This window comes from Lissotriton helveticus, chromosome 5_1 (genome assembly GCF_964261635.1).
Source record: "Lissotriton helveticus chromosome 5_1, aLisHel1.1, whole genome shotgun sequence".
NCBI classification, from domain to species: domain Eukaryota; kingdom Metazoa; phylum Chordata; class Amphibia; order Caudata; family Salamandridae; genus Lissotriton; species Lissotriton helveticus.
The window spans coordinates 212,179,015-212,323,193 of record NC_136065.1 but is presented as its reverse complement, the minus strand read 5'-3'; positions in this window follow the sequence as shown (position 1 = coordinate 212,323,193).

Here is a 144,179-nt window from a genome sequence, read left to right as displayed (position 1 = left end):
TTGGGAGGATCCAGTGGTTGTCATGCACAGGGTGCAGGAAGAGATAAGGTGGTGGACCAAGGAGAGAATACCGGAAGGGAAACCTCTAACACCACCGGACCCAACAGTGACCATCACCACAGACGCATCCCAGAATGGGTGGGGCGCACACATGAACAGGCTCAGAGTGAGGGGTCTGTGGAGCCCTACAGATGCAGTCAGGCACATCAACTACCTGGAACTGAAAACTGTGTTGCTAGCCCTCAAGGCCTTTCAGAAACACCTACACAACCGGAAGGTGCTAATACAAACCGACAACACCACAACGATGTTTTACATAAACAAACAGGGGGGAACTCAATCGTTCCTGCTGTCAAACTTGGCACAAGAGATCTGGAAATGGGCCATACCACTAAAAATAGACCTGCTAGCCATACACCTGCCAGGGAAGGACAATGTGGAAGCGGATTGGCTCAGCAGGCAGACTTCAGCATCCCACGAGTGGGAACTCAACAGTCCGGAAACAGAGAGTCTATTCAGGAAGTGGGGCACCCCAACAATAGACCTATTTGCAACACACCGGAATACAAAATGCCAATACTTTGCATCCAGGCAACCAGAGGCACGGTCCCAGGGGAATGCCCTATGGATAAGCTGGTCAAAAACATTTGCCTACGCTTTTCCCCCGATACCACTGATCCCCAGGGTGCTCAACAAATGCATGAAGAGCAACATGACGCTCATCCTTGTGGCACCACAATGGGCCAGACAGACGTGGTATTCTCAGATAATGGAGATGGCGCAGGGGCCTCCCCACAAGTTCTCAAAAAGAAGAGACCTACTCTCCATGGAAATCGGAGGAATCCTACACCCAGAGCCAGAGAGCCTCAACCTCTCAGCCTGGCTCCTGAGGACCTAGAATTTGCACACCTGAAACTACCAGAGAGCACCCTGCGGGTGCTGCGAGAGGCAAGAAGGCCCAGCACACGCAAGTGCTATGGGGAAAAGTGGAAAAGATTCACTCAATGGTGTTGCAAGAAACAACTCCAAAGGAGACTGACCAAGGAGTCCACGGTGCTAAGGTACCTCACACACCTAATCAAGGCAAAGCTAAGCTCATCCTCACTGAGAGTGCACCTAGCAGCGATTGTGGCATACACAAGAGGAGAAACAGGGAGAAGCTTCTTCACATCTCAAGTCGTGAAAAGATTCCTGGAAGGGGCTAAAAGAATAGCGCCGCCAAAGAGAATGCCACCACCGGCCTGGAACTTAAACGTGGTACTGATGGAGCTCATGAAAGCACCCTTTGAACCCATCCACAAAGCATCACTGCAAATGTTGACAATGAAGACGGCCTTCCTGGTGGCGATCACCTCACTACGAAGGGTGAGCGAACTGCAGGCACTCACACTGCAGGAACCCTACATCCAGATACACAGTGACAGGGTCGTGATGAGAACTGACCCACACTTCATGCCAAAGGTGGTGTCAAGGTTCCACATGAATCAGAGTATTCAGATCCCTAGCTTCTTCCAAAACCCCACTACAAGCGCTGAGAGGTCGCTCCACACCCTAGACGCAAGAAGGGCTGTGATGCACTACATTGAAAGAACGAAGGACCACAGGAAGACGAAACAGTTCTTCGTGTCCTTCGCTAACAGTTACTTGGGCAAACCAGTTAAGAAAAACACCATAGCCCGATGGATCGCACAGACAATTCAGTTCTGCCACAAGCAAGCTGGCAAGGAGCTAACAGGAGGGGCACGAGCCCACTCCACCAGGAAGAAAGGAGCAACAATTGCCTTCCTGGCCAACACACCGATTCAGGATATATGCCTGGTGGCAACATGGGCTTCAGTACACACTTTCACGAAGCACTACTGCGTGGATGTACAGATGAACAAGGAAGCACAAGTGGGACAAAAAGTGCTTCAACATATTTTTAGCAACCAACGCTCATCTTCCACCCAACCGCCACAAAAGTAACGAAAACCGCTACAAAATCTATGCACAGCATAGTGAATCCAGAAAGATTCACGCTGCAAAACGAATAGTTTCTTACCTGTCGGTGTAGTTTGCAGCTTGAAGATCTTTCTGGATTCACTAGCAAACCCACCCGCCTCCGCCAGAAAGATGAGGCTGGAAAAGAGGGTGGAAAAACATGGAAAAGAAAGCAAGTTGGAACAATTACAAAATACGTGGAAACACTAACGTTGAAAAAACGATTAACATACATAGCCATGGATTCACTACAAAGACAAACAAGGAAAAGAGACAGAAAAAAGAATCCGAAGATGGCGCCCAAGGGTGGTAGCTTCCGCCGGAAGTACGCCGACGTCACCGAAAGGACACCAAATGATGGGACGTCGACGCCCACCTGGGCTACGACAAAAAAAAAAGGAGAACAAAGACTACGATTCCGGACCCAACCACCAGATTGCGGAATATGCACAGCATAGTGAATCCAGAAAGATCTTCAAGCTGCAAAACTACACCGACAGGTAAGAAACTATTCGTTATTGACAAGGGATAACTGAAGTTCACTTTTTTAAATAATGGCTAGACCACCTTCAGCTCTGTCAGGTCTATCTTTTCTACGGATAGGGTATCCCGGGAGGGGGGGGAGGGGGAGAATAGGTAAAGGAATGCAATGTCAGTTGATTCACTATGGATAGTTTCTGAAATTTCCGTGGCATGTTGGACTGCGGAACGACAGTTGACAAGCATACATGTAAGTGGTTGCATATGGTGGGTATAGAAGTGTGAATTATTGTGAGTTTGGGCGGTGGTCTAGAGGAGGTGGAGGAAGAGGGGGTTCTGTTATGTCTGGAGATATCTCTTGTGAGTAGCAGGGATCTTGCAATATATGGGGAAGCACTAGGGGCTAAAAATAAATTGCGAAAAGTCTCTGATATTCCCACTAGCCAGCACCCGGATTTCTCCCATGCCATACACCGTTGTGAATCCACGCTCCAATATTTGGGACTCTTCTTTCTAGAGAAGAAAGAACACTACTATGAAGATAAGCTGACCCCACTACTGTGTAGATTAGAGATAGATGTGAAACACTGCAGGGCACTTCTGCTATCGCTTATGGGACGGGCAGCAATTTGCAAAATGATTGCGCTGCCAAGATTTACATACATATTGAAAAACACCCCATGTGCCCTAGCAAATGCATTCTTCATGGCAATCAATACATTCCTATAGTCCCTATTCTGGCAGGACAGCCCACAATGAATTGCCTTCTCCACATACAAAGGGGGCATAGCATTGCCAAAAATCCACAAATACTATGAAGCTGCACAAGTCAGTGTAGCGAATGATTGGGCATATGCACCACTTGATGACACTGCATCTAGGCTAGACCGGACAGCACTGGGCGAGAAATGCTACCTACATGTATTATGTGGCGACTGGTGTCCTGTCAGCAACCGCAACAGTGATTGTAATCTAGCATAAGCTCAACAGAGAAATGGGATGGGGATAGAGACGCCAATAACCCACCATGGCTAGGTATGAAACTTGGCCTGGTAATGAGGCTACCAGGTTTAAATTGTGAAACAATATTGGCTTCTTGTTGGAGGATGTCTGGGATGCAAATAGCATTGTACCATTTGACCACCATAGAAGAGTATATGAAATGGTGCCCACACAAATATTTCAATATCTCCAAACGCACCATGCACTACAATCAACGATCCCACCAAGAACGGAGACCAAAGATGAGACACCCCCCCCCTTTAGAAAGTAGATCCCTGGTGGGCCCTATGGCCATGAGGGCAATGCCCCTCACTGCTTAAAAATAAACAAGGCACAAGCTGGCAAACAGATATAGTGGAATTAAATGATGGTGCGTGGAGAGACGCATTGCTGTTTTCATGAGCGGTAGCAATTAAAGTGAGATATCCTCTGATCCAACTGAAAATACTACACAGAATATACTGCACCAGAATCCTGTTGCACAAAATAGGCAGTGCCTGCAATTGTGACTGGAGAAATTGATACATCCTCCATACCTGAAACTTCAATCATTCTGGGATGGAGAAATGCATTGATCATACGACATCACAGGAATACAAATTGAGGCGCAGTCTCTCCTTGTAAAATGGGAGTATGGAGAGAATATGATGCAGCCACCTAGCAGAAACGCCTGATTAACCTGGGCCTCCTTCTGCCAGAAGGAGAAGTGGCACTGTACTGGGGAATAGAAGTCCAAAAATGAAGGATTGGGAGCATCAGATGAATATCTGCTATGCCAGGAAAAAAATTATATACCGGGGTGGAGGATGCCCCAGGAAATTAGATAAAATATGTGATGGCTGGTACATAAAGGGTTAAGGAAAATAATGGCAAGCATATGGGCTACTGGGGCTAGAAGAGAATGAGTCAAAGTGGAGCTGCCATGGACTACCACAAAAACACTGAGCTCCTATAAACGCACAACCAGAACAAGGGGTGTCCCTTGGGGCGATGAAGGGGGAGGTGGATATTATTGGTACTGGTTACCTGTTTAACATACTACTGTCTATTACAAATGAGATACAAAATGCTAAATAAATATCAAACTAATGAAATTATGTAATTAGGAATCATCATATAACCCTATCACCTTGGCACTAACTCAGCCCGTTAATATTGATTCGCCCTTCTCTCCTAATGTCATCGGAGTTGTCAGAACAAACTAGTTACTTAAACAACAGTGATCCATTGTCATTGAATGAAATGCTGCTTGTGAGCAGAAGGTCCTTGAGAATTGCTACTGAAGCCAGAGGTCCACTTTGAGAACAGGGTCTTTCAGAAATAAACAAATCCACATCTTTTTATTGCACATAGTGTCATGCAGAAAAAAAAACAGAGGACCAATTGAGGCTTAGTTAGCCCAAACCAGAAAAACACACTTCAACATGTCATTAAAAAAAATTCTGTTAGATTAGCTCTAAATCGGTATACACACGGATTCAAGTGAAGATAATTTCTCTGCGCACTATTAATAATGCACATTTTGATTGAAACTTACTGAATCACACACTTCTTTTTGGAAGTGTGCCCCCCCTCCACCCCCCCGATTTCTTAGCCTGCTGTTGGTAAAGGGTGATCCTTTTTTTTTTTATAGAATTTTTCTAGTTAGTCGTGTTGGTATTCTCCATTTTATCTCTTGTTATTACAAGCAGCTAGTTCTATACGGGATGTATTAAGAAGTGAACCTTTAAGATGAATCTTAAAGAGACTGGGAACTTTTCATTAGATCTTTTCCAAAAACTGCACTCCAGATTTGTTTTACTTAATTGTCTTGTCCGTGCATGCGCTCGGTTGGCAGTGCAGGACCAGTTCTGAGCACGTGGTATCTAACACTTGACCATTCCACCTCCTTTATTCTTTCATTGGCCTGTGAGGTGTTGCATGTTGATTACCCAGGTTGTCAATTCAATAGAGACTTTATTCGGTTATATTTCACACCATAAAAGTACACATATATGCAATATCATTAAAAACATTATTCATACTATTACAATAATTCATAGTTGCACAAAAAAAAATCATATTACACGTAGCCCATTGCCAATTAATTTATCCAGATACATGGTAGTGCAGAAGGTAAGTACAACATCATTGATCTAAGCAATTCCTTAATTTGACGGTTAATTTTAGAAATTCTTTAACCTGTAAAACACTATCGCTGTGCAAAAGCTGCAGATAAAAAAAGGCAGGTTTGATTTGGTTAAAATTAAGTTTCCTTAAAAGTGCAACAAGATAACGTTTGCGGGGGTATTCATAAAACCTACATAAAATGCAGCATATCCTGAGGAGCCTTCTCGTCGCAGCCACATGGTGCTGTAACCTTATTAAAAATGTCTGACTTCGGTCGAATTAAAAGATGATGGAAGATGTCAAATCTAAACCTAGTCAACAGGAATTTCTCATGAGAGGTGAAATTACTCATTAAATAAGGCTCCATGCCTTCACAGGTTTTTAACATCACATATTTCCTAATTCTTGGTTTCATAAGCTCCTCACTTTCCCTTTGAGCTAGCTTATCCTTATAGAAGGCTTGTTTGATTGCTGTTATATCCCCCTTTACAATTCCGCTAGGATTTTCAAACAAATTCAGGCGACCTAGCCTTGAAAAACAATTTTTCAGATATTTTAACCAGGGGGCACACATATATTTATCCTGAGATACAAGATCTCTTACAATCAGATGGGTAAGAGGTATGTCCTGATTTATCCACAGTTTCACCCAACAAGTCAGAGGCCTTATGGAAAAAATATCACATAGATACTGGATTCCCAGTTCTTCATGTACTGCCAGGTTGGGTGTACTGGTGGGGACACAAAGTAGACGTTTTAGGAAATTGTTTTCAGCAACCTGCAACTGTTCTCCAGCCAGATATCCCCAAAGTTTGCTACCATATGCAGCTGTAGCAACAGATTTGGCATTGTAAAGCTTAATCATTGCATTAGTTGGCTTCTTGCCCAGTTTTGACGCAAAGTTAAAAACAGAAGCATTGGCCCTTGTCAGTTCACCTTTCTTTTTGGCCAGGTGTGGACCCCAGTTAAGCTTGGTATCAAACAAGACACCAAGATATGAAAATGTTTCTGTGACTGGTATTGGGACATCATCCAATTAAAAAATAAAATTCTTTTTAGGTTCATGGCCAACATGCATTATGTATGATTTGGAGTTGTTGACCAAAAGATTTCGGTCAGACATAAAAGTGTTAAAAGCATTTAAAAGCCAGGTTGTCAAAGGCCACCAATCCAGTCAGTTTATGCAGTGACGTTCAGGCATGGGCAAGCACAGTCTACTTTACTCTTGTATTTAAGCCTCATCCTTTTGATTGAAGTGATTTCCCTTTTCTGCTCCTTGGCCAATAACTTTGCGAGTTTACACAGAATAATCCTAATGGAGAGCGTTGGTCTCAACTCACTATCGAGGGCCGCCGGCCTAAAGGTAAACGACTCCCTCGGTGTCATGAACTGCTTGGCTGAAGCCCTGCTAGACCACCTGTGACTTATAGGGCAGAGCAATACCCCTGTGTCTTTGGTGACGTCGGGGGTTCTTCGTCTTCTTCCTTGAGGCAGCTGCAGCCGATTCTCTCCTAGAGGCCCCTCCCACTTACTGCTGCCTCCCCGAGTCATTCTTAAAATTAGTCTCGCAGTGAACTGTTTTCAAAGTTTCTTCATCTTTATGCCACTGATGCAATCGAACCACTGGCTTTCGAACTGAGTAATAACTTGTACACGGAGTTACCACGCCCTGCTGTCTAGCAGGCTGCCTGACGTCACTCATGCAAGACTCTTTCCAGCTATCTTTCACTTCCGTTCTGTTCCCAGCAGCCCTCATTTGCTGCCCTGCCCCATGAACACATCCATTTCGTGATGTTGAAATGTCATGACGACCAAAAGCCACTGGCGAAGCTTGGTCGCTCAACAATGAATTTAATTGTCTGTCCCGCTGGATTAAGCTACAATCTGGAACATTACATTATCTCTAAAGTAAAGTTCCTTGCAACAATTTAGTAAGGGCAGGGAAGGACATTTATGGTAACAATTTTCTGTCTTACGTCTTGTTACGAAATCTGGAAATCAATGGTTGGTACTTCGGTGTTATGGTGTTATTTCATGGCACTATATTAAATCTTGGTGCTTTAAATTAGTGTGGTGTCTGTTGAACTGAAAATTTCGATCACAGCGGTTCTACAAGTTGTCGGGGATTGTAGTGTTCTATGAGCATGTCCTCGGTCTCGCTACACACAGCGTTGTATACAACGCTCCAATGAGAACTCTTGTTCATGATTGTATTCTTTTCTTGTTATTCAGTTCTCCTGTATTCATTGGTGGCTTTCCTACCTATTCCGTTTGTTCTTTAGCTGGAGCATATTACCCTGGCTTTTGATTGGCAGCATTCTTCTGTTATAGCCACTATGTCATTAGCCACGCCAATATCATCATCTGCTGCATGTTGGTAAGCAAGGCTGTCTCTTCCACGGCTGGTTTCGTGCTGTATGCATTTCCTATTTGCAGAAGGACATGGGTGGGCTGTGCAGGCGCTATGCTGGAACACTTAAATGGACAAGCAAACAATGGATGCCTTGGTATGCATTTAGGGACTTAGGAGCCGGTTAGGTGTCTGTTTGTTGGTGTGCTTTCACTGCCAGAGATCAGTGCTCTTAAGTTTCCTAGTTGCATAGCATGTCTGAGTAGGTTATCCAGGCCGCACATTTTCTTTGTATTCTGGGGCTGTAGTGCTGGTTTCATAATGACTACAAATCCCAGAATGCAGTGTTAAAGAACTGAACTGAATGAATTACACATGGAACTAAGACATTTTAGAAATCTGCAGAGGCGTCCCAGGTATTAAGGAGTTATGATACCACAAACTAACGGAGCTGTATTTTTAGTTACATAGTTACCAAGTATTCCCTGGTCCATGTATGATGTACAGCTCCAGTCCAGGTGTTTCCTTTGAATTCTGGGACTTGTAGTCCTGCTTCATAAAGGAATAAACAAGTCTACAAGCCTCAGAATTAAAAACAAAAAATCTGTAATGGAGCAGCACATTGCACATTAAGCCCACCTGCCACAGTGCCAGGCTCCACGTACATCTATCTTCCAGCATGATGCACCAAACTGCCTCAAAGCTTGTGCGTGACGATTAAAGCAACTCCTGCATCCCTGCTCGTCAGTGCCTATTTTGTAAAGAAATAAGTGCAGAGGCCCAAGTTTTGCCCAGAAGCCTGCAGCCAGGACTATTGATGGTCGAGGCACACAATCAGTGCCAGACTGGCTACCGGGCAGTATGGAATGCTGCTGAGCTGGGGGCATATTTCGTTGATGGGGACCTGCGTGTACTAAACGAAATTCATTTTGCATTTAGTATTTCGAATCACACGCCGGTCTCCATGAACGAAATCAGCCCCCACTGCAATAAAATGAGCCAGCAGCTCGGCAGCATTCCAAACTGCCCGGTAGTCAGTCCGGCCCTGCACACAATACAAGACTGCATGTCTTGATTCCACCTCAAGCCTTTTTTATCCACCACCAGACACTCCCTGCCTCTTAATCTCACTCTTGCAGGATCTTTTTCATCCCTGCTTTCTCCCTTTGTCACTGATTTTCAGTATTTCACTTCCTCATTCTTTCCCCTTTGAGAGTTTTTCTCTTCCTTGCTCTTATATAATAAGTGCTGGTGCGTAAAAATGAGTGCCAGTGGCAGGGCACAGGTCAGGGGTCTATGCGTCCACCCACTATTTCACAGGGTGGATACCATCCACCTTACCAAGAAGATGGGCCAAGCTGAATTTTGCGGAGATCGTCCCGGCTTAATTTTCAGACACCGGGACACACTCAGCAGTGACTGCACATTGTCTGCTTGTGTTCTGAGCAGCAACATTCAGGCGGCGAGGGGTCGTAGTTGTTTTGAATCCCAGCTGGGCCCAAAACAAAGGCTGAATGTATTGGGCCATCAGGCCTCCTTTTGTTCGAGTATCTTGACTGAGAGCTACCTGGAGCCTCACAGCTCCAGTAAATGCAATAGAGAGAAAACAAAGGCGCACCGCTTGTTGTTACTTCACAATTACTTAAGAGAGACATGGTTTTGACTTTCTTCAGTCCTTGTATATAATAGGTATGCATGCGCTGTAAGAAGGTCAGATGTGTTGGTGTGTCCCCGTATTTATACAATTAATTTAAATACCCCCATTTTTTTTTTATAGCACTACTCACCTCAGTGCAATGCGCTTTACCTCTCACGTACATATTGTATACATTGACAATAAATCATAATAAGTGTGTATACAAAATATGTTGCGTAAGTCAGTCAGGGTTACAAGGTGTAGGAGTCACATGTCCTACATAGCTCACTGTGCTATATTAAAGGTATTACAGTTTAGTTTCTAATTTTTAGATGCTGAACAAACTCAAGTTAGTAACTAAAAAGAAAACAAAATCCATATAATTTTGTTGTTGCGCATAATGAAGCACCACTCATATCAAAGGCTTTTTAAAATGTTTATACTACTGTGCAATCTGGCTAAAAACCTTTGGCAAAGCCACTAGGTCACAAAGGCAAGCCCTCTTGGCTTTGAAAAGGTTTGTGCTACTATGATAGTGAATGTGGCGAAGCAAACGCCAGTTTTACTGCAGATGAGCGATTTATTGAGCAGAAAAGGATTCAAAGTCTTTTACAGGTCTGATTAGTTTACATTGGTAAACACAAATGAGAACTTCTCCAAAACACTTCATATATTGAAATCCAATATGTCTATGATATACAAAAGGCCATACAACAGACCAGTGGTTTTTTTTTTTTTTTTTTTTTTTTATGTTTGAAAGCTTTATTAAAGGAAAATAGATATTACAATAAGGTGACATCAGCAAAATATGAGAAAAGGGCATACAATGGAATAAAGTAAATAGAGGCAGCCAATATCACAATGAAAAACAAAGCATTTTGAATTATTTGGGAGGGGAGGAAGGGGGAAGGGAGGAGAGAGGGAAAGAAAACATGGTATTTATCATAGAAGATGGATAAGTAAATATAGAAAATACAGTAAATGTTAATCAAAAAGTACAGTAAAAACCATCATATTCAGTAATTACTTGAATGAAGAACATGTAGTAAAGGAGACCAATATAAAGCTAAATAATTACAATATGAAAACTGAAAAATATCATAACTGAAAAATATCATAAAACTACAGGCAAGAGTACATGTGTTCAGGGGGGTTTGAAATTATCCGAAGAAAGTGGAGAGTAAATCTTTTTGGCAGATTGATCTAAGTATAGAGTAAGGGAGAAGGACTTATGGTAGAGGCGAAAGTCTGGAAAGTTGGTGCCACCATTAAGTTTAGATTTACGTAGGTGTAAAAGCGATATGCGAGCTTTTTCTGCTTCCAAAGAAATTTGGACAACACAGAATCAATGCGACGGAAATATGAGGTTGGAATACGAAGTGGGAGCATGGACAATAAGTAGATCAGAATAGGGGCAATCATCATTCTGATGGAGTCAAGACGGCCCCACCAGGAAAGAAATAGTGGATTCCAAGAAGTGAGTAATGAGTCTATTCTAGAGATGACTGCATTCATGTTGAGTTGAATAGACGAAGAAATAGAGCTAGAGAAAAGAACACCAAGATATTTAATTTTTGTAGAATTCCAGGCAAAGCCAGTGGCTGTGAAAAAGTGGGGAAGGCAAAATTTGGTTAAAGGAAGGATCTCTGTTTTGTCAGAATTTATTTTGTAACCTGAGACCAAGGAAAATCTCTCAAATTCGTTTAATAAAGCGGGGACAGAGGTGGTCGGATCTGAAATAAATAAAAGGATATCGTCAGCATATGCAGACAATTTAAGATGGTGTTTACCATACGGGAAACCAGAGATGGATGGATTATTTCGTATGGAAGTAAGGAAGGGCTCAAGCGCTAAAATAAATAGAAGAGGTGATAAAGGACAGCCCTGACGAACGCCACGTTGGAGTATGAATGGGGAAGTGAGTTGACCATTAACGAGAACAGAGGCTTTGGGCATAGAATATATCAAAGAAATATAAGATATAAATTTGGGATGGAAGCCGTGCCGTTTTAAGGAGGCCATGAGGAAGGACCAGTCAACCCGGTCAAAGGCTTTCTCAGCGTCTACTGAAATGGCTGCAAGGGGAAGTGATAGTGAAGGGGCTTTACTTAAAACATTAAGGAAAAGTCTAGAGTTGTCCGATGTTAAACGGCCTTTAACAAAGCCACATTGTTCTTTCCCTATAAGATGTGGTAGGAGCGGGTCAAGGCGAAGAGCTAGTAATTTCGCAAAAAGTTTATAATCAAAATTAACTAGAGATATAGGTCGGTAATTTTTACAAAACTTAGGATCCCTACCATCTTTAGGGATAAGGCATATGGTAGCGTCTTGAAAGGAGCCTTGGGCTGATCCAGTAGAACAAAAAGACTGAAAGAGAGATAGAAGTTTAGGTAAGAGGAGGTCTGAAAAATGTAGGTAGAATTCAACTGGGAAGCCGTCAGGTCCTGGAGTTTTGCCTTTAGTGAGGGAGGAAAGAGCAGAGGATAGTTCCGAAATAGTGAGGTCAGAATCAACGTCCGAGAGATTAAGGTGGGAAGTATCTGGGTGGGGTATGTTGTCAAAGTAAGATTGAATAAGCTCTGGGGTGGGAGGGTTTTCCGGAGTATATAAAGTCTCATAAAAAGAGTGGAATTGTTCTAAAATTTCTGCGTCGGTATGAAGAAGAGTATTAGTGGGGGAGGAAATAGAGTCAATATTAGTTCGTTCTTTACGGGATTTTAAATAGTTAGCTAATAATTTACCTGATTTATTTCGACCTCCATAATATCGCGCGCTGCTCCGGAGGAGAAAAGAGGAAGCAGAGTCCGTGGTAAGCTTGTTAAAGGCTATCTTAGCTTTAAGTAATTCAGGAGACATAATCTTAGTAGAGGAAGTATAGAAATGATGTTCCATCGATTTAATATGTGCAAGGGTAACTTTACGTTCTTGAAGAAATTTTTTCTTCTTTTTAGAGACAAAATCAATAATAAAACCTCGGGCTGTGGCCTTAAAAGAATCCCAAAGAATATGAGGGGGGGTATCAGGTGTATAGTTGAGGTGAAAAAATTCAGAGGTGAAAGAGCGAAAAGAGGAAGAAAAAAGAGGATCAACAAGAAGAGAAGGATTAAAACGCCAGCGAGAAGATTTAGGAGTTAGAGGAAGAAGGTCAAAAACAGTGATAATAGGAGCATGGTCAGAGATAACAATCGGTTCAATAGAAGAGGAGATAAGGTGTTGGGAAAGAGATGAAGATAGAAAAATATAGTCTAAGCGGGAGAAAGAAGCATGAGGAGGAGAGCAAAAGGAGAAATCCATAACATCTGGGTGAGTGAGCCTCCATGAGTCTACAAGATAAATTTGAGTGATAGTGTCAAGGAATTGCTTATGTGGTTTGTGAGGGGAAAAACGAACAAAGGATCTACGGTCTAAAAATGGGTCCACGATCTGGTTACAATCTCCACCTAATAGAAAGGAATCGTCTTTATATTGAATACATTTTGCTGTAATGGAGGGCCAAAAAGAGGAGTCAAAACATGTAGGGCCATAAACATTGAATATCGTAATTGGGATATTATTAATTATTAGTTTAGCCAAAACCCAGCGCCCCTCATCATCCTTTTCTTCTAGAACTACTTTACACTGGAGTCGTTTATGAATCAAAATAGCCACCCCATTCTTTTTTTGAGAAGCAGGAGAAAATAAAACAGTTCCAACCCACAATCGTTTTAGCTTTAAAGATTCAATATCAGATAGGTGGGTTTCTTGAATAAGGACAATATCTGGATTGTAAGATGAGAGGTGGGAGAGTACTCTTTGCCTTTTGATAGGGTGGTTAAATCCTTTCACATTCCATGAAACAACTTTGAAGGTGAAAGCTTATTAAACTGATCAAAACCGAGAATTGCAAAAACATACTGTACATCTAGTAATTCAAACTGTAGAAAAATAGTAACCATAAAACTCTTCAAAAAGGAAGAAGGAAGAACAGGTAGAAAAGGAAGAAGAAAAAGGAAAAGGGAGGGGGAGAGGGGTAGGAACAGGGAAAGAAGATCAGTGGGGGAGGAAGAAGGAAGGAAAGAGAGAAGGCATAGAAGACAGTACAAATCCAAAAGGATGACTGTATTAAACATACCTGAAGGGGAAGTATACATAAGGGAAGGTGGGGAGGTGGTGATGCGTTACAAGACGTACGGACCAGGATCAGGAGGAAAACCACATCGAGACCGCACAAAAGGAACATGGGATGGGACAAGATGTTGAAAGGAGTATCCGATATATATCCGTCTGGGGAAGAAAAAGGAAAAATTGTTAACATACAGAACATATGACGTAGAAGTACAGGTCCAGAAATTAGAAAAAGAAATTAGAGATATATAGGAGACGCAAGAAAAAGACAAAAGGGAAAGGATACGCAAAAAGAGAATGTAAAAACTGAGATGAGGAGCATGGAGAAGTACATGAAGTCAAAGAGAAGCCATTAGAAGAACAAGCATGTAGACAATGAAAGTCCAATTTCAGCCACTGTTCGAAGCAGAAGAGGAGGCGTCCATCCCTTCTTCACTGTGTAGAAGAAGAAAGTTTCTTAATTCTCCAGGTTCCTGAAATGACCAAGTCTTGTCGCGATAGGTGACCCTGAGAGTACAAGGGTGAAACAAGCCATATCTTGCTCCCAGGGAGCGCAGAGAAGGACGCATAGCCAGAAATTCTTTACGTCTGGAGGCAGTGACATTAGAAACATCCTGAGATAGATATACTCGGTGACCTTGCCAAGACACTTGTTTTTTAGTTCTCGCAGCTGAAAGAATCAATAGGAGATCTGTGTATTTCAGAAATAAGATGATGACTCCACGAGGTTTTGAGGAGGAGCCCGTTCTGGCACCTAGTCTATGGGCTCTTTGTATACTAATGGAGGTGGACGGTGGTAGGTCCAGAAGTTTCGGCAAGAAAGTGGTGAAGAAAGACACTGGATTGTCCCCCTCAAGATTTTCCGGCAAATTGTAAATACGGAGGTTATTCCTCCTATTGCGATTTTCCAAATCTTCTGTATGCTTTTGCAGTGAGAGGACAGTTTTTTCTAAAGTGTCTATACGTTGTGTGTTGGATTGAACTTCAGGAAGGTGCTGTTCAACAGTAGAAAGACGGGCGTCCATATTTTCCCATTTATCTTTTAAAAGCTGCATATCTGTACTCGTTTTCTCAATAAATGGGCGCAGCGCTCGCAGCTCCTCTAGAATTTGGTCAGTAGGAGAAGTTGAAGGATTGTCTTCTGGCGTAGGAGAATTTTGCTTAAGGCGTTTGCCCATTGGAGCAGGTGGGGAAGGCTTACTGGTATTGGTATGAGCCAATGATGATTTTTGAGAAGTCATTTTCATAGATGATTTGGCTTTATTTGTACCAGATGAAGAAGCCCCTGAAGCACTCCCCGATGGTGTGAAGACAAATTGAGGTTTGCGTAATCTGACCGTAGAAATGACTGATCGCGCTTCACGTAATCTCAATTCCCTGAGAAACAACTAAAGGTGCATTTGAAATGTTCCAGAAATATCTCCAGAGAGAGGCGAAGCACCAAGAAGTAACTGATTTGAGAAAGCGTCAGGGAATTAGAGTGAAATAGGTAGTGATTACAGAAGAGAGGATGACTAGAATGGGAGCATATGGAAGGGCATCCTGAAGTAGCTGAGGCGCATGAAAAATGAGCAAAGAGTCTCAGAGAAAGTTGTTATTATAGCGCCATGAGGAAGAACACTTAGGAGAAAAAGGATTTCAGGGCGTTGAGCATGTTAGGATATGAAAAACACAGCTGTCAGGGGGTGACGCACCGTGAAAACTGCGTATTGGTCGTGCCCTCCAATGTGGAAGAGGAGAGAAAAATGCAGTAAAAGAGTCTTTCACATTATATGTATTTCTCACCCCTGAAATGAAGTCGGCGTCTTAAAGGTCGTTGGTGTCCAGCGACACGTCGTGTAGTGGCAGCGCCTGGCAGCAGAGGCTCCGAGACTCGGAAGAGCCTCAAAATGGCGGCTCCGTGAGGGGCTGGGAAAACATCGCGGAGAGGGGCGAAAACGGCACCACAAGCGCTGTAAAGCCGCTCCGCCGACTCCGCTAACGTTCCGCAAGCCAAATCCGGCGACGGTGCTCAGTAGCGGTCCCGTTTACATCGGAAAAACACGCTGTGAGGTGATCGATGAGGCGGAGCTCCGTACCTAGCCGGCCATCTTGCGCGGCATCCAAGCCACGCCCCTGACCAGTGGTTTTTAAAATGTATTTATCGAACATACAAAAATATATTCATAATTTTTCATCTGTTATTTATATATTCATCATTATTTTTAAAAACCTGGGGAAATAGTACATAAAATAAAATAGATGTATGTATTCAATTGATGAGCAGCCACAAATGTAAGGCAACAATACAATAATACAAACACACAAAAACACATAATATTTCACAGTGCAATAATAACAAAACCAACATTGATCAAAGAACTATACAAAACAATTATACAAGACGGAGAAACATTTAACATACAAAGAAAACATCAAAATGGGTAAAAATGGTGACTCATATAGATGTATATGGTGTAATGAGTACTAAATCTAATGAACAGAAATGCGTCGACACGCGTTTCAGAAGTAAGCAGTAGATAGAATCAACCTTCATCAGGGGCTGTCTGTCAGGATAAGTTCAGTGGCAGGAAGCCATCCACTCAAAGTATAACCACCCTGAGCTGAAAACTATGCAGGGGGCTCACATGGTTCACAACCACTGGTTGTGAATAAGAGTTCACGAAGATGAAGGAACACTCTGCCACAAACAAATTATTAGGTTTCGCCTCACGATCTGCTGCGCAGCGTTCGCGCAGGGCGAAAACTTTTGTTTACCAGTATGGACAAAAGTCCCGCCTCTCTGTTCCAGTGGCTAGCTCCATAAATGGAGGCTACCCATTGGAAGAGAGAGGCGTCCGTCATTCAGCGAGGCGATTCGTGGGAGTTTCTGGTGATTTTTTTTCCTCTCCGCCCCTTTGTGACGTCATTCCGGCGGTGGGCGTTTATTATTTTTTTGTATCGGCTGCGCGATTTCGAGTTGCTAGCAGGTAAGCGCCATATTTTAATACTTTCATTTATCCCGTTCCCGCCCCCCCTCCCGCTGTCCGTGAGCCCGTTAACCCTCCCGCTGTATGTGAGCCTGCCCCCCTCCCACTGTCCGCGTCCCCGCCCCCCTCCCGCTGTCCGTGTGCCCGCCCCCTCCCGCTGTCCGTGTGCCCGCCCCCTCCCGCTGTCCGTGTGCCCGCCCCCTCCCACTGTCCGTGTGCCCGCCCCCCGTCCCGCTGTCCGTGAGCCCGTTCACCCGCCCCCCTCCCGCTGTCCGTGAGCCCTTTCACTCGCCCCCCTCCCGCTGTCCGTGAGCCCGTTCACCTGCCCCCCTCCCGCTGTCTGTGAGCCCGTTCACCCGCCCCCTCCCGCTGTCCGTGAGCCCTTTCACCCGCCCCCCTCCCGCTGTCCGTGAGCCCTTTCACCCGCCCCCCTCCCGCTGTCCGTGAGCCCTTTCACCCGCCCCCCCTCCCGCTGTCCGTGAGCCCTTTCACTCGCCCCCCTCCCGCTGTCCGTGAGCCCTTTCACTCGCCCCCCTCCCGCTGTCCGTGAGCCCGCCCCCCTCCCGCTGTCCGTGAGCCAGCCCCCCCTCCCGCTGTCCGTTAACCCGCCCCCCCTCCCACTGTCCGTTAACCCGCCCCCCCCTCCCGCTGTCCGTGAGCCCGTCCCCCCTCCCGCTGTCCGTGAGCACGTCCCCCCTCCCGCTGTCCGTGAGCACGTGCTTCTTGTTTTAAAAAGTGCAATTGCATAACAGAGATTAAGTGGCCATTACTTGAACGCACATGCCTCTAGGGAGACAGATGTGCACCAAGAAGTTGAGATGATGTGTCAGATTACCATTCTGAGAAATATCGTCTGTAATAAATATAGTTTCCCAATTATCGTTTGTAGCTGTTCTCTTGTTACCTCCAGTACAGTGATATTTTAGTAAACGGTTTCTAGGAGACGATATTCATGTCAGTTGATATTCTGACAATGTATTCTAGTGCTACCATGCCTGTGTGTCTAAGCGCTAACTTTTAGGCGCATGCTTGGTTGTGCTCTGTTTATGCCGGAATCTTGCTGTTGTGCAGTTGCGCCCTGAACCTCAAACTTGTATGCCATTTCCAGGGGCCGATGTCTGGAGCAGCCAAGGATACCAGCTGCTGTGGTATAAATTGAGGGCAGGGGCCTGGATATTTATACCCAGAGGCAGCGCTTGTGGCAGACCCAGATACCCATTAACATGCATAATGCCAGGTGGTTAGAAGGTCACTGAGGACTGAGATAAAAGGACGCGCACAAATTGCTTTGATATGAAAAGTTTTATCTATTCTTAGGCTAACCCAGTTCGGCGCTTTGTTCCTTTCCCACAGACTGTTGTAAGGAAGAGATCTCTTTCAAGAGGCTGCCTGCTATCATTTGCTTTGTAGATGTTTGTTTACTGGCCTGCCTTAGAGTCACTGATTATACTGCAGCCCCATATGGTATCATTAATGACGAATTAAAGCCTTGCAGAGAGATGATTGCTCCGAGGATAGGTCAGAGAGGCGCCCAAAATTGCCGTAGGGTACAATAGGTCTCACATTTGCGAGAGATTAAGCTAATGGCAATGTAAATGACAATGCCATTTATTTATCTGTTTTCAAAACAAACACATAAATACAAATTTTGTCATTTACAATGCCAATAGCTCTAACTTTTCCAAAGGCGAAACCATTGCATTGTAAATGCTAGTTGGTGTGGCGTCCACATCTCCACTGGGCCATGACTCCTAGGCTAGGGCCTAAAGCAGATTGTCTGCCGCTTTGCATAAAAGCAAAACAGGAAAAAAAGCCCCACTTCTCACCCCTGTTTTGCGTGGGTCTTCTGCAGCAAGGTTGAAATGGGCCTTATTGCAAGCAAGGACATTTTCTATGAGGACTGATGTACCCATGCTTTTACCAAAAATAGTTGCAATACTTTTTGTTAAAAAACAACCATCTTTCTCTGATTGAACACGTCTCGGGTGCTGCCAAGCCTAGGGAGGGACAGAGAGCTATAGAAGAAACAGGCCTTCCCACCTACGTGTAACATGAAAAAAAAATGTAAATGTGCGCAATGGTTAATCACAATATAAAAGGCTGCTTGGGAGCTAGATTTGGCTTTAATTGATGAAGTCACTTCAAACTTCATGTGGCAAAGATGTCATCTTTCTGAGAGATAATCTGAGAGTGCTATTAACTGAGGTCTGTAAAGGGTCCTTTTAATGGGCACTTATAATTTTTTTGCACAATGTACATTCTGATGACATATTACTAAAATAAATGCTTTGAAAACAGTTGTTTTATTTGAAACACGAAATCAGATTTGCTTCAGCCTGTCTTATACTGGGTGTAATACAATATTAAAATAATGACATATATTCACAGTGCTTTCTGTCACAGGCTGAAGACCTTGACGCGCTATAAATGCACCTGTCAGTATTCTCCACTGCACCTAACAGGATTCAGTTCTGTGACTCTCTGATCACAGACATCTGCAGTGACTGCATTAACCAATTGAGGCTTCATAACGTAAAATAGTTAATTTCCCACTGGATAGTTTAACTTGCATTTATTTTCCACCTAAGCTGTGTAGCTTATTTCATATGCAGTTACCTGAAGGTGAAAAAATAAAAAAGCTACAAAATATTTTGTTGTTCTTGTGCACGTTTTTGAAGCCGCCCCCACACTCACTGATCCCTGCACCCATGGCACTTTTTATACACTTTAAGGAATCCTTGCAACGTACCAAAGAAACAAAGTCGTACTTCCAGGCCATCTTCATTTGCAGGTACTTGCTGAGACATTTGCACGCCCCCTCGCAAATCCCGGCAATACTGCCATGGACCCCTGGGGGTGGGTGGCTGCAGTTTGAAGGCCTCTGTATTATGGTGATGTGCAATGGCTGGGAATCACAAACAGGTAGCGATCTAATAAAGTTGTCGGTAATTCACCTATGCTTGCACAGTCCCCGCTTTTTTGGAAAATTAATTTAAATGCTACATAAAAAATTGCTATTTTGTGAAAGTAAAATTGGTCCAAAATCAACAGATATAATTTTACTTTTTTAATGGCTTTATATTTTGAGGCAACATGAGACCTCTGCATGGTGGGTGGAGGTGTGGTCCAGCTGCTAACATGGTGACTTTAGATTCAAGACCTCTGGATTGGAGTACATGGATTTCTTACTTATCCATTAGGTTTGAATGTGATCAAATGGCTGTCGCTCTGTTCTTCAGATCTATATCTGCATACATTTAGAGTGTTCAGAAATGATCTAAATGCTGGTATGATGCAATATGTAAGTAAGTACATATTGACATTCGTGAATAACCAAAATCAAAGGATTTGACGGCAGATGACGGTTTAAATGTCTTTTACTTTGACTATTTGTCTTATCTTGTTAGGCTGACCATCTGTTGTCTTAATAGTATCTTTGTTTTTTGTTTTGTTGTAGGGCTTTTCAAAAATGTCAAGTTGTTGCATAGTTTATAACGTGCCGTTACTGATATGGAACATTTTGAACTCTTTGTCCATTTTTAGTTGAGCTGACTAGATAGCACGTGAGCCATATATTGTGAGATATATTACCTTACCAAGAACATGCAGGTGCTTGGAGCCCCCCCTATTGCTTACCATTAGTTGGCTTTCCTGTCACTCTCATTTGCCTTTTTATTGGTGTCCCAGCTTGTGATTGTCCCTCCCATGGAGCATAGTCTCTTTGCCAACCCTTAGACTGGCTGGCTTCTATGCATCCAATGATTGCTTTTCAAGCACTATCTTTTTTGTTTGGGCAAGAACTCCATAGGAGTGCATGTATTTTCCAGCAATCGCCCTCGCGTACTTCTCTTCCACCACACTCAGAGTTGTTTTCTATCGCCTGTGTGCTTTTCCCCACCCCGTCCATGTTTCGCTTACCCTCATATACTTCCCCCTTGCTTTCTCACCCGTATGCTTCTCCCCCATTGGCTCCAATCAGCTCACTCTTCTATTGCTTCTCCCCCCCTTATTGGTCTTGTTACTTTCTCTCACATATTTGCTCTCCTCTCTCACGCCCATAGCTTCTACCTTCCCACATCTGCTCTCCATGATACCACCCCTCTTTACCTGTGCTTTTGCACTTTTTATCTACAGCTCAGTAAATACAAATAATTGCTTGTTTGACTGTGCTATTTCATAGGCACATTGCTACAAAATAACACAACTGCAGTGTCACTGAGCTTTTCTTTAACTTGTTTGCTTCAACTATGCTGCATAACAAGTCTAAAAACCACTGGCCTTAACAATAAGTTCCAAAGATTAAATCTATTGGCTTTGACATTCCTTGTTTTTTTCTTACATATGGAAAAAGCATGATTTCTTGCACAAACCCATACCACACTTTGTTATACACAGAATCAGTGGTTCTTAACCTGGGGTCTGGGGACCCTTGGTAGTCTTATATGCCTACTCAGGCTGTCCACGGCTGTTTGCAAAATAAAATAATATTAACAGATTAATGAAGTGTACATCAACAAAGAAGCAAGAACTAAAGTTGAAAATTTAGAGTTGTACTGTAATTGTGAAAAAAATTGAAATTGGAGTCGTAAAATTGAATTAGTATCCTTAGATTGAATCGTTGGGGCAGTGCAAATAGCTCAGGCAGAATTTACTATGGATGGCCTCAATTGAGTATAGAAAAGCTCCAACCTTCCCATTTTTTTTTATATCTGTGAATTAAATAAAATATGTCATCATTTATGTATTTGTTTGAAGAAGGCTTGTTTCCTTAAATGTATGTATTGCTTTGCGGTTCAGATCATTGAAATTGCTTAAACTGAGGTCCCCGGATTACTAAAATGATTCACTGGGGTTCCTCTGGTTCCAGTAATGATGTGGGGCTCCCCAGAGTCCAGTAAAGATTTACAGCCTGATTCATCATTCTCCCGTTTTGCGAGCCCCTAATAGCGATTCATAAGGAATCGCTATTAAGGACTTGCAAAACGGGATTCATGTAGGAATTGCAAAAAATATTGCGATTCCTACATGTTCCTTATTTGCGATTAGCAAATTGCTAATCGCAAATAAGGAATAACTCACCATGCATTCCTATGGGCCTACAGGCCCATAGGAATGAATGGGGAGTTATTCCTTATTTGCGATTAGCAATTAGCTAATCGCAAATAAGGATGCGATTTCAAGGGTGCAGGGGTGTCCAAAGGACACCCTGTAGCACCCCTGAAATGTAATCTACATTGGTATTGCGCACACACATGTCCTGTGTGTAACATGCAACTTAGAAAAATGCATTTAAATGCATTTTTCTAAGTTTTTGCTATTTACCACGAGGTCTGACCTCTCGGTAAATAGCGGCCCAAAATTGCAATTTCGCAATTTTAAAATGATTCATGAATTGCATTTAAGGAATCTCAAATAGAGATTCCTTAAATGCAATTCTTCGCAAATGTGCGGATTCTTTAATAGCGAATTTTGCATTTGGGATGATGAATCCCAAATGCAAAAATTGCACTCGCAAAAGGCAAGATTCTGAGAATCTTGCCCTTTGCAAGTGCAATTTAGCTTGATGAATCAGGCTGAAAGTGGGGATCCACAGAAGTGAAAAGGTTAAGAGCCGCTGCACTAAACTGTCAAACATGCAATGTTAAAAAGTAAACACAAGAACGTAGTGTTAGTAGTGAGACACTTCACTGTCTGTTTGTGCACTGTAAAGCCTTTTGTTAAACATTACCAAGCAGGTTGGGCGCTTAGTAACTGGAGAGCCGTGTGACGTGGGCAGAGCAGATACTTCTGTGAGCCATCATGGATTGTGGAGAGGAGGAAGGGCCGTGATGGCCACCAGCAGCTGTGATGAGGGCTGCTGAAAGCGATGGCACAACTCAAACTTTCCTTTAAAAGAAATGTCGAAAGATGGGTATTTTGACATTTTATAGCTGGGCGGTGTTAATGTTTTCGACTGAAAGAAATTGAGTGCCTGCTCCAATTCGGCAAACGAAATGAACTTGAATGCCATGAGTGGTCTGTGCTAGTTTTACTGCTTCTTACATAGCATATTTCATTTATTGTTGTTACTAACGGGCGTGGCCGACATCTTTGATCCAGGTCACAGGAACCTACCACACATTCTAAGATGATGGGGTGGCCAAAGGAAATGATGAACAAGATCCGGGACATGCTGAGGAGCCTGAACAAGCTGCTGAAGCAGGCTCTGGCCAGGTGAGCCTGCAGGAGGCTCTTCTGCCCCAGGAAACAGGACAACAAACACCAGAGCAAGAAACACCAGGGCAGGAGCTGCTACACAAGGGCTGAGTCCAGGCTGGATATGGAATGATCTGGAAGAGTCCGAATGAGGATCAGGGCTGGTTTAACAATGGTGTTGTAAAATGCGAAAATCTTTGTAGGAGCCCTTACAAAGACCTCCTTCTCCACAAATTCCTTCACTACCCCTCTCCAGTGGTGCCCCTAATTTCCACTTAGCCCCTCTCTCACGTTATTTATTTTATAGTGCTACTCATCCCAGTGTAGTCTGTCAGATCACTTTACATCACAAAAAAATGAGTCATAAAAGTGTGTAAATCCATTTATAGGAAGTTTTTCTTAAAGCAATTAGGACTACAAGCTAGCTGTAGGAGTCCCAAGTCTGCCTACTGGTAGGCATTATATGTTAAGAGTGCTTGGTCTGAAGAAATGAAGGGACAGATTACGTTCGTTTTTACAATGCGCAGTAACCAAAGTTGAAGCGTTGTGTTGCATGAATAGGAGAGAGCACAACAGAACCATATCTAATAAGATATGGTGTTCGTGCTCTTTCCTCTAGTGCTGGCGTACTTTATACTGCCTTGCACCAATGCACACACCCTTGCACTGTAGTGCAAGGGTGTTTGTGTAATGTCAAACTTAGGTTTTATAATGGAAGGGTACCTATCCAGAACAAACTTGTATTCTTTGACAAAGTTTAACACTTTATCAGTTTGTGTGCTGCACGGTGCAGCACACATGCAAAGTTGGGAAGGTTTGGAGAAAATAAATCGTATCTCTAACTTTACGCCTCTTTCGAGGAGGTGTCATTTTTTATGCCAATCCCTTTCTATCAAAATTAGTAGATAAGGATTAGTGTCAAAATCCATGGGGAAGTGCATGGCAACGTTTGTGTACCACCCATGATGTGCCTCTTTGAAATAAAGTAGTGCTTAGTGCTACCTTGTGTTACTTTAAGGCTACTGTCCAATGCATACATTCAGGATTTGCATTTGGAAGTAAGCCCCTAAACAACACTTTGCTTGAGGTTTGCACAACTTTTATGATGCAACCAGGTGCAAAGTGTTACTAAATCCGCCTCATAAACATAACACAATTGGGGTGGAATACTAATAGAATTGTATTACAACCAAAAATAACTATTTTTAGCATCCTTAGAATAACAAAAGATTGAGGAGGTAAAAATAATAAGCTTCTAAACCTATGCCTTTCAATATGCATGCAACACTTTGGTTCCAGTACATAGCTGAATGTGCTATAGGAGAAGGAATATTACTTATGACCTCCAAGTAACATAAGGATCTCTGTGACAAAGGCAATAACCCACTGAGGTATCAACATAAAATAATATTCTGTGATGTGCAGGTCACACATCACACATTTACGCTCTATGCTACTATATCATGAGTCAGAATTGTAACCAGACAAATCGCAGATATTTCCCTAACGCGCATTAGCCACCAGTTATCAAGCCCTTTTAATATCCCCTGAAAAATGCAGCACACATAGAGATCTCTACAGGCTGCTTTTACCTCAGTTCAGCCTGTCATGCAGTGGGTGTCCACTGACTCTGGCACCCAGTGGTCGCACCACCAACATCTTGGGTAATTTACGATAGCCCAAGGGGTTCAGCACCTTCTACAGAACACTGTGTAACTATGCTGGTCTCATCTAAGCCAAATCTGCTCAACCTTTCTGTAGTGTCTTGTGAGTTAGGTATGACAGGACCCTTTTGGTTCCTGATGGACTCCGTAGAACTTTGATGTAAGCATTCGGGTGTGGTGTAATGCCTTGATTACTTGGGGTAATCCCCATTACTCTTAGTCCTACTCGTCCTCGACCCAGTCATAACACATGAGGTATTCCACCTGACAGGAAACAAAACAGGAAACGCTTTTTAGACTCCACCCACCCTCCTATCAGGTGCTATAATACACCTCACCACCAGAAGCAAATCCTGATGTACCAAGCACCAAAGGCCCGGCAAGGGAGGGCGGGCGGGTTGTATGACTGGGTCGAGGACGAGTAGGACTAAGAGTAATGGGGATTACCCCAAGTAATCAAGGCATTACCTCTACGTCCCTCGTCCTCGACCCAGTCATAACACATGAGGCATACCAAAGCAACCCCAAAAAGGCCTTTGGCACACCACAACCAGAAAACAGAACAGACACAAAGGCGTGCAGCAAGACAGAGTTTATTAACAAACAAATCAAACAGGCGGGGGAACCCCCACCGCGCGCAGCACACCAGAACCAAAATTAGGACGGTCCGAAAGGGCACAATTCAGGCGATAATGTCGCACAAAAGTGGATTCGGACGCCCAGGTCCCCGCCCTACAAATCTCATCAAGGGGAACCCCATGGAAAGCCGCCCATGAAGCAGACACACCCCTGGTAGATCTTGCCTGAACACCAGAAGGGCAAGGCAAACCAGAGCCCTGGTAAGCCAATGAAATCACCGCCTTGATCCAGCGACCCAAAGTAAGGCGAGAGGCAGCCTTACCCCTACCAGCCAGACCAAAGGTAACAAAGAGGGAGTCAGAGGACCGAAACCCAGCAGAACGAGCAACATAAACAGACAAAGCCCGTCGCGCATCCAAAGAATGGAGCAAGACGTCAGAGGGCGAGGAAGGAGAAGGACAGAAAGAAGGAAGAATCAATTCCTGGGAGGAATGAAACCTGGAACGGATTTTTGGCAGAAACCCGGGGTCCAAAGAAAGGACCACCGCGTCGTCCAGAAACCTCAAGAATGGGGGAGAACAGCGCAACGCCGTAAGTTCGCCCAACCTCCGAGCAGATATAACAGCGACCAAAAAGGCCACCTTGAAAGAGAGGAATTTCAAGTCCACTGACTCCAGAGGCTCAAAGGGAGGCGACTGCAAGGCACCCAAAACCAAAGAAAGATCCCAGGGAGGAACCGGGGAGCGGACAGCAGGGGCAGAAAGAGAGAAACTGCGAAACAAACGGGAAACCAACAACCCGTCCGAAGGCAGAAGAGAAGCTGGATCCCGAAAGGCCCGGATAGCAGCCCACTGACCCTTCAAAGTGGACAAAGCAAAACGCTTCTGAAACCCATCCAGAAAAAACTGAAGAATAGAAGAAACAGCACAAGAGGCATGGGACAGGCCCAAGGAAGCACACCAAGAAGAAAAAGAACCCCAGTGCTTAGAATACGATGAAAGCGTGGACTTCCGACGGGAAGCCTGCATCACAGTGATGAGGTGATCGGGCAAACCCCGGACACCAAGAGACAGCCGTTCAACCTCCAGACCGCCAAGGTGAGAGGTATCAACAGGGAGGACGACTGGCAAGTCAGAGGAGACGGGAAGCGGGGCAGGATCCAAGGAGGGCCCACCGCCAGTCGCAGCAGAAGGGGGAACCACGAGCGGCGAGGCCAATAAGGCAGGACAGCCACCACCTGAGCCCCCACCCGCTGAACCTTCAGCAAGAAGGCAGGGATCAGAGGAAAGGGGGGGAACGCATAGAGCAACCAAGGAGGCCACAGGGCAGTCAATGCATCCACCCCCCAAGCCCCCAACTCCGGAGTCCTGGAACAGAACAGGGGAAGCAGGGCGTCCCTCCGCGATGCAAAGAGATCCAGCACCGGAGTCCCGAACCTCAGGCACAGCAACCGGAAAGTCCGAGGCGACAGACACAGGGTGAGTGAGGACGGGAACCGCCGACTCAAGGAATCCGCCACCACGTTGTCCACACCCCTGATGTGTTGAGCAGAAAGGGCCACCAGATGACACTCGGCCCAACTCGTAATGGCACAAGCCACTAAGTTCAGAGAAAGGCAGCGGGTACTGCCCTGGTGGTTGATGTAGGCCACGGTCACAGTGTTGTCCAATCTCACCAACACGTTGCACCCCAGAAGACGAACCCTGAAATGGCGAAGAGCCCGCTCCACCGCCGACAGTTCCCTCCAATTCGAAGACCGGTGCGACTCCGAAGGGAGCCAACGTGCCTGGACCGCCCAAGGACCCAGAGTAGCACCCCAACCGGAAGCACTGGCGTCCGTCGTCAACACCAAGGGGGGCGGAGGATGGAACCACATGCCCCTCGAAAGATTTGAAGAATCCAGCCACCACTGGAGAGCAGACCCCAAACCCGGAGACACCGGAACAGGAATCGAGAAGTCCAGGACCGGAAAGGGCACCCAACGCTGAACATGCCACAGCAGAGGCCGAAGATGAACCCTGGCCCAGGGCACCGTGAACACCGTGGCAGACATGTGTCCCTGAACCACCAGCCACTGTAGGAGAGGAGCCGACTTCCTGGAAAGCAACTTCCTCAGCAAGGACTGCAGACGCAGAAGCCGGGACTCCGGGAGAAAGACCTTGCCCAGCACTGAGTCGAACACAGCCCCAATGAAGGTCCTCCGAGTAGACGGGTCCAGGTGACTCTTCGGTAGATTGACAAGGAAGCCATGGTCCTCGAGCGTACGCATGGTCAAGGAAAGGTGGACGGACATGACCTCCGAAGACGGAGCCTGCAGCAGCCAATCGTCCAAGTAAGGAAACACGGACACCCCCAGGAGATGGAGATGAGCCACCAGAGGAGCAGCCACTTTGGTGAACACCCTGGGGGCAGACCGGAGACCGAAAGGAAGGACGCAGAACTGCCAATGACGACCATCCAGGCAAAAGCGCAGGAACTTCTGACCCTCCAACGCCATCGGGACACGTAGGTAGGCATCCTGGAGATCCAGCGACGTGAACACCCAACCCTCCTGGATCAGGGGAATCACCTTCTGCAGCGTCTCCATTTTGAAAGGAATTTTCTGAACAAACAAGTTCAAGGCCCGAAGATTGATGACAACACGGAACCCCCCCGTGATCTTCGGAACCACAAAAACAATTGAATAAGTCCCCAGTCCACGTTCCAGGGCGGGAACCGGGACAATCGCCCGTTTGGCGAACAGCGACCCAACTCCCTCCAGCAACGCCCGACGGCGAGCAGGGTCCGCAGGCAAAGAAGTCACCACCACCCCCGAGGGAGGAGGAGGGGACAGGAACTCCATCCGGTAGCCCCGTGAAAGAACATCCAGCACCCATTGGTCCGAGGTCGTCACCAACCAAGCATGGAGGAACAGCCGCAGTCTCCCACCAACCGCGGGCTGACCACCAGCGAGAACGGGCACTGGAGCGGAGCAGTCAGGAGCGAGGAGCACCCGACCCACCATCCGGCTGGGGCTTCTTCTGGAACCTCCGAGAAAAGGACCTGCGAGCACCACGCTGGCCCCGAAATGAGGACTGCTGGAACCTGGAAGGCTGTCGAAAGGACCCGGTATTCGAGAAGGACGACCCCTTCTGAGCGGGAGTATGACGGAACGACAACGAATGCTTTCTCTCCTTGAAGACTTTATGGAGCTTGGTCTCCAGGGCGTCCCCAAAAAGAAGAGTACCAGAGAAAGGCAACCTCAAAGCCATAGAACGCTGCGCAGCATCCGTCTTCCAACCTCTCAGAAGCAAGTTCCGACGGGCAGCCACCGAGGAACCACAAGAGAGTGCAGAAGCCCTGACCGAGTCAAAAGCGATGTCCGAAAGGAACTCAGATTGACGTTCCATAGACTCCAGCAAGTCCGGACAACCGATCCCCTCCTGCATAGCAGAGAACAAAGTCTTGAAGTCAGCCAGCAAAGACTGCGCCACATATGCACCATAGACACCAGACCGCAGCGCTAAGTGAGAGCCAGCATAGGACTTCTTCAGAGCAGAGTCAATCTTTTTATCAACGCCATCCTGTAGGATATTATCATCAGCCATGGAGGGCCGACCAACCAGGGAAGCAACCACAGAGTCCACCTGCACCGAATCCGGCAGGGCAACCTCCAAATCCTGCAAAGGATACAGCTTAGACATGAATCTAGGCACAGAAATATGGTCTGGGTCCTTCCATTCCTTAAGGAGGACATCCATGACAAACGGGTGTACGGGCATAGAAGAGGACGCAGGCCTCCGAAACTGCGGCAAAACAGCATCCTGGGAAGTACTGGGCACAGACTCCACCGGGAACCCCATATTCTCCCGAACATGGCAAAGCAGATCAGGCATCAACTCCCTCGAAACGTACTTGCCCTGCAGATCCAATGCACCCAAAGTAGTCTCATCAGAGGATGCGGAGGAAGAAATATCCGAATACAGGGGAGCAGCCTCCCCAGAGCGACCGCCTGCCCCCTTCTTGGAAGTCTTGAGACTGGACAGAGTCTCCAACAGCAGGCGCTTCAGGCGCCTAGAGCCCCTCGGACCAGCACACCGACCAGCAGGTGCAGAATCCCGACTGTCGGAGGAGGAAGAGGAGGAGGAAGAGGACCGAACAGGAGAGACATGCTTCCTCTTCCTATGGTGTTTCCCCATCATAAGCAACGTCGTCAAACACAGGAAAACAGCCACACGTGAAACACAGCAACACCAAAGCGTCACAGCACAGACTGAACTCCAGGCAAATAAATAGGCATGAAAACACTCACCCCCGCAGCTGTAGCCACTGAGAATCCGAAAAGGAGGGGCAGAAAGCATCCTCCCAGCAGCGACCAATGAGGAAATCCAGGCCCGCCCGGAGCCAATGACGTCATCAGGAAGTGCAATCAGGAAGTGTCATCCCGGCTCTCAGGAGACCGACAGGGAACCCGGAGCCCACCCGGGCGCCCCACCATGCCAGACGGAGACAACGCAATGGAAGCGACATCCGGAAGCGTCCCGCTCCCACACTCGGACTCCTCTCGCGTCCGAGGACTTCCCGACCCTCAGGTCACAGGAAACACCGCCTACCCGGCTCCCGCCAATCAGGGGCCGACAGGGAGGAAAGTGAAGAGAGCGCGACCCGCCCACAAACACCGGCAAGTGCGGGACGCGCGGGCAGCCGCCGCCCCTCCGGGAAAGTAAATGAAGACACGGAAATCCACGGGGACCCGAGAAGCCCCGCAACCCAGGGTCCCCGTACGGAGGAAAGCACAGGAAGCCCAGCAGCCCGGCTTTGCAAATGGTCCCACGTCGGTCCATGAGCACCCCCAAGGCCCCGCCAAGGAAGACACCACAGGACTCCAGAAGCAGGTAAGTGCCCGGCACTCACCCCAGCGTAACCCATCAGTATTCCGACCGACAGGAAACAAAACAGGATTTGCTTCTGGTGGTGAGGTGTATTATAGAACCTGATAGGAGGGTGGGTGGAGTCTAAAAAGCGTTTCCTGTTTTGTTTCCTGTCAGGTGGAATACCTCATGTGTTATGACTGGGTCGAGGACGAGGGACGTAGAGGTAATACTAAGTTCTGTGTGTGGCGTACACATTTACGAGTACTCAGGCTAGGGAGGATGCTACAACTGGTGATGAGATACAGGATAACTTACCCAAAGACTGACAGTGCTCTCCCAGAGAGTTTATCGTGGTCCAGAAACTGCTTGTGCATGCCACTTGTGCTTCAGTCGAAGTGAAGATTGACTTTTAGCGCATGTGAAGTCAAAGTGCCACTCCAGCCAATGTGAATCGTTTGATGATTGCGAAAGTCTCACTGAGAAGGTTACTCATCGTTGCCCAGAAACCTGCTGTCAAGGCTGCAAAAGAGGTACTGTGCCACATTGAGATACAGAGCCATACCACATACAGAATGTTAATGCTAAAGGTGGAAACAACTAGGCACAGGGAAGTGCTGGAAGCAGTGACAGACATCACTGAGAAAGCACTAGCAGCGAAAATTAGCCAAATATAGAAAAGTGCTAAAGGCAGTGAAAACCAGTTTGAGAAATCATTGTTGTGCATGTTTTAGGTGTGTTCTAGGAGGTGTAAACCCAGGTAGGCTGAAATATACTAGAAAGTTGATGTTTAGGTGAGTGGAAGTTCCAGTGTCTAACATTCACCTGAGAAGCATTTCTTGAAATAAGTATATATAGATCAGGTGAAAAGCAATTGCAAGGCAGTGGACAGTAAGGGACGTGCTGAGGGAGAAGGTGAGAAGAGAGACGTTGAAGAGAGTATCTACAGGTGTTTCAAAGTCCCAGACTCCTGTGTGTACCAAGAGTTGAGCTAAGAGAGTCATCATACCACAGTTGTGGGCATCATGACACAAGTACAAGACCCGGGGTTGTGAATATGGACCTGTTGATCCCTGAAGCGGACATCACCAAAGATGCCAGGCGCGTTCCGCACAACTCGAAAGTCCTCCAAGAGTTGAAAAGTTCTGATGGCCACACATAAAGAAGCTCTACCCTTTCTGATTGACCATACTGATCCTGAAGCAAGCACGTCGCAAGGACTTGCCAATGGTAATAATGGTGCGAGTCCAGGTGACTGTTAATACACCCGCCACCTTCCTGAAACCAGCACCTCCATTCCACACTGCTAATAAGGAAAATATTGGTGACAGATGGACTGCCTCGATAGAAACGTTTGATGATTTCATTGATGCAGTGGAAGAAACAAACAACAAAAAGATGATAAAATATCTTTAAAATCTTGCCGTGAAGGAGTAAAAGAGGTAATAAAAAAACTGCTGCGAACTGAAGAAGTCACATACCGTCAAATAAAAGACGTGTTAAATCTCAAGTTCAATCCAATAGCGAATGTCGATTACGAAAGAAACATTTTAAGTCAAAAACAACAAAAAGCTTGTGGAACAATCGATTCATTTGGTGAGAGACTTGATACGGAAAAGTTTACACACGTCGGAGTGGCCGCATTTTGAGAAGAATACGAGTTAAAGAAAAGTCAATGGCTAAAATCACAAAAGTCATTCAAACATTTTCCGAAAATTACGCTAAGAGTAAACGGTTGCTCCACACCTTTGTTATTGACACTGGTGCATCGATAAACATCATGCCTGAAGAGAAATACGATGAACTGTCTCCATTGCCCCGTCTCACACCACCAAAAACCTAAATTGTATACATGAGCTGCATCAACGCCATTAAAGAATCAATGTTCATTTGTAGCAACCATGAAACACAAAAGGACAAAAGTATAAGCACCTATTCATGTATTGCAAGGTACTGTGTCAAGTGCCTGTTTACTCAGTGCTAATACTGCTGCTGATATGGGACTGGTATCTGCTAAGTACAGCATGACTGTGCCTCACAAAATAGTAAGTCAGTTTCTGTTGCTTCATGCACCGAAGACCATTAAAGTGCAACTGCATATCAATGAGGACGTTCATCCTGTTACTCAAAAACATAGACAAATTGCATTTCATCTACAATAACTGTTGAAAAAGAGCTTGAGACCTTACTAAATCATGGTATCATTAAGCCATTTACTGGTCCAACTCCGTGGGTGTTGCCTACAGTGGTAGTGTTAAAAAAGGACAGTGAAGGAGCTGAGCTGAATGCATCTTTATTGATATGCATGAAGCAAACAAGGCAATTGAAAGAGGACAACATCGCTGTCCACACATTGACGACATGATCACAAAGCTAAATGGTGCAAAGGTCTTCTCTTGCAAATAAAGGGCATCATCAATTGGAACTCGAAAAAAATTGCAGTACATTACCACCTTTTCTACCAAGATTGGTTTAAGCAATTACGTTTTGGTGTGTCATCAGCTGCCAAACTTTTTCAAGATGTCATTTGACGTATCATACAACCTGTCATGAATGCCTTCAACTACAGTGATGACATTAGTTTTCTGAGCCTCAAAAGGAACATGATACAGTTCTTATACAAGTTTGTCATTTACTTGCTGATGCAGGTGTAACTTTGAATGTTGGGAAATGTGAGTTTCACTCAACAAAACTCAAATACTTTGGATATATTTTTTCCGATGGGGAAATGACCCCAGATCCAGCTATAGTACAAGCTTTGTCAGCTACTAATCCCCCACAAGATGTTATTATGTTACGTTCATTCCTTGGCATGGGCAGTTTCTGTTGCCACAGTAAGTGCTCCCATAAGAGATTTAACACAAATAATTATTTAATTCTACTGGTCACACAAATGTGAACAAAGGAAATCAAGCATGCAATTGATACTGACACTTAAATGACCTACTTTGATCGAAGTTCCATAGAGAGGTTGCTGTTAACGCAAGCTCGGGTGGGTTGGATGTGATCTTTTCCCTGGACACCCAATGCTTGAAGGCCTATTGTGGCATATGCAAGCAGAAGTTTGTCACAAATTGAACATGCATATTCACAACCTGAGAAAGAAAGTTTAGCAGTGATGTGGGCTTGTGAACATTTCCATGTATTCCTGTATGGAAAACCTTTCACTCTCATAACGGATCATCAAGCATTGCTTGCCATATTTGGCAACCCATAAGCCAAGATGCCTAATAGAATTGAATGTTAGGGTTTTCGACTACAGAAATATTTCTACACTGTTGTACACCCTGCTGACTACTTTTCACGGTTGCCAGTACAGTGCCCTGGTAACCCTTCCAAAGCGGCCGAAGCCTACATTAGCTTCATCGTAAGGTCCAATACACCTGCTGCTATTTTATTAGAACAAATCATTGCTGCAATAAGCAAAGATAGTGACATGTCAATGCTAAAGGACATCATTGCACATCACTCCTGGAAAAACACATTCAACCTCTCACAAGTTCAAAAATGTGAAAAAGAGCCTGCGGCAACAAGTAATTGAAGTGGCCCATGAAGGACATTACTTTATTTATTTATTTATTTATTTAACATGTTTTGTATAGCGCTGGCTGGTATCAGAGCGCTTTACATGAGTTTTCATAGCAGTATAGGAAATTTACAATGAGGTAGTATTTAGAAACAATACAGAACTGTAAAAAGCAGTTTAAATAATATACAATAAAACAGACAGATTATAATCACAAGAGATAAGCCTAGAGAAAGATGGACGGGAAATTATAGAGGGGGGGTATGGGAATGGGGAGAAGCAGGGGAGGGGGAAAGTTAGGCGATAAAAGACAGCTATACGTAGATAAATATATTACATGACACAGGGTTACAATGAGGTAGTATTCAGAGTAGTTCAGGTTGATATCCTCACAGTCAGAGAGAGGCATGGGTAGTCACAATTAAGGTATTAGAGGAGAAGGGGGAGGGGAGGAGTGGTGTGTAAAAAGGGTTAGCTGAGGGGGAAGAGAGGCAAGGTAAGACATTCGAGGGGCCGGCAGGTCTTGTAGGCAAAGGATGGTGGGGTTGTTAGAGGGGAAGGAAGAGTAAAGAAGGGGAGGTAGGGGTGTAAAGAGAGCCCAGTGGGATGACTAAGGACCCCAGTATTTGTTCAGAAGGAGGAGGTTTAGGTCTTTTTTGAAGCTGGTGTAGGACGGGTTGCAACGAAGATCTTTGGGGAGGGAGTTCCAAATGTTAGGAGCATTTCCGGAAAAAGAGCGAGATTGTGTGGACTGTTTGTTAAGTAGGAGAGGGACAAGAGCGAGGGTGTTGGAGATCCTCAGCGATCTAGAGCAGACGGCTTTGTGAAGTTTATCTGTGAGGTACTGCGGGGTGCATTGATGCAGGGCTTTCTGCGTAATGCACACTGTCTTGAAGGAGGCACGTCCTTCAGTGGGCAACCATTTGAGGGTTTTAAGGGCTGGGGAGATATGATCGAACCGCTTAAGGTCGCTAATGAGCCTAGCAGCAAGATTCAGAACCAATTTGATTGGGCGAGATGGACTTTAAGAGTTCCAGTGAGGATGGCGTTCCCGTACTCAAATTACGGGGCCAGAGAGTGGACTACTAATTTGAAGTCGTCTGCAGGAATGAACGGTTTGATTTCCTTTAGATGATGGAGTGTGAAGAGAGCGCTTTTGGCCGAATTTTTTACATGGGGATGAGAGTAAGGTCTGGTCAATGTTAAAGCTGAGGGATTTAACTGAGTTGGATATAGTGAGAGAGCAGTTGAGAGCTGTAAGGTCTGAGATCCAGGTTAGAATGGGGAGTGATTTGTTCTTAGGGGAGAAAAGAATGATTTCGGTCTTTTTTGGGTTGATCTTGATGTGGTTGCAGTGGAACCAGGATTGTATCTTACACAGGGCAGCATTGAGGGGAAGGATGTCAGAGCGGGATATTATCTTATAGTAAAGTTGGGTGTCATCGGCGTAGAGATGGTAGTAGATTCCCGATTGTTTAAGGATGAGGGTGAGGGGTTCCATGAAGAGATTAAATAGAGAGGGGGAGAGGATAGAGCCCTGCGGGACTCCAAGGGAGATGGGCAGAGGTTTGGAGAGGCAGTCATGGATTTTAACTTGCTGGGTTCTGTGTTGGAGAAAGGAGGTGAACCATTTGAGGACTGATCTGTTAAGGCCAAAATGATCCTTAAGTGTGTTAAGTAGTGTAAAGTGGTTAACAGTGTCAAAAGCTGCCGAGAGGTCAAGGAGAATGAGAAGGGAGGATTCGCCCTTGTTGAGGGAGTGTTGGATGTTATCTATTATGTTTAGCATTGCTGTTTCAGTACTACAGCCCTTTATGAAGCCTGATTGGAAGGAGTCTAAAAGATTGAATGCATCAATGTGTCTATTTAGTTGGAGCAGGGAGCATTTTTCCAGGGCTTTAGAGAGAAGAGGAAGATTGGACATGGGACAAAGGGTATTTAGGTTGCTAGGGTCGCCAGCAGGATTTTTGAGGATGGGAGTGATTTGTCCCAGTTGGAGGGAAGCAGGGAAACAGCCAGAGTTAAAGCAGGAGTTGATGGAGGTCCAGTAGGGGGTGATGATGTGTTTTAGGTCTTAGAGAAGGTTGGGGGGAGAGGATCTTTAGTGTGAGATGAAGGTTTCAGTCTGGAAATGACGTTAAGGACATCGAGTTTGGAGACTGGGTGGAAGACGTGCCAAGAGGCGTTGTTTTTTAGTTCAAGTAAGATGGGACCGGGATTTAAAACAAAGGACAGTAGGAGGGAGTGATAAGGAGTTGTGAGTGAGCAAAGAGAGTGCAGGAGAGTTAGGGGAAAGGTCCGGTGTGGGTATTGGATTTTGAGGGGGGATGCAAGAGCGAAGGATTGATACATTTTAGAGATTTTTTCTAAGAAGTAATTAGCAATTTCCTCGCATCTTTCAGTGGTGGCAATCACTTTGGGGGGTGCAGAGGACGTTTGGTTTTTCACGATGATGAAGAGTTCTCTAGGACGGTTGGCATTGAGGATGTGTTTTTTATAGTTAGATCTAGCGGATCTGAGGAGAGAGAGGTTATAGGGGGAAGGGTTGTTCCTCCATACGCGTTCAGTGGAGCAAAGAGTGTGTCGCTCATTGTTGAGATCTGGGTTGAACCAGGAATTGGAGGAGTGTTTTTGTCGTTTTAGTTCGGCTGGGGCAATTTGGTCAAGGACTTTAAAGGTGGAGAAGTGTGGCTCAGGGGTTAGAGGCAGCAGACCCGGAAGCTGAGATCGGTCCTGGACCAGGGTTCAATTCCCCGCCTCGGCGGGTCTTGGGCTAAAAATTCCACGGACTCGATAATTCTCGCCCCGGTGCCTCCTCGACTCACGGGTTCACACTCTGCGACTCTGGGCAATAGCTTGCTTAATCTCCACAACGGCCCCTCGCGGCGGGATGCCTGACTTTCACCTTGTGGATACCCTGCTATCTCACAGGGGAATACCAGGAAGGGTTCCCTAAGCAAGCGCCGGGAAACCCACTGCGGGTAGCTGTGCGCTATATAAGCTCAACTACATTTACATTTACATTTGTTAAAGTATTCAGTGAGGTCATTGGCATTTTGTGAGGTTGGAGAGAGTTGAAGTTGAGCTTTGATTTTGTCCTCGAGTTCGCCTGGGGGGATAAGGTGAAGATTCCTGGTCAATTTCATCTGTTTGAAGGTTTTGGGTGGAGGGGGTAGAACAGTGTTAGAGATCGTGAAATGGATGAGGTGGTGGTCAGACCAGTTAATGGGGATTATGGAGGAAAGAGTGCCAGCTCTTTTTTGGTAAAGATAGCGTCAAGAGTGGATCCTTTGGAGTGAGTGGGAGAGTGGCATAGTTGTTTTAAGTTATTAATGTCAGGTAGCTCATTGAGGAGGTTAATGGAAGAATCCTCTTTTTTGTTCCAATGGAGGTTGAAGTCTCCAAGGAATAGGTTTTTAGAGTTGGAAAGTGAGGATTGGGAGAGACGGTCAGACAGTTCTTCAACAAAAGGGAGAGGGTGGCCTGGGGGGGTGTAGTAGATGTGTAATCTAATTGGAGGGGAGCCCTGGATTTTAAGTTCAGCTTCGAGGTATTCGAAAGTAGAAGGATCGTGGCTGGGCATAGGGGAGAGTTGGAGAACATTTTTGTAGATTATTGCTAGACCGCCTCCAGTTTTGACAGGTCTATCTTTTCTGAGGATGGAGTAGCCAGGGAGGGAGAGGATATCAAGAATGGAAGAGGAGTGTTCTTTAAGCCAGGTTTCCGTGAGAAAGGCAATGTCTATGGATTCACTAAGGATGGTTTCAGAAATTTCAATTGCATGTCGGACAGCTGAGCGACAGTTTACTAGCATGCAAGATAGGGGTATAGGGTTGGTTGTAGGAGGAGGCAGGGGCAGATTGTGGTAAATTGTGGGGGAAGTCTAGGTGAGGTTGGAGAGGTAGGAATTCTGTTTGTCCCAAGGATCACTGGGATAGGAACTTGTGGGATCAGAAGGTCAGTCGAAGGAGAGCAAGGGGGGTAAGGATTACAGAGGTTCTGGAGCTCAGGGGTGGGGAGGAGGAGGTTAGGGGCGCGTAAGGTTCTGAGTGTGTTGATGCAGAGGGGGGTATTATTATGTAGCTAGCTGGATGTAGAATATATTTTTCAGTGTATACAGGAGGGTGTAAGGTTCCAGGTGTGTCGTTGCATAGGGGGGTGTTATCGTGTTGGGAGATTGTAGAGAAGGTTTGTTCGAGGTACACAAAGAGATTGGGGCGGTTTAGTGTGGTGAGGGAATTGATATCTTTTTTGAGAGAGGCGAGTTCAAATGATAAGTTGGCGAGGTGGAGCTCGATGTTAAGAAGAGTCTAGGGAATAAGGGAGAAGTATAAGGGTGGTGTGAGTTCTGGAGGGTTAGGAGGGAGATCTGAGATAGTAATGGTGAGAGGTCTGGAGTGCGGGGGGTTGGGAGCCCAGGTGGGGGGGAGGCCGGGAGGAGGGAGTAAAGAGGAGTTCTATTTTGTGGCAATGGGGAGGAGAGAGGAGACAGGCGAGGCAGTCATTGGGTACATGGGAGAGTCAGTAGGATGATAGGGAGCTCAGGGAAAGTGAGCGGGCAGATCTGGTTAAGGAGGGTAAGGTCAGTTAGGGGGCAAGAAGTTGGAGCAGGTGGTTGAGTCGGAGGGAGGTCGAATTTATTTGGGGGTAGGGAGGAAGAAGATGAGAGGAGGAGCAGCTCAGGTATGTTGGAGCTTCAAGAGGGGGAGAGAGAGTAGAGGTGGTTGAGTAGGGAGTTGGAGGGAAAGTTGTTAAGGTAGTAGAGGGACTGCTGCCAGTAAACAAGCTCTCCTAGATCAACTTTGTTATTTCTTATCTTGATGAGAGAGTTTAAAGAGAGTTGAAGGCTGTCATTTGGGCCATTGCTTATCTCCCAAAAGGTGTATGAGGGGGGAATCGCTGTTTATTTCTTTGGTCCTCTTGACAATGGACATCACCTGATGGTGGTCATCGAGGAATACTCCCTGTTTTCCATTGGTAGAACATATCTCATCGACCACTCAAGAAAGAGTCATCAAGAGGTTAGATCATATTTTTGCAACATGGGGTGTTCCTTCAATTCTATAGTCTAACAATGGCCCACCATTCAACAGTTGAGAATTCAGAGATTTACTTAATCATCTCAATGTGAAGCATCAGAAAAGCACATCTCTTTGGCCACAAGCAAACAGCGTTGTCGAACGCTTTATGAGCACACATAAAAGACTGTCCAGCGTGCTACATTGGAGAAGCTTGATTTGCGGTCCGCTGTTCATTCTGCTATTCGAGCTTACTGGTCGACTCATCATTCAACGACAGGTGAAAGTTCTGCCACCCTGATGTGATGGAGAGCCATGACGACCAAGTTACCACAAAGGACCAACAAAAGATCTACAACAGATGGTCAACTTCATCAAACAGACTTGTGGCATAAGCAAAAGATGAAAGTATATGCCGACAAGCATCATTGTGGCAAAAAACATTATTTTCAATTAAAGGTTTTCAAGTATTGGTGCTACAACAGAGAAAACGCAATTCTAATGCTCCCTTTGATGCTGAACCCTTCAAAGTTGTGACTAGTAAAGGACACATGGTGACTGCTCACCGTCCTAGAAAGTCCATTACATGATATTATTCGAACTTCGGGCATCTGCCTCATCATTCGCCAGTACCTGATGTCAGAGAGGAGACTGGTTTGATTGAGACTGTAAAGAGCCCTTTGACTGCATCTGTCCTTACATTACCAGTGCCAGTCATGGACACTTCTTTTCTCTCTTCCCAGCCTCAGAGGACACTATCTGGGTGTTTGGTCATAGCTCCATGAAGATTTATGGAGGAGTTGTAATGTGTATGTATATCTTTTACAGAGAATTATATCTCTGTAAAATAAAATAGCATTTTTTATTTACCATGGGGTTAGATGTAGTGTCTCATAAATTGGCAATGACAGAACCCATTGGGTTCCTGATGGACTTCGTAGAACTATAAAGATCAATAGTAGAATGGACACTTGTAATCGCGTTACCTTGGTTACTTAAAAAACCCTCATAAACGCGGTGATCAGTTTGTATAAAGCTATATATTTTTTTCTTCCGCCCCACACTCGCGTTATGGCATCGTCATTGGGTTTGTTAAGTGTGCTGTATGCCTGCCTCAAGCCTGAGGCAACCTCTGGTCCGACGCGATAGTGTCCAGAGATAGTTCTGTGCCCACAATAAAAAATAGGAAATTAAAAAACAAGCTGGCGTCAAAAAATGAATTTTAATATTGGTAAGACGTCGCTTATTATTAAAAAGCTCTGGGTATATATAAAGATCGAGTAACTTGATCTCGGTATACCACTCTCAATCATCAGTCAACATGTTTCTGCTCCTCCTTGCCCAGCCGGGTCTATGGAGCATTCGTCAGGACTCAATAGAAAAATGATAGATACTTACACCATTTGTGCAGTATTTTCAGTGGTTGTGTTTTCGCCACTGTATTGCTTATTGAGGTTCTGTTGTACCTGTACTGATATAAAGCAAACATACAGAACGATGTGGGTAGCATACAACTCTACGTACTTCAATCATATGTTTTATTTCAACCTATTTTGAGGTGAGAATTAGTTTACAAAATATGTGTATTCGCGCTCTGAATATAACTTTAGGGGGGCTAGGTACGGTGACTGTCTTGTGTTCGCTACAAATGGAGAACGTATTAATAATTCTAAAAGGCTCAGTTCGTCTGATAGTAAGACGCTGAAGATATTGATTTAATCTGGTGTATTTAGTGGCGTAAATTGTTTGACGCAGTTGCTATTCAAATCTCAGGCACTTAGTCTTGTTGTTAGTCTCGTTATGACAGTGCGTTTAGACTCCCATATTCGTTCCTGTCTAGTAAAGCTCAATGGTTTGTGTAGTCGGTAATTATTCACAATTAATCCTAAACTGGGTCGGCATGTACATTTAAACCCAAACATGCTAGTCAGTGACGCATTTCTAGGGAGTCAAGTTATTTAAAATAAATGTATATATGGATAAGGTGTGGTTGTGCATTGGTGAACACCTTGGTGTTATAGAGGGTTCATAATTAAAATGTCCCGGTTTAGGATTTGTCCCGACGCCCACATTAGACGTTTTCAAATTGAAAAGCGAATTAGCGGAATTCTGTAGGACTCTGAAGCTTAAGGTATTTTTCTCGGGAAAGTAACCAAGGGAAAATGATGGAGATACCAGCTTGAGAATCAAATCAACATTCAACCCTCCTAATAGCACGGTCCCTATAGAAATACAAACATTTGAACAAGCACTCATGAAAGGTGCCGATGAACTAAAGAAAAAACCAAAAAAACCTTTCCAAAATCTCACAAAAAATGAAAGAAGGGCCCTTGAGGAGTTACAGAACAACGAGAAAATAATCATCAAGTGTATCCTTGCGAATTATTACACTGCTATACCAGCTTCTATTATGCTGATCATGAAAAGAAATTTATGGGCATCTCTGCTTTCTACTTTGTACAAGTATTAGCGGTGTTATTGATGTTATAGTGACCAACCAACCTTGTCTTTTTTCTCTTTTTTTCCATGTATCTTCTTCTTGTCCTTTTATTTCTGCCTACATTTGTTATGTAGGTATGGATTCACTAAGCTGAATCTCAGGCATTGAATTTGAAATGTCCTGTTGATGATCCTTACATAGTAGAATGAAGGACTGAAACGTCGTTGACCCCACATACTGACCCTTTATTGTATATGTAATTTGTGCATTGCGACATACATGGACTAATGTTTGTAAATGTATTTTGGAACTTGCCAGAGTTAAAAAGTTAAACATTTCTTTGGCACTACCCACTATTTTTGATTGTCAATAATTTTGAGATTAAGACGCTGAGTCATAATTTTGGTGTGATTTGAGATTAACTATGTTTTTGTTGGGACCGTTGCGCCTTTAAAATAGCATGTACTCTTGGTCCCTTTGTAGCCTTAGGTTTCCCTTGTTTTTTGTAAAATAGTATTCAAACCAAACTTTGCACACAGATCTCAGAAGCAAGTGTTTTATTAATTGACCAAGTAGTTTGACCTTGGGCAAGTCCGTTTTTCATTCTCCTGTCTGTTTACCCAGCTGACTCACAGAGCAAACGGTGACCATCCACACAGATTTATACATGGTGGATGGTGAGCTAATTTTAAAGCCCTGCCTAACTAAGCCTGTTTGTTGTTAGATGTATGTTATATTACAGCCTGCCCATTGCTTACCATTGGTTGGCTTCATTGTCGCTCTCATATGCTTGCTTCTAATTCGTTAGTTGTTAAGGCTTTACTTCATCTTCTTGTGTTTGTCGTGCCCCTGGAGCATGCATGCATTGCTATGTACTGTAGTGTAGTTCCTATATTCCCAATAGGCTCTGCGCATTGGAATAGTGTATCCTGTAGTTTAGACGTAGGACTGAAGTCAACTAGGTCTCTACCGAATATACTAAACTTAATTGTGTGTGTGCCAGCTAGCTCAGAGGTCACTAGAAACTTTCTCGAATTAACAAGAAGAAATTCGTTTCTGACAACCGCTTAAAACATGACAACTTTGTTTCCCAAGAATAAGAAATATATCTCTAGTGTAGCGGAAACAATAGATAGTTATTTCACTCAGTCAATTGTGCATGCTTCGTTTTACCAGAGGTGCAGAGAAATAGAGAGACGGGCGTTTTCAATAAAAAGGGTATTTATTGAACATTCTTCTTTCTCAAGCATAAGAAATGAACTGCTGCAATTGTAATACTTGTGGTAAAGTACAGAGCATATATTACGATGAGTATTATAAAATAGTACTGTAAAAGCATGATATGGTTTCTAAGCCATAAGATACCTAAAATGCATAAAATACATACAGTGATAAATAATGACTAAAAGTACTCAACTGGTGCTTCTAAAATACGCCTACCCCGGTGTACCTAACCTAGGTCTAGTACAAGGGAAGAAGTAAGTGAGGTGTAGCCTACTTTTAGTATTAGTTGCCAAGAATCTATTCCAAGAATTCTCTTAGGGTCTAATCAGCTCCGTACCTTGGTTTTAGAATGTAGGAGGTCTTGTATCTCTCTCAGGACTCGATTTCCCTGCAACCCGCAAGGGTAGCCTGGAAACAACGGAGCTGGATTTCTCGACAAGAGAAAAGACAGCGTCTCTCAGTGCGGCAGCTGGAGGGTTGGCTTCCTTCGGCACTTGCTGCAGCAGGGCGCGCCGGGCAAGTAGATAGTCTAACTGCTCCAAACCACCGTGTGTTTGTTTGGACAAGTGTGGGCATATTTATACCTTGAAGGTGCCGAGTTTGACATAAGATTGGACATAAGAATGCCATCAGAGACTTAATTCTCTGAAAACTCCATGATTTCTTGGATAACTTAATATTCATGCAGGGGGAAGTCCCTGACTGCTGAAGGCGGATTTTTCCAAGAAATCGTTGTAGATTTTCGGAACTGGTGGAAGTAGCCAAGCCATATTAGGACTACTTGAGCTATGTCTTAATATGGTTATGATTTCTATGCCTATATAAGGATACAGTATTTTATACCTATATAAGGGCATGAATCGGGAAAATTACACTAGGGTCCTAAAACACTATACAACACCCACTCCACGTATTATGTCTAATTTTACTAAATCTATAAGCATAAGGAACATAACTAAAGCATGTGTTCATAATCCCACCCAAAATAACATGAAATGCATTAAACATGGTTTATACACATACATGAGTATTTGTCTTGTACGCATTTTACAAGCAATAGCTATCATTAAAAGATGTTATCTAAATGAAACATAAAATGACAGTTATGAGAATGGCTCTTAATTTACAGAAGAAAAATGTCGAGATCATTCCATAGCATAATATACCTGTTATAATTTTTATGAGATAATGCCACATATTTGTCTATAGGCAGTATCAAAGCAATCTCTTGTTCTCTAAGAATAGTTCTACTTTAAGCAGATTACTTTGTGCAAAGTGAAAAAAAGTCTATTCTGGGATAGCGGCATTTGCGGAATCGCGGCAAATCATGGCACTCGCAGCAGAGCTGCCTGCTTACACCGTCCCGCTGCATGATGCTCAGTTATCAGAAGAGGGGCTGCAATTAAAATCAAGCACCCACCCCCCCTACACGCCAAGGAAAATTAATTTGCCGAGAGGTCGTCCTCCCAACAGAGAGGCAAGCCAGGCCGGTAAGCTTTTTTTTCAAGTGCTAACATAGGCTGCAGCTTGTGCGCACTGTAAACATGGGCATCTGCAATGTCCATAAAAAGTTCCTAGCAGAGCATTACTTATGAAAAGAGTGATCAGCGGTCCACTGCTGGCCTCAGGTTTGTTCCCCTCGCTCACTGCTGAATATATCGTGTTAAGTGGTGTGCTTTCATGAATTGAGTTGGAATGAAAAGCGATCGGGACCCTGAACATTTAAAGACATTTTATTTCAACAATACTGAAAGCTCTGGGGGACGGGATTCCCTGTATTTATTGGCAGCCAGTTGCTTTTCGAACAGATTAAAGGTACTGAGGCTGCTGGCGTCGCATGTACAGCTGCATATTAATTTCAAGTAACAGTGTGCTTAGGGTTAATTATAAAGCGCTCTGATGCCCCATAGGGTCTTGTTCGCGCTATAGAGAATGGCAAAGTAAAATAAACTTCTACTTTGAGACTGAACCTCAGAATGCTAAACTTAAGCACCATGAGGCTTGCTTCACTAGATAGCCAGACTAGGCCTGCTTGAGCAGCAAAAGCCTTAAACTAGAGCTAACAGAGACAGGGGTCTTGTGCACACAGAGTCTGAGCCATGGGGCTGGATGACAAATCTGAGACGTGCTGCACAGAGTTTGAGCCCTGGGCAAACTGCATGCAGTCTGAAGCTTGTTGCACACAGACATCCACCTGCATGTAGCCAGAGTCTAAGAGATGCGGCCTCAGGCATGCTCTCTAAGGTCTGCTGCACCAAGTTATACCATACCGTACACACAGACGCAAGACTCCACCTGCACCCATACATCATAGGACACAGTTCACTGTGCACACAGATGCAAGCCTCCTGCATGCACAGAGCAACACTGTGCACACAAACGCAAGCCTCTTGCACCCACACAGCATAGCACACAGTTCACTGTCTACACAGACGCAAGCCTCCTGCATGCACATAGCACGTGCCCAGCTACACTGTGCACACAGACGCAAGCCTCCTGCACCAATACAGCATAGCGCACAGCTACAGTGTGCACACAGATGCTAGCCTACTTCATCCATACAGCATAGTGCACAGCTACACTGGGCACACAGTTGCAGCCTCCTGCATGCACATGGCATTGTGCACAGCTACACTGTGCACACAGATGCAATCCACCTGCATGCAAACAGCATCACACAGCTGCTCACTCTGTGGTGCCCACTGCTACACACAGAATGAACTTGCAGTCTATTATATATAGAAAGTAAGACCTGCAGCCAAAGGGGGTAGCGCAATCATTGCTGGACAGTTTGAGATCTTCTGCACACGGGGGCGAGACCTGATGTGTGCAGTGGTCCGATTTATACAGAGATTGAGGTCACACCAAACTCAGCAGTCACTAGTCTGTCTGCAAAGTTGTGCCAATCATTTAATTTACTTTTATAGGAGCGCATGGGTTCTGATATTTGTTTCCCTTGCCTTCATTGCTTGATTTTGCTCGAGAGAAAGTGTCACTCAGAGTTGTTGAATGTCACTCATAATTACACTGAAATTATGAAAATGTCACACATGGCAATCTGAAACCATGGCAGCTATACAGATGTCTCCGCATCTGAGCATCTTCAGGGTGGGGCATAGGGTGGGGCTGGTGACCAATGCCATACAGTCATGCGCCTTGCGCAGCAGCGCAATTAAAGGTGTGCCTGACGAGTGAAGTGAGGCATCCCAGGACCCAGCCAGATTACTGAGAAAGACTGTCACCGTGCGGCGCCCCTGGCCATAACTTAATTATTACTAGCCCCTGCCTGGCTAGCCTTGCCTTTGCCCTTTTCTGCTGCCCGCTCGCACCTGCCACTGAGGCTGCAGGCCAGGCTTCAGGTGAGTCTGTCTGAGCTGAGGCAGGAGTGGTCCGTGGTGGCGAGGAGTCTCAGTGAGTGGGTGAGGTAGGAATGAAGCCATCCGCAGCTTATTCCTCCCGAGCCCCTGGACGCATATTCTTTCTACCCCTTTAAATCTCCATCTCCTTAAACCCTTTATCACTGTAGCCCAACTCGCTTTAAAATACATTTAACCCCTTTAAGTCCTCCATTCCCTCGGTAGTGTCTGCAGCCATTCTCACCCCCACCTCATACAATGATGGCCTTAGATCAGGGTGTAGCACACTCTTGCCACATGCCTATGAACTAGATACTTTGGTGTCGAATGAGGAGGATGTGGGTAAAAGTCCAGAGCAAGGGTGTGCGCAGTGCGAGTCTTCCCTTGTACAGTACCTCCATACAACGAAACTAGGACTTGGAGTTTTAGCCATCCAGGAACTTAAGAACCCTGCCCCTACACCTGTGTCTGCCCCCTTCTCCCCCACTATGGATTCCTAAGCAAAGTGCTAAATACTCACGTATTAAGGGAGGTGCAGGGCGCTCCCACACGGACAAACACATTGGGGCGATCACCCAGAGCTTCGGATATGGTTGGGGGTCACACATTCAGTCACATAGAGACACAAATGCTCCCACGAAACCCTAAAAGGTCTTCCAAACACCCTGCCTTCAGATTAGTTGGATCAGCACATAACCTGACCTCCCCTGGTGGTTTCTCTCATCAGGTATCTAGGCCACTCCGTATGCGAGTCCCTGTGGGGTTCTTACCATTAGGGAGGCTACCAGCGAGGAGAGCGGGAATCCTTACATTGCCGGCAAGTGCAAGCATGTGTATCATGATGAAGGAAGTTCTGCCTTCTTAAGATGGCGGATCTAGGGAATGTCTGCCTGTTATGCCTACTTCTAGGATACCAGTGCTGGTGCTCCTGGGGCTTATTGCAACCGCCCCGGAGAAGGGCACAGCGTTGACCCAGTGCTTTGCCCACTACCAGGTTTGGAGCAGTGCTTAATTTACAGAAAAATAAGTGCCAGGGCTGTCTTCAGGTGGACACTGCACCTTGCACCACACATTGCCCCTGCCAGCGCTGCCAATGATAGTGACAGCACAAGTACTAACATTCACACTCTTACAAGTGTGACAGTTCGGACTGTTTCAGGCCTCAAAACTATAATAATTTCTTGGGTGGCAGGAAATATTCGTTTTTAATGTATATTGAGTTAATAATTAACTGTTGTTGGGGTCATCTCTAAATTAGCCAGACAGCGCCACCATGTGGCAGACTGTCACAGGGCCCGGTGCTGACAATAAAGTGCTGGTGCCGAGCACTGGAAACCACTGGCTTAAATTGAGCACTGGGTTGGAGGCTCTAATGGTGACCTACATGTCACACCCATGTAAAGTGTGCATCTCGGGGTTCTTGGAGTGGTCTGGCCTGCCCATGTCTGGAATGGAGTAGAGCTCCAAACCGCCTCAAGTGATCTGTTACTGGCCTAGAGTCCTCCCGTCCAATTCTTGAAGTCTTCATGTCCTTCCCTATCCTGGGGTGACCTTCCACACAAGGCCTGCAGCCCTCCTGCTTAGCCTTCCTGCCTCTCACTGCTCTCCCAGGAAATACCACCCAAGCAGTGCTCAGAGGCACGCATCAATGTGGCTGGCCGTCCACTCTCTCAGCCTGAGCACAGTTATCCCACCTCCATTAGGTTGTTAAAGTAATTCTACGCGCACAGCAATTGAAATCTTAAAGGGGTTTGTAACAAAAATAAAGTAACAGTCTATGAAGCACAGATTCATTCAGCCAGAGAATTCGCTCGCAATGTGTGTTCGAGCAAGCTCTGCAGCAGTTTAGAGAAAGGACACACAGGTCTGAAATAAAGGCATTAATGCAAAGGATCATACACGTGTATGACGACAAAGATCATGAGAAAGGAAGAACATTATCTTTAGAATGATACGAGTATGTAAGCATATCCGATGAACAAAGTAATTAACACTTTTTCGTCTCGGGAGCCGAGATGTCTGGAGGAGGCTTGAAACACAAGAGATGGGCATTTCCTTCAGACATGTTAGTTTGAGCTGAAAAATGGCTGAAAGGAGATACAGTTATGCTAATCAATATCATACACCACCTCTCTCCTGTTTACAAGCCCAGCATCATCGTCTTTGTTGTAGCACATTCTGATGACAAAGTTATAGATGGAGCTACACAACTATAGGGGCAGCAATTACATGTTATGGTACGTTATTTATGTTTACATAATGCATTCAATGGAAAATATGGCCCACGGCCCAAATGCCATGTCTGTGCTTAGTTAGATGTAAGCAAAATGTTCTATTTGATGTGTTGTGTTGGAAGTTTGTGTGTGTTCCATGCTATTGAAAAGTGCTCTTCGGGGCCACATTGCAGCCTGATGCATAGTATATCTGCGCTGTGTGGGGTATATGCACGGTCTGTCCAGAGCATTCTGTTCAATGCTTGAGTGTGTTTTAAACTGCTTACAATGCTCCTGGGAGCTGAGTGCCATCCATCTATATGGTATTTCTGAGCTATGTGCTATATAAGCTCTACCCAGTGAGCGCTATTGCATGTCTGCGTGTGATGTACATTATTGAAAAGTGTTGTTGGGTGCTACAGAGCATGCACCACAACAGTCAGCTGTATGCTCTATCTGAGGTGCACAGTCAACATACCTTTATAAACTGGTTAACAAGGTTTTGTTTTTTTCTTGTTCCAGTACCCCTTGGGTCCCCACTCTGCCTATTCCTTGCATTTGAAATTTACATTTACTACTGTAGTGTGAGAAAGCATTTCATGAAAAGGAATATAAAGTAAGGTTACCAAAAGAAAAATGCCAGCTATGTGTTTAAAAAGCCTGGAAACACCTCGTCTTGGCACTAAATAGGGGTATAAATAAAAAAGTATGTATTCATTTGTAATGTGACTTTTCTGTCTTTGTTCCCTTTAATTATCAGTCATGGATCTCATCATTCATGCAGCCCTAGAACACAATTGAAGTGCATTCTATTTATATTTGCTGTTCGAAGTATGCACAGATTAGTGCTGAAAATACGGCTTTAGGTGACTGCTTATTTTTGTCGGTGGGGCAAAGTGGTAGGCGGTGGGCCGGGCCCCTGGGGGCCCCCCTCATTGTGCTTTGCAGGGGGGCCCCGTCAGGTTTTGTTAAGCCACTGGAGAAAACATCAAATCATCTATGCTGGCAAAGAAACTGTCTACCAGAGTTGATGAAAGTGGAACTACAAGTAATCAAAAGAAGAGTGACCAATACAGGTAAGGTGTATAAAAAGAGAGACGGGTGTCGCACGTGAAGTTTGAGGCCAGTTGTTAGTGATCCGATGGTAGGACCAAAATTCAAGAAAAAACACACTATTTTTTCAGGAAACCCTCACTCACCCTAGTGGTGACATGCTTCATCATCGGGTCCACCGGGAGAGATCGAGTACCTCCCCGGTGTGCTGCGACGCCAGGAGACTGCGGAGCAGGTTCTTGTGAAGATGAAGTGTGAAAAGTATTAAAAATGTCGAAGGTTGTACCAAAAAACTTTATTCACTGGTTAACCTGACATATTAAAAATATATGTGAAGGGAAACTAACCAATTGCTTTATACTGGTGTTTACCCTGTAAAGAAGGTCAACATGTTTCTGCCCATTTATGTGTATAAATTTACTGGGCTTTCTTCAGGACCGGTAAGAGAGTGTGCCAATGACAGGAGGGGCACGCTAAGGCCCGCCTTGCCAATGGTCGTGAAAGTTAAAAATAGCACTATGTGTAAAATTGGTGCACAAAGAAAAAGAAAAACAAACTCATAAGTAGTGGGGTTTTACCTCTTTTGTGAGGAACCTAGGAGTCTGTAGGAAAAATTGACAGACAAACAAACACAAACATAAACACAGAAGTCTCGAGTCATTGGATTGTGCATATGTACAGTGGCCATAAAGGGTGACTTTGTGGCTCGACACGTGCTAGCATACATATCAAAGGCCGTGGCCGGTATGCCTTGGTTGCGCAGTTGAAATCATGCCGTAATCCGTGGTGGAGGGGCCTCAACTAACGCTGATTCAAACTGTTCAGCGCAGACTGCTGCATAAATGTCGGTATAGCAGCAGGGGCTCAAAGAGCAGACTAAACCATTATAAGTCTGTTTGTGAGGAAATACAAGAATTATTTTGTTACCTATAGTGGGGTGTCAGGGATTGGACCCCGAAGGAAAACAATGCGAAGGAACAATGTCCCGGTGCCAAAGCGCCGTGACACTGCTGGCCGTGGTATATATATTACCCAAGCGCACAATCATTCCGTACAGAGTATAGGATAGATGTCCTTACTTGTAAAGAAATAGATCCACGCCCCATAGAACACAGGAGGGGGGTGGGAGCGACAATGGCACACCCTATAATTAAGGGAAAGAGGGAAACAAATACACACAAAGGAGGATTTTAGAACTGGCAGAATTCCAAGCATTCAACTTATCTGGTTAGAGTGGAGTCTTCACAGAAAGGTCTCTTACGCCCGCAACGCTCGGCACCCGCTCGGCACCTAGCTTCACCCTCGCTGGATCTCGTGGATCCATTGCGATGGGCAAGCGAGGCGTATGTAGGGCGGTGGCTGGGAGTGGACCAATCAGGCGCCTGGTTTGGAAAAAAGGCTTGGAACACAAGGGACGCTGAGCCAATGAGGAGGTTCGCGTCAGTCGCGTGGTCTCGCGAGAGAAATAGGAAACGAGGCTTGCGGTGACACGCAAGCCTCGAGTTAGAGAAGGGCGTGACCCGCCTGGTTGTGGAGGGCGTCCGGTGGACTCATGGGTAATTTCGGAAGCGAGGCTTGTGTGAGACACGCAAGCCTCGAGTAGGAAAAGGGGCGGATTTCGCCTTGTATTGTTTACATCGGAGGGTGGGAAAAGAGAAAGCCAAGTCGCGCTCGGATTGGCTGGGGTGACAGGGAGGCTTGAAACTCAAGCTCTGGTGGAACACAAGCATGAATTACAGTGTGGCTGGGATATGTATGATGCGATATGCGCAACGCCCAGACCAAGTTATCAAATTTCCAATGGGGAGGAATAAAACCCCATAAGTCTGAATAGAGTGAGTAACACGGTTAAGGACATGAGGATGTTTTCAGTGAGCCCAAACTGCCCTGGATGTGAAAAAGCCCCTTGACATGTGTGGTCATGGTATCTGCATTCAAGGGGAAGGGTAGAAGTTTAATGTTTCAGTGGAACTACTTCATCAAGTAGATCAAATGTGCAAAGATGTGAAGCATCGCCGTCAGCGTCAGTCGCATCTGCAATGTTCCATGTAGATGGTACCTGTGTGCCTGTTGTTCCACGTACCTCACCAAGAGCTGGATTTGCTGGTGAGATCTCAATGAATGCCGTCATCAGGATTGGCAGCCATTAGGGGCAACACGATGCATGAGTCGTTACCGGACCTAGCAAGGCGTCAACATCCGTTCAAAGCAGGCATCATAGAACAGGTAAGACGCAATTTTGCCAGATTGGTCTGAATGAAAGGAACTAAGTGGTATTCAGATCTCTTAAACGAGCCAAGCCAAGAATCTGTGTAATCCTTTTACGATACCGTATGGCTAGGAGCGCTTGTTCCATGGTAGTCTGGGTATTGTTGGTGACTGGACTTGCCATATCGGAGCAGGAGAAATAAAAATAGAATTCCTGCTACAAGTCTCAAAATGAGAGGCAGACCGTCAAACACAGAGTGCACGAAATTTGGAAAAATGCCGAGGACTGCTTTGAATGGTGTTAACAGTCCCGAAAAGATAGTCTTAAATACATGTGCGATGCCACTGGTATCAGACATGTTTAAGATTTGACCTAACATTTCGGTGAAATGTACTGGGCATTTTGTTGATAATAAGGCATGTATCTCTGCAGAAGTCCTTGCAACTTGCAGATCATACGTTTCTCTAGACGAGGTCAGTGGCACTGTTTTTTGTAAAAGATTGGTTTTCATTCTGCTTAAAGTATCAATTCGTATAGAAGAGATATTCAGTGAAGGCCATAACGCCGTCTCCCTGTCTGTAGTAGTCTTTGGATACAATACTTGTATACAACAAGTGACCCTGGCTGACACACTAACCAGATGGTCTCTTCCTGGCAACATGCCACAACAGCTGTGATCATTGAGCATAACATAGCTCCCATTTGAAAGCTGCCAGAAAATTGGTTCTATAACGGCCGCTGGAGTACCGTGCATGTGGCAAGAAAGGTTATTTAAAGAACCTTCGCAGGCTCCATGTAAATTAATACCTTTACATAAAAGTGTACCGCTTAGTGAGTTTTTACAATTTTTTGTACTAAGAAATACCTCCTTTCCCAATCTCCAACATTTGTGTCTATATGGTAAATTCCAGGTTGATTTAATGTATCCTTTACCCAACCTTTCATACAGGTCTGCTGATATGTGCTGTAGACAATACTGAAGTTGGAAAATCGTCACTGGTATTGAGATGGTGCCATGTATTATCCATTCAATGACAGGTTTCTCAGAAATTGTCAATGGTAATCTTTCCAGTTTTTCAATGCTCAGCACCGTATAGTCTGCTCCTCTTTGTGCCAAAGAGATTTGTTTATCTGTAAGGTTAAGGACAGTAAACAATGACATAGTATTGATTAGACGCCATGGCACATAGCCTGAACGGAGATTTTGCAATGTCCAGCCTAGTAGCATTGTAGAACGCAATTGAGACTGGCCATGTTGTAACATTAGCAAATCCTGTTCTAATATGTCAATGGCAGATGATACAATGCTGTCCAAAGAATACATTCTGGAGGACAGAGTCGTTAACTCATTGTCCACTACAGAGAGTGCTTTCTCTAAATTAATACGATCAATTTCTCGTATTTTTTCTGCAGTTTCCATTTGTGTTATTTTCCAAGCTTCGTTGTACGCAGCGTATATACCGGTGTATATGAAAAGTTTTTGTCGCTGTTTGTGAGGCCCGAGTAAGAAGTCTCGCAAGTCAACGTCTTCTTTAAGTAAAGTCAAGTGTTGTTTACTTTCTGGGAGTCTGGATTTCTGTAGCCAATCAAGGCATAGTTTTCCTACACTGTATGTGGTGACTATCCCTGGATGTTGTCTCTGGGAGTACCTTGGATCTGGCCTATTCATTTTGAACCCGTCTGTTTTGTTCATGAATCTATCTTGACAGTTATTTGTGTCTATGGGCCAGATTAACCATTGTTTCCAATCAGGATTGGTTCTGTTGTGTTTTAAAATCTGTTTTACGGATCACTGAAATAATATCGACTACCAAAATATCGACTACCCAAAATATCGGCGAGAAAATATCTACAACCAAAATATCGAGTTTGTATGTACAAACAGGTAAGTACAAAAATATCGAGTACAAAATATCGTGTACAAAAATATAGTTGTAAAAAATATCGACTTTAATAAAAACAATGTTTAATTACATTAATATAAAAAATTAATTACTAAAATATAATTAACAATACTTAAAATAACTTTTAATAATTAAATAATTAATGAAAGTAAAAAAAATAATATTTTTTTATCATATTTCTTAAAACATATATATATATAGTAACAAAATTTAATTAAATAATAGCCAATATTATTTATGTACAAATACAAAAGAGTAAAAATTACTATTCCCACTGCAAAGAGTGCAACAGTGGATATATGACGTTACAACGCAACTTTTACAACGCACTACCATTACAACGTAAGTATTGGTAAGTATAAAATAATTTTTTTTAATTTAAATTATTTACAATTATTTAAATATAATTTAATTTAATTTCATAAAATTAAATTAATGTAAATTTAATTTTACTTTATTTTTACACTGTACCCCTGTACCCCAAAACTGACCCTGAACCCTAAAAAAACCCTTTACCCAAAAACCCAAAACTGACCCTGAACCCTAAAAAAACCCTTTACCCAAAAACCCAAAACTGACCCTGAACCCTAAAAATACCCCTTTACCCAAAAACTAAAAACTGACCCTGAACCCTAAAAATACCCCTTTACCCAAAAACTAAAAACTGACCCTGAACCCTTAAAATACCCCTTTACCCAAAAACTAAAAACTGACCCTGAACCCTAAAAATACCCCTTTACCCAAAAACTAAAAACTGACCCTGAACCCTAAAAATACCCCTTTACCCAAAAACTAAAAACTGACCCTGAACCCTTAAAATACCCCTTTACCCAAAAACTAAAAACTGACCCTGAACCCTAAAAATACCCCTTTACCCAAAAACTAAAAACTGACCCTGAACCCTTAAAATACCCCTTTACCCAAAAACTAAAAACTGACCCTGAACCCTAAAAATACCCCTTTACCCAAAAACTAAAAACTGACCCTGAACCCTAAAAATACCCCTTTACCCAAAAACTAAAAACTGACCCTGAACTCTAAAAATACCCCTTTACCCAAAAACTAAAAACTGACCCTGAACCCTAAAAATACCCCTTTAATTTAACATAATTAGCAATTAATCAATTAAATTAAATTAATTACCAATTACATTTTAATTAATTAACAAATATTATTTAATTACCAATTAATTAAATATTACTACCAATTAATACATTTACATATTTAATAAATAATAATTAAATTACTTCCCACCCTATTCCCCTATAAACCCACAACCCGCTACAGGAAATACATTATTTTAATTTACATAATTAGCAATTAATCAATTAAATTAAATTAATTACCAATTAAATTTTAAATAATTAACATATAATATTTAATTACCAATTAATTAATTATTACTACCAATTAATAAATTTACATATTTAATTAATTATAATTAAATTACTTCCCACCCTATTCCTCTATAAACCCACAACCCGCTACAGAATAAAATTACACAATAATTTTAAAAAAATCATTAATTAAAAATAATTATAACATAAAATGACACTTTTCACACATATTATAACATAAAAACACTATAAATAATTACATATTATATAAAAAAAGATATTTTTTACTTTCGATATTATTTACAGTCGATATTACTTCACTTACCTTAAAAACGATATTTTGGCTGTCGATATTCTGTCCTGTCGATATTTTCTCCAAACGATATTTAAAACTCGATATTTTGTCCATTCGATATTGTGGAGTCGATATTATGTCTGTGCACCCTGTTTTACGTCTACCTCCTCATCTGCAGTGCCATTATTGTCAGATGTGGCCTTAGGTATGGACGGTTTGTTTAAATCTTTTATCTTTGCTAAGCCAAGACATGATGTTTGTTAAACGGTGTCATTCAAAAATATAATTTGTGCTGGTTTAATGCAGGCTCTGAACAAGGCTTCTAAACCCTGCATCTGCCATTCTTTTGTGCCCCAAACCTAATGTAGACAGCTGAGCATAAAAGTTTGCAGAATAAATTTGTTTAGTATTGGTCAACATGGTTTTCATCCCTGTCTTATTCACATTTTTTAAATAAAACGTTTCTTGGTTTGTGACATTTAAACCTGTAAAGTATGGAAATTTCCCATAAAATGCTTTAGAGCTGCCTTTTGGTGGCGTTGGACAATGTTCCCATTGATTATAAGTAAAAACATTTCTAGGATTTACAGATTTGTGCAAATAATGGTGACCAAAATTATTATAACAATACAGTTCTTCATAACTTGTTGAAACTTCTAAGGGTTCAAGTTTTTGAAATTTTGCTGACATTTCTAAGTCTGACATCATATTATTAACAGTTTCAAAGTCCCAATCATCTGAATAGGTGCTTGATGAAACAAAATCACTTAATGAAACCTTGAACTGGTGTAGAATTTTCAACAGTTCCACCGGGCCCAAAATGTCATAATCAGTTGTGTCCCATGCAATACCCCCAGGTATAGGAACGGCTGTGATGTTTACTGATGACAGGTCTCTTTGCTCACGATGAGATGATTTGTAAGGTTGCAGGAGTAAGTTGATGTTCTTACTTGCTGTGTCCATTGTACTGTATTTTCCATCTATCAATCGTCCCATACTTGAAAGCAGAATGAGCCATAGTAGTAAAAAAAGTACACCCTATCCTATCCAAAATTCAACCCATGGTGAAACCAGATATGTTTTCTCAAGTTGATGAAAGAATTCTGTTATTTGTTCTTTGAAAGTTTTATTAACTGGCGTTGTTTCAGGTTCACTGGGATCCTCAGAAAAGTTATCGAAGTTGATAAAATAGCCAGAGGCAGTTCTGTCAATAGTTGGTTTTGCATCCGGAATCTTTGAAATCACTGGAGTTGCTTCCTCCTTTGACATGTTTGTATAGTCAGATGCTACATCATTGTAGACAGGAGTTTCTTGACGAACTGATATTTGGGTATCTAGAGGGACATGTTCCATTGCTTTGTTGCTTAGTCCTTCTTTTCTTGCTGTAGGTTTATCAAAGGTGAGAAGTCTTTCAGTTTGAACCTCTTGAATAGTAACCAGATTTGGTTGTCTGCTACTTCTTGGGAGTCCACTGGGCCTACTACTTATTATTGGCCATATGATGTGGTTTTACCAGGTCAATTGATACTGTTCTGTTCTCCCTTTTACCAGCAAGCGGCGTTAGTAACACTGATCTTGTTCCAAGAATTGCTAAGACAGGTACTGCTTTTCTATAAGAAGGCCCAAATTCGTTCTTCACCGCGATCTTTTCCCTGACTAGATCCCCAATCTTTGTAATCCAGACAGGTCTTGCTGGGACAGGTGGTTTTTCTTCAGTGGTCGTCAGCTTTTGTGTTGTGTTACTCAGACTTCGTCATGTTTCATTTAAGTCCTGTAAAACAGCCAAACGGTCTTTGATATCAAAGGGTTTCTGTTCCACCACTGAAGTGCGCCAATCAAGGTCCTGGATAAGCGTTCTAGTACCAAATAATAATTCATATGGAGTGATTCCCCCCAGAGAATTTCTTGGCAGGTTATTAAGACTTCTTTGGACACTTTTTAGATGTTTGACCCACCCGTCACTCGAACCTAATACCCTTGCTGTTATAGATTACTTTATGTCACATTTTTTTCTTTCCACTACCGCATTTCCCTGAGGATGGAAGGGACTCGAAAACCGCAATGCAACGCCCACGCTGGCCATAGCCTCCTTGTAAGCTTGAGAGCTAAACGCAGGACCCTAGTCAGAATGTAGCGTGCTGATTGCGTATGTGCAGATAAAGACTCGCAAATCTTTTATAACAGTTCTGGCGTCAGCCGAGCGCTGGGGCCACATCCAAATGAATCTTGTCCTAATAGTTTTGGGACCGCATTCGTCTATAGTGACGTCTGCGTGTAGATAGCCTAATGCTGTCTAACAGTGGTGTCTGTACTGGGCCGGCTACAATGTAGTCAGGTACCTGGTGGCTTTCGCTGCTGCGATCTCTGTTTCAGTTAGGGCAATGTATTATGAAATTGTAAACTGCAACGCTCATTCCCGGCCACCAATACATCTTTTCTAATTCTATTAATGATTCTAAGATCCCTTGATGTCTCAGACCCTCTCCCATATGTGCTTCGTGAACCAAAGCATCTCTCTGGTTCTTGTTTGGAATTACTCTGTCCCCCACTCCAGGGATTCGAGCAAAAGGAACGGAGTTTGCATCAATTATGTATGTATTACCGAGTGGATGGTTTACAGGTAATACTAGCTACCTTCAATTGAGGCTTTGACTGCTAGCATTGTTTCACCGTCTATTTTCGTTTTTGAACGAGTGATTGCAGCTACGGAAGCCGTTTGTACAGCTGCCCTTGCGGCTTCGTCAGCCAATGAATTCCCTTCAACGTGAACGCCATCACGCTGATGAATCAGTGTATGAATCACGTGAGTCTTTTGTAGTTCTTTTTGCAAAATAACTACTTGTTCCCATAGTAGTTTATGCTTAATTGTGCCACCTTTAGCATCTTTGAAGCCGTTCTGAATTCGGTTCTGCAAGTATTAATTGTAAGATTGGACGCAGTAATGCGAATCGCACACTATCAGTGTGGGGAATTCGCGATCGGTATTTTCAAGCGCCATCTTGAATGCCTGTAGTTCAGCTCGCTGAGCTGTACAGTCGCCGAGTGATTGAGTTTTAGTGACCATATGTCTCAATTTACCTTTGCGTCAGCGACCTTTAATAATCGCGCACGCAGCACTGTAAGCTTGTTTACCCCCAATTGCGGGTTGTGCTGATTCGCCTGTATATATTATACAGCCGTAATGTTCAAGTGGCAGAATTTCAGAAGGCAGATGACATTCTAATTCGTATTGTAGGAATTCTTGTGTTTTTAAAAACGGGTCAAATACGGATTCAACGTCTGTTGCAGCAAGAGAATTAACCCATTGTATCCATCTCGGATGTAGAGCTTTAGCATTTGGAATGCTTGCCTTTGTCACTGCCTCTAAGGCAGGTGCAGGTGTAACGATTTTTATGCGTTTACCCTGCGCGAGGGCTCTTTCTTTTGCTACAGCAGTCTGAACTGCTGTCCGTATCTTTTCTGTTGAAGTGAATTTCATTTCAGCTTGTGTTTACAAGTGTGACTTGTATGCTATTGGTACCTTTTCACCTTTATTAAAGGTTAGGTATGTGAATCCGCATCAATCTGGGATGATTCGGATCACTTGGTTACCCACGTTGTCGCGTGTTTGTAACTGTGTTTTTGCTAACATGTCTGTTTGCACTCAACGCAAAATTTCTGTGTGTTTTTGTGTCCAATTAGTAGGTTTGAAATCAGGTTTGATTAGTTGGTAAGAGGTTTAACCCTTTCTGCGTAATTTAGAACATAAGTTCTTCCGAAATTCAGGAAACCTAGAATTGACTGTAGGTTTTTCAGCGTTTTTGGAGGTTGGAGCAGCGCACATTTCTCTAGAAAGTTAGCTGCCAGGCTTTTGCCTTCACTTGATATCTCGTAGCCTAAGAATAGGACGTTAAGGTGGGCAATTCGTGATTTCTTGAAATTGAATTTATACTCTTCAGAAGCAAACCCAAGTATTATGGTGTTCACTCTTTTCAAGTGCACGTCCAAGTCCAAATCATCGACATAGGATAATGCTTCATCATCGTACATTTGTAGTAACTCCGTTACTCTGGCTGAAAATAACCCTGGACTATTCTTAAATCCTTGGGGGAGACAGCAAAATTGTCGCTATGCCCCCATTATGGAGAAAGCGGTCAAATACCTGCTTTCAGGTGCTATGTTTTGACAAAAGAAACCATTTGAGATATCTAATGTAGTTTTATATTTTTTGCGCACAATGTTATTCATCAGTGCTGCACTATGTGCATTTTGTACTGCAAACGTTTTGCAACAAGAGTTTAGATGTCTGTAATCCAAAACTAGATGATATGAATTGTCTGGTTTGGAGACAGGAAACAAAGGATTATTCATTGATGAGGTGCATGTTTCAATCACCCCTTGGTATTCAAGTTGATTTAAAATCTCCCTGACCTGTTTTTAGCTTCCTGTTTTACAGGATATTGCCTTTGCATTGTTGTTTGAGTTTTCAACTGGATTTTATGGTGAGGGGAATCCTCATCATATCCTACATGATTTTTTTATAGTGCTGGGGCCTGGGCCACAGCCCATTTCCTAGCAAATGTGTGTTTTTTATGAATTGGAATGTGATTTGAGAAGGCTGGCATAATTAAATCGCCATGTGGGCACTCCCTGACAAATTCAGGTGGCCAGTCTTGTTCAGCTAGTAGGATGTCATAACCCTTAGAGAGCTTCTGCCAAAAGAGTGCTCTGATTTTTCTTGGTTTGTCCCCCTCCATCCGGAGTGTTACTTCATAAAACTTATGGGGTACACTAACCCTGGTATCTGCAGTTTCAACTTGGTTTCATTCAAGTCCACTGTCTCCAGATGATCCTTTAGGATCTTGCGAGCTATGGTTACCTCTGCTGCTCTGTCTAGCATTGTTTGGGCCCACTCCCCGTTTTTGAGTTGTGTCCTCAGGATCCTCAGCATGTCTGATCTTTAGACTTACTACCTTCTTTTTTGGAAATTGGCTTTTCTTATTTTTTGGAACGTGCTGTTCGTCTGTGGTCTTCACCCTATCTTCTTTTTGTTCTGAACGTCCTCTTCTTTCGGATTTCTGCGAGGAAGTCTGAAAGGTACGAGAGGAATGTGTATCATTATCTTGATATCTATCAGGTTTTCTCAAATTATCCCTATTTCTAAGGTTATATCTTTTTTCAGAGGGCTCCTGTTGAGGAGATCTTCCTCTGGGTTGACGCTTCTCTCTAGGAAGCGTCTGTTTAGTGTTTTCCCACTTCTTCTTAGACGTAGTGAGAGTTTTTTTGATAAAAACTTTTTCAGGATTTTCAGTTAGTTGGGGTTTTAATGGTTTCCCACCCACACTATCTCTACCTAGTTCTTCATAGGATTTTTCAATAATTCTGGCAAGCTCATACGGTTGCTCAGTAATATCTGTTTCTTTAAGTTTTTGGCGGATCGCCACTGATGCTGGTTCACCTTTAATGTTGGCTAATAATATAGCCGAGACCTGTTTCAAATCTTTTAGTAATTTCATACCCAGATTTAAGGCCGGTTCTGGACCGTATTCATTTTGAATCTGTCTTAGAACGTCTAGGATTACCGTCATAGACGGGACACCATGTGTTTTTGTGTGGATTGAAGCAAAGACTGTACCCCAAGTGTCACAGTCCTCTACGTGTGGTGCAATCCCCATTGGTAAACAGAGTGTCAGAATCCTGTGATTCTCATGAGGTGTACTATCAGGGAATACTGCCTCTATTTGAGTAATTTTTTGTGCTAACTAGAACGGAATTTGTTCTCGTTTTGCAAGCCAATGACTGACTGTATAGTCTGTGATGTAATTTTGTTTATATTCCCCTGGTGAGGGGTGTGCTGTGGAATTCTTACAGCTGGTTGGACTGTTAAAGTCCACTTGACATATTGAACCAATTGTCTGTGTATTTTAATCGGCTGTGTTAGCTGAGCTAACAATTCAGGAGCTGTCATTGTTTCAATGTCAGGATGTGGTGTATAGCTGGCTAGTACCTGCCATGTTGCTCCTTGTCTACCTAGTGGACCAAGCCTGGTAATGTGATTTTGATGATGTAGGGCGCCTTCAAACCAGAGCTGATGCTCTTGGTAAGTTAGTGGAATCTCAACGTCCTCGAAAGGAACGTATTCCGCTGGAGGTTCCTCTAATTGTAGTAGTGGAACTCATGTGTTGCTGCATTTGCTGCAGGAATCAGAATCCATGAATAGAATACCTCTGTCTGCCGATATTCATGTGCCTCTATAACAAATATTACTTTACCACCTCTTGGTGATATTCCATTTTCTATAAGTTTTATAGTAATGGTTTTCCTTATATTTCCCGGGATGAGTATAGCATACGGGTCATTTTGTTGGAGACTTGTGTCATCCAAAACTGCCTGAGCTGCAACACTCTCTAACTCTCTAACTCTTCGTCACTCATTGTGTTGACCGAAAGTTTGCAGAGCAAGTTTCAAGGAAACAAAGATTAGGAGCACAATATTTTGGAACACTGTATCCTTCAACGTTGAACAAACTAAAAACTAATACATAGGTTTTTTCCGTCCTACTCAGTTTAAAGCAGATATTATATCCTTTAACCCACTCCAGCCGTCTATTGGAGTATTTTACGGGGAAAAAGGGGTCTGTGTGACAAGCACGACTGAGTTACTCTAGTATCTAGCGTTAAATTATCGCCTTACCAAACGATGGGCGCCATGTAGTGTAGTTCCTATATTCCCAATAAGCTCTGCGCATTGGAATAGTGTATCCTGTAGTTTAGACGTAGGACTGAAGTCAATTAGGTCTCTAGCGAATATACTAAACTTAATTTTGTGTGTGCCAGCTAGCTCAGAGGTCACTAGAAACTTTCTAGAATAAACAAGAAGGGATTCGTTTCTGACAATTGCTTTAAACATGACAACTTTGTTTCCCAAGAATAAGAAATATATCTCTAGAGTCGCGGAAACAATAGATAGTTATTTCACTCAGTCAATCGTGCATGCTTCGTTTTACCAGAGGTGCAGAGAAATAGAGAGACGGGCGTTTTCAATAAAAAGGGTATTTATTGAACAGTCTTCTGTCTCAAGCATAAGAAATGAACTGCTGCAATTGTAATACTTGCGGTAAAGTACAGAGTATATATTATGATGAGTATTATAAAATAGTACTGTAAAAGCATGATATGCTTTCTAAGCCATAAGATACCTAAAATCCATAAAATGCATACAGTGATAAATAATGACTAAAAGTACTCAACTGGTGCTTCTAAAATACGCCTACCCCGGTGTACCTAACCTAGGTCTAGTACAAGGGAAGAAGTAAGTGAGGTGTAGCCTAGTTTTAGTATTAGTTGCCAAGAATCGATTCCAAGAATTCTCTTAGGGTCTAATCAGCTCCGTACCTTGGTTTTAGAATGTAGGAGGTCTTGTATCTCTCTCTCAGGACTCGATTTCCCAGCAACCCGCAAGGGTAGCCTGGACACACTGGAGCTGGATTTCTCGACAAGAGAAAAGGCAGCATCTCTCAGTGCGTCAGCTAGAGGGTCGGCACTTGCTGCAGCAGGGCGCGTCGGGCAAGTAGATAGTCGAACTGCTCCAAACCACCGTGTGTTTGTTTGGACAAGTGTGGGCATATTTATACCTTGAAGGTGCCGAGTTTGATGTAAGATTGGACATAAGAACGTCATCAGAGACTTAATTCTCTGAAAACTCCATGATTTATTGGATAACTTAATATTCATGCAGGGGGAAGTCCCTGACTGCTGAAGGCGGGTTTTTCCAAGAAATCGTTGTAGATTTTCGGAACTGGTGGAAGTAGCCACGCCGTATTAGGACTACTTGAGCTATGTCTTAATATGGTTATGATTTCTATGCCTATATAAGGATACAGTATTTTATACCTATATAAGGGCATGAATCGGGAAAATTACACTAGGGTCCTAAAACGCTATACAACAGTACTTCCACTGCTTGCTTTTAAAATGCGCTACTTTTTATTTTTGTTTAAGCACTCTAGTAGATTACACACATTTTCCTGCTACCACCCACATGTGGTTCTCTCCCTCCCCAACATGCTCTGTGTTCCTCTCTCTCTCCCATGTGCTTCTCCCTCACTCCAAACACATTAGCTTCTTGCCCATGTGCTCCAGGTTTATGATTTTAACATGTCTGATCCCCGACCTGCACTCCATGTTTCATCTGTCTATATGTGTCCCTGTTTTACTTCCATCTCCCACCCCGCCTTCGTCCACATTGTTGCTTCAGCCTACCCATGATTTTTCTTCCGCCCACTTTAAACCCTCCTTGCTTCCTCCGTATGCCCCCCTCTCCACCCTGTAAAGAAAATGCTTTCCCATGTTTTTTAGGTCTCGGCTAGGCAGCGCATGTGCTGTCTCGTGGAGAGATGCTGTATACACTATAGTGGGGGAAGCTCCGCCCACTTTCCGGCCATATGTTTGATTGGCTGAAATCATAAATTCTGTATTATGATTGGTTTTTTGTTTGCTATGCTGCCTCCTGACGGCCATGTTGTCATTTTTATTCTTCCGAGGCTATCAGCCCCTTTACTTAAAAAAACTTTTTGTTCCCCTGCCTCTCCCCAATCCCTCCTGCAGTCCCTAACTTCTTGGACCACAACTAGCCCCCCACCCCCTTCCGCTCGTGCCTTCTTTGATGCCCGCACTTCCGTTGAAAATGCAATAGGTCTCCCATAAATATGAGTCCTATTGCATTTTCAGTGCTTGTTTGTCCTGTGATTGGTGGATAAATGTGCACTACATTTTGCCTGACATGTCCTATTAACATGCGCAATACGAACGTCTCTCTTACGCATGCGTGGGGAAGCTCTGTCGCCATTGTCCGTCACCGCAACGGTGCTACGGGTCTATTAAACGGAGTGAGGGTTATTCAGCAGCAGCTCTTCAGCCGCTCCCTGCCCGCACCAGGTTACAGAGGACTGATTTAGAAGCAGCGGCGATAACACTGTGATATGCCGCATCGCCTCTGGGGTTAGGAACTGTAGTTATTGTCAGGGAAGACAAATTTGATCGAATAAAGATTTGTGTGGGATTTGTAAATATGTTGAATGGATGCGAATGACAGACATGCTACAGCGTGAACAATATGGCTCTGTCTTTTGCTTCGCACCAATAACGTTGACTTCCGTGTCTAGAGCTGTGTATTACACCGTTGATATTTTGGGATTGCACTGGGGTAGGGGGTTTCATCTCCGGGGCTGAGATTAAGCATTTTATCTCCTGAACAATTACCCGCTTCTCACTGATGTCAGCTGCGAGCCTTTAACGCGCCAAGATCATTACAATGCTCTTTTGTGCGACCCTGAACAACAAGATACTTCTCAAAACCAGAAAATCAGCTCACGGATCTGTTCAGGATAGTCTTTGCTGCACGCTCACTTTCGGAACGCAGAATAGTATATTGTAATATATTGTAGTATATGAAGTAGTATAAATAGTGCTGCAAGGAAATTACAAAGTAGTATTGCTTTTTTTTTTTCTAGCATTTTCAGTCAGTGATTAGGTTTACTAATATTGGTATCCTCCTATAAATTAGCATCCTTAGAGGCTGTTCCATTACCTTGATGATCTCTCTGAAATCTGTAATGCTCCAATATGGGTTTAGGTAATGCTTCCTTGTGATTTCTTCCTATGTGTGATATATTAACATGTTTACTTCCTAGTTAACTTAGAGATGTCCTTTGCGGTCTACTTGATTTCCACTCTTAATCTTAATGCCATTCCACACAGCATACATCGTTTCCTTCGGTTATGTCGTTGTGGATCAAAAATCAATCATTCAGTTATCTCTCCCAGTGGTTGTGTCAGTATCTCCTTAACCCCTTCGCTGCGGCGGCAATTCCGCCGCAGTGCCAGTGGGGGGGGGGCTGCGCGGCGCTCCCATGCGTGTGACGGAACCGCTCCGTCACGAGCCTCGGGCGCGATGTGCTTATGACGGAGCGGTTCCATCATGGCCCCGCCCGCTTAATGGAACGTCCAGAGCAGGCGCGAAATCAGCGCCGCGCAGGCGCGCCGAGCGGGCCATGACGGAACCGCTCCATCACCAGCAGAGCGCGACCGAGGCTGGTGATGGAGCGGTTCCGTTACCAGCATGGGAGGGGTTAATCTTCCTCCTCAAGAGAAGACCAGCACATTCAGTGGCCAATTCTCCCCTTTCTGTGCTTTCCCAGGTGTAATCTTTCCTGACATTTATGTTGAAAGGCTACAACTCTTTTATTGTGGTACTCTAATTAACCAAAAGGAAATTGGAATTTTACCCAAATGTGTGCAAATTCTCCCCCCTTTTACATTTTATAGGAGCATCTATCCTACGTCATGAGATACTTGCCACCCAGCAATTTAAAAATCTTTGGCTACTCTAATTAATAGCCCTCTGAGGAGCTTCCTTAACAAGTCTTAGCTCTAGTTGCAGTGCACCTTACTGATTTCCTTATTTTTAAAAGAAGGGTCCCTCTGTGCTAAACATTGCAGGCCTATAACTTTGCTTCCTAAAAATACTAAAAAAACAAATTATAAAAATACACGATTTATTAAGTGCAATACATTGTTTTGAACAAAAGATTAAAAAACATCATTATCTTGCTCACATTAAAAATGAAAAGTTGTCGACGCAGCGTTTCGGTTTGTAAAATGTACACCTTCTTTAGGACAGTTTTTCTATATAATAGAGAACATAAAATTAATTCACCACATTTAGGAACTTTGTACAAAATTGCATTTTAGTATCTATCTTAAAAAACTTTTTTAGGGCACTGTTGTTTACTAGGGTTCGAAGCTACGGAGCAGCACAATTTTTTAACTTAAGAGTAATTTTTTGGACACACGATTTAATCGGCACATCTATACATAATGCATCAATAAGTTACAATGTTCAAATTTGGTTGCTTGTATTGCATTAACATTCTTATTTCACCAGTATCAACTTGATTGCATACCTCCAATGATTTATATTGTACACAAGACACCTCAGTGTGTTGATGCTCACACTTCCAGTTCTGGGGTCATGGAGTCTATTTCATCAATTATGAAAGATCAATATCCTTATTAAATAAAAATCCCTGAAAACATAAGGGAAACTGAACTCAATAAGCTAATTTCAACAATTTCTTTTTTTCTATCAAGCCTCTTTTTACAAGTTTTTTTACCTTGTGGTATTCAAGTTTGTATAGTGTATATATGGTGCCACTCATTGCTGCTTCTAACCGGAGGAATTTCCAAGCGCTGTTGGAGGCTTATCACCAGACTTTGACAGGCGCGGCTCCCGCTCTACGGGTGTGCCGAAGTTCCTGTTTGCACCGCTGCGGGACTGCGAGGCAGGGACAGGACATACCTGCAGCCTCTTCCGGCAGCGGCTCCACCCTCCTGCTTGGCTGCCAATAACTTTTCGCGGCACCCGCTTTGCGGGTGCCACTCATTGCTGCTTCTAACCGGAGGGATTTCCAAGCGCTGTTGGAGGCTTATCACCGGACTTTGACAGGCGCGGCTCCCGCTCTACGGGTGTGCCGAAGTTCCTGTTTGCACCGCTGCGGGACTGCGAGGCAGGGACAGGACATACCTGCAGCCTCTTCCCGCAGCGGCTCCAACCTCCTGCTTGGCTGCCAATAACTTTTCGCGGCACCCGCTTTGCGGGTGCCACTCATTTCTGCTTCTCACCGGAGGGATTTCCAAGCGCTGTTGGAGGCGTATCACGGGACTTTGACAGGCGCGGCTCCCACTCTACGGGTGTGCCGAAGTTCCTGTTTGCACCACTGCGGGACTGCGAGGCAGGGACAGGACACACCTGCAGCCTCTTCCCGCAGCAGCTCCACCCTCCTGCTTGGCTGCCAATAACTTTTCGCGGCACCCGCTTTGCGGGTGCCACTCATTGCTGCTTCTAACCGGAGGGATTTCCAAGCGCTGTTGGAGGCTTATCACCGGACTTTGACAGGCGCGGCTCCCGCTCTACGGGTGTGCCGAAGTTCCTGTTTGCACCACTGCGGGACTGCGAGGCAGGGACAGGACACACCTGCAGCCTCTTCCCGCAGCGGCTCCACCCCCCTGCCTTGGAGGTACAAAATTACCCAGCTCACTCCGCGCCGCAGGACGCGCGCGGGACGGAGCACGGGGCGAAGCCCGGGCAAAGGGCGGGCCCTCCTAGGCCCTCAGAGGCCGAGTGAGGCCGGGCTGGGCCTACGCTCTTACTTCATTTACTGCCCTCAATAGTAGGTGTACTTGTCTGCTATGGCCCAGAGTCCTGAAATAGCTCTTCCAGACAAGACGGGGGGGATGAATTACGGCACACTTGACAATTATTTTACAAGGGCTCCCATTCACCCAGACAGGGAAAATTCTCTGGCAGAGCGCCGGGCAGTGCGCCGGCGCTCTGTCGAATGTATGAAGAACAGGGCTCCTACAGACCTCCCGCTTCATGCCCCCTCCCCCAGTGTAGGATGTATTGATAGTAATGAAGACCTTTTATCCCTAGAGAGTGTCCTACTCATGTTACGAGACTGCACTCCCATACCCCTGGTCCTTACCGACCAGTCTATAAGTGATACTTTTCCTCCCAGTCCCATTAGCATAGATGTCGATCCGTTCACCCGGACTCCTGCCCGGGGCAAAACTGCTCAAAATAAGTTAAAGAAACCAGTGCCTCCCAAGGTCCATGGCCCACCACCAAGTAAAAGAAGACGGAAGGGGGGGACCCGCTAAAGCCCAAGATCAGCCATTCCGACTTTGGCAAATCTTCAAAGCATAGCAGCAGAACTGCCCCGGCCTCAATGGCCGCACTAGTGGATATGTCAAACTCGATACTTCCCCTACCACTGACACCAGTTGTAAAGGTGGTGAACACTACTGCCCCAACTGCTATTCCTGCTGACCCCATCCTAAAGGAAGTACCTTCTGCCGTCTCATTGGACAGCATGGAACTCCTAATAAGGTCTTTTCTCCTGCCCATAATTGAGAGGCTGAAGAGGGTTGAGAAAAGGCTAGAGGATATTGAGTCTGCAATTTGTAATAACGATGGATTAACCACGGCACTGGTGAGTGGTGCTGTGCCACCCACAGCCTCGGTGACATCGCGTATCCCCAATGTCCCAAAAGTTATATCCCAACCTACTAATTTTACAAATACCAAGTTCCAGAGGGCCCCACCCCCTAAGCAGGTAAACAAACCAGTCGCAAACGCAGTTAGTGAAACCTCGAGGGGACCTGAAAAAGTATCTGTAGGAAACACACGGGAGGAGTGGGGAAGCACCAGACATGCCAGGGCACTAACGCATAAAGTGCCCCAAGTAGAGCTACCCCCTGAAGCTGCCCCATTCGTGGTTGTCCTGACAGTGGTCCCTACACTGCCAGACAATAAGAGGGAAGGATTTCCCCAGCTGAAAAATAAAATTATGCACTGGCTTAGCCAATTTAGACCACTCACACACAACATTAACGGTGAGATTGTGCACGTTCGGCGACTCCCATGGCTGGGCAGCAGCATCAAGGACATTGAGGGAGACCTAGTTGTTGTCAACTTCAGAGACCCACGAGCGGTCAATCATATACTAAGCTGGCCTTTAGGTAGTGGCAGCAATTGTATCGTCCCTCGTCCCTTGACTTATTTCTACCTCAGATCCCTAGTGTTCTCCCCCACCTATATTGGTGGTCAGGCACTCTATCAGACCATCCCTCCAATACCGTACAATACCAGGCACTCGCTTCACGTACCACACCCTTTACCTGCTGTTGATCCCTGTGGGTGGAACACGGTACCTCCTAGGTTCAATAGAAACACCGATAGGAGAATGGATTATTTGAGACCTTTTACACCCCTGGAGACTGCAAACAGGTTTGATGTGTTCACAGGTATGGACGATTGTGATTGAAGATCACAGTCTAAACAGGGCACGGGTGGCTAACTAAACGCTAGTGGCCCTGATGGCACAGCTTATAACAGTCCCAAAGTAGTTCCAACACAAACTATGTCATCCTTGACCCAGGGGCTAAATATGCCAACTAGATTTACGAGGGGAACCTTATATTGTCTCCCTTCTCCCCCCGCTGAGGGTGTTACCTGTCCGGAACTCCAACCTATTGAACCTCCCATCGAGCTGGTGGACACCTCTGCTGCTACCATGCTCGATTCCCCGGGTACTTCTCCTGATGGGCATGCATCTTGCTTGTCCATTCTCTCCTGGAATCTGGCGGGACTTCAGGGCAAACTAGACTCCCCTGAGTGGGGGTCCTTCATTGACACACAGGATGTATGCCTGTTTCAGGAGACATGGGCAAGGGAGGATAAATGGCGATCTGGCTATGCAGCCTTCGCAATTCCAGCTAAGTGGGAGGGGAAGGGACGGCCTTCGGGGGGGTCTCTGTATATGGGTGGCATCGCATCTGGGTTGTAAGGCTAGGGTCCTTAAAACCAACTCTCTGGATGTTCAGTGCGTGTTGTTGGAATGGCCAAACCATACTCAACTCGCACTAATAAATGTGTATTCTAGACCGATGGCAATAACGAAGCCCTCACCCACCATCGATGAGCTTTCCCTATTTCTGGCCACAATACCTCAGGGTGCTAGGATCCTCCTGGCGGGTGATTTTAACTGTCAGTACGAGCCGCTAACTTTAACTTTGGAAGGAGCACTTCTGGAGGAGGATGACCAGTGGGAAATTCGCAATTAGAGGGCCCCCAGCAAAGCCATGGTCACCCTTAGCAACTCAAATCTTGGCACTCACCCTCAGCAACTCCCTGAGGGCTTGCAATGGCCGAACTAAGGGTGACACTCCTGAGAAATACACCTTTAACAAACCAGGGCAGGAGTCTCACCTAGACTACATCCTTGTTCAGACATTTGACTGGAACAAGGTTTTTGACTTTGCGGTAGTGCAAAGAACTGACAGTGATCACAATGCCCTGATTCTCTCGATGGTCTCGCCCAGTGGTCCCATGGGTGATCAGCTGGCACAGGCACCTTTAGATTCAAAGCTAATTTTAACTAATGACAGGCGCAGAGTGAGGTGGGCCAAGCTCCTCGATAATCCCACACACATTTCCGAGCTCTATGCACGGATCCTCCCCACATTCGAACGCGTCGGGCCCTTATTTCTCTACCTTCCCCAGCAAATTTGTTCCACAAGCTGGGCACCCTCCATATGGAGTTGGTGGACACCCTTGCGGAACTTCTAAATCCAATTGCTCGGAAAGGGCCCTGCAGGGGGCATGGAGCGTCTTGGTTCAACTCAGCGTGTAGGAAGGCAAAGGCTGACCTCCTCGCTGTGTTGAAGCACCCTAGGGACATAGGGTCAATCAAGATAAGGCGGGCGGAATTGAAGCAAGTAATCCACCACGCTAAGGTCGAATGGGACCATTCCAACTGGGAAAATATGCTGGCCTCTCTTCAGGCCAGAGATGCTTGTAAATTCTGGCAGATAGTGAGAACAGGGTCTGCCGAGCTGACTCCAGCCTTGGAGGCCAATATAGCGGCTGCGGTGTGGGAGGACCACTTTCGCAGCCTTTATGAAGAGGTTATCCCTGGTTGGTCAACCCCCATGATGGGTTACCAACTGATCACCCCCCACTTTCTGATCACCTCCCACTTTCTAATGGGTCAAACCCGCACTCTAACACTACGGAGCACACCGAGGCAATGCAATTTTCATTGGGGGAGGTTTTGAATGTAATTTCTAAGCTGCCATCGGGTAAAGCTCCCGGGTTAGATAAAATACCGGGAGATCTATTTAAGCATCAACCCAGGGTTTGGGGACCCTACCTTTTGGAAGTTTTTACTGCAACTCTTGGGGGAATGGCGGTCCCTAGTACTTGGCTGGGGGCAGAGATTGTCCCAATCTTCAAGAAGGGCTCTCCTCTGCTCCCGGCCAATTACAGGCCGATCAGCCTCATTGACGTTTCACAAAAAGTCTTTGCGAGGCTGATACTTGACCGCCTGCAGGTATGGATGACAGATCATTCAATCCTAAGTACGTTTCAGGCTGGGTTCAGGAGTAAGGTTTCAACAAATCTTTCGCCTGGCCCTCCTCTTCTGGAAGACGGTGTGGGTGGAGGGCGGCACGCTGTACACCGTCTTTGTTGACCTCCGCACAGCCTTTGATTTGGTTCCGCGGAGTAAACTATGGATGGTACTCTCCAACCTGGGTATCCCCCCCGATCTTTTAGATATCATTGTTCGTCTGCACACAAACAACTATGCACAGGTTAGGTGCGGGAGGATGGGCAGCCTTTCAAAAAGATTTCCCGTTGGCAGAGGGGTAAGGCAGGGATGTGTCTTAGCACCGACCCTGTTTTGCCTCTTCGTCAACGGGGTAATCGATTACCTAAATAAAGTCCCCAACATAGATGCACCCAGGCTCGGTGGCAGCAGGGTGCCCGCAGTTATGTTTGCGGATGACACCGTGCTGCTGTCGGAATCCCCAATGGGGATTCAACGTATCTTGGAGGGTTTTGAGGCATTCTGTGGAGAGCATGGTCTTGAAATCAATGCTCTCAAAACCAAGTATATGATTTTTAACCCCCCCAAAAAAACACGCCCCAACCCCTCAATAGGCCTGAACAGGTTAGAAAGAGTGTTCACGTTTGAGTACCTGGGTGTAACCATGAATGACAAACTGGAATGGGGTGATCACCAAGCTAAGTCCCAGCTCAAACTAGCTCAAATAGCAGGGGGAATAATTAGGCTAGTTAACTCTAACAAATCAGCTGTTAGACCAATAGGCCCCCCGTTGGAGATCTTTAGACTCCAGGCCAGAGGTGCGATCCTCTATGGTAGTGAACTCTGGGGCCATGTGTGCAAAAAAGATCTAGTAATTGCCGAAAATAAGTTTCTTAGACAACTTTTAAAGTTACCGGCTAGCACCCCCCTTTTGCCCCTTAGGTTGGATTTGGGTTTGAAACCTCTGGACGAAGTACTGGGGGTAAGGCCCTTAACCTTCTGGCGAAGATTATGGTCCACTTCTGAGTTAGCCAACTATAGGCAGGAACTGCAGGAAATTCTTGCTCTCCCTACTATAGAGAATATCCCTTGGTTCAAATACTTAAAAACTGAGTTTTCCCGACTCGGCCTTCCGACCCTGTGGAGTGACCCTGAAGTGGCATGTCAGGGACTAACTCGCAAACATCTGGTGGCAACCTTCCATGCTTGCAATCTAGCATCCCACATGCAGGGTACACGCCCAGACTCTATAACTAACACTTTTCTTGGAGTCAAAGATTGCTACAAGTTTGAGACAGTTCTTGACGATATTTTCCGGAATCTGGCCAGGAAATTATATTTGCAATGGCGGTATGGCACTCTTCCGCTAAGAGGCTTTACCAGTAAATGGAAACAGCACTCTCTGGAAAATTGTCCCGGCTGCAATTGTAGGCTTGAAGATGATTTGCACTTAGTTTTCTTCTGTCCTGCCTACACTGCTGCTAGAAGGTTTTGGATAATTCCACTCTGTAGAAATCTAGGGTTTGTCAACTGCTCCGAGGCCTTCAGAATACTCAAGTCTGACCTCTCAAGTGCACCGTCTTTGCAGTGGCCAAATTCCTCGAAGCAGTCTGGCACAAAAGATTGTTCTTAATTTCTAGGGCACTCTAATCTTGATTCAGGCAATGCACCAGTCAGTGTAACAACTTACATGTTATTTATGTAAGATTTTTTGCTGTAATGTTAAACTGCTTTTATTTTTTATAATTCGTAATATGGCAGATTGTTCTTAAATACCAAACCAGTTCTGAACCACTCAACTGTTTTAACACCTCAGATTATTGTCTATGGGGGTATTGTCCTTGAGAACCACTAGCTTGCACCTGTGTGGTATCCCGCTTTTGAAGTAGCAGTGATGTCTGATTTCTTACCTGTATTGATTTTATGTTGTATCTTTTAGGGCAAAATTGACGAAATAAAGATTAACGAACAAACGTATATATGTACACTGGAGCCACCGTTGTCTGTATTTTGTAGACGGTACTGCAAAAACAAATTAAAAATATACTATGAATTTGATAGACATCGTTTCCTACCGTCTATTATACCCAAGAGTTACTCCAAATGACTCACCGATAAAAATTCTTATTATAACGGCTGGGGTTGCATTCGTGATTGCATAGGACTATATCCCGATACATTAGGTGATGTCTTTTAGTAGAGGCGTTTCAATTTACCATCTGTAAGTAATATAGAAAACTAGTTATTAACTACATCTCTCTTGAATTCTTGTGTGTGTTAGAGGTTCAGAGCAAACCGATATGTCAAAGGTAAAGTCTGTAAACATATCGGTTAAGGTAGGCCCCTGTTTATGTCCATATTATCAAGTTTGCATATTATTGATTGAAAGACCACCCCCCTCAAGATGGTCATGTGGAAACTCGCCACTCTTTTGTCTTTTTTTGTATTAAGTACTATCGGTGTGGCACTGCGCTCTGGTACGTCTTTATGGCCCGAATGCCCTATCAAAATAAGCTATCAAAGTAAACCGGAGTTTTATGTGTGTACCCGTATGTAACTTGACCTATCTTTAGGTTGTGTTTAGAATATCAAGTATCCCATATTTACTTTTTGGGTGGGAATAGAAGAAAACCAAAATGCCATTCTAATATCTAAAATGAACGGACCTGCCGTCACTTTAAAACAAACGGTCCGAGCATACCTTTCCTCTATTTCGGCTAAACACAAAACCCCAGTTTGAAGACCAAGATTGTTAATCTATAGTCAGTCCTTACCTAGAGACTAGAAAGCGACCTCCCTGCTCCGAGTGTCCAAGTCACATCAATGTTGATTCAAAATCCATTTGAGTGGCGGCACTATTTAGCTCCTTCCGCCTTTCTCAAAAACTCACGGGAACACTATCTCGAGACCGCGAGAGTTTCGAACGTAGTCAGATATGGAATCTGAAAAAGAAAGTAATTAGAACAGAGCTACATTCAGATTTCCTAATAGATTATTGTAAAAAGGGAATTATACCCAAGGGTCTCCAAGTGAATAATGAACCCGGTATCTTTATAAATAACCAAAAATGTATTGAAAATTGACTTTTATGGCCAACCGTTGCAGCCGTGACTGGATGCTTTTAATTATTGAAACAGCATCTGAGGTTTTGATTATTGAACGTAAAGAGATAGAGGATTTAGAACAAAAACTTAGTGAGAACACATCCCTAGAAAATGCAAAAAGAAAATTTGAGGAAATCCAAACAGATATCACAGGCTACAGGGACTATCTAGTCAACAAAAAAACAAATAAACTGAGGAAAGATATAACAAAATATAACCCTGAATTTGTATATCCATACTTACAGAAAGACTATTATGAAAGACCCAGGGAAACCTTGCAGAACCGAAGACAATGACAACAACCATTTGCCAAAAATTTCCCTAAACAGAATGTTAGATTTTTTGATACATCCTACACTAGTTCAGACTCAGAGAATGATATGCAGGCTGACAATCGTACTAATAAAGATAAAGAAGCAACACCAGGACCAAGCAGAGAAACACTGTCTTTTTTGGAGCAACGCCATCAAAATTTTGGACAACAAAGGGGCAGGGGCAGAGGGAGAGGCAACTACACCCCGTAACCCCAGTTTCACCAATGACCATACACACGGAGTCAGAAGAATTGGGAACAATAGATAAAGCCCCAGTAATAAACCTCTCTGATAGAGAAATAACAGCAATTGAAATAAAAGTTTTGGGAAAAGGATTAGGTTTTGCTATTGCCTCCCCTGTAGATAGATACAATATCGAGAGAGACTTACAAAGTTTCTTTCGGAAAATTAGATTAAATGCTTATTTTGAGGACAAAGAGAGGACCCCTAGCCACAATAAATCAGGACTTAAACCAAAATCTACCTGGACACCACATGTTGGTTTGGTGAATAAAGACATAGAGGCCTTTGAGAGGATTGTAGATACAAGTGTCAACAATCTTCTCAACCAGAAAAATTGGGTTTAACATAACCTTAAGATAGAGGAAAAACTGGCACTTAAAAATCTAGAAGACTGCCTGGATCTTACAATTAAACCCACCGACAAAGGCGGTAGTAAAGTAGTCATGAAAAGAGACTACTATAATAGGAGAATTAATCTTCTCTTAGAGAATCAAGATCATTACCAGAAATCAAATAGAAATGAATGGATAGAGTTGATGAGTATGATCAAAAGAATGTTAGATCTAGCAAAAGAAGATGACGTCATTTGTAATGAGGAATATAACTTCCTCTACAATGCGAATCCTATTATCCTATAATCCTATTATCCCAGCATTGTATGGCCTCTCGAAGGTGCACAAGAATCTAGAGGACCCGCCCATGAGGCCCATTATATCTAGCATCGGCTCCTTAACTGAGCCTCTCAGTAAGTATGCAGATGTATTTTTACAACCACTGGTGGTTAAACAGAAAGCGTACATCAAAGACACCACAGCTATCATTCAGAAAGTAGAAAGTCTAGATTTTTAACCCTGAGACCCAAACGAGGATATGGATCTTTGTTCACATGAAACTTTCATTCTAGACTGTGTAACTATAGTACTTAAGAATAAAAATTTTCTTTTTAACAAAGATTTTTATAGACAGGTCAAGAGCACCAGCATGGGAGCCACCTGTGCTCCTAGTCTGGCCTGTCTATATGTGGCACAGTTCGAAGACAATCATATTTTTAACCCCATGGCTCCATTTTATGAAAATATTTCGTAGTGGTCAAGGAATATTGATGACGTGTTCTTTATCTGGACCGAAACCTTGGAAATCCTTAATAAAATCATACAATGGCTAAACCTAGGAGATGCCAATCTTAATTTTACATCGCATTATGATAGAGAAAAATGTGAATTCCTAGATGTGATCATCAAACATGTAAATGGAGCACTCTTTACCAAACCAACAGACTGAAATATGATGCTCCACTACACGAGTCACCATCCACCGTGTCAGAAGGACAATATCCCGTTTGGCCAATTTCTAAGGTTGAAAAGAAATTGCACGAACATTAGGGACTTTGATAAACATGCCAACACCCTGAAAAAACATTTTTTAAATAGAGGATATCCAAAACGCATGGTTAAACATGCATATAAAAGAGCTAAATATTACAATAGGAAAGATCTCCTCTCTAAAAAATACAACCAGGACACTGTTAATGCACAACCTTTGATATCTGTCACCAATTTTAGTACAGTCAGTAATAAAATCAAGAACATAATTAATAGAAACTGGTACCTGATTACTAATAAAAATAAGGAGAAAATCCCTAAGCCAATGTTTTCGTTTAGACGAAATCAGACCATTAGAAACTACATGGTACACACATACAGAGATATCAGGGAGACATCTCAATGCAGTATTGATAATCCTCCATTGCCCACTGGAACTTTTCCTTGTGGTGGCTGTGGAAACTGTGAGAACGTCCTTAAAGGTCCTTGTATTACCCACAATGGTGTTACGCAGAAAATTAAGACGTTTATAAATTGTCGGACAAGACATCTAGTTTGCTTTATAAAATGTCCCTGCAATCTAGCTTACATGGGAGAAACACGAGAGAAATCCACCTTAGAATCAACGAACATAAATCAGCCATTAGAACGAACAAAAAAGGAGCACCTCTAATGGAACATTGGGCTGAAGCACACCATAAAATTAATGATCTAAAATGGTGTGTCCTGGAGGTGTTACAACTGAATAATAGAGGCGGTGATATGAACAAAAAAAGGAAAAAACGTGATCAATATTACATGTCCCGCTTCAACACTGTAAGAAATGGACTTAACAGCAAGGAAGACTGGGAACGTATTATATAGAGACAGACTGTTCCAATGTATTCTACTTTCTGATTTAGACATAGAGGATTGCATATTTGCGCTTGGTAAGTTTCCATCTGTTCGACTACCGTTGAATATTCATGGATATTTACCACTTGTGAATAGTAGAGAAGAATCTATGATACCGACAGGGATATACAATAGGAACTTATGTTAGGCAAGCCAATAATTAGTAAATCACACTCAAAGATACATTGCGGCTATTTAAACCTGGGAAGTATTTTTCACTTATGGCGCAAAACGTTGCCCTTTAAATTAATGTGATGACGTTTTATAATAATGGCTGCGTAAAAATGGATAAGAATTTGATAAGGATTTATTACATGTGGGAAAAACAAAACTTGTGGTTTCTAAAATTAATAATTGTCTTTTACGCATAGCTCAAAAATCCGGTCCATTTATTGACAATGACCATGTTTCACACCAACGGGTAAATAAGTTGATAAAGATTGAGTCAGACGCGTGAATAATAAAGCTTGCGGTTTCTATCCTAAAAAAAAAAAACTAAAGAAAAAAGAGGCCATAAATATAACGTTACTACGGAAACAATCACATGACCATGTTTTAGACAATCACGTGACTACGTTCGAAACTCTTGCGGTCTAGAGATAGTGTTCCCGTGAGTTTTTGAGAAAGGCGGAAGGAGCTAAATAGTGCCGCCACTCAAATGGATTTTGAATCAACATTGATGTGACCTGGACACTCGGAACAGGGAGGCCGCTTTCTCGTCTCTAGGTAAGGACTGACTATAGATTAACAATCTTGGTCTTTAACTGGGGTTTTGTGTTTAGCCGAAATAGAGGAAAGGTATGCTCGGACCGTTTGTTTTAAAGTGACGGCAGGTCCGTTCATTTTAGATATTAGAATGGCATTTTGTTTTCCTTCTATTCCCACCCGAAAAGTAAATATGGGATACTTGATATTCTAAACGCAACCAAAAGATAGGTCAAGTTACATACGGGTACACACATAAAACTCCGGGTTACGTTGATAGCTTATTTTGATAGCGCATTCGGGCCATAAAGCCGTACCAGAGCGCAGTGCCACACCGATAGTACTTAATACAAAAAAAGACAAAAGAGTGGCGAGTTTCCACATGACCATCTTGAGGGGGGTGGTCTTTCAATCAATAATATGCAAACTTGATAGTATGGACCTAAACAGGGGCCTACTCTAACCGATATGTTTATAGACTTTACCTTTGACATATCGGTTTGCTCTGAACCTCTAATACACGTGAGAATTCAAGAGAGATGTAGTTAATAACTAGTTTTCTGTATTACTTACAAATGGTAAATTGAAACGCCACTACTAAAAGACATCACCTAATGTATCGGGATGTGGTCCTATGCAATCACGAATGCATCCCCAGCCGTTATAATAAGAATCTTTATCGGTGAGTCATTTGGAGTAACTCTTGGGTATAATAGACAGTAGGAAACGATGTCTATCAAATTTATAGTATATATTTATTTGTTTTTGCAGTATAGAAAAAAAAATTGTTGAAATTAGCTTATTGAGTTCAGTTTCCCTTTATGTTTTCAGGGAAAAAATTTTTTATAAGGATATTGATCTTTCATAACTGATGAAATAGGCTCCATGACCCCAGAACTGGAAGTGTGAGTGTCAACACACTGAGGTGTCTTGTGTACAATATAAATCATTGGAGGTATGCAATCAAGTTGATACTGGTGAAATAAGAATGTTAATGTAATACAAGCAACCAAATTTGAAAATTGTAACTTATTGATGCATTATGTATAGATGTGCCGATTAAATCGTGTGTCCAAAAAATGACTCTTAAGTAAAAAAATTGTGCTGCTCCGTAGCTTCGAACCCTAGTAAACAACAGTGCCTTAAAAACGTTTTTTAAGATAGATACTAAAATGCCAATTACATTTTTTACAAAGTGCTTAAATGTGGTGAATAAATTTTATGTTTTCTGTTATATAGAAAAACTGTCCCGAAGAAGGTGTAAATTTTACAAACTGAAACGCTGCGTCTACAACTTTTCCTTTTCTTTTGTACAAAACAATATATTGCACTTAATAAATCGTGTATTTTTATAATTTGTTTTTTTAGTATTTTTATGATTGTATATTGATACCTGTGGCACCAGTGGTTCTTTTGTCTCAAGCTTTAAACGGATGCAAGTACTTTTGTTTACTATCTATACCATAATAGTTAACAAGAACTCAGAGACCTGTTTGTTTCTAGTAGTTTCCTCCTTGTCCCTCATTGGATTTTTAAGGAGACCTCCCTTTCCTTTTTGAAGTGTTTTTCTAGGCTCCCTCTGTCAACACCTTTACGGCGGAGTGTTTTGGAACAGTTCTTCTTTCTGGTTAAGGTACACATCATGACCTCTTGCATCTCTGGTTGAAGCTCTTAATCTCCCTGTTACTAAGAAAACCCCTGCTTGTCTTTCTAATCCCTGCTCTTCTTTTGCTTATGCTTTTGTGCGGTCTTTCAGCATAACTAGCTACTGTCCTTGCTTTCATCCACATCTGTCCTTTTGCAATAATGGCAAACATTCCAGCGAAAGGGAATTAATCAAAGATCACACATCGCCAATTTCCACTTAATGTAAGCAGGCATGTTTTCATGTCCATAGCAAACTCCCATCAATGTCTTTAGCCCCTCGCTGACATTGCTTGTGTACGCTGCGCCATCCCTCTGTTTCCCATGTCATAAGCAACCTCGAGTTTCACTGCTGCTTTGTAACCTGTTGGCACCCCCACCTCCATAAAGCTAAACTCAGCTGGTAAACACATCAAGTCTTTATCAATGAGCTGAATTTTTCATGTAAATCCCCATCCTGGGGCTTATTACAGAAGCTTTCCACCAGGGCAAATCTGTTTTGCTGCTTATGCAGCATAAACCTACCCGATGGCAAGGTTGCTCAGTGAGTTAATACTTCTGGAAACCCGGACATCGCACCCATGTCAGTAAAATGTTTTTTATTAAATTTTATTTTCAGCACTTTGGAATCATTACCATCTGCAAACAGGAACAGACTGCTTGGTTCAATATCTCCCAAACGTGAACAAACGCTTCCCTCCGAAGTTAATCAAGTGGGCATAGTATTCTTGAAGCTCCCTTAGTAAAGTGCAAGGTCAGGAAATAACTTTTCTCTTCCACTATCTTTTCTGAAACTCGTCATAGCATGTCCTTTATTGCACCTTGACTGATTGTATCAACTGCTGTTGCAAATCCATCTCGGACAAAAATGTAGTCAACAGCAACTATGTTTTCATTTATGATTTGTATTATGCTATATTATACAATAAAGCATGCACTTGTGTAAAAATACATGAACATTGCACAAGCTGGGTCTACAGTTGTAAATGCAAAACTCTTCAATATGTGGGGGAATATTGTCACAAAGCCCAAATGACTAAAGCACTGTAAGTCGTTTATTTAAAACAATATATTGAACATTCTGTATTATTACAATCATATTTTCATAATACACTATTATGCCGAGACCGATTGGCATGGCCAATGCTTGTTTCCTTTTAGTTACCGATCCAACTTAGGTTGGAATCTTAAAAGAAAACAAAAGTGGCACGTCAAAAGCTTTATTTTTTTTATTTTTTTTATTCCTTAGCCATGCGTTTCTGTATTGGTAATGTTGTGCCTCGTGGCTAAAACCATTGACAAAGCCACTAGGTCCCAAAGACACTACCTATTGGCTGTGCAATTGCTTGCCTTTATTTGTAATTTTCCACTTGATTTCATTTATTTTACTGTCAATGAATCCTCAGCATTGGTTTTCTGTGGACATTTTTCAGAGACAAGAAAGATTGACATCTTTAACACATTTACATTCTTCTCTTATCCGGAGAGATTTTTTTTAAAAAGTGACAGAATATTTTTAGTAAAGTTGCAAACAATGCACTGGAATGCTTTTAATTGCAAAGGCTTTCAAATACACACTGATTACTGACTCATTTTAAAATGTACAACACTCTGTACGATGTTTCAAATACAATATAATGTCAACAACAGTAATGTACGGTAGTAAACTAAACTGCATACCAAGGATGGAGACGTTAATCAACTAGCCTGCATCTAAATATTCCAAGAAAATCTGCAGTGATGCCTCCGTTCATTGTTGACCTTTGTGATATCAGCATTTCCTTGAGCTACTTTGCCAAATCCATGGTTCCATGCTGCACAACCAGTTTGGTCCTTTTCAAGTGTCCTTCTCATGCTCCATGCATTTGTGTAGAGTGATGCTTCTCACAGCCAGTAGCACTGGGGCTTCTTGCAAGCAGGTCTATGCACATTATGGGCACAATGAAGTATAAGACCTCTGTTCTTGGTGGTCCTAAACCTTTCTGAAGCAGCAATGGGGGCAGACCATGGGCAGGTTCGGCTTAGAAACTTCCTAACCTTGATCAACAGAAACTACATTCCCACCTTCACCCCTACCATCTACCAAATAGCAGTGCTCAGGCAGCCCCATACTTACTTTCTACAGCCTTTTACCTTCATTGTTTAGGTTTCCACCCTCCAGCCTTTGGAATGCAGGCTATACTGCCACTGTCGGGGGAAGCTGTTCTCACCCTGTCTTGTGCCATGCCACTTCCAGAGGCATCAAAAATGGATCCTACTTCACTTTTGTAATTAATGCTGTGAGCAAAATATTTAGAGTGAACATCAGAAGACATCCACTCCAGCCTTTGCAGAATCTCCTTTATGATGTTTGCATAATGTACCTGTATACTGTTTCACAATGCTTTGATCATGAGATTACTGCTGTCTTTGAGTGCAGTATAAACCAGTATAAACCTCCCTATTTGTATCACCAATACTTTATGCATCCAGCCCATGAGCTGTTCAGCCGTTCTTGCTAAAGCTGTGATATAGTGGTACCCTTTTAGGGGATAGACTGTTGCCTGATTCTAGTGCTTATCTAAAGTTACTAATACAGCACAAGTTCATATGCAAATAATGTTGCTTTTTTTAACAGTTGCAATCTGTATTCTCAGGTTACATACAATCTAGAAAAACTTCCACTGTATTCCAATGAAATTGACCTCCACTTAAAATGTGTTGTTGCCTCTATTTTTTTTCAAATGACCCTCTCCTTACTTTCCATCTTCTGCATGTCTGCTTTCTCCAAGCACAGCCTACTCTAAGTCATATGCATGTCTGCCTTAATCCCTGTTATTGTATTTCTGCATATTGCCCAGTGTCATTTTAAAGATCTCAACCACTTTTCTAAAAGTAATAACCCTGCAACCTAACAATAACTAATCTCCTGTAGCTCATCTAATGCATACCACCAATTATTTGCATGAATTCTCATACCCTCTCTCACTAATGATCACACCTAACTCCTTTTAATTAAATCTTTGACATAGAACTGAAATAAACACGAGGAATGGTTTCCTTAAGAGCACAAGACTAATCCCTTTAACCAATAACCACTGAAAAAGACACTAACTGTCGGTTTTTATAGAGTATACTGCCTGGCATAAAGCAAATCAATGACTAGTCAGGGTTAGTAAGCACTTTGTGAATGCAATTGCAAAATTAAAAAAATATATAGCCCTCTTGGCCCATTCTAATACTAATACCTTAGCACTCAGTCATCGAGTAGTCAATTGTTTTTCTGCTTGACACTCTTACAGTCAGAAGAGACAAATTGCTATGGCCATTCCCATCACCCAAAATCCAAGTTCATTTAGTATTGCTTGTTAATTAAAACCTTTGCAAAATTAAAACAATTATAAAACAAGATTAAAACAATTCAAATGGCAGTGTCACCGTACATCAATTAAAGAAATGGAATCAGCAATTTTCCAATTTAAATAAAACACCTAATAGCCTGGCATATATTTAAAGTGCATATGAGTCTTAAAGTGCAGAAAGGCAGACAGTTAAGGGTTGAAGCTTAGACATATTGGGACATGGAAAAAGGAAGTTAAAAGCTTACAGTCTAGACAGTCTATGGTGCAAAGTACACTTTTTGATATTTTTTTAAAGGAATGCAGAGACTTGTAAAGTAACCTATGTGCAAAATAGCAAGTTGTTTAACCAAAGGAGCTTTTCCTCACCAATCATTGATTAACAATAGTATTACATCAACAATTAAACAAAATTCTGCGGTGAACCAATCAAGGTGAGCAGGATTAAATAAAAAGGAGCTTACATTCTACTGTTTAAAATGACCTATGTACAAAATAGAGAGTTTTCTAAGGCATTCTAAGATGAGGAATGCAGTGGCGTTTAAGATGACCTATATGCAAAAAGGTAATTCCAGCTGGGTGCATATGACCAGTTCAGGAGGAAATTTATTTTCTGCCTTAATAATGAATTTCACAAAGTGACAGTTCAGGTGTGTGTCCGTGGGCATAAAGCAGGCCAATACCGTTTGCCTACATGTTTGGATGCCTCTTGGGAAAGGAGTGGGCGTAACATGGCTCTTCGCTCAGCCATTTATTCCTTGCAGGTATACACCAAGTGTACCATATCTTCTTTCCTTTTTCTGCACAACTGACAATCGGTCATAGTGGAGCTATGTTTACAAGGTGGATGTGTAGGACCGAAGGCAGTATGACCGATCGGTATCTCGGAAAATTTTCTTTTATGAGTGGGAGTACCCTGTATGACAGTAGGTTTGGGGTATTGCTTTATCATAACTCTGCGGTACAAAAGGGGGTGGTGATGGACGGAGCATCTGAACCAATCAAACACTCACATCCAGTCAAAAGATCTGGGTTTGATCCATCACGTTCTTTAGCCCACTCTGCCACCCCAGCTCAGACATGGCCATATGCAAATCAGTCTGACCCTGTGCCTCATGGGAACAGTCCAGCCCGAACTGCCAAGCCATGCCTTCCCTGGACCGGAAACAAGCTTCAGAGGACCGGTTTCTGGCATTCCAGCCATCTTCAGCCCGGCTTGCTTGAACCCAGTGGCAAAGTGAGCAAGGGACTCACGTCTGAGCATACCCTGCCACACTTATGGCGGCCAAAAGCGGTACAAAAGGGGGTGGTGATGGACGGAACCCTGCAGCACATACCAGCCGTGAACTGTCTGCCACTGCTTCCTTGTCTTCAATTGACAAGACTATTTTGATGGTTTTGTTTTTGAAGCTGGCGTGAGTTGTCATTGAGTCCTAATAGTCCTGTAGGCCAAGTTGAATGACTGATTTGTTAAGGTAAGCTTCAGCGGGTGAGGTACTCCAGATTGTCAGTTGCAGCCATAGATCTGTGTTTTGTGTATTTGGTTCTGGTTTCCTTGATTTTGTGCCAACACTCGATGTACGTGCCTCTCCTGGCAAGGTATTGTTTCTGAAGTGAGAACTTCAATTGTATCTGAGTTGTGGAGGTGTATTTGGGAAGGGCGAAGATCCTTCTGAAGGATCCGACCATGATCCCATCCAAATTTGATACGTCTCTTCCGCGTAATGGCTCACTCCTATAGGTTATAGTCGGGATCAGTTTCGCTTGTGTTACCTGGAGCAGTGGTATTGGAGTGGGGCCAGACATTTTCTTCTTTAGCTATCTTTGGGCCAGTGCTAAGGCATTCCCCTTAAATTTTAAAGCCTCTTTCGGCAGTTTAAATGAACCATTTTTATCTATGATAATACCTAAGTATTTGTATTCCGAAACTGTCTCCAAGTTTTGGCAGGCAATGTGCCAGAGAAGTGCTTTTCTTTTCGTGCTACTCACTGCCATTTTTTCTTTTTTTTTAAGTTGATCTTTAGGCAATGTTCTATTGAATATGATTAGGTGACATCGAGAAGGTGCTGCAAGCCGATCAGGGTGCTGCTTATTAGCACCAGGTTCTTCTGCATAGAGGAGGTTGGAGAGCATTAACCCACTCAGCTTCAGGGCGTGGGACTTGCAGGATTTCTTTTTTTTGTTAGGTCAGCTAAGAAGAGGTTGAACAGTGTAGGGGCGAGGATGCAGCCCTGCTTCAGAACCTTGGTCGTTGGGATACAGCTTGGAAGATGCGTCCACATTCCTAACTTAACTAGCACTTAGGTGTCTGTATGTAGAAAAATAAGTAGCTTTTAGGAAGGAGGTGGAGCAGTCCGATTCGCCAGTTGTATCCATAATTTGCCACGATCAATATGATCAAAAGCAGCAAGAAAATCTATGAAGCATATGTACAGTGGTAGCTTTGCGTTTTTTTAACCCATCTATTAGCATGGAAAGAGTCATGATATTAGATATAGTTCCCATATGTTTGCAGAATCCGGTTTGGTTTAGCGGGCTGATTTGATTACCGAGGCCCAGGGTGTTCATTTCTCTAGAATGGTGCCGATGAAGTATTTGGCCTTTTTGTCGATGAGAGCCACAAGGCAATACTTTTTCTGGCTGCTCTTATAACTGTGTTTGCGGACCGGTGAGATTATGGACCCTCTCCATGAGGCCAGGATTATGGCGTCGGCTGATATCTGCTGGAATATTGGCTCCAGTTTTCCGACCAGTAGCTTGCGTCCTGTTTGAATAGTGCAGGTGGAATCCCATTTGGGCCCTGGGTCCCATCCCATCTTCCTTTGGCATTCTGTCTCTTTATTTGCTTACTAGTTGGTATAAAGGAGTCCGTGATAGGTCCTTGAAGTGAGCGATGAGCATGTGCCGCACTTTAAATTTCCTTTTTAGTTATGTTTCTGGTGGAGTCGAGTGAGGTATCTTTTAGCGCGCTTAGTTGATATTGCCCTCCTCAAGGTGGTTGAAGTGCTCATGCAGGAACTTTGCCCAGGCTTCTTCAGTCAAATGAGAGCTGATCCCTTGATGTGTAGGCTGTTGTAGCATGTTTACTTTGTGCTAGAACCATGCATGATCATTACTTATTATGTCGAAGAGAAGCCTTGCCAAGAGCGAGTCTTCTCCTTCCCTTTTTATTGCCCATATTAACTTTTTCAGTGTTGCTTTGTTCCATCTCAGGTCTTCTGGCAGGCCGTCGTCACACAGATTCCAGCAAAGTTTTCTAAGTGTTGATTTTGTGCTTCTCTTAAGTGCCTTTACTTGTTGTACTTGCTCCAGAGTGAAAGTGAGATGGCCCTGGCGGGATCCTAGCTGTGGTTATGTCTTCTCCTCATTGAGATTGCAAATGTGTCTCATAGCTCTTTCGTGAAGGCCTCCCATGCGTTGCATGATTTTTTCATCTATCTTGCTGTCTTTGAACTATGTCCTTGGTGGCGCCCAATAATCGATCTAAGGAAGCGATGTCGCATTTAATCCTTTTGTTGTTCCTGGTATGTACAGTGCATGCTACTTCAGTCAGATGGCAGACATCTTCAGGGCTTACTTTAAGCATGACCACCTGTGGGAGATGATCACTGGAGTCTTCCTCAGCCAGTTGGTATGAGGAGACTTTATGGTACAGTGTTAGAGTGATGAATATGTAGTCTAATGTCGATCTCGCCATCTTAAAGTGAAATGTTGCTGGAGGTGGGCTATCTTCCGGAGAGCGACCATTTAGAATCTGAAAGTTTAGGTGCACTAGCTCTCTCAGGAGTTTCTTGCCTAGTTTACTTTGCTTTCCTGTTGTGTTCGCTCCCTGTAATTGAATATCCCATCGCGTTGATTAGGCAACTATAGAGTGGCAAGTAGGTGTAGGTTAAAGTTCCCCAATGGAATAAAATTAGGACTCTGTTTTGCTCCTAGGAGTCTTTTGGTTGCGCTGTTCAGTAACTCCTAGCCTTTTGCCCTGCCTTTAGGGGTCAGGTATGCATTATTATCACAGTCCATAGTTCTTTTCCCTTGTATCGGACAGTTGCTCTGATTGCTTCTATTTCTATTTTTGCGGTTGACTGCGCCTCTAGTTCCCTAACAGCACTGATGCTTGTTGGTGAGGTGTATATTGACAAGCCTCCTTTAGGGTGTCCAAACCTAGCTCCTGTACAGGCCAGGTTGTGTAAATCCACAAAGCCCAGCGTAAGAAATGAGTGTTCAAGCCAAATTTCCTGTAGTAGGATGATATTGAATGCTTAGAAGATAAAGTAGTACATGACCATCTATTATTTTGTTTCCCAGGTCATTGATGTTGCAAGAGCATATACATAAGTGACCTTGTTTTGATCTGTAGATTTTGAGCGACTTGTGGGCTTTGTCATGAAGTGCTATTTGTGCCATTTATTGTGCTGGATAGCTAGCTCCAGTTTTGGTCTGATGCCTCATTTGATCATTCATTTGAGCTGTGTTGAAAGTTTTGCTTGGTTCTTTCTGCGGAGAAGGTGTTCCTTGCTCCCTTTAGTATCAAAAAGTGGCTTTTGGGTTTTGCGGGCCCACTTGGGGCTGACTCATGACTAAGAGGGGTGGAGTATAGCCCGGGTATAATAAGTTGTTAGTATTATTCCCCAGTTCTTAAAAAGTGGCTGTTCGTTCAGAATCTTCTTTGCTATCTATCGTTGCCCATGTGGCCGTAGTAGCCTCGTTTCCTGAAGGGCTTCCGGTGTGAATAAATTCAATGGCCACCATGTTTGACGACTTTAGCTGCTCGATGATTCCGAATGCTGTTACTAGGCATAATATGTTCCCTCTATTTAGTATGTCTTGTCACCCTTGTGATTTGTATTCCAGTGAAAAGACTATGACATTGTATTGTATTGTAATTGCATTTATATAGCGCTTACTACCCCTGACGAGGCGTCAAAGCGCTTTTTCGGCGGGTAGCATGCTACTCCGGGACCCATAGAGGATTAGTGTTGAATTAGTATAGTGAAACATGCAAGTACATTTTAAGTGGTGGATAGGTTAGTCAGTTATTTGGATTTGGAATGATAGCAGAAGGATAGAGGAGGAAAAAAGGTTTGTATTTATATAGCGCTTGTTACCCCTGATGGTGTGTTGAAACATGCTATTCAGGAAGCCCATAAAGGATTAGTGGTGAATTAATATTATGAAATATGAAAGTAATTTCAGTGGTGGATATTAGTCAGTTATTTGGAGTGAGAAGGATAGCGGAGGGATAAAAGGGGAAGAAAGGTTTGCATTCATATAGAACTTGTTACTCCTGATGGATGTTGAAGCGCTTTTCTGGCGAGTAGCACGCCACTCCGGAACTCATAAAGGATTAGTGTTGAAAATTAGTATAGTAAAATATGAAGTAATTTGAGAAGTGGATATGATATTCAGTTATTTGGGTAGAGAAGGGTAGGTGGCGGGATAGTGAAGGGAAAGAGGTTTGTATTTATATAGCGCTTGCTACCCCTGATGGGGTTTTGAAGCGCAAGTAGCACGCTACTCTGGAACTCATCAGGATTAGTGTTGAATTAGTATGGTGAAACATGAAAGTCATTTTAGTGGTGGATATGTTAGTCAGTTATTTGGATTGAGAAGGGTTGGGGAGGGGTAGAAAAGAGGGAAGAGTTTAGAAAGGTTTGTTTTGGGGGTTCAGTATAGTGAAAGAGGTGTAAGATGATGCAAGGAGGGGTAGAGTAGGAGAGAGTGAAGAAAAGGTTATTGTGTGGATCATAGTAGTGGTATAGAGTTTGGGGTTAAATGAGAGAGTGGATGTAGAGGATATATTGAGCAAAGTATAGGCTGAGAAATAGGGAAGTGCATTGGAAATGCTAAATTAGAGGACAGTTATAAATATATAGATCCATAAGTATATTGAAAGTATATAGATGCATAAAGGAGGTATGTATATTGGGCAGCATTTCTGGCCCTGGTCAGTCTTGAACAGGCTCAAACAGGCAACTGCCCTTGTCTTCTCTGCCATTAACAGGCTCAAACAGGCAACTGCCCTTGTCCTCTCCGCCCTTAGCCTCGACGCCTGGGCTGCGATGCCCTAACCCTGGCCTTTTATAGCCCTAGCAATCAGGTGACCCCATCAGCCAATGGGAACCCTAACACTATCCAATCACAAAACTAGCCCTAAAAACCTAGAACCAATAGGAGACCAGGACCTTACAGCCAATCTTAGCCCTAGTTCAAGCACCCAATCAGTTTAAAAACCCTAATCTCTACGTACAATAAAGGCCCTAGTCCTACCAGTAGTCCCACCCCAAGTCCAAGCAACCAATGGCACAGGAAGCCCTTGTCCCTACTTTCAATAGAAAGCCTAACCCTACTCTTAGTCCCACAACCAGCCCAGCAACCAATCACACCAGAAGACGTAATAGCTATTTCCAATTAAAAGTCTAACCCTAGCCCTAGTCCCACTCTAGTCCCAACAACCAATAACACAAAAAACCCTAGTCCCTACTTCCAATAGAAATCCCAACCCTAGCCCTAGTCCCAACCCTACATTGATTGAATCACAGACCCAGAAACCAATCAGAACACTCAAATACCCAATCATTGAGGACACTAACCCTAATCCAATAGAAACATCAGGTACAACCACCAATCAGTGTACACATGTACCAAACAATATCAAACAATATAAGGTCCCAGCGACCTCAGACAAGGTTTCCTTAAGGGCAGGTTTAAAATTGGCTGGAGCACTGCTGAATTGCTGAGTTTGCAGACTTAAGCGGTCCCTGGTGTTTGGTTCCCTATTTGAGATGTTTCGAGGGGATGGGGGTGGATTTCCTGATATTATGACTACTGATTGGGTAGCCCCCTCAAGAGCCCCTCTGCTCCTGATTTTGTGCGCAGATTGGCATCACCCAATTGTGTGGATGCTGCTTCCCACGAGGAGGGTGCCTGAGTATCCTCATTTGTGGTTGATGTTTGTAAGAGCCTTTGTCTCCATTCCGAGGAGCCACTTCCTTGATGGGGGGCCAGACTGTCGCCCTTGGATGAGTCCTTGCTGGTGGGCCCATCCTCAGTCTCTGCAGATGCTGTGTGTGTGTCCATTGAGTTGTCTTCTTGTGGCTCCCTTTAGAGGATGCTGGAAGTGGGGTCTGTTTAAAAGTACTCAGTGATTTCATTTTTTCTGTTTTTGCTTTTCCTACTTTGCTTGCGGCGGGTATGGACAGTATTCTGCTGTTCTTTTTGCGGAGAATCCCCTTCCTGAATGGATTCAGGATTCTTTTTTTGTCAGCTCCTGTGTATCTGCAAAGTGGGGTGAGTGTTGGATAATACTATGCTCATTTGTCTCAATTAGGACCTGGACTTGATTGGCCCTGCTCCCTGTCACTTGGACCTCTGGTTCACCTTCTGCGGCATCACCCAGTACTGTACCAATCCACAGTAATAAATCACCAATCACCAACTGAACAGGTAAGAACTAACTAACATGCCACTTGCTAAAGGAGGACTTTAGTCCACCACTGTAGGTTGCTCCAAGTTACATACTATGACTGCGACTTGACATTTCACAATGACAGTCAGATATTGAATGCTATTAACATAGTCCATCCCAGCAGATTCTTTCACCATATCTCCCTCCCTCCATCCAGTGCCTGCTTAAACAAAATATCTCCTAATGCATAATACAGTGTAGTGACAAGTTAAGCTGCCTATAATTACAAGAAATACAATAAGGGGACTTTTGGAGCTACTCTAAGCTGCCAGCTTATTGAAAATCATGAACTACTCACTTATCCATCACACCTCTTTATCCAGCACACTGCTAAGAGTTGCAGTCCATAATATGATAACTGCGCATTAATGTTCATTGCAGACACATGGAAACACTTTCCACATAGAATCAAAACAAAGACAACACCCTTCCAACCACACACAGTACACAGAGTAGCAAGCTGCCCATGCAGGCAAGCACCTCGGCACACTGATAGAGCGCGCAGGTCACCCGACTATAATTTTACCATATACACATTGGGCCCATAAATTCAATTCTCTATATTTTATTAATCGGGTAACCTACACTCTACTACCAGTAACCCAGTTCCTTCCTATTTATTTCCAATGTACCCGACTTACCAATCCACTGTTACGGGTACCTATGATCACAATGGATCAGGGAGCTAGCGGTAAAAGAAAGGCAGACACAAAATACAAATACCATTTACTATATTTGCACTCATGTAATAACCAGAGACACGGACGTTTTGAAAAACTTTATCTATCTTCATCAAGGTCAGAAAGTAAAATGTTTACAGCAATCAAACTATCAATAACCAAGAGCATGAATATCGTATAGCTATGCAGAAAATAAAGTATGCCCACCATTTAGATTTCTAAAGGAAAGGTAAGAACAGGGAACATACTAATAAGAACTTTCAGAAATTAGACTTGATACGGAGTGACTAAAGGACGGGAAAAATAAGGAACATACTAGAATCTCATAGTTGAGTATTACCCCTTGATGGTGGGTAAGGAAATAGAACTTTAATTTGTACTACGGAAATTTTGAGATACCATGTAGCTATAGGAAAGGTAAGACTGGAACATGCTAATATTTAGAGTATTCAGTAAAGGGTGGGTGAAGAGAAGGAACATCTATTTATTCAGAGACAGTATTTATTCACAAATAAGGTAGGGGAAAAATAGAACAAGCTAATAAAAGCACTTTCACGATTTCAGTAATTTATAAAAAGGTAGGGTAAGAACAAGGGACATAGGCAATTTATGATTTAGCAAAAGTTCCGGCAAAGATAAGGATAAAGGATGCAAGTGTGTTTCCCTAACAGCTTTATATTTACCTAGCACGGTGTGGAGACCAACCCTGGCCACGGGTCAGTTAAGGACAGTAGGACCCCCAAGGAAAGACAGTCGCCAGTAGGCCACCAGGTGCAGAATGGATACCCAGGACAGGACAGGAGAGTCAGATTAGGATCAGGACAGGACCACCAAGGTAAGACCAGCACCCGCAGTTCAGTAGCAACGCCTGCGCTACACCTTCTCTGCAGTTATCAGTCAGAACCCCGATTGGGTTAACGAATTCCCCAGCAAAGTGCTCCGCCAGCACTTAAGGTTTCCAAACCCCGATTGGGCCTCTGGAAATTACGGACAGAGTGCTCCGCAGCACCTCTGTTACCCGATCAGCTATTGAGTGCGTTGGGTCAGTGACAGGTCAGCTATTCGGACAAGTCGGACAATTTCTCTAGCTAAACCTAGGCTAGATATACTGTTTTCGGGTCAGTGTACCACCCCTCAAATGTTGCAAGTGTAAGAATCCCCAATTTCAATTGGTCCAAAGAAAGGACAGGTCATCACACCAACTAGGATTTGACTTTCTCAAGCCGACAATTTACATTTTTGGGACCTCCCATCGAATTTGAGGTTCCCATGACATATGCTTTTCCCCTAACAATGGTTAATACAAATTTAATATACAATTGTTTCAAATGTAGTACAGTTCAGCTTCGTCTTGCTGGGTTACAGGTCGGTTCCCAGGAGCATCTTGGCTGTGGCTGCCAGCTGGCTGGGTTACACTGGTACAAGGTTTTCTTCCATCTGCCAGGGGGACATGTGCAGTAGGGACTTCAAAGATGAAGTAGTAAGCACCTCCCAGGCCCAAAAGATTCGATACATAAAAAGTAAAGGAAAACAAATTAGAACACAGAAATAAATGATTACACTGTATACCAGGAATCCCTATATGACTCCCATTACTTTATAATAACTATAGCATTAGGATTAGTGCAAGGACAAACAGCATAGCAAAAGCTGCAGTGCAAGCTTCGGCATGTGAGAACATAAAGCAGCCATCTTATTGCCAATGCGCAAGTGCGAAAAGTTCCCCACCAGAACTGCGAGTACGTCACATCACATGGGTATGACCGACGCATGCGCAGAAGAAATTCCCGCATAGCAGCAGCCATTTTAGTGGCAAGCGTTTTAGGATGAGTAAACACATAAGAAAGCGTCTCTGGGACACCCCGTGTAATGTAAAATGTGCAATATTAGTAACACAAACAGGTTGGTTATACTTATTAACATTATTTGAGTTTCTTGATACAAGCAAGTCGCTTTATGTGCGAATCCTTGCTCCATCAATCCCCTCTTTGATGATGTTTTATATCATCACAAATTCATAGAATCAGATGCCAACTTTTCACATTTTTCCCAGTTCAATCTCTTCAAACATACGGTTCAGATTTTCTTTAGTCTCTTTATTAGGGTGAGAATTTTTCACTGTTTTGTAAATCTGATTATTCATTTCCTCTAATTCAAGTTCATCCACATTCCTCTTCACTCCTCTCTTGTTCACAGTGTATTTCTTTTGGTGCTTTCGACATTTACAGCAGATTATGATTATAAACACTACTAAATCTATTCCCGCAATTGGCATCAGTACTTTACTCAAAAGACTTTTACCTAAGTTAGAAAACCAATGACCTACGGCGGAGAGACCATCAGTAAGTCTCTTCCAGGCACTGTCAACCTCAAGTGGTTTGAGCTCTTTTGCCAAATTAGTAATGTTCTTCACATACCCTTTGAGCTCCACACTTTTGTCAGGTATGTAAGTGCAACAATGTTGCGCTTTCAACATTCTGCAGACTCCGCCCTCTTTTGCCAGTAGGGTGTCAAGAGCAAGTCTATTTTGTAAAACCATAGATCTGATCGCAACCACTTCGGTATTGACCATCAGGAAACCTCCAGCAGTGTCAGTGGATAAACGATCCACAACTGTTGACAATTTGCAAATTCTGTGTGTATTCAGAACCACTCCCACTGTAGGTATCAGTGCACTAAAAATATCTCCTACTATTTCACCAGCACTTTCTCTTTTAGTGCGTACTAATTGATTAGTCTTTTCAGTTCTTCCAGTTATTTTCCCCACATGGTATATCTTTGGGAAAACAATACCAAAGTAACAGCTCCCGTACCAATGGGCGGGCAATATGAAATAAGCCTTATTTCCACATATAAAATTAATTCCTGGAAACACAGGCTCTGACCCATCTTTGAAACCCCAACCCCCAATTACCTTGTAATTATGTTCGCATTCACTTGAACCAATGAATATATTGTTATAATAACTAGTCATTTCTCTATGAAGACAAAGTTTCCCTTTCTTTTCGAAATCCAGCAACATTGCAGCGTTAGCTCCACCATTTGAGGTGCTCCCTACACTCTCTGCCCATTTAGGAATTTTCTGGTTCTTGTCTTTGGCTTTCTTTTGGAAACTTTCTCTTCTTTTCTCTACCATATTCAGAAATTCTTTTTCTTTTTCGTGTAATGAACAGGTCAAGTTATTTTTGTGTGCGTCATCTATATTTATTTTTCCTACAGTTAGAAAATAATCACTCATGTATTTAGCTACGCCTCTAGTTGTATGTACAGGGTTCAGGTTTCTTCGAACAGGAAGTTCAGCAAATGTCACGTCAAGGTTTGAGTAATAATACTGTAAAGGTCCTCTTTTATAAAATAAACTAGTTAGTATACTACAGGAAATTCCATAGGTTAAGGGCAGGTGATGATAAGTCACACCTTCAGCCACGGAAGTAGGTAGCTTCATGCAGACATAACAGTCGTCTATTTCCATAGTTTCTACATAATATACTAACAGGTTTTCGAAAACATTTATATGAGTCTTGTTCTTTATTTTGTTAAAGTGTAATCCTTCCTCATCTGGTGCTTCTAAATCTATGCTTGTTTGTTTCAGGCTAAGAGGTTTGTCTAGTACGTCTACTCTTTGTGGTGTACTTCTAGTGTGTGACTCTACAGTGTCATCAGGTAGGTTATTATTTGGGTATAGACTCGGGTTTTTACTCATCATAGAAGGAATAGTTATAGTTAGTCCTATCCAAAGTATCAGTACTATTGCTATACTACATAAACATACTTGGCAGCATGTTTTACAACAACCTCGTCTTGGTCTCCCATTCACAGAAGAATCAGACATTTTGGCTCAAAAGAAGCTTCAACCCCTCTTTGTAACTCTGCACAGCTTGCTTACTCGAACAACTTTTCAGGTTGGTTCTGCTTCTTCTTCGGTCTGTTCAGCAATCAATTCTTCATCACTTTCGTCACTTATTTCCAGATTCTCAAATTCCTCCAATACAAAGTAAGTCCACTCAGGACTCGGGTATTTGCTATCCAGCTTTTTGATACGAGCACTTCTTCTCTTAGGCTTTACTACAATTGGATCAGTCTGACTTGAGATCTCATTTATCTGTTCAGGCTCTTCGTTTATCGTCTTTAGACGCAATCTCAGTCTTTTCACAAATCTAGGTACTGAGTCACCTTTTCTGAGTCTTTTAACTGGCACTGTGTCTTGACCTTCTTCAAACACTCTTTTGTTTTTGTTTAGTTGTGGCACATTGGGATCAAGTTCTTCCTCTGTATTATTCCCTAACTGACTAGGTCCAGGTCTTTCATCTGTTTCTTCTGCCTGGTCCCTAAACTGGCCTTGTTCAGGTGTATGCTGATTTTGGCTTTGATCTGTTTCGATCTCTTCTTCCTGAACACAATTGTCTAGTCCTACCTGTTCCTGCTCAAGCTCTTCAAACTCTTGATTTTCTTCCGCTTAAACCTCCGCCCTAATCTCTATCTGTCCCTCTTCTGGTGCAGGTGTTCTTGGTGGAGTGTCAATTACCTGCTCTCTCCCTATCTGATCCTCCTCAGAATCAGATTTAACGTGGATTTCGATGATCTGAGTAGCTTCTTCTTCACCTGTCTCGTCCTCACTATCCCACTGTCTATCTAAATAGGTCTGTCTTCTGGTTCGTATAGGGTCGATTGTCAGATCGATTATTGGGACCCAATCTTCTTGACTGGAGCTCGGTTGTTCTTCTTCAGCTACTTCAGGACCGATATCTTGGGATCCTTCAGCTGCGCAACCTTCAACCTCAGTTTCGTCAGGTTCAGTCACTTTCCTCGTGTGGCTGGCATGGATCCAGCGAGGTACTCCTGCACACTTCACAGCTGTGGTGGTTACTAGTATCACTTGTCGTGGCTTTCCCCACCTTGGTTCAAGGCAACTTTTCCGAGTGTGCTTCTTTATTACGACCCAGTCACCTGGATTCAGGTCATGTGCTGGAGTCGACGGCCTGGCGACGGCGTCTCCCCCAACCTGGTTAGAGATAGAACGCACTTGGTCAGCCAGCTCTTTACAGTATTCCAGTACCAAATCATCAGATATGCTTATTATTTTGTATCCTGGTACCCATGCTTGCCGCATTGCTCTTCCCATCAGGATCTCGTGGGGACTCAAGCCCGTGTTCCGATCTGGAATACTTCTGAGTCCCATCAACACGAGAGGCAGAGCATCTGGCCATTCCAATTGAGTGTATGCACACATCTTTCCCAATCTTGCTTTGATTGTGCCATTCAGTTGTTCTACCACTCCAGAAGCCTCTGGGCGATATGCACAGTGCAGTTTTTGCATGATTTTGAATGCTTCACAGATTTGCTTTATCATTTCATTCTGGAAATGCCCTCCTCTGTCTGATTCAATTGTGACTGGGAATCTATACCTAGGTATTAGTTCCCTGAGTAATAATTTGGCTACCGTGATGCTGTCATTTATACGTGCAGGGTAAGCTTCCACCCATTTTGAAAACAGGCAGACAATGACAAGTAGATATTTCATTCCTCGACAAGGGGGCAACTGAATGAAGTCAAGTTGGAGTCTAATAAAAGGGCCCTCTGTCTTTCCAATTTTTCCTGGTAACACTACAGTTTTCTTTTCAGGGTTAAATTGTTGACAGATCGAACACCTCTGGCAGAGTGCTTCTGCAACGTTTCTGAGCCTCGAATTGAACCATGTTTGGCGGAACATGCGAATCATCGCATCTCTGTCTATATGTGTGTCTCCATGTATTAACCTAGCCATAGGAGCAAGCATACAGTCTGGTAACACAGGCATATCATCAAGGTAAACAATGACACCATCTTCACTTCTCCTTCGACAACCAACGTTTCTCCATCTTTGTTTTTCCTGTGGCTCTGCTGCTTCCTGTAAGTCTCTCACTTCCTCCCATGTTTTCACTCCCTCTAGCATCATAAGTTGGCAGCTGTTTCCGTTTCCCCCAACCTTTATATTGATTGAAATTCGGTATCTTGCACAAAGTTGGGCTAATTGGTCAGCATATCGATTACCTGCTGTCACTTTGTCATCGCCAGATTTGTGAGCAGCACACTTGACCACAGCCAATTCTTTTGGTAACTGGATTGATTCCAGTAGATCCTGCACATATTTTCCATTCCTGATAGGGGTGCCTGAAGAAGTCAGGAACTCCCTTTGCATCCACAGCTGGCCAAAGTCATGCACAACCCCATAACCATACTGGCTATCAGTATATATGGTTATTTTCGAGTTCATCCCAAATTTACAGGCTTTTGTCAATGCAACCAATTCAGCTATTTGTGCAGACTTGACTCCATGTAAATAGGATGCCTCCACTGGACCTCCTAGAGTGCACACAGAGTAGGCAGCGCTTAGGCCACCTTCCTCGTGTCTCATGCATGAGCCGTCTACAAACAGCTCATAATCCTCACTAATCAGAGGGTTCTCTTTTATGTCTGGGCGAGGTTTTGTACTGAACTCAGTCAAATCAATGCAATCATGTGCAAATTCTTCCCTTACCTCTGCTGCGAATGAGCTAGGTAGTAAGGTAGCTGGATTCAGAATGTTACATCGTTCAATGGTCATGTTTCCTGCACCTACAAGGATTCTCTCATACTTAGTCAGCCGACTAGGTGTGAGATACTGTGTTTTTGTTTTTGTCAGTAAAATTACAACAGAATGTGGAACATACACGGTTACTGGATGTCCCATAACAATGGACTCACTCTGTTCAAGACTCGTGCCTGTAGCAGCCACTGCTTTCAAGCATCCAGGTAATCCAGCTGCTACTGGGTCCAATGTGGAAGAAAAGTATGCCACTGGACGTCTGGTCAAACCATGAATTTGGGTCAGGACTGAAAGTGCACAATTGTCTCGTGTGTCACAGAACAGTGCAAAATCTTTTGAATAGTCAGGCATTCCTAATGCAGGAGCTGTACACAGACACTCTCTTAGTTTTACAAAAGCAGACATGCTGTTGTCATCCCATTCTACAGGATCCTTTGCTCCTTTCTTTGTCATTTCTATCAATGGTCTTGCTAGGACTGCAAATCCCACAATCCACTGCCTACAGTACCCTACAACTCCTAAAAACATTCTGATTTCTTTCTGGGTGTTTGGCAATTCCATGTTTCGAATTATCCTAATTCTTTCTGTGGTGACTTTTCTGCTACCTCTCTCTCTCTGGTGCCCCAGATATTTCACTGATGTGGTACAGAATTGCAGCTTTTCTGGTGACACTTTATGGTTCAGCAAGGCAATAGTGTCAGTAACACAGTCTTTTCTACTTTTAGACGCAACCAAGAGGTTGTCTATGTATTGCACCAAAACTGATTTTCCGGGCAATATTAGGGTTTCAAGGCATCTTTTCAAAATCTGATTAAAGATTGAGGGGCTTTCTGTGTACCCCTGAGGGACGCGATTCCAGACGTAGACGTGACTGTTGAACTCAAATGAGAAAAGAAATTTGCTGTCTGGATGCAATGGAATTGAAAAGAATGCATGACATAGGTCAATGACGGTAAACCATCCAGCATTCCATGGAATTTGGTATAGAATCACTGCAGGGTTTGGCACAACAGGACAACAAGGAACCACAATTTTGTTAACCTTGCTCAGGTCCTGTACTACCCTGTACTTCCCACTAGGTTCCTTGATTCCATTTATGGGTGAGTTACAAGGACTGCTCAATACTTCTTGTATGATATTTGCTTCTAACAATCTTTTTATTTCAATGGCAACCCCTGCTTTTACTTCTGCACTCATTTTGTACTGTTTAGTATTTGGGTAGACTGCATCTTCCTTTGTGGCTATTTTAATTGGGTCAACATTTGCCATTAATCCTACGTCTTTTCCAGTAAAATCCCATACCTCCGGCTTCACTGTCTCTTGGAGCTCTTCAGGTAAGTCTTGCATTGTCAGTCTTTTAATTTCTGAATCAGGTCTTGCTAACATTAAATTGTATATTCCGTCTTCGTCTGGGGTCTGAATTTCGACGCCATTAAAAGATAGTACAGTTCATTTTACATAACAAATCTCGTCCTAGAAGGTTTACGTGACTGGAATCACAAACAACAAATCTATGCAGCTCCTTAAAATTCCCAATTTTAATCTCCATGGGTTCTGTAACTGGGGTACTAATTAGCTGATTAGAAACGCCCACTACTTGGATCGCTTCTCCCGAGAGGGGTAGGCTTGGAACGTCTGCTGTTCTCACAGTAGAACGGGTAGCACCAGTGTCCAACAGAAAGGTGACATCATTTTCTTCAACCTTTCCTTCAATGTATGGCCCTGACTGGTCCACCGGTAAGGAGGCGCCAAGCACACACTCCTCGTCCTCCCCCCTCAGGCACCTTCAGTAGGTGTCATCACAGAGAAACGTGTAATTTAACAGAAATTGTGAAGTTGCTGCATTTCTATCCTCCCTTCCTTCCCACACTTCGGTGTCTTCACCCTGTTGTGCTTTGCTCCTATAATTTGGCCTAGGTGCACGAGGCAACTGATTCTGTTTTACCTGCTGCTGGGTCTTTCGTGGTTTCTCATTCAGCATCTGTGGATTTAAATCATTAATTTGCAAATTACCATTTTGCACAGCCTTACACTCATCTCTCCAGTGCCCTATCTGTCCGCACCCGTGACAGGGGAACTTCTTTTTGGCCTCCTCTCGGCTCATCTTTACTCTGGGCTTTCCCCCACCTCCGGGGCCTTGATTCTGATTACTAGTTAATTTATTTAGCTGCTGTTCCTGGTGTTCTGCTAATTTCACCTGTGCCCACATGACCTTTTCCTTTAACTCTTTCCGTTTATCTGCCAATTCATCCTCGCAATACTTAGCATACTTCAGGACCTCATCAATTGGTTTAGACTGCCAGCAGATTTTATTGTCTTTTATCCACTGCGAAATCTCAGGCCTTATCCCTAGCACAAATCGATAAATGAAGTGGGTCATGTCTTTCATCTCAATGTTATCCAGTCCACTGTACGTTTTGAACACTTGTAATAGTCGTTCATAATAGGAATGCACAGTTTCATCTCGATTCTGGGTAGTTCTGTCTATTCGGGTCCAATCAGTTTCCTTTGCAGGCACTTTTCCTTTTAGATGCAATATTACCTGATTGTATTTTTTCATTACATCTGCTGACGGAGCCCCTGTCTTTGGGTCCTTCGGGAACTCATCACTAGGCCAATCAACAGTAATTTTACATTCTGACCATATCTACAGGAACTACAATGCCAAAGAACCCATCTAGATCTTTCAGGAGGCATTTCTGAACTTTCAAAAATCTCTCGACCTGTATGTACCAATCTACAGGTTTTTCTTGTAATTTTGGGAAGTCATTCGTAAAGGACACAATATCCTGTCTGGACCATGGAACATGTACATATCCTCCACCTGGCACTTCTCGCATAGGATATAATTTTTCTGCCTTGTCTGCTTCTTTTAAGACATGCTCAGAAACCATTTGTTTTGATCTAATTTCCTCTTTTTTCTTTGCCCACCTGGCTTTCCATTTTTCTAATTCTCCCCATTTTTGTAACAGGTTTAACAATTCTCTGATATGTACCTTTTTCCCTGACACATTCATGTTTTCCAAATCTTTGTCTGAGAACTCTGCTCTGTAGGTTTTTTGCAACACTTTAGATTTACCAATATCTATTCCCATACTAGCCGCTGTGTCCATTCATTTCTCATGGAACACTTTGGTATTACGGGTGATACTTTTGCAAATAAATAGCAATTCTTCCTCGGTCAGGGTGTTCAGTCTGTCTAAATCCACATTTCCAGCCATCAGTTCTTCCAATTCTATTCTTAGTCTGTAAATATCTAATGGTCTCGGCTGAGGATTTTGTTTTTCTAATTCTCGGCTACATCTTTCAATTTCTTCAGGAGTCACTACCGTGGCACTTCTAGTACCCGTAGATGACTCAATCTGTACTTCTCTCGAAGTGAAAGGAGTGTTCTTTCTCTGTGAACCCCCTTCTGGTTCCCTTATCAGTAAATCCATCAAGGAAATCACAGATTCACATTCACTTGCCTGATCATCTACAATTAAGGGCTCTTTTCTCGGCTGTACTACAGATGGGGTAATAATTGGAGTCTTTGGACTCCCCTGTTTATCCCCATACAAAGGAACAACTGGTCCAATAGTTACTGGGATTGTCAAAGCTTCAGGACTTGTATTCAGTTGGGAGATTTTCTGAATTAATTCTGTTCTTTGTTTAATTATAGCTTCTCGTTCTCTATCCTGCAATACCCTTTCCATGGTTGTTTCGTGCACTATTTGCGGAGTTAAGGTGGGAGTGTAATTCGGGGCAGTCTTATGTGTCAAACTTGGTCCTTCACCATAATTAGGTTTCAGGAATGGATTTCCTGTACTTAGGGGTCGTGATTCCTCCTGGTAAGGAGGTCTTAGACATGTATCTCGTGCACTTAAAGATCTTGATCCTTCATTATAAGGTGGTGGATTTTTCATTAACAATTCCTCCAAATAATCATCGTTTGAATCCCCACTGGTCATTAAATGCTTTGTCTTCTCTGTCCTTTTCCCTCCCATGGGTGCTTCTACTGTTATTACAGGGTATAGTCCTTCTACCATCATGTTCTGTCTCCGTTCTTTCATTCGTTTCTCTCGGGTCTCTCTATTTACTTTCGGGTAAAATTTTGTTAACCCTTTGTCATTTCTGGGTCTGTCTCGCTCAAAAGCTTCTATTTCCCATTCTTCTAAGGCCTCATATTGCGTTAGTCTGGGTCTGGGATGTAAATCATTCATTCGGATTCTCAAATTGAACAAAATCCTGCCATTAAATGTACCTTCTAATGGAAATGCCAAAATTCCGCCATCTTTAGTATATTCCACCCAATTTTCCAACCATACACAAGCATGGTAGCCTCTGTCAAACATCATAAATGATGCGGGAGTATTAGGAGGTGGAATGATAACTCCTTCTCTAGTTTTGATAGGCTTGTCTTTCTTGAAATAATTCTTTACTTTGTTTACAAGAGTCATTTTCCTCTTGCTTCCGTACATAATACAATTTCTAGATGTTCTCCACTGATCCCTTACCAAACCCTTGATATCTAGGATCGGGTCGGGACTCTGGATGTCTCGAATACCACATATACCTTTTCGCAAATTACTTTTTGTTTACAAAAATCACTTCCAATCCAAATGCGTCTTCTATTTTTCTGCAATCAACCAACTGCGCGATTTCAAAATAATTCAACCAATGGGTGCGCGGCGTTTCTCGTAAACGAGTTCCCACGCTCCTGTGCTCACCCCTCCTTTACAATTCTGTCTCAGCCACACGCCTGCTGTCTCGACCAATACCAGAGCGGCACGGAGTGACGTCAGCGCAGCTCCGCAACTGACTCTCTCCTTCACAAGGTAACGGAAAACTCAATTTCTACCTTTTAAAGTGCAAGTGCTCTGTTTAATTTACAACGCAAACACATTCGCCACTGTACTCGAGTGTCTAGAAAGAAAAGATTTGTTTCACTGCAAGTAAACCTCTTCTATTTACTTCTCAATTACTGCGAGTAGAACCCTTCTGCCTACCCTTCACACAAGCATTAGAGAACCTGCTACTCCTTCGACTCATCCACCTTGGGATATATACTAAGCCAAAAGTTTCACCAGTGAACCCCTTTGCTATCAATCAAGCTCAGACGAACCTGCTACTCCTTCCGTGTGACCCTTACTAGGTTATATCACAATAGAAGTTTTGCCAGCGAACTCTTTGCTATCATTTATTCATATATTTATACAGAAAACCCTAATTAGTGCTTCCAGTTCTGCCTAACCTGCACCAATTTTCCTCGAGCAACTGACCTCACTGCGACGTGGATTCTCCTCACCACCCGCTATTCTGCCCCCGGGGAATCCAGACAAAAACATAACAATCACTAACGAGTGTATTAGTACATATATCAATATAACAGCAAGAAAAACAATTTAAAACATTTCATAATTTTTCAAAGCAATAAACACTTTTACATTTGATCGATCGATATTTGTAGCAGCAATAAAATGTTCACAGTTTGCAGCAAATAACCTATCTACCTATCTTAACTAGTCCTACCTAATTTTAACTAGTCCCTAACCATTTCCTCTGCTACCAGAAAATTACTGATAGAGCGCGCAGGTCACCCGACTATAATTTTATCATTTACACATTGGGCCCATAAATTCAATTCACTATATTTTATTAATCGGGTAACCTACACTCTACTACCAGTAACCCAGTTCCTTCCTATTTATTTCCAATGTACCCGACTTACCAATCCACTGTTACGGGTACCTATGATCACAATGGATCAGGGAGCTAGCGGTAAAAGAAAGGCAGACACAAAATACAAATACCATTTACTATATTTGCACTCATGTAATAACCAGAGACACGGGACGTTTTGAAAAACTTTATCTATCTTCATCAAGGTCAGAAAGTAAAATGTTTACAGCAATCAAACTATCAATAACCAAGAGCATGAATATCGTATAGCTATGCAGAAAATAAAGTATGCCCACCATTTAGATTTCTAAAGGAAAGGTAAGAACAGGGAACATACTAATAAGAACTTTCAGAAATTAGACTTGATACGGAGTGACTAAAGGACGGGAAAAATAAGGAACACACTAGAATCTCATAGTTGAGTATTACCCCTTGATGGTGGGTAAGGAAATAGAACTTTAATTTGTACTACGGAAATTTTGACATACCATGTAGCTATAGGAAAGGTAAGACTGGAACATGCTAATATTTAGAGTATTCAGTAAAGGGTGGGTAAAGAGAAGGAACATTTATTTATTCAGAGACAGTATTTATTCACAAATAAGGTAGGGGAAAAATGGAACAAGCTAATAAAAGCACTTTCACGATTTCAGTATTTTATAAAAAGGTAGGGTAAGAACAAGGGACATAGGCAATTTATGATTTAGCAAAAGTTCAGACAAAGATAAGGAAAAGGATGCAAGTGTGTTTCCCTAACAACTTTATATTTACCTAGCACGGTGTGGAGACCAACCCTGGCCATGGGTCAGTTAAGGACAGTAGGACCCCCAAGGAAAGACAGTCGCCAGTAGGTCACCATGTGCAGAATGGATACCCAGGACAGGACAGGAGAGTCAGATTAGGATCAGGACAGGACCACCAAGGTAAGACCAGCACCCGCAGTTCGGTAGCAACGCCTGCGCTACACCTTCTCTGCAGTTATCAGTCAGAACCCCGATTGGGTTAACGAATTCCCTAGCAAAGTGCTCCGCCAGCACTTAAGGTTTCCAAACCCCGGTCGGGCCTCTAGAAATTACGGACAGAGTGCTCCGCAGCACCTCTGTTACTCGATCAGCTATTGAGTGCATTGGGTCAGTGACAGGTCAGCTATTCGGACAAGTCGGACAATTTCTCTAGCTAAACCTAGGCTAGATATACTGTTTTCGGGTCAGTGTACCACCCCTCAAATGTTGCAAGTGTAAGAATCCCCAATTTCAATTGGTCCAAAGAAAGGACAGGTCATCACACCAACTAGGATATGACTTTCTCAAGCCTACAATTTACATTTTTGGGACCTCCCATCGAATTTGGGGTTCCCATGACATATGCTTTTCCCCTAACAATGGTTAATATAAATGTAATATACAATTGTTTCAAATGTAGTACAGTTCAGCTTCGTCTTGCTGGGTTACAGGTCGGTTCCCAGGAGCATCTTGGCTGTGGCTGCCAGCTGGCTGCATTCCACTGGTACAAGGTTTTCTTCCCTCTGCCAGGGTGACATGCGCAGTAGGTACTTCAAAGATGGAGTAGTAAGCACCTCCCAGGCCCAAAAGATTCGATACATAAAAAGTAAAGGAAAACAAATTAGAACACAGAAATAAATGATTACACTGTATACCAGGAATCCCTATATGACTCCCATTACTTTATAATAACTATAGCATTAGGATTAGTGCAAGGACAAATAGCATAGCAAAAGCTTCGGCATGTGAGAACATAAAGCAGCCATCTTATTGCCAATGCGCAAGTGCGAAAAGTTCCCACCAGAACTGCGAGTACGTCACATCACATGGGTATGACCGACGCATGTGCAGAAGAAATTCCCGCATAGCAGCAGCCATTTTAGTGGCAAGCGTTTTAGGATGAGTAAACACATAAGCAAGCGTCTCTGGGACACCCCGTGTAATGTAAAATGTGCAATATTAGTAACACAAACAGGTTGGTTATACTTATTAACATTATTTGAGGTTCTTGATACAAGCAAGTCGCTTTACGTGCGAATCCTTGCTCCATCAACACCGCCTAGAGTTAGTAAGAGTTATATCAATGTGGCAATACAAATGCCCACAAGGAAGGGTGGACTAAATCAGGAGCTACATTGCTGCGAGAAACAGTGAAGTGCTCACAATGAGCCCAGGTAAAGCCCAAGTCCATACATCTGGCCTGCTGGTGCTTGTTCCCACCTGATGCGGTAGCAGACAGTAATCAGGCCATATGTCATCACTCTCACTGCCTGATAAGCCAGACACTGAATGGATGTCCTGAGGGCTCATACAAACTGTGATAGACCCTGCCGACAAGGCTGAAGGGGACCTACCAGGTCTCCCAATCTGTGTGATGCCCAGTGGGCTGAACTAAAATGTAAATGAGCAGCCTCTTTCTGCATGTGGGATTACTAGAAATATGATGTATTAATTTGAGGCTCTACAATAGGTTTTTTGGTCAAGTAAAGCTAGGTCAGACCAAAAAAGAGACATTTTCATTTACTGTAGAACCCGACTGTCTCTTGAGGGCCCTCTAATGGGATCTGTAATGAACTGTATATCACCATGAAGTGATGCCAAAGTGTGTTAGCTGTACTGACTGAACTAATTTACTAAACAGCTATTCCTGCCAACAAAGCACCTGTGTAGCAGCACGAGGTTCAGAGGTTTCTTAAGCCCCCAGTGTAGGAACCTGCAGTGATTTCAGCATCCTCTCTGATGTACAAGTTTCACAAGCGCCTTGATTTAGTCACTGGCTTCACTGACTTCAGAGCTATGGTTATCTTTAAATGACTAGTGTGGGATGCAGACCCCTTCCTATGGTTCTGTATCAACAGCGTGCTGTGATGCCTGTTCCATGTGTGATTCTGTGCCTGCATCCTGTGTGGGGCAGGAGGCTGGGTATGAGTATCACCATACTGAACAGCTACTTAAGGGTTCTGTTGAGAACTAAGAATACATCCTCTGTGGAAGAGCTAGAAATCAAGCGCTTAAAGTGTAATGCATCCCCTTGGTTTTGAAAGTGCATCTTCTGAAGATCAGGCCTTTTCTACCCACCACCGACTTTGGGCTTGGTGTTCTGGCTCTTGTTTGCTATTAGTTGGGTGGCTGTAATGTTTTATTATCTTTGTTTCCTGCTTCAGCACTCCAGAGCAAGTCTTATTTCAATGGTTCGGAAATCTGATTTCTATAACCCCTTTTTGAAGTGCTCTAGTTTCTGGTGCACTTCAACATCTAGGATGTTGTGCTCCATCGCTTTCAACTTGTGCCCAGAGGCAGTTTCTTCTTCTTTGAGCAATCCATGGGAGTGCACATATGTTCATGCCCCCTCCCCTTTTGCTGCTTTTCCCTCACATCCCTGTTCATGCTCTCTCTCCATCTTTTACTCTCCACCACTTCCAGCTTGTCAGTAAAAGCAAAGCAACAAGTCTGTATTTTCTGGGGTTTGACTAAAGAGTGTTAAGTTGGTTTTGTTTCGTCTCCTGCATTCCGCATGTTGTATGAAAGCTCAAGCTATGTGCACACAAAGGCAGCATTTATGGTGATGTGGAAGGAGCCGGTTACCGCACAAGGGGCCAGATGTACGACCAGTTTTTGCTTGCTCAAACGGGTTTGCAACCTGTTTGCGCAAGCAAAAACCTACATGGTCATGTACAAACACTATTTTGTGAGTCACAAAAAATTGCAACTCGCAAAATAGTGTTTAGGAAGGGACGTTCCCTTCCTGTTAGCGAGTCTCTAGCCATGTATGAATGTTTTGCCACCACAATTGCGGTCTCAAAACACTCGCAATTTACCGCCCTCTTCAAGGGGGTGGTAATGGCGCCGCAAATGGGAAGGGGTCCCCTATGGACCCCTTCTCCTTTGTGACTGGCTCTAAAAATATTTTTTACGGGCAGGCAGTGGTCCCTGGGACCACTACCTGCCCTTAAGAAGAAACGAAACAGTTTCATTTTTTTTTTAAACTGCTTTATTGACAAGCAGTCCCAGACATGGAGGTCTGCTGAGCCCAGCAGGCCACCATCCCTGGGAGGGCCAGCCATTCCCATTGGGGTCGCAAATTGCAAGTGGCTCATTAATATTCATGAGCCTTGCATTTTGCGACCCCATTAGGAATCGCAATCAGTGTCTCTGACACTGTTGTACATTCCAAATTGGGACTCGCAATTTGCTACTCGCAATCGAGCGCAAATTGCGAGTCGCAATTTGTAATGGTCGTACATCTGGCCCTCACTCAGTTAGGTTGAAGGCAGAAGGTGTAATTAGCATAACCAGAATGGAGATTTTTGTGGAGGCCCATAAAGAACACCAAAAAGCCTGAGCATTTGTCTGAGTTCTGAGTCTTGTGGAAAGTAAATTAGGCTTATGCAAGCTTTTTCCTTTACATTTTGTCGCTTCTTTATTCACTGTCTCAGACAGCTGTAATGTTCTTTTAGTTACCTGCAGCTACTGCTATGTGGTAATTTTATTCTAGATCATGTGCAATCGGCTTTTTAAGTGCTGTGCAATTTCCTGTTTGAAAAGTATTTGAAGAAAACCAGGGAGTTTATAAATATTAAAAACACTGAATTCAGTGTACACATTTGAGATACTCTTAAAATGTTTGCTTTTCCTCCGCTATTTTTAAATGTTTAATTTTTATTTTATTTTCAACAATGCTATAGAAACAACCATTGTTAAAACAAATAGCTTGGCATTTGCATTACAATCATGAGGCTTATTGGCTCTGCCAATGTTTGGTATGTAAAGACAAGTAAAAGAATTGTCAAAGTCAGCGAATTCTGGTATGCTTTCCCTTTCTAATATACATTTAAAACATCAAACACATGAAGTTGTGCTGCTAGCTGTTAGTGCTTACATCGCTGCTGGCACTGTTACACATGCCCTGTTGTTCAGCACTTTCAGCCATAGATTTCCATACCTTACAAACAAAAAACCTTTGGGAGGGAAGAAAGCAATATAAACCTTTAAGGCCTAGGAGAGAAGGGACAAGGTGCAGCATGTTCCGCCCAGAGCCTTTGTTCGTTCCAAGGTTATCCTGCCTTCTGCTTTCCTAAGAAACTCGCTTATTTACTTTGGCGACTAAGGGACTTGCCATGCCAAGTATTTACTTTAGCCTTGTACAGCAATAAGGACCAAATAATGTCTAGAGACATGATGTGTGTAAGGAAGCAGTAAAGATGATCAGCATTTCCTGGGTTCTTCGTGGTAGAATACTGCGTAGCCTAAGGAGGAACCTGCTCCAGCGATGCGTTTCTGCAGTACTATAGGGACTTGAAGCCTGAGTCAGGTGGTTTATTGTTCGCTGATCTGATCTGATGTGCATGATAAAGCTGTGGCACATCTGGGAGACAAGGATGTCAATCTGTTATCAGTGAGGAGGTGAGGGAAAGATCAGAGGTGGTTTGGGGGATGTTAGTAGATGTTAGTAGTGTGTATTTTCCTGCTTGCTGAAGACTACCATGAATGGCTGTAATACATGGAAAATAAATGCAGAATCAGTTGCAATGTTGGGCTAGACGAGGGGGAGCTGTGGTAGCTGTATTGGTAACAATCTCACCCCATGTAATTACGGACATTTTCCCCGGTCCTTGATTTTTTTTTTACCTGAAAATAATTGCCATTAGGAGTCTTAGCTTAATGAACGAAAATGTAGACTAACTGGCTTTCCTCAGTTAACTTTCTTTACTTAATCCCCAATGTTTTAGGTCACTTTATTCGGCCTGTCTGTACATTGCTGCGAAGAGGCCCCATACCTGTTATATTACCTACGGCCAAAACTAACTTTTAGTCAATGCTTATAGTGGGAAACAGCAACCGACAAATCCCAGAATACAAATCGTTTCGTCTAAAACGCCATGGCCCACTGCCAAGAGTTCCTATCATATGGCTATAGTTACGTCGGACGTGCTCTGCTTAGCATGCGTCACATTGTATTGAAGTCATCTTGAGGGCGGGTGTGCGTACACACCCAAAATACTCTGACTTCGAAAAGCCTACGCAGTATCTGACGTGTCCCGCCGCCCCCGCCGTACGTCGTCGGTTGCTTGAGGTATGCCGTATGCGGGAGCCACCCTCCTGGCCCGAATACAGGAAGTTATGATGTAAGAACTGGCTGCCCGCCGCTGGCCACAACTCCCTAGCTGTCATGCCAGTTTGTACCCCAGTGCTAGGATGAGGCGTGGCACACTTCAAAGGCAGCTCGGGGCGGAGATAATGAGTATTGTGGGGAAGAGATGTGGCCTAGCCTCTCGAGCTCTAGACTTTGCAGTGCTTAATTTGAACCGGTGATTGCCGATGGATATCACCAGCACTCATTTTTCTGGACCGGCGCTTATTTTCCCTCATCTGTCATTTTCTGAGAGAAAGAAAGGAAAAAAAACACACTCAGCTGGAAGGAGGAGGAAGAGAAAGACGGAAAAACCGTCACATTTACGAATAAAATGTACATTGAAAGAAAGCAGGAACCTGACCGAGTGAGATAAAGGACAGGGGGGTGGATTAAAGAGGCCTGAGGGTGCAGCCTTGATAGTCGGAGCGCCGACCCTCGCCCGGGATTCTGGGCAGCGCTTTGGACACCAGCACTCTTTCGTTTACACATTAAGCACTTTGAAACCTGGAAACTTTGGTTCGAATTCGCACCTCAGCGGTAGACTCAACGTTGTGTGATTTTAGGCACATCATTTAATCGCTTAATCGCCCTGTGCATACATGTGTGTGAAATATATGTGCGTAATCCCCGCATATAGCCTTTCCACAAAACACAGCTTCAGCGAAGTTTTATAAAAAGAAGGGGTTGGGGAGGATCTCTGAGAGAGGCATGCTTTCGTAACTTTACTTAGATAAAAAAAAAGCACGGCATAGTTCACACTGGTGAACCACTGAATTCAAGTGAGGCCACTTCTGCTCCCCGCTCAATATGTATACATTAACGGGCCTGCCCAGCGGGAGAAAGGGAGTGACACCTCTGCCCCTTGATAAAAGGGAAGGAATGGATGCCCATCTGCCTCCTGAAAGGTCACTCAGGCACCCACTGGGCCGCTGGAGACATCTGAGAAACACAGCCAGCCCAAATCGCCCCCCACGCTGCCCCAAAAAGTGGCCACAGCTGTAACTCGGACAACGGCCCCTAGGCAATTGCACGAGTGCCCGCCTTACCAATCCGACCCTGCCTAGTTATCATTACCATCCAGTGTGACTTTACAGGAAACTGGACTGAATTGTATTTTGTGGCGGAGTTGTGATATCTTGGCCAGTTCAAGCAAGGAAGCCAGCAACCAAAACAGCCACGTTTTCAGCGTTTTCCTGAATCTAGTGAAGTGAGCACAACTGCAAAGATGGACAGGCAGTTGGTTCCAGGCCGTGGGGGCCGTAAAGGAGAACGCTTTACCTCCATCTGTCACTGTGCGGGGGACACTTTGAAACTCCTTGTCGCTAAATCTCAAGATGCGGGAAGGCAAATGGCAATGTAGTTTAGCCTTTAGGTTGGAAGGGGCATTGCCCTTCAAGGACTTATGGGTGAGATAACAGATCTTGAACAGGATGCTCTTTCGGACAGGGAGCCAATAGACATCTCTCAGAATGGGAACTGAGGAGGAACTTGACAGATGTATACACCAAGCGGGCTGCTGTGTTTTGAACCACCTGTAGTTTAGCAAGTAAGGTGTAGTTGACTGCCATGAGCAGCGCATTACTGTAATCCAGGCGACTTCTAACCAGAGGCTGGACCAGTGTTTTTCTGGCAGAGGATGGTAGCCAAGGAAAGACCTTCCTCAGATGTCTCCTAGTTGCAAAAAAGCTGCCGCAAGTAGCAACGATATGGTTACTGGTCCATTTTGACACCCAGATTTTTTACGATATGACATGGCGAAGGCACTGCCCCCAGTTCCGCCGGCCATCACTCAGGAGTCCAGAGCTTTTCCAAACAGTAAAATCCCCATTTTTTCACTGTTGAGCTGTAAACAACATTTTTCCTCAGACAATCTATATCCTGCCCCATTGAAATGAACAACTGCACGTCATCAGCTTAGGAAATTGCATGAAAGCTACAAGTCTTCTCCATCTGGGCCAGGGGGGCCCACATAGAAGAAGAGCTCTGAGGCACCCCCTTATTGATGGAAATGGCAGGTGGAACTATCTGCATCCATTTCAAGGGGGAAAGTGCCTGGCAGTGCTGCCACTCTGACAGGTCCATGAGCAACAGGTTGCCCCAGTCCAAGTGTTTTCTTTGCATGCTGGGAATTGTCTTGTTCATACGATTCTGAAACAAGGACTAATATTGATAATAACACCAACATTTATAAAGCGCGAACAGCTACCTCTAACAGAGGTGTCCCGATGCTATAGCAATAGGCGACAGGCAAAGAAGGTCTGAAACCTAAGCTAAAGATCCATGTTTTCACCGTTTTCCTAAATAGTGGCTCTGAATCAATATGTCGGATATTATTTGGCAAGGAGTTCCAAAGCTTGGCACCTTGACAGTGAAAGATCTGCTACCCATCCGGGCTCTCCTAAACCCTGGAGTGCAAAGCAGATTTTGTGCGTTAGATCTCAGAAGTCGATTCTGCTTATAGCTACATAGGCGTTGTTTCAAGTAGCTGGGACAATTACCATGGATTGACCGGAATGCTAATGTCAAAGCCTTAAACTCGAATCTTCTAGCCACAGGCAGCCAGAGGAGCCCCTTGATGTGCGGAGAGATGTGATGACAGAATGGTACCCATCTAATCAATCTCGCAGCCACATTCTGAACCATCTAAAATCTTCTGACCAAGTATGCCGGCAGGCCCACATTGAGACCGTTCGCATAGTCCATTCTAGATGTCACAGTGGCATGGACTATGACTCGGCGGCAGTGCTCTAGCAACAGATGGAGGAACTTCCGCAGGCTTCTCAGTTTGCTAAAACAGGAGGCTGTCACCTGCCGGATTTGGGCAGAAAAAGAAAGGTCAGTTTCCCACTTAACTCCCAGATTTTTTACCATGACTTCGGGGGTGGGAGGGGAACCCATTTCCAGCGGCCACCACAAGTCCGCTGCTGGCTGCGGGTTTTGCCAAAGAACAACACTTCAGTTTTCTCGGCATTGAGTTTAAGCTTATTATTGTTCATCCATAGTGAAATGTCTTTCAAACAGCCCGTAAAAACTCTTAAAGATGTTCTCCGACTGCTCGTTAAAAGAGAACACCAGCTGAGTATCGTCGGAGTATAATATCGCCTTCACGCCTCAGTTGGCAATAAGTGAGAACAACGGGGCCAAATACATGTTGAAAAGAAGTGAGCTTAGTGCTGACCCCTGAGGAACACCACACCTTAGATGTTTGGGTTTCAACCTGTGGGGTTACAGAGCAACCTGTTGAGCATGATTGGTAAGAAATGATTTCAACCAAGCCAGTACCGCTCCCCCAATGCCGATGTCCTGGAATCTCTGCACCAATTTTAAATGGTCTACTGTGTCAAATGCTGTGGTTAAATCCAGGAGCACCAGCATCGCTGATGTCCCTGAATCCACCGACCTTCTCACTGATTTGCCACCTCTAAAAGAGCCGTCTCAGTGCTGAAACCTGGTCTGAATCCAGATTGAGTGTCGAATGCGGCCGACATATCGAGAAGCACTAGGACATTGCATTCCCGTTGTCGGCACGCATATGCAGGTTATCCAACATTGTGACCAAAGCCGTCTCCGTCCCGTGACCAGGGCGAAACCCAAACTGGTCTTTGTCAAGCAGGGAGTTATCCTCCAAAAAACACGACAATTCCCTACTGACTGTTTTTTCTAAAAATTTCACCGGATACGGTAGGAGAGAGATAGGTCTAAAGTTTGCCGGTACAGACGGGTCCAAGGAAGGCTTTTTTATCAGTGGAGTCACCACCGCCAATTTCCAGTCTTCCGGGACCACTCCTTCTTCTAAGGACTGATTACAGATCTGCCTCAGCCAGGGAAGAGTGTGTCGTCCAGATGACTTCCATATTTTAGAGGGGAATGGGTCAAGCAGGGAACCTGAAGAGACACTATCCACCAAACTGTCAAATGCAGCTTCTGTTAAAAGTTGGAAGTTATCCAGAGATACCACCTGTTGTTGATCTTCGACTCCCAACTGTCCAGGATTAAGTGGTTCAGCCATATTATTAACATGAAGGATGTTCACTATCTTTGCAATCTTATCCTGGAAGTGTAGAGTGATCTCGTCGCATAATTTTTGTGATGCTGCCACTTTATTATCCATACATGTAGGGGCGGACAGGTCCTTAATAATTTTAAAGAGTGCTGGCATAGAAATCTGCCTTAGCCTTGAGGATGCGCTCTTTATAGTGCAGCTGTCTCAGTCTTAGATCTTTTTTGTCTTCCTCACGGTAGCCTTTTCTCCATTTCCTTTCTGCCTTCTTGCGGAGCTATTTCAGCTCCTCATTGAACCAAGGAGCCGTGGCCTTCCTCCTATTTTTTATTTCCTTCATAGGGATTGCCTGGTCTAGGGTATCAGTTATGTAGTTGGTGTAAACTTTATAGTTTTCTTCTACGGTCATCGTAGGGGCAAAATGTGGAGCATCAGATGCAAGAATTCTGGGCATGTCCAGTTTTGCCCAATCCCTACCTATCCTATATGACCTTTGCTGACCTACACTGCTCCTCGAGTACACCATCCTAACACTAAAATGAACTAGATAGTGATCCGACCAGTTCTGCGGCACTACGTTTAATACCCTAGTAATCAGTGCTTTCTAAACTTGGTGTCGCGACACATTAGTGTGTCGCCTCGAATTTGTGGGTGTGTCGCGTGACCATGACATCTCCGGCCGTATCCGGGCAGATTAGGGTGAATGCTCTCTGGCCAGACGTATTCGATGACGCAGTAAGGCTGAGGCCTTGTTTATTTTATGACGCAGTGACGAGGAGCTGCCTCTGCACCCCATCCCAGGCGCTCGGTAAGGGAGATTTTCAAAGTTGTTAAACTGTGTTGGTATCCAGCTCTACTGTTCTCGTCTTTCGCTTCCCCCTCTTCTTGCTCTCTCCCATCCTCTCTTTTTTCCTCTCATTCTGCTTATGTCCACGCTGCGCTCGGAAAGGAACATTTTCGGAATTGTTAAGCTGTATTGGCATCCATATACTTTTCTCCACTTTCGCTTCCCCCTCTCGCTCTCTCCAATTCTTTTTTTTGCTCTCTTCTCTCCGTTATGTCCGTGCTCTTCTCTCATTCTGCTTATGCCCACGCTGTGCCTGCTATTATTGTTAAGAAAAGCAGGCGTGCCAGGTAGCAATGTTGTCCTTTTGAAAACTTAATCGTGAATGGAATGCATCTATCGATTCGGAGGAATTCATTTATTCACTTGGATTCTTTTATTTCATCCAGACATAACCTGTGCAATTTCCCGGTTGATAATTGCACCTTCCTGCAGATCATTGCTTCTGGCATTTGCTGAAAATAGTATCTAAAAATAAGTTATGCGGCATGAGTCCTAAGAAGTGAGGGGGAGCAGTAATCAAAATCAGGAGCAAACAGCCCTCATATATTAAATGAAGACAACATAGGTTGCAATCACAAACATTTGCCAATTAATGCATAGGAAAAATTCCAATAATTCTGTAAGACCACCTCTATTGTGCCTAGCTCATTTTCCCTGCTCATTCACACTGAATATGAAGCAAAGGAAATGAGAGAGTAGTTATGTCATTGTAAGCAAATCATGCTTTTTCATTTTATTGACAAAGCCTGCAAAATGCATGTATCTGCTGGAGTCCCTTCTGCGACGTTAGAGGGATGACAGCAAGTCTTTCACGTCGGGTCATGTCTGCTACCCTCATAATTCCTGATACATAATTTCAGATTTAAATTATTTTGAATGCAAAATGTCTGATTTTCTACATCTATCGATCCTTTAATTTCAGGGACAGGAGTATAATATGTCTACATGTGGAGTACGATACAGGGATAATCAAGAAAAACTGAAATATAATAGGTACTGAGAATTCCCTAATTAGCAGGATACGGTCCACACCCCCGTCATATCAGTAGAGTATGTTGATTAAGTCATACACAAGTGAGAAACTATTTAGATGTCATGCTCTTCAGAGGCGTAACTACATTTGAGGAGGCCCTCTTGCAAAGTACATGGAGGGGCCCCCCTCCAAACTCCACCAGAAGATATCAGGCCAGCGTACTGTGCACTCTAGAGGGCTGCGGGGGCCTTTGTTATGCCACTGAGGCTCTCGGGATCAATATGAACACCACTGAGGTGTTTCACATATGCCGCAGCAGCAAAGCCTGTGTGGACATATATAACTGCAGGTGGTGTTCTAAGCATAAAAAAGTACAGGCACATCAGGGAAATCATTACATGTACAACCCATACATTGCTTACATTTTGGAGTGCCCACGCATACATGCCAATAGACCCGATTCAGGCGGGAGACCACCGATTTCTCAAGCGGGGGTCCTGAACCAGTGAACCACAGGGTCCGCAGTCTGAAGTTGAACCCTATCTATAAACAAATATCTGTACCCTTGCATACACTTTTAGTTCGCAGGCCAGACTGACAACCAAAAAGAGCACTGTTAAATATGTTTCAAGCAGCCCTGTTTCCATCCATCCATATTCTGTCTCTCCTTTGCTCCTCTTTACGCTTCTCCCTCTCGCTCTTTCTCTGATCTCTCCCATCCTCTCTTTTTCCCTCTTCTCTCTTTCTGCTTATGTCCACGCTGTGCCTGCTATAATAAAGTGACAGAGGTGTTAGTTAGTGAACTAGTATGGCGCCAGTCTCGTAACTACACCTCTGAGATTGACGCCATACTAGTTCACTAACCTAGCACCAGGGGATACAAACTACACCTCCAAGATTAACGCCACATAGCTGACAAGATTTCAGATTATTGTTCATAATTTAAGTGACACTGCTGCCAGGGGATTTACTCACCTTGTGGCAGGAGATCGCAAGGACGGACTTCTGGGAGCCCCACCCTGCCTGCAATCTACCAGCGCCTGATGCACGTACAGATGGTGGGGTCGGGATGAATGGCTGTGCGCGCATCCCCGTGTCTTTCCCTATATGTGCTTTCATACTTTTGTGTGCGTGTGTGCGTCAATGAGTTTGTACCTTCAGATTTGCTTCCAATTGCCTCTGGCGTGGTGTGGTAGTATTTAACATGCACATCCCTACGCTACCTGTTTTTTTGTGGTGGTATGTTGTTTTGTTAGCATGTCGTGTGTTTGTGTTTGCAAGTTGGCACACTTTTTCGTTTTTGCTCATTCAGGTTTGTTTGATCCAGACATTTCTTTAACAGTTTTTGAGCATGTTTGTGACTATAATTTTTATGTCAGGTACTTTATTCCCTGCACTTGCACGGATGCATTTGCCTCTGTATGTGTGTTTGTGATTGTGTGTTTTTTGTATGCACATCTGCCCATGTGCGTGCACTGATTTGTGTATTTTTACACTCAATGCGCGTGTTCTTCTGTTCTGTGTAGGTGTATTTGGTCGTGTTGCTTTTTGTGTTCTTGTTTCTTATCGGAGTTTGTCTGCGTGTGTTTGCACCGGTTTGTACTGTGTGCTCCTGGGACCATGTCTGTTTACATTCATGTTTAGGCTTTCCAACCTGCATTTATTTGCCTTCCTGTTTTTTTTGTTTCTAAAGCTTTTTCTTTGTATACGAGTTGTTGAGTGTGTTTGTCTGCCTGCGATGGTTTCTGCATTTGCTTTGCGTATTTTTTTCACAGCTGTGTGTAAGTTTAAAGCCAGTTGTATTTGAAACATCTAGCAGGGCAAATGTGGTTTCAGTTACTTGAGGGTGTACTGTCAAAAGTGCTGGTGCTTCTGGTTTTGCTTTGGGGTGCTCCCAGAGAGTTTGTCTAGTTTCAGCATTGTGTGTTTGGTAGTCAATTGCCCTTTGTGTCTAGGAGAGTGCAAGATTTTGTGTATGTGAGTGTCTGAGAATTTGCGTTCACCATGCCGGCGCTTCTTTGAGTCCTCTCTGTGTCTGTGAGTGTGTGTATATGTGTGGGAGAGCGTGTGCTCGAGTCTGGTAATGTCACATATTTCTATGCATGTGATTGTTTGTTTTTGAACATGTCGGTCATCCTTTGTATATTTATGCATGTTTGTGGCAGAGTATGAGGGTGCGGTATGGGAGACATTCACATACTCCAGCACTATAAGCAAAGTATGAGGGGGAGGTGTGAGAGACATGTTTATATAACCCAGGTACCCGCTTATGTGGTACGGTGTGCATGAAAATAATTCATATGGGCTACAGGTGAAACATGTTTTCCAAGATTGACTTTATCATGTTGGATGTTTATTTTATTATAGCGATACTAAGGGGCGCAGGTGGCAAGAGGCCACCAGTTCCGCAATAGATCAGCAGCACAGACGTTATTATGCATGAACAATGGTTGTGGGCATGTGTCAATGTGTGCATGATTTACAATTGCTTTATTAGCCATCCTGCTTTGTCAAATTTGCTTGAAATGCACCATTTGCCCACTATTTTTTCAAAATTTTCTCAGGAGGAGAACCCCCCCTAAGGTGGTTCAGGCTCGCTTGCTGCACTCGCGTTAGTGTGTCACAAGATCAAGATTGTCTAAAAGGTGTGTCCCTCACATAAAAAGTTTGGAAAGCTATGCCCTAGTTGTTTCCTGATTAGAGAATAACAGATCAAGAACATGCCCCCCTTGATGTGTAGGACTCTCCACCATCTGTGCAAGATTCAGATTTGTACAAGTGTGCCTCAAATCTCGCAATTGGCTACTGATCTTCCCATCTTCCCAAAGGTTGAAATCTCCAAGAATAATCATTCTTGGTCCGTCGTTAAGGGGAATACCTTTCCCTTCTTTAAGTTGTGTCACGTTCTTTACGTGTTTTGTGTGTTCTGTCACCTTTTCTTACTTTTTCTACCCTCACCACTGTTCTTCATCAAAAAAATCCTTGCGCTCCATCCAGAGTGTTGGTCTGCCCCTGGGTGTATGATGCGGCCCTATGATGAAGCATCACACTGCAAAGTGTGTGAGGGCAGTATTAAGACATTTATTGTCTTCCCCTTGTTTGTCTTGGGTGGAAATGATATATACCATGCCCATGTGGGTAGTTACATGAATTGTAGCACCTGTCTTTCTTAAATCCTAGGGGATAGGATACTGTTTGCAGTATTTCTCTGTTGAGTGAGATTTAAATTGTGATAAGGGAGTCAGAGAAGTCTTAGTCCCTTGTCGCTTCTGGTTTGCGATTTTCATTTTACCCAGTTCCCTGTGTAACTAGCTCATCCAGTTCAGGTTTTTCTTGCATGCTGGGATTAGTAGTCTTTTTAAAATTTTTATAGACCATTATACAACCCTAGATTGGATGGAACCAATAACGTGTGAGATTTATGCAAGACATATGTAAAACTTTTGACAGCAAAGGTAAAGACCCCTGATTTCTCTTTGAACAATTGTACTTGCTTCTGGTTATGATTGGGCCCACCATTGCTGACCAGAGAAGGTAGAAGACTACATCAGCCATGGAGCGCATCGCTTGGCTGGTCATGCTTGGCGAAGTAGTTTCATGCGAGTTCGCTATATGTATGTTAGAGACACGTGAGCGTGGTGGTCTGAGCAGGCTCATGTGAGGCATGTGCTGAGACATGGAAATGGCCCCAGTAGCAATAATAACCAATGGAGGTGTATAAAGCACTACATAAATGCTACAGTGTATTTTATTTTACATGAAAATCTCAATAACAAAACACCCAAATCACAAGCATGCACTTCACAGTACATCTTTTGTAAAATGACATAAGGATCTGGATTCTCATTCACCAGACAGATATATAAATGTCAACCAAAGTGTGTGTGTTGCGCACCCTACAAGTGTGGTCTCCAACGAGGAAACCTTGTTAGCCACATCTGTGTAATACTTTACCTGACCACTGCAGATTTTTGTATATTTTTGGGGGCAACCCCGAGCTTCATATATAGGTATCTCAAGAATTTAACATCAGTTCATGCTACGTTTCCACGGTGAAACACTTGGAGGTGCTGGCTTCCTCCAGTTCTGTGCAAGGTCTCTCTTCCCCAACATCAGTCCCAATCTCAAAAGAGTCTTCTCAGCATTCGTGAAGCCCTCATCCTCCACAATAATCGACAGCCATCTTAGGATCAATACCCCTAGGTCTTTCGTAATGGTTCAGAACTAGTGGAAGATCCCTGGCCCGAAGTGCCCGAGAGCTGGGCATGCAAAAATTGTATGAATTTCCCACTGCATCGCAAACATTCTGACCCAAAGTCCCTATGAAACTGCATAGTCTTTCGGGGGTCTGGTCAATTCTATGCAAGTACTTGAACTGTTTAAGATAGCTGCCTCACACAGAGGTATGACTGCAAATGTCAATTTCTCATCCTCAAGGTGACCAATATCATCCATCCAGTTTTTACCAAGTTTGTTGAATCTACAACGTCATTCCTGCCCATTTTTCTTTCTTATTTTTATCTTAAGGGGTTCATAATGTTTTTAGATTTAATACAATCTTAGTTGCCCCTCACTCTTGTACAACAGCAGCCTGAGGTCCTAGAAGGAACTCCAAAAATCGAGGAACAGAAATTGTATTATTCACTACTTCTCCACTCTGGTGTCAGGTGAGTTAATTACTAGGGTTTTGTATAGGCAGAATAGTTTCTCCCATGTGGGGGGAAGAAATATTATTAGTTTCGCTTTATGGGGTTTGAACTCAATGTTCTACACATAAAACTGAGCTTTTAGTAACCGAAAGTTCTCCCTGAGTCTTATAAAAGGCTTCATTATATCACACAGCACTACATCTCCCAAGGTACATATCACAGGGTGATCCCATTTCTCAAAGCCCTCAGAGGACCTCTTGCAGAAAAGTGGTACCTGGCCATACAGGGGTCTTATCTGTAAGTCTACCAGCTCAACCAATGTGTTTGACGCTTACCATGATTTGAACACCACTTTTTTAGCAGGAAGTGTTCCACCAGTGAGTGTTCCACCTTATAGGAAATAAAAAGGGAGAGTCCTCTCCTATTATTTTTCTGTTTAAACCCTACAATGGTCGCAGAAAGAGCGTGAGAAAGAATGCAACTTAATGTTTTCAAGATAGAGGCTTTTAAACACAGTTGGTTGGCAGATGAATGAATGTCCGAGCTTATAGAGCACACGGTTACTAAAAGGGTGTCCCGGACTATAGACAGGTACAGACCAGGGACACTATTGTTACAAGCTAAACAAGTGGGTTTGTAACAGTTTATGAAAGCTTTCCTCATTAGGCATATTCCTAAATTGAAATGCAGATGTAGGGTTCTGTGCTATTTCCCAGCACTATGGACTAGAACTGGCATCAGTATTGTCACCATTGATCCTCTTGCACTGTGTCTTGCACTACCCGCTTAACCACTGCAGTGCTAGGAGGCTCCTGTATAATGGATGCTCATTGATGTGCAAATCTTGTCTCCTTCATTGGTTTTAGGTTCTATTACACTTTTGGCTGGCAAGAGTTTTGGCATTAGCGCCACAGTTTCAGCTCCACCTGTGAGAAGTCTATACATCTGCACTCCAAAGGCAGGTGCATCATGGCCCTCTGGACCCATTATAGCTCCGTCTAACATCAAGAGAGTATTATTTGGTGCCTGGACTTAGGGGTCTATTAGGATGACGCCCGCCACCCTAGCAGTGCTGGAACCGACCGCCAGTGGTGCGGCGATCCCGCTGTGCATTTTAGGATGCGACCGCCACCATGGCGGTCGCATCCTGTATATTTAACATTGTAGCGGGTGTTGCTGTATTCAGTACCCGCCACAATGTTAAAAGGGCATGCTGTGCATTTGCATGCACAACGTGACAGGCACCACGTGGTGCCTGCCACCTTGTGCATGCAAATGTCAGGGGGTACCATGGGTACCACCCAAGTGCAGCCACCCACCTTCCGAACCCCCTGGGGGCACACAACATGCCCCCAAAGGCATTCTCCGCATTCCCTTCCATGGCGGAATCTCCACCATAGAAAGGTATGAGACCGCCATCACCGTAATATGGATGGCGGTGCCTGGAAGGCACCGCCACAATATTGCAAGTCTTTCCGCCCGATTGGCAATCGGGCGGATTGCCTACAGGCGGTAAACTGGAAGACGGTCTTTTGTCCGCCTGGGTCCCCACCGCCATCGTAATCTGGCGGGGGGAAATGTTAGGCGGGTGGACGGAGATGGCGGGCGGGTCGCCGCCGCCATATGGGCGGTGGTGATCCGCCCGCGATCCTAATAGACCCCTTAGTATCATGGTAAATCTGCTGAAGCCTCAGGATGTCTGGAAATTGCCAGTTCCTTGTGCTCCATCTCTGCAAGATAACCTTGCCCTTGAATCCAATGTTACATCAGTTATAGGGCCTCCATTATAAATTATAACAATACATCCACTGGTAAATATTAGCAATATACCACAAATGTATGTTATTTAAAGAAATGTTATCCTGTTTTTTAAATTTCCGACTCTGTGCATCTGCTCAGCTGTTGGGCTATAATTCATGAAAGAGAGTACAGAGAATCACTTAAAAGAAGCATCATTTTCTGTATTTATCCACTTTTAAAAATAAATGCAGACAGAAAACACATTGTTTTCAGTCTGTATTTATCTGTAAAAATCCGTAAAAAATGGAAAACAGGGAGCCCTATGTATAATCACTATTTTAAATCATCTCTCAGCTCCAGAAAGTTTTAAGGCCTTCAGACTTTCTTCTTTGTTCAGCATTGTAACAGCCCCGCCTTTTCCTACTGCAAATAAAAAATATTCTTTTTATAGCTAGCTCTGACTGAACGTAAATATTTGTGTGTGATTACTTTGTTTGCTGTATTTACAATCTTCTCGCATAAGCCTTGACTGCCTACCCAACATGCCATTGGATAGTCAGGAGTACACAATTTGCAAAGCCTTAAACCATTGGTAAATAACCGTAACCTGTGAAAGCTCCAGGGCCTGCAGAAAACAGATCACAGTTGTTAGATTCTGTGGAGTGCAGCTCCGGAGCAGCCTACCACCGAAGAGAGGTGGCCTAGCCTGGAGGCGACCTGCCATCAGCACAGTAAGCATGTGCAGTCTGGGTAGCCGAGGTGGTACTTGAAAAGGGAGGTATTTGAAATCACTCCTTTCCGAGGGTGTTAACTGAGAAGAGAATCCAAGTACCAGGAGATTTGCTCATTGTGCCAAACACTATCTCGACACACAAATCAGAGGATAGATTTGTAATATGGGGACATGTGGTTCATTAATGCATTCATACAACCAATGTAATGTCTTAACCAGCATAGCATTCATGGTTGGACTTGCTCTGCTCTCTACTGCATTGAGATTGTTCTTTTTAAATCTACAACTACATCCCTGCCCTTTTTTTGTAATCTTAAGTGGTTCCTAAAAGTTTTAGATTTAATAAAATCTTAGTTGGCCCTCACAACAGCAGGCAAAACTTCTAAAAGAAACTCCTTACCAAAAACCGATGAGCCGAAATGTTATCATTCACCACTTGTGGTGTTCAGTTTACTCAAGGGAACATTATCCTAAAGCACAGCTGTCCTCTTCTGATCCGGTTTGAGCAAAGTGAGTCAACATGAACAGCAGAGATCAACATGAACAGCAGAGATGCATGCCCCACCGCGTGTTTATAGTTTTCTAGCCTATCACACTATGCAATGCCACAGCAATGGCATGGTGGGCAAGTGAAAGGCAGGAGCATACCCAAGATTGAAGCACCTATTTTTCTGCAGAAAGCAATATTTTTTTAGTTCCTTGCATACGTCTTATATTCCTGAAGATTTGAGACATTTTGCATATTGTGCCCAGATTCTTTTTTTTATATGAAGGAGTTATCGACTTTCTATCACTATCTATGAAATTTACATGCAGGGATACATGTAGAAAATAACTCTTAAAAAGACATCTGCAGCCAGAATATCTGCTTTAAAGAACTGCAAGATTGGCTGGCTGCCAACTTCCTCAGACTCCATTGGGATAAACTCAAATTCATCCTCTTGTTTAATCAGCACTGCCCACATTCCAGAAAGAATGGCTAAAGGTCTGCAGTCGATTTCTTTAACCCAGTCCTTTAATCTGAACAAAAATCTCAGGCATCTGGATCGACCATACCCTGTCAATGACTAATACATTTGTCACACAGCAAATTCTGCCAGATTCTCTCTTCTCTCCCAGAAAATTAACTTGGTGGAAACTTTCCCATCAGGAAAAAACTTCTGTCTTGTGGTGCAATCCCTGGTTCTGTTACAAATTGATCAAGGGAAAGCCACTCTCGTCAGAGCTCCGAAGTCCCTTTCTCCTATCAAGGTCGTTCTCTGTTTAGATGCTGGCTTGGTCTCTAGCACCAGTAAATATGACCACATCAACCAGGTACCAGGGGTACTAAGAACTTGCACTGGCTCCCTAGCAAGACCAGAATTAAGTTCAAATTAGCGTGCATAACATTCAAAACGACTCCCACTCTTCATCCAAATTACTTACGTTCAGTCATAAAAATCTATCGCGGAAACAAACATTTAAGGAGCAGGGATATCCTGACACTTGAATCCAAAACTGTGAGTACCTAATATGCCCTGTCACATTGCTCTTCCATAGGAGCTCCACCCTCCTGGATCTCTCTCCCTGCTGAAATTAAATGCGTCCATTACTATTGATAATGGCATTACTCCTAGTCCTATTCCCTCACTTTCCTTCTTAACACATGAGACCCCCACCTCCCACTAGACCCACCCACAGGCGATAAAAACTCCACCCGCCCCCACCTCCACCTGTACATAAACAAGCTGAGCTAGCACTCAGATGTACCGCACCGGCAGGGTCCTAGAAGGAAGGCGAGGGAGTGGGACTAGGATTAATGCCATTATCAATAGTAATGGATATATTACCACACGTCCCTCCCTCGCCTTCCTTCTTAACACATGAGGACACAGCAAGCAGAAGAAAACAGAGACAACTGAGTGATAAACTACACCAATTTAATAACGTGCCCCAAATCCAGCAGATCAATGTCCCTAATCCCTCATAGAGGACAAAACCCTGTGGCCCAGAACATTATCCAAACATTCCAGACCAGCAGTCCAATAGTGATGAACAAACAGAGAAGGGGAAGACTAGGTTGCAGCCTTACAGATCTCCACCACAGATGTACCCTGCAACTCAGCGACAGTAGCAGCCATACTGCGAGTAGAACGCCCATGAACCCCGATAGGAGGATGCACCCCTTTAAGTTTGTAAGCCATCAAGACCATGAGTCGAATCCAACAACTGAGCGTAGCCGTGGAAGGCTTAACACCCTTTTTAGCAGGATAAAAGTTAACAAAGCATCCCCCTTCTGGAAGGAATCCACTACCTGCAGGTACCACAGTAATGGACACCGCACATCCAGACAGTGCAAACGAGATTCCTCAGCTGAGGAAGGATCAGAACAAAACTACGGCCAAATTACCTCCTGACTGAGATGAAAAGCCAAATTAACCTTAGGGATAAAGGATGGCACCGGTACCAAAACCACCCGGTCCGAAAAGACCTTGCAAAACGGATACTTAACGGACAAAGACCCCAGGTCACCCAAGCACCATGCCGAAGTACTGCCCACCAGAAAACAAGTTTTAAAAGTCAAGAGTTTTTACTTAAAACCTTTAAGGGGCACAAAGGGAGGACCTAACAGAACATCCAACACATGCTGCCAGTTCTAAGAAGGAAAAGACTGGACAGGGCGAGGAAACATATTTAACAGACTCTGAAAAAAGCCCACATCATCCCTCAAATTGCGCCGGGAGCCCCGAAAAGCCTGAATGGCTGCCCACTGCACCCGCAGAGAAGCTAGCACACCAGGCCGAAAAGACCCTCTAATGTCTATCATAGGACAGAAGAGTGGAGGACCTACGAGAAGCCTGCAAAGTAACACCCAAATGGTCAGGAACCCCCAAACCAGCTAAGCCCTGCCGCTCAACTGCCATGCCGTCAAGTGTAACTTCTTCAAGGTGCTAAGGGGAAGGGACGGAAACAACAAAGGACCCACTTCTGGTCGCAACATAACCGGGCCAGGAGAGGAAACTAATTTGCCCAAGGCCAATGGGCGCAATCAACACCACCTGATCATGGTCTCTCCGGACCCAAACTAGAAAGGACCGGAGCAGCGGAAAAGGGGGGTAGGCATACAGAAGACCCAGAGGTCAAGCCGTAGACTCCCAGAGCCCTGGGACACTGGCCCAGACAACAAAACAGGCCCATCTTGGCATTTTCCGGGTCCGCAAACAGGTTCACCACTGGGAGGCCCCACAACCCACCAACTGGTCAAACAAACTGGGAAGGAGGGAGAAATCCTTCGACGAGGGAATGTCCCTGCTCAAGGCCCGCACATTGTCCACACTCTGAATGTAGAGAGCAGACAGACCTAGCACCCAGATCTGCGCCCACAATGCTTTTGTTGGCTATCAAGTTCAAGGACCTTGACCTGGTCCCCCCTTGTCTGTTGACAAAGGACTTAGCCACTAGATTGTCCGTCTGAAACAACACCCAGCGGGCCCACAGAGAGTCCTGAAAGTGAAGCAGGGCCAGCCAAATTGACTGTAACTTCCTCCAGTTCGAAGACCTCCGGGAATCCTGCAGGGACCTGCACGCCTGAACATGTTTTGAGAGGGGTCAAAGAAGATTTTCCCAAAAAAATGTGTCCCTGAAGAACCTCCCAAGGCCTTCCCAACCTGAGCGAGCAAAAGAGACTCTTCGGCTGAATGCAGTTAGAGGTTGTCCAAATAAGGATGAATGAATACCACTTCTGCAAGAAGGAGAGCTATGAGAGGAACCAGGACCTTAGTGAAGACCCTGGGAAATGACTTGAGGTCAAAGGGGAGAACGCAAAATTGAAAATGGGTGTCTCCCACTGCGAACCTCGGGAAACGTTGAGAAGAGGTGGCGACAGGGACATGGAGATAGGCGTCCTCTAGATCCAAGGAGGCCAAAAACTCGCCCGGCCAAACCAGAGGAATAATCGGCTGATGGGTCAACATACGGAAGTGAACAGTCTGAACCCAGGAATTGACCCATTTGAGATCCAGAACGGGCCAAAACCCGCTGGACACCTTCTGTACCAGGAACAGAATGGAATAGGATCCAGTGAAGATGTCTGCAACTATAATCCAGCAGATGGCCCATTTGGCAAGCAAAGTGGACACCCCTTCCAGCAGAGCCACTGTGCGTGGACCTGAGATAGGCACAGGAGTCAACTGAACTCCTGAATCCGGAGGAACCTGCCAAAAGTCTATCCCCTAACTCTGATTCACAGTGCTCAGGACCCAGCAATCCGAACGTCCTATTGACAGCTCAGAAAAAAGTAGTTCTTAGGCGTGGAGGCTGCATGCTTTGGAGACAAAACTGAGCTGAAAAAGTCTCCTCCGGAAACACTGATGAGAGCCACGCTTCGGGGATGACCGAGAGGCCCTATTCCAAGGCTTACCAGATGAAGCCGAACCCCCTTCATAAGGAAAGGCATGCTTTTGCTCTTTGAAAGCCTTAGAGATCATGGCTGGCAACTGATCCCCAAAAAGAGCATGGCCATCAAATGGTAATTTCAACAAGGCCGCCTTTTCCCCTGGATCAGCCTTCCAGTGTTGGAGCCATAGGGAACGTCTCGCCGCCACCAAGGCCCCAGTGGACATAGCAGACAACTTATTAACATCAGAGGGAATGTCGGCCAACAGCTTAGCCTGCTACTGCATTGCGGCTTGAAGGTCAGAGCATTCTGAGCTGTCCTGAACAGCCGCCACCAGTTTCTCGAAATTCTGCACCAGGGACTGTGCATAGTAATCGGAGAAAAAGCTAGCCCTCCGTGCTAAGTTTTCAGCTGCAAATGCCTTTTTAAGGCCAGAGTCCACCTTCTTATCGGTAGCATCAGTCGGGGTACAATCCTCAGGTTGAATAGATGTTTTGCCAATCAGCGTGGCTAGGATAGAGTCCAACTTCACATTGTGAGGCAAGGGGTCCTCCCCCTCCTTCAGGTAAAGTTTGTGGAGGAAGCGAGGGACCTGTAATTTGTCAACCTCACGCCATTCCCTTGGCACATCTCTTTCACCGGGCCCTGAAAAGGCATGCCCAACTGAGAGGGCTTAGTGAAAGACAAAAACCTGTGCACACTCCAATCGTAAAACAATGTTGTAATGGTAGACAAAATTAGAAAAAGTTGAGACAAAGCGTTGTATTCATCAGCAAAACACAGATTTCTTGTAGTCAATTAATGGATAGTGTGTCTTTAATGTTCGTCAGAACCAGCCGACACGTGTTTCGTCGCGTATAGGACAGTCTTCCCGCGACTCTTCAGGGCTAACGATATATGATGTGTCGTCTGTGGAGTCGCTCCGTCGGTGATAATTCCGACCTGACAGGGCCTAGGACTGATAGAAGATGCTGTGATTGGAGAATTCTATTAAAAAATAATATGGTCCAAATGAATGAAATAACAAAGTAATTGTAGAAGATGAGCCTCCAGAAGTGTGGGTAAACAAGAAACTGGAGAATTCGAGGTAAGATAATTGCCTTCACGGAGAAACGGTAAAGACGGAGGATCAGTAGTGAGAGGGCTTAGTGTACTGAGGAAAAAGAGTCCCACTGTTCTTGCCTAGCTGGAACGGAGGTAACCCCAAATTGTCCTGTACATGATCCAGAACGTCCCACATCACCTCCCTGGAGACATACTTTCTTTCAGAGTAGGTGGAAGGGCCCTCACCATCCAACGGGGATAAATCGCCTTCAGGATCCAATGCAGGAGGCCTAGACGGGCCAGAAGGCACTGAATGAGTCTGCAGAGCTCTAGCCACAGCAGCCTCAATCATGCCCTGCACCTCCTCTCTAGACATGAGAGACACGCCACCCCCTGCAAGGCCCTGGCTTCTAGGGCACTTTAAGGGAACCGGAGACCAATCAGGAGATAAAGAAGATGACACCAGGTTGTTCCTCTTGAACAACCTCTTGGAAACCATGTTTGTTGAATAATGGAGAAGCCAGCCCCCCCCCCCCAGCAACTGCCTATATGGCCAAGAACTAATCCTGCCATCAACCAATAAAAAACTTCCATGGAAATATCACTAAACCGGAAAAACCACAATTTTCCAACAAAAATAAAATACCGGGCATAAACCTGTCCTACCAGTTCTCCTCGACATGTGTATACATGGGCGTAGAGGCTGCCTCGCAACCCTGACCTGGAAACACAGACCCAGCTGCGAGAGGACTGCCGTATACCATCGCGGCTTCCTGAGCAACCGCTCCGCCCCTCGACAGCGAGGAAAATGAGGAGAGGAAGCATCCCCGAGAGAAGGCTGCCAAGGGCCAGATCGAAGACTCCCCGGCAGGGACGGGAGGCGCTTTTATAGGCTGGAGATGGTCTAGTTGGAGGCGGGGGCCTCATGTGTTAAGAAGGAAGACGGGGAGGGGATGGAAGGTAATGCCATGAAGGCCTAATACCTGTCCTTAAAAAAACCGAAACATCTTCCTATATACCTTTTAGCTGAATGAATTCCTGTTATCAACTTAATTCCTGCAACAAAATTAATTCTTGCAATCAACTCAATTCCTGCACCTGGTTGCTCTTCTCACTCTTTTTTTCTATTTTCCTTCTTGTCCTCTTACACTTCCATCCCTGGCCCCCCACTCCACCAGCGCCCCTCTTTCCATTTTACTTCTTCTTAACCTTTTCCTCATTCGTCCTCCTGCAGAATCCTCTACTTCGTCCCCTCTCCACCTTGTCCCTTCTACTTACCTTTCCTCCCTGGTCTCTAAACCCATTCTCTCTCTCTACCTGTCCCCTCCTTTCCTTCCTTCCACCTTACTCACTCTATCCATCCCAATGTTTGGTAGCTTTCCTCTCCAATCCTACATTATGATGGTTCTCCACAGATCTATTAGTAGTAGTAATTTCTGATGGATACATCTGCCAGTGGATTCCTCACCTTGTGAATATCCCCTGCGCCAGCAGCATTCGGAAATTTTGTAGTAGCTCTCCACGCCGATGAGGACGACGTCGTAGAACCTTGGCTCCGCTCGCGACTCCGCTGACGTCACTGGAGCCATAAAGGAGCCTCGTCGGCGTGATGACGTAAGTTCCCTTTTTTCCCCGCTGTCTACGCTAACGGTTTTTATGGGACTCTCCGTATTTTTGGCTTGATTCTTTGTGTTTCTGGCTGTATTCCTGTGCTGCTTCTTGTTTCTTCTCACGGATGTCATCGAGGAAGTCCGGGTTCAAACCCTGCAGGGAATGCGGAGGACATATGTCCATTACTGATCCAAATGAAGACTGCGTCTGGTGCTTATCGTCGGATCACGACGTCGAGGGATGTGCCTGTTGCAGGAAAATGAATCCAATGGCCTTGAAAGAAAAAGAAGCGAAGCTCTTCATGGCAAAAATTAAAGAAAAAAGAGGAAGAAGAAGATCGAGGTCGAGGTCTCACTCCAGGTCGGGCTCGAGATCGACGTCGGGGCATGCTTCAATAGTCCAGAAGCATAAGAAGAAGAAGAGGTTCGCTTCGAAACATCATTCTGATAGAGAGACTTTATGTCTCCTTCTCCTTCGGATCCAGCTTCTCCCTCAAATCCAGCTTCTCCGGAGAAATCAGCATTTCCTGCAGTTTCTCCTGTTCGATCTCTGACGCCGGTTTCTTCACCGACTTCCGGACATTCTCTGGCTCCGGTAGAAGAGGTTCCTGTGCCGGATGAGCAGGCGACTCCATCGGATCCGCTGTCGGCGCTGGCTGGCCCGAACACGGTAACGCCTGCATCTGTCCCTGGGGCATAACCTCCTTTTCCTAGCCCGGGACAATATCCTTCGCATTATCTAAATGCGATGTATGGAGTATTCCATAGATCTATGTACCCCTCTGGAGCACCTGTTGGTCCTATGGGTCCATTAGCATTTAATTTGGGAGTTCCTCAGGCCTATGCAGAGGCTCCATTCATGCCATTCCTCCCGACGGCGCCGTCTTGGCATTTCCCGGCACCGAGGAGGTTGACGCCATTTCCATCCTCTCCGGCGCCATCAGCTCAATCTCGATCGGCGCAAGCTGTGCCGACGGATCCGTGTACGATGCCGGTTCCAGGTCCTTCGGAGTCGGTCTCGGCTCCACCAGCTTTGGCCCCTAGAATAAGATCTAGGAGAGAGGCTCAGAGAGTTTTGGAAGAGCAGAGATTTCATCTAGAGGAAATGGAGGAAGGTGAGGTTGAGGACTCTGATGACTGTTTTATGGAGTTAAAAGAGGCAAGTGGACTTGATATGTCTCCTGAATGGGAACTTTCTCCTGCTTCGGATGCTCCATCAAAGGATGTTGCCCCCTACCATTCAGTTATTAAAAAGGCAGCAGAACTTTTGGACCTTCAGCTTCCTTCTGTTGAATTTAAGTTTAACATACTGACGGAAGTTCTCCACTCTCCTACTTCTGTTGTAGAACCTCTGCTACCATTTAGTGAGGCAATTACCAATCCTGTATTGGAAGTCTGGCGCAAACCATTCTCGGCTCCAGCAGTTAACAAAACAATTGCAAGGAGATATAGGGTGGCTCCAGGGGATCCTGAATTTTTATCATCACACCCTTCTCCTGAGAGTCTAGTAGTCCAGGCAGCCTGTTCAAAGAAGTTTACTGGTGCCTTTCCACAGGTTCCGGCGGACCGAGAGTCAAAGAAGCTTGACCAGTCCGCTAAGAAGGTGTTTTCTTCGGCTAGCATGGCCCTTAAGTCAACTAATGCCACCTGTCTTATGGGCCGCTATATCCATGCTCTTATGGAATCAGCAAAACAACTTGCCTCAGAATTGTCCGAAGATGACAGAACATTTTTTAATGAGGTGCTACAGGACACTCAAGCGGCTGCTTGTCAGGTGATTCAGAGTGATTTGGATTTAGCAGACTCTGTCGCCAGGATCATGGGATCTTCTGTGGCTACAAGGAGAAGTGCCTGGCTAAAATCTTCAGAGTTCTCCCCTGATGTACAGGCAACACTTTTTGATTTACCATGAAGGCTGATGCCGCTCTTGAGAGATTTAAAAAGAGTAAGGCAACGGCCAAGTCTTTGGGCCTTCAATCTCAGCCTAGGGGTTCATCTTTTAGGAGGTATAGAGGCTTTGGGAGATCGTCCTTTCGCTCCTACAAACAACCCCAGCAGCAGCAACAGCAGCAGCAAAACACCATATAAAGAACCTACAGGGGCAGGAATAGAGGTCGCCCACGAGGTCGTCAGCCCTCCTCCTCCTCCTCCTCCACCTCCCCTCCTGTTACCACAGCAAAGCAGCCCTAGGTCCGCCATTCAGGATCATGTCGGTCCTGTAGGGGGTCGGCTTACTTATTTTCTGCAAGATTGGGAATCGGTCACTACAGACCTTTGGGTTCTCAATCTTGTGGAGAATGGGTATGCTCTTCCCTTTCGGGAATTCCCTCCAAATTACCCTCCTTGCCAAAGAGCTTGTTCGGAGGACCATCTTCTTCTCCTGCAGGAGGAGGTTCTAACATTATTAGAAAAAGGTGCGATAGAGGTGGTTCCAGAGCAGGAAAGGGGTCAGGGATGCTACTCCCGGTATTTTCTGATACCCAAAAAGGATGGCAGGTTACGTCCAATCCTGGATCTCAGGATCTTGAACGTTTTTCTGAAGCAGGAAAAGTTCAAGATGCTCACCCTTGCGCAGGTTCTTCAAGCGCTGCAACAGGAGGATTGGATGGGGTTGATCGACATGCAGGACGCGTATTTTCATATCCTGATCCTGAAGTCGCACAGGAAGTATCTCAGTTTCACGGTAGGGTCGCAACATTATCAGTTTGTGGTCCTTCCTTTTGGTCTTACTACTGCACCTCGACTCTTCACCAAAGTGGTGGCAGCCATCTCAGAAGGTCGGGGATTTAGATTTTCCCCTATCTAGATGACTGGCTGATCAAAGCCGGGTCGCCGGAGAGGGTGTGCCATCATCTGCAAGTGACAACGCAGCTGTTGTACAAATTGGGTTTTTCGATAAATTTACCCAAGTCTCACCTAGTGCCTTCTCTGCGCAACCTGTTTATAGGGGTGGTACTGGACACTACTGTCTGTCGAGCATTCCCACCTGCACAAAGGATTCTTGACATTCAGGAAATGATTCCCTTGTTTTACAATGGAGCGGTTGTTCCAGTCCGGACGGTCCTTCACCTGCTTGGTCTGTTTGCTTCCTGTATTCTGTTGGTCAACCATGCACGCTGGCACATGAGGGTGCTCCAGTGGTGTCTCCGCAGGCAGTGGTATCAGCATAACGGAGATCTCAGGGAGCCTGTGAGGATCTCCAGAGAAGCTGCAGCGGATCTGTCTTGGTGGAGCGTGGAGGGCAATCTGACTCAGGGAAAGCCCTTCCATCTCCCACCATCGGTGGCCACAGTGATAACAAATGCATCCACTCTAGGGTGGGGTGCTCATCTGGGGGACTTGGAGATCAAGGGTCTTTGGTCTCCAGAGGAGGTTGCTTCACATCAACCTTCTGGAGTTACGGGCGATACGTTTAGCGCTCAAGGCCTTTCTCCCTTCCCTTCGCGGTCAGTCGTTTCAAGTCCTAACAGACAACACTACCGCGATGTGGTATGTCAACAAACAGGGAGGAGTGGGATTGCATTGCCTTTGCAGAGAGGCTCTGCGTCTCTGGTCCTGGGTTCAGGAACATCAGATTTGTCTGATAGCAAATCATCTGGCCGGAGTTCTAAATGTGCGTGCAGACAGTCTCAGTCGGCAGTTCTCAGCCGACCACGAGTGGAGGCGTCATCCGGAGGTGGTTCATCACATCTTCCGGACGTGGGGAACTCCTCGGGTGGACCTGTTTGCCACTCACAACAACGCTCACTGCCCGTCATTCTGCAGTCTCCAGTATCCGATGCAGGGAGATTTGGGGGACGCATTTCAGTTGAGTTGGGTCTCACAACTCCTTTACGTGTTTCAATCAATCAATCAATCATCAATCAATCAGTGAACTTGTAAAGCGCCCTACTTTCCCGTGAGGGTCTCACGGAGCTGAGGGGGGTGGAGGTGGTGCTGCTACTGCTCGAAGAGCCAGGTCTTGAGGAGCCGTCTGAAGGTGAGTAGGTCTTGGGTCTGCCGCAGATGGGTGGGGAGGGTGTTCCAGGTCTTGGTGGCGAGGAAGGAGAAGGATCTGCCGCCGGCGGTTGTTCGTCGGATGCGTGGGACGGCGGCAAGGGCGAGGCTGGTGGAGCGGAGCTGGCGGGCGGGGGTGTAGAAGTTGAGTCTGTTGTTCAGGTAGGCTGGTCCGGTGTTGTGGAGTGCTTTCTGTGCGTGGGTGAGGAGCTTGAAGGTGATCCTCTTGGTGATGGGGAGCCAGTGCAGGTCTCTCATGTGGGAGATGATGTGGGTGCGGCGGGGGACGTTGAGGATCAGTCGGGCGGAGGCGTTTTGGATGCATTGTAGTCGTCGCAAGTGTTTGGCCGGGATTCCTACGTAGAGTTTGTTGCCATAGTCCAGCCTGCTACTGACAAGGGCTTGGGTAACCGTTCTTCTGGTTTCGGTCGGGATCCACTTGTAGATCCTGCAAAGCACGCGGAGGGTGTTGTAGCAGGAGAAGGAGACGGCATTGACCTGTTTTGACATGGAGAGGGCGAGTAGTCGAGGATGAATCCTAGGTTGCGTGCGTGGTCCGTGGGTATTGGAGCTGTTCCCAGTGCGGTCGGCCACCAGGAGTCGTCCCACGCAGAGGGGGTGGGGCCGAGGATGAGGACTTCCGTCTTGTCCGAGTTCAGCTTCAGGCGGCTTTTCCTCATCCAGTCGGTGACGGCCTTCATTCCCTCGTGGAGGCTGGTTTTGGTGGTGTGTGGGTCCTTGGTGAGGGAGAGGATGAGCTGGGTGTAGTCGGCGTAGGAGATAATGTTCAGGTTGTGCTGGCGGGCCACTTGTGCGAGGGGGGCCATGTAGACGTTGAACAGGGTCGGGCTGAGGGATGAGCCCTGAGGTACTCCGCAGCTGATGTCAGTGGCTTCAGATCGGAAGGGTGGGAGGCGGACTTGTTGGGTTCTGTCGTAGAGGAAGGACGTGGTCTAGGCCAGGGCCTTCTTCTGGATTCCGGCTTCTTGGAGGCGTGTTCTTATTGTGTGGTGGCAGACCGTGTCGAAGGCGACTGACAGGTCCAGGAGGATGAGGGCTGAAGTTTCGCCTGATGTCGTCTGTGGCGGCGATGAGGGCTGTCTCGGTGCTGTGGTTTTGTCTGAATCCGGACTGGAAAGGGTCTGTTGGTATGTTGTTGTCCTCAAGGTGGCGGGTCAGCTGTATGTTGACGATTTTCTAGATGACATTCGCCGGGAAGGGGAGCAGGGAGATGGGCCAGATGTTTTTGAGGTCTTTGGGGTCCGCCTTGGGCTTCTTGAGGAGGGCGTTTATTTCGGCTTCCAGCTTTCCGGGAATGTTGCTGTGTCAAAGGAGATGTTGATAATCTTCCGTAGTTGAGGTGCGATGGTTGCATCAGCTTTGTTGAAGACGTGGTGTGGGCAGGGGTGTGACGGAGATCCTGAGTGGATGGAGTTCATGACCTTGCGTGTCTCGTTGTCGTTGACGTGGGTCCAGGCGGTCAGCTGGTTGGTGCTGGTGGGGGTCGAGGTGGGGTCTGTTGCGGTCGGGGCGGGTGATGTGTTGAAGCTGTCGTGGATGTCGGTGATCTTGCGATGAAAGAAGGTGGCCAGTGAGTCGCACGGATCTTGCGAGGGCGGGATGTCGTTGGTGTTGGCGCTGGGGTTGGAGAATTCCTTCACTATGTTGAAAATCTCTTTACTGTCGTGTGCATTGTTGTCCAGGTGGGTTTTGAGGGAAGACATCTTGGCTGATCTAATGAAGGTGGTGATGTCTGTGGGTGGCGTCTTTGTGGGCTGCGTGGCTGTTTGGTGTGCGGTCGTGGAGCCACTTCTTCTCCATCTTCCGGCATGTACTTTTGGAGGTCTGGAGCTCTTCGGGGAACCAGGTGGCTTTCTTGCTGGGGTGGTTGATGGAGGGTTTCTTGAGCGGGGCGAGGGTATTGGCGCAGTCATCGATCCAGTGTCTGAAGTTTTGGGCGGCAGCATCTGTGTCGGTGGGGTCGGTTGGCGGGTAATGGGCAAGCGTGGAGGTCAGCTGGTCTTCGGTGATTTTGCTCCAGCAGTGGCGGGGCAGCTGTTGGGTGCGGTGGTGCGTGGTTGGTTTCTTGAAGGTGAAGTGAATGCAACGGTGGTCGGTCCAGTGGAGTTCGGTGGTGTGGTTGAAGGCGATGTGGGTGCTTGTGGAGAAGACAGGGTCGAGTGTGTGGCCGGCGGGTATGGGTCGGTTCGGTGACGAGTTGTCGGAGGCTGAGGTTGGCGAGGTTGTCGACATACCCTTTATTCCTCGAGTTCTGAGGAAGATTCGTCAAGACCGGGCCTAAGTCATATTGATCGCCCCGGATAGGCATAGAAGGGTGTGGTATACAGATCTTCTCCACTTCTCCTCGTGCCCTCCACTCCGTCTCCCTCTTAGGGCATACCTCCTCTCGCAGTCGCAGGGGCAGGTTCTACACCCCCACCTCCAGACCTTACACCTTCATGCCTGGAGATTGAACGGGGCAACCTGAATTCTTTTTCTCTTCCTTCTGACGTGGTGGACGTTATGTTGTCCGCCAGACGTCTTTCCACAAAGTATATTTATTCATATAGGTGGTCCAAATTTGTTCATTCATGTGGGGAAAAATCTATTGAGCCTTTAAGGGCTCGCTTATCTGACATTCTTCAGTTTGCTCTGTCTCTGGCCCAGCAGGGTTTTGCTGTGGCTACTGTGAAAGGCTATTTATCGGCTTTGTCTGCGTTCCTTTGGTTGTACGGCTTTACAACGCGTGCTTTTACACCGCGTGCCGTTACAACGTGGTTTTTTCAACGCAAGTCGTTACCACGACTTGCGTTGGAGGGGTGCGGACTTAGGAATTTTTTAATTTACTATTCCAACACCAGCCTACGTACAGTAGGGAAGGTGTTGGATAGTAAATTTAAAAATTCCTTGTCCTGCAGTGCCCTCCAGCGCAAGTCGTGGTAACGACTTGCGTTGAAAAAACCGCGTTGTAACGGCACGCGGTGTAACAGCCGCGTCGTAAAGGCTGTTCCCCGTTCCTTTGCTTGCCGGACCAGCCGTCCTTGTTTACATCACCCATTGTGTTGCGATTCATTAAGGGCCTTACCAACAAATATCCGCCTACTACTTTTATTGTGCCTCAACGGAACTTAAATCTTTTCTTAACCTACTTGATGGGTTCTCCCTTCGAGCCCTTACACTTGTTGCCATTACCTCGGTAAGGAGGGTAAGTGAGCTTCAAGCTCTGAGTTCAAAACCCCCATTCTTGTCTATTCATGCTGATAGAATGGTTCTCAGGACCAGGGCTGCTTTTCTACCTAAAGTGGTGACTCCCTTTCATTTGGGACAGTCCATTACCCTTCCTTCCTTCTATCCTCCCCCTCACCGTTCCAAGGAGGAGGAGGAGGAGGAGGAGGAGGAGCGGCTTCACCGATTGAACCCAAAGAGGGCGGTGAGCTTCTACTTTGATAGAAGTAAAGACTATTGTGTGGATGACCAGCTCTTCGTGGGCTTTACTGGCTGCAGGAAAGGCAGAGCGGTGCACAAGCGCACACTTCCCAGATGGATTGTCTTGTGCATCAAGATTTGTTACTCTTTGGCCGGTAAGGAACCTCCAGAGGGTTTAAGAGCTCATTCTACCAGGGCAAAGTCTTCTACATCTGCCTTATCTAGAGGTGTTCCTGTTGAGGATGTTGAGGACGTTTGTAGGGCGGCAACTTGGGCCTCCCTCCACACTTTCGCGAAGCATTACTGCTAGGATTCCAAAGTGAGGAGGGACGGTCACTTTGCGCGTTCTGTCCTTCAAGATTTTCTGGTATAAAAGGGTGGACACCCTCCTCCTGGAGTGGGGACTGCTGTGGGACTCTATTCACAAGTTGAGGAATCCACTGGCAGATGTATCCATCAGAAGAATAAGTTACTTACCTTCTGTAACGCTTTTTTCTGATGGATACACTATCTGCCTGTGGATTCCTCACTGACCCACCCGCCTCCCCGTTGTCCACCCTTGTATACCTACAATGTTGATACTGTTTAATTGTACTTTCAATGGAAGTGTTTTTCTGAATTGGTTTTACACTGTGTGTATTGTTTCAAATCCTGTGTACTATGTATACTGTACATATTGGTGGCGGAACTGACGTCATCACGCCAACGAGGCTCCTTTATGTCTCCAGTGACGTCAGCGGAGTCCCGAGAGGAGCCAAGGTTCTACGACGTCGTCCTCGTCGGCGTGGAGAGCTACAAAAAATTTCCGAATGCTGCTGGTGCAGGGGATATTCACAAGGTGAGGAATCCACTGGCAGATGTATCCATCAGAAATTACTACTACTAATAGATCTGTGGAGAACCATCATAATGTAGGATTGGAGAGGAAAGCTACCAAACATTGGGATGGATAGAGTGAGTAAGGTGGAAGGAAGGAAAGGAGGGGACAGGTAGAGAGAGAGAATGGGTTTAGAGACCAGGGAGGAAAGGTAAGTAGAAGGGACAAGGTGGAGAGGGGACGAAGTAGAGGATTCTGCAGGAGGGCGAATGAGGAAAAGGTTAAGAAGAAGTAAAATGGAAAGAGGGGCGCTGGTGGAGTGGGGGGCCAGGGATGGAAGTGTAAGAGGACAAGAAGGAAAATAGAAAAAAAGAGTGAGAAGAGCAACCAGGTGCTGTATCCACCAGAAAAAGCGTTACCGAAGGTAAGTAACTTAATCTTTCTGTCCCTACCAAGTAAGCAGAGGCTTTGTCTCACTTGTTTTTGTTACACTGTACAGCACACTGACCCCGGATAGGATGGTGCCATAGAAAAATTTAAATAAATAAAGACATAAAAACTGTTTACAAAGCTCTTGGGCGCCAAGGAGGCAAAGCTACAGTGGCAGCTATTAAAACAGACTGGTAACACCGGAGGCACTTACTGGGGGACCCATTTATTTTAATATCATTTCAGCTGAGTTGCAGCCTGGGCTGAACAATTGGCACCTGCATAGTTAGTGCAGAGACCTGAAACTTATTACCTATTGACTCCCCATCCACATAACTGGATGTAGTATGCAAGTGTGCAATTTTAGGTGTATGAACTTTAAGGTGTACTAGAACAAGAAACGGCCAAAGTATATTTATTTCAGCTAATTAAAACCATAACATTTCCTACAAAACAATACAAAAAAATGAATTGTTAAACGTGTTAAAAATAAATATCATAAACGAATAAATACATACTCCAGGAACATTTTCAGACCAATCATTTATCTTAAGGATCAGGGAGAAGTTAAAAGAGAGTGACACTCAGCAGTTTCTCAACATTATGACAGCCGAGTTAGCTGTGCACAGTGATTGGCCGGCAGAGTGGCGTGGTAGTTCCTGCTGCGTGGCAATTGGTAAGTGGGTGTCTTGGCAACTAGTGTTTGGGTTTTAATTGGGCAGATTTACATGCCAATTAGCTTGGATATATAGGAAGAGGTGCTTCATCTGACTTCTGACTCTTCATGGATGGGGGAAAGAGGTCAGAGAAGTGAAAGCACCTGAAGGAGGAGATGGTTGCTAGACATTGTGCTGCTCCTTCCTTAGCCGATGTCCAGAGGATGATTAAAGCCACTGTTTCTGCTGCCTTTCAGGCTGAGGAGACCATGGGGGCTAAGAAGTGGAAATTGGATGCCTCTGATCCTCCTGACCCTGACTGTGATTCAGAGGAGGTGAAAGGGTGATTTGTTCATGGGGCTGGCCTTCGCAGTATTTTACAACATGTGCGGGACACCAGTTATCTGATTCAATCACTGCTGAAAGACTGTCAGGGTATATAAGAGCAGCTGCTTCAGGAGGAGGATCCCTCTGAGTCCCTGACTATGCTGGAACAACAGTTGCGTTTCTTGTCCGTCTTGTCTTTTGACTCCCTTAGCTCCTTGGCCACAACTGCTGGGACCTCGTTAGCGGCTAGGCGACAGTTATGGCTTAAGCCTTGGAATGCAGAGGCAGCTCAAAAGAATGCTCTCATGAAGATTCACTTCACAGGCTCCAAACTGTTTGGGAACCCCTTGGAGGCTATGATTAAGAAAACTGCAGAGGACAAGAAGTTGTTGGCTCCTGTCCGGCCTTCACAGAAGGGCAAGTTTTCTGACTATAAGCGGGCGTTTGGTCAGGCTTTTCAGTCTAAGATGGCTGTTCAGCTCTTTTGTGGCAGGGGATGTGGTCGAGGTGTCGCTTCCTTCCATAAGTCCTGGGGTTAGCAGGGAAGTTTGGATGCAGCCAGTAAAGCTAAATCATGACTATCCTGTGTTTCTTGAGGAAGGCCAGGTGGTGGGTCGCCTCAGGAACTTTTTCCGGTCTGGGAGGATTTGTCAGGGATCAGTGGGTCCTGCAGATTGTCAGACTGGGGTATTGTATAGAGTTTGTAGAGCCTCCCTTGGAAGTTTCAGTTCTACCCCTATTCCAAGTTTGCTAGTGAAGAGTCAGGCTCTGTTGGATGGGGTTCAGGACCTGTTGAACAAGGGGGCCATTGTGAGGGTCCCTGTGGCACAACAGGGAAAAGGGGTTACACAATCCTTTTTTTTATCAGAAGGACAAATGGAAATTTCCGATCTGTGTTGGATTTGAAAGCAGTGAATTTGTGCAATCCTCGCCGGTCCTTCAAGATTGTGATGCTCCAGTTGATTCTGCCCTTGGTGTCGGTGGGAGACTTTCTGGTTCTGAGGGATAGGTATTTTCATGTGCTGGTTCACAGGGACTCTCAGTTGTTTCTGAGGTTTTGTGTGGGCGTCGAACATTTCCAGTTTCAGGTATTGCCCTTTGGTCTCTCTGCTTCACCTAGGGTGTTTACCAAGATGTTGGCTCCTTTGGTGGGTTTGTAATATGTACAGGGGATCCAGGTGTTTCCATCCTTAGATGACTGATTGATTTCTTTTTTTAATTTCTTTTTATAAACAGATTAAATCAACGTCACAAGGCAAATCACAGTACAAATCACTTTACAGTCTCTTACCCCCACACGTTCGTAAAGTCCATATCAACATGCTTGTTAGGTTTAAGCTCAGATTTTATCCTTCTGTCTACATTTGATCATTGTGAGCTGGTATTAGAGGTGGAGTACAGATGTTCCCTCTGTATTCATTCCAGTCCTGCCAAAGTAGAATCCACTTTTTCGGACATTCCCTGGCTATGTATACTGTCTTTTCACAGAACATACACCAGTCTGTATCCCTCTTCCCAACCGACACTGTAGGTGCCTGTGTTGCCCCCCACTTCTGTGCAATATTACATTTGGTAGGCAGACAAAATATCAATTTTTAAATATCGACATACAATAATGTCGATGTTTAAATATCGAAGTGACATAATATAGAAGGTAAGTTATATCGATATATTTAATATCAATGTTACTAATATCGATGTTACTAATATCGATGTTAGTAATATCGATGTTAGTAATTTTGATGTTACTAATATCGATTTTTATGATTTTTATGTATATTATTATGTATTTATTATGTGTTTAATTTTTATTTATGTAATTGAAGTAAATTTTGTATTTTAGTACTGTAGCGGGTTGTGGGTTTATAGGGGAATAGGGTGGGAAGTAATTTAATTATACTAAATTAATTATTAATTATTAGGAATTATAGATTAATTTTAATTAATTGGTAATTCATTTTTATTAATTGATTAATTGATAATTATGTTCTGTAGCAGGTTATGGGTTTATAGGGGAATAGGGTGGGAAGTAATTTAATTATACTAAATTAATTATACATTTTTAGGAATTATAAATTAATTTTAATTAATTGGTAATTATTTTAATTAATTTTAATTAATTGATTAATTGATAATTATGTTCTGCAGCGGGTTATGGGTTTATAGGGGAATAGGGTGGGGAGTAATTTAATGATACTACATTATTTATTAATTTTTAGGAATTATAAATTAATTTAATTAATTGGTAATTATTTTTTATTAATTGGTAAATAATTGTAATTAATTGATTAATTGATAATTATGTTGTATACCGGGTTATGGGTTTGTAGGGGAATAGGGTGGGAAGTAATTTAAATGTAATTAAGTAATGATGTATTATAATTAATTGTTTTGTTAATTATATTATTGTTAATTAATAATTGGAATTCATTATTAATAATTTGTATTTATTATCAATTTATTTTTACTTAATTATTTATTGCTAATCATGTTTTTAATAATGATGTATTGGTATTTGTAAATAATTTATATTTATTTAATAATTTTTTTTAAATTATTTTAAAATATTAATTTAATTATAAGTATCTTATTTTTAACTTCTACGCTATCCAATACTTTCCCTACTGTTGCACTCTCTGGAGTGGGAATAGTAATTTTAACCTTACGCTATCCAACACTTTCCCTACTGTTGCACTCTCGGGAGTGGGAATAGTAATTTTTACTCCTACGCTATCCAACACTTTCCCTACTGTTGCACTCTCTGGAGTGGGAATAGTAATTTTTACTCCTACGTTATCCAACACTTTCCCTACTGTTGCACTCTTTGGAGTGGGAATAGTAATTTTTACCCCTACGCTATCCAACACTTTCCCTACTGTTGCACTCTCTGGAGTTGGAATAGTCATTGTTACCCCTACGCTATCCAACATTTACTTAATTTTTTTACATTTGTTTTACATGTTTATTAATTTTTATTTACATTATTATTTTATGTGTATGCATTTATTTGTAATTTATAATGTTGTTATTGAATGAAATTACTTTATTCGAAACGAATTTCATAAAAGTACAACACACAATATCCAAAATAAACTAGACATAAAAATAATTTCAGACAATGGGCAAAATTTTTTTTACATAAAATAATTTCATACAGTTGGCAAAAATTTTGACCTGATATACCATGCATTCGCCACATATTTAGCCACCCCACAAATCATGTGCATTGAAGTGACATTAGTTTGGATGATACGCATGGCTAATCTATGTTCCCTCACCCCTAAATTCCTACAAACAGGTTTCAACCACCTATCTCTTGGTTTTTTGTAGGCTACACATGCAAATAGGAAGTGGCCCAATGATTCTTTCGGGCAGGGACAACCTGGGCATTTGGTCTCTGTTCCACTATATCCCTTCCAGCCTTCTTTGAATGTGTTGAGGGGTAAAATACCGTATCTGAACTTCAGAAACAGTGTTCTATCGCGAGGGACCTGAATAAAGTCCAGAAAGGGCTCCAACTTTCTAAGGGGCTTATGGTCAAGGAAGGTGCTAGTTAAATGGCCCCAGTTTGGGTTCCTAAGTTCTTTTGCTACAACCCAATCCCAATATAGTTTTTTAACAATTGTTTTTGGGGGTGGCGTTTGTGAAATCCAGCTCTCCTCCAGACCTATGGATTTCACAAGCCTCTTTAAGTTGTTCAGCCATTTAATTTTATTGGTTACATTCAGACTAATCAACTCATCCAAAACCTTAGCGTAGTTAGAGAGTTCAGGGGTCCTTCTGAGACGAACCCAAAATAACAGTGGGCGGATTTGCACCAGATCAACTATTGATTTTTTGCCCAGGTCTAAAAATAAGGGTTTCAAGGGGGACGATAAAGGTAGCGAAACCATATCTCTAATGAACTTATTTTCCGCCACCTTTAAAACTTTTGTATTTTCCGCACCCCATAGTTCTGAACCATAGACTGCCGCCGCCAATGCTTTCCCTTCATAAACTGCCAGGGTAGGGGCTATGGGTCTACTAATAGAACATCGCTGATTTTTAAGGATTACTCCTGCAACCCTTTTGAGATTTAAAACCATTTTAGTGATATGGGCAGACCAACTCAAACTGTTACAGAGTCTAACTCCGAGATAATCAAATTCTTGTACCACCTCCAGCGCGGTGCCATTCAACAGGAGGTTAACCTTCCTATGTTTCTTTTTAGAGGTTAGCACCATCAACTTTGTTTTTGAAGTATTTATTGTCAAACCCCTATCTTTGCAAAAACTGCAAAAACGATCAAGCAGTTTCTGCAAACCCATAGGGGATTTAGACATAAGAAGGGTATAATCGGCAAAGAGGAGAGTGGGGGTTTTCTCTCCTGCAAGGACGGGGGCATCTGCCGGGTCCTCCCTCAAATGGTCTACCACCCCATTAATAAAGAGGGAGAACAAGGTTGGAGCCATCACACATCCTTGCCTCACTCCCCTATTTACCGGAATCTTTTCAGTCAGTTGGCCCTGGGATCCCCAGCGGATCCTAGCATAATTTCCTTCATGAAGTTTAATAATAAATTGCAGAAGGTAACTAGGGAACCCCATATCGGATAAGACCGACCAAAGCTTAGCCCGTGGAAATGTTGTTATTTATTTATAAAAGTTATTAAAATTATTTTGAAAGTTATTAATAAGGAAGTATATACTATGTATTATATATATATTATTAATTAATATTTTAATTAAATCATGTAATATTTATTCATTTGAAATATTATAACATATTTTAACTATGTTTATTACATTTATAAGTATTATTTTATTTATATTACATATTTTCTTAATAAAAAAACGATATTTTTTAATAACAATATTTTTGACATCTATATTTTTTTACGATATTTTTGTACTTACCTTGTTAGATATTTTTGTAATTTACATTTTTGTTGCGATATTTTTGTAGGTAGATATTTTTGTAATCGATATTTTGTCAGACGTTCGTTACATTTCGCTATTATCAATCCCAACGTGACCCAGGTGATGCTTGTGCGATCTAGGTCGGAGGGTTCCCACACATTTAGGAGGCACCTTTTAGCTTCCAAAGTGATGCCTTGTGGGAGCATCTCGCTCATTACTTCATGTACCTTTCTCCACTATCTTTGTATGTGTGTGCATTCCCATAATATATGGAGGAATGTTCCCTCAGTGCCACAGCCCCTTCTACATACACTATCGCCTGCCTTCCCATCCGCACCAGACCCGGCCCAGTGATGTAACTATGGTGTAGGATTTTTAGTTGCACTAGCCTCAGTCTGGCTGCTATAGCCACTTCACGTTGTGAGGTGACAGCTATCGCCCAATCTTCATCATCGAGTATGATGCCATCCCTTTCCCATTTTTCCCGGATCTTCAGGAGGGGTTCACCGGAGTGGTTCACTAACTTTTTGTATGTAAGTGAGATGGCGTTTGTTGGCAAATGGCCGTCTAAAATACGATCCTCCAAGGGGGAGGCCTCAGGGAGGGTTACACCCTTTTGGAGACAAGACTGCAGTGCATGTCGCACCTGCATGTACCAAAAGTATTCTGTAGGGGCTAGGTCATACTCCTGTTGCAAGGCGGGAAACAATTTGACCTCCCCCTTCACCCAGAGATCGCCAATTTTTTAAATATCTATAAGGTCCAACTTGTTGAAGCCTCTAGTGGACCAAAGATTTCCGAGCAGTTCCGAGTCCCACAGCGGGGTGGCCAATGTCACTTTCCGGTCCCAGCCCAAGCTTCTGTTAGCTGCCAGCTATATTTGCACCGAGTGTCTCGTCGGCCCGGTTAGTTGGCGCCTCCCCGCAGCGGAGTAAAGCGCTCAACTGTAGTTTACTCCTGGTAGTAACCACCGATCCATAGCGTAACCCGGGTCATTTGCTTGTCTGTACGTACCATGATTAATGGCTGCCAAGTGTGCTGCCTAATAGTATTTCTTTAGTTCGGGAAGGCCGATACCACCATTGTACCAGGTATGATTAAATTTGGGTATTGCTATGCGGGGCTTCCCGCTCCAGAGCAAGCTCCGTAGCAGGCTTTCAATTTCTTT